The sequence below is a fragment of the Lagopus muta genome, chromosome 6, assembly GCF_023343835.1.
Source record: "Lagopus muta isolate bLagMut1 chromosome 6, bLagMut1 primary, whole genome shotgun sequence".
Classification (NCBI taxonomy): Eukaryota; Metazoa; Chordata; class Aves; order Galliformes; family Phasianidae; genus Lagopus; species Lagopus muta.
In genome coordinates, this window is record NC_064438.1 from 13915342 (window position 1) to 14043967 (window position 128626).

The 128626-nt window shown below is 45.4% G+C and overlaps 6 protein-coding genes and 1 long non-coding RNA gene across 30 annotated transcripts; 1 reads left to right on the plus strand and 6 right to left on the minus strand.

Moving 5' to 3' along the window:
* Nucleotides 1-18084: 18084 nt before the first annotated feature.
* Nucleotides 18085-29694, minus strand: MRPL23 (mitochondrial ribosomal protein L23). The gene is made up of 5 exons (XM_048948121.1): nt 29575-29694; nt 29368-29490; nt 28119-28201; nt 26295-26368; nt 18085-18450 (listed from the first exon to the last, which is right to left on the minus strand). The coding sequence occupies exons 1-5, from the start codon at nt 29598-29600 to the stop codon at nt 18289-18291; spliced, it is 468 nt and encodes a 155-aa protein (XP_048804078.1). The 5' UTR covers nt 29601-29694; the 3' UTR covers nt 18085-18288.
* Nucleotides 29695-30503: 809 nt separating this feature from the next.
* Nucleotides 30504-56444, minus strand: TNNT3 (troponin T3, fast skeletal type). 23 transcript variants are annotated; one of them, XM_048948006.1, is made up of 18 exons: nt 56396-56444; nt 54790-54804; nt 53984-53998; nt 53453-53467; nt 52653-52667; nt 51833-51847; nt 48667-48681; nt 46712-46723; nt 45172-45189; nt 40161-40179; nt 39251-39296; nt 38316-38432; nt 37928-38005; nt 37561-37674; nt 37264-37373; nt 36348-36438; nt 35633-35673; nt 30504-30902 (listed from the first exon to the last, which is right to left on the minus strand). In XM_048948006.1, the coding sequence occupies exons 1-18, from the start codon at nt 56430-56432 to the stop codon at nt 30854-30856; spliced, it is 822 nt and encodes a 273-aa protein (XP_048803963.1). In that variant the 5' UTR covers nt 56433-56444; the 3' UTR covers nt 30504-30853. The 23 variants fall into 23 exon arrangements, with proteins under 23 accessions (XP_048803963.1, XP_048803964.1, XP_048803945.1 ...); XM_048948007.1 differs by lacking the exon at nt 48667-48681; XM_048947988.1 differs by lacking the exon at nt 35633-35673 and adding an exon at nt 33326-33366 and having other exon boundaries at nt 54790-56428.
* Nucleotides 56445-58654: 2210 nt separating this feature from the next.
* Nucleotides 58655-64891, minus strand: LOC125695361 (uncharacterized). Its single transcript, XR_007377936.1, has 3 exons — nt 64704-64891; nt 60432-60466; nt 58655-59357 (listed from the first exon to the last, which is right to left on the minus strand). It is a non-coding gene; the product is annotated as an uncharacterized LOC125695361 (long non-coding RNA).
* Nucleotides 64892-65732: 841 nt separating this feature from the next.
* PRR33 (proline rich 33) lies at nt 65733-81338 on the plus strand. The gene is made up of 3 exons (XM_048948881.1): nt 65733-65958; nt 71151-71278; nt 78562-81338. The coding sequence occupies exons 2-3, from the start codon at nt 71258-71260 to the stop codon at nt 80188-80190; spliced, it is 1650 nt and encodes a 549-aa protein (XP_048804838.1). The 5' UTR covers nt 65733-65958; nt 71151-71257; the 3' UTR covers nt 80191-81338.
* LSP1 (lymphocyte specific protein 1) lies at nt 74148-113178 on the minus strand. Of its 2 annotated transcripts, none has more exons than XM_048948886.1 (11): nt 113011-113178; nt 93234-93386; nt 91369-91458; nt 88742-88943; nt 88048-88170; nt 85819-85862; nt 85617-85698; nt 85114-85254; nt 84390-84470; nt 83574-83688; nt 74148-75050 (listed from the first exon to the last, which is right to left on the minus strand). In XM_048948886.1, the coding sequence occupies exons 1-10, from the start codon at nt 113088-113090 to the stop codon at nt 83599-83601; spliced, it is 1086 nt and encodes a 361-aa protein (XP_048804843.1). In that variant the 5' UTR covers nt 113091-113178; the 3' UTR covers nt 74148-75050; nt 83574-83598. The 2 variants fall into 2 exon arrangements, with proteins under 2 accessions (XP_048804843.1, XP_048804844.1); XM_048948887.1 differs by lacking the exon at nt 113011-113178 and adding an exon at nt 103416-103571.
* Nucleotides 113179-114718: 1540 nt separating this feature from the next.
* Nucleotides 114719-116700, minus strand: TNNI2 (troponin I2, fast skeletal type). The gene is made up of 5 exons (XM_048948897.1): nt 116577-116700; nt 116136-116264; nt 115641-115730; nt 115354-115530; nt 114719-115019 (listed from the first exon to the last, which is right to left on the minus strand). The coding sequence occupies exons 1-5, from the start codon at nt 116658-116660 to the stop codon at nt 114921-114923; spliced, it is 579 nt and encodes a 192-aa protein (XP_048804854.1). The 5' UTR covers nt 116661-116700; the 3' UTR covers nt 114719-114920.
* Nucleotides 116701-119763: 3063 nt separating this feature from the next.
* LOC125694954 (uncharacterized) lies at nt 119764-125893 on the minus strand. The gene is made up of 5 exons (XM_048948885.1): nt 125854-125893; nt 124478-124576; nt 123581-123670; nt 122749-122921; nt 119764-122555 (listed from the first exon to the last, which is right to left on the minus strand). Exons 2-5 carry the CDS (start codon nt 124563-124565, stop codon nt 121755-121757), a joined length of 1152 nt encoding a protein of 383 aa, XP_048804842.1. The 5' UTR covers nt 124566-124576; nt 125854-125893; the 3' UTR covers nt 119764-121754.
* Between the last annotated feature and the right edge of the window lie 2733 nt (nt 125894-128626).

Genomic DNA, 128626 nt, shown 5'->3' on the forward strand with positions numbered 1-128626 from the left:
TGCAACAGTGGCACTGGATGATTTTGATTTCACTTGCTTTCTGGAAAATATTACATTCAAGCCAGGCCATTAAAGGCAATCCAGTACCCAAGGCATTTTTATCATTCATGAAAAATGCCAAATTGTCTTTCCAGTTAATTTACTAACATAAAAAACAGCATATTTTCATTACTGACTAATTACAAGAGGTCTTACTGGGTCTGTTCCTCAAGCCTTAAGCGGGAAACAAACAGAAATGTCTGGGGAACACCAACAAGGCCTTCACAGATTCAATATCTGCAGCCATCACAGAAAGTCTTCAGCAGCATGACAAGCTTGGACTTATTTTGCTAGCAGTCTAGGCAGTCCATGAAGAAGCAAGTGTAATCCAATGTAATTTCATGCAAATCTTTTACTAGCAAGATGCAGGCAAGCTGTGCAGTAATCTTTACAGCAGATGATCTACCCCAGAGATCATTTGCCAATGTAGAACTTTCCCACCATCGTGATTTGGTACCAAAAGCAAGAAAAGTACACAGTGAGAGCAAAGTGAAATAACAGAAATAATAGGAAGAAACTCTTTCCTAAGGCTTGCAGATTAACCCTGCTTCTTCTCCACCATACTAAATTCCTGTACAGATTAATTTGGTTCTCTGCTGCAAACACTGAATGGGAAAGAAAAGGCAAAAGAACAGATCATATGCAGGACGATTCTTGTGATCATCACTCTGCTGATTCGTGCATTACTATTACATGGGTTGAGATGTAGAAATGAGATGAGCCAGCACTTTAATTTCGCTGATCAATCATTCTTCAAGAATGCCTGGATCAAGTTGCAGCACTACTGCATGTGAGGGCATTTGAGACACTGTTGCTTGTCCTGTGCTTTGCCATGGAATAAAACTTCTGGTGGAACTGAGGCATGTAGGGGTAGCTATTTTAACCCAAATATGAACAGCTACCTGGCTACCAGGCCAGCTGCAGCAGCAGTTTTACTGTCATCTAAGGCTATTGGTACATGTGCTTTTTACCTCCACAAAAATAAAAAAGACATGCCTGCATTAGTATCAATAAGAAGAATGCATATTTCAATCATAGGTGTCACAATAAGCTGGGTTTCTGTGAGAAAACAAGCAAAGCATGACCAGGCGAGTGTAAAACGATCAAGGTGGTCCTCCAAAGCGTAGGGCCAGAACTCAGCAACTGCAGCCAAGAGACAGCAATTGCACCATAATGCACTGTCTGGATTGTTTTATTGAGATTAGGAAATAATATTCTGCTTAAAAATAAAGAGCAGGTCCACAAGGACACAATCACAGGTATGACATCACTGGTAACCCCCAGAATGTGTGCGTTAGAGACAAGCTTCACCATTTTTCATTTTGTCTGCCACTCCAGGCAATAATTCATCTCTTAACTCTGGCTGAAAACTCACAATTTTACGGGAACCACAAATCAAGGCACTGCATATTTTAAAGGCTGACAGAATTATTTTTTAAATAAGATTTCTTCTTTGATCAAAATGCCTTCTTTTGCAAAGGAAAGCAAAGAAAACTATCGTGTCTGGAGCAAAACGGATAGGTAGTCACAGGGAGTCCTACAATAATATTTGACAGTTGTGAGGTTTTTTGTATGTGTTGTAAGAATAGTTGGAGAAAAGGAGGAAAAAAAAAAAAAAAGAAACCAAACAAATGTACAGTAAGCCATAGAAAACACGAGAAAAATGACGTTACAGAAAATACAAGTCAGAGGAAATATTTGAACAGCCAGAGAAATGTCATCACGCAGTAATGGCAGCAGTCTACAAGTGTTTGCAGCAGTGTTAAACCAGGAGGTGTAACAGTGACCCAGTTAGGCCAAATGACGATAGGAAACTGTACCTTGGATAGGCCCCATTAAAAATAGAGAGGTTTGTGTTGCATAGGACTATTCTGGAGCTCCTGAACAGACAAGCAGTGAAACAGACTCTTCCGGGCTCCTGGGCTCCAAGTGACAGCGAACAACATGTGTTAGGAGGGTTGAAACAAAATGAGAATAAAAGGAAAGATGTTTGGAGAAAATAAACTTTAAAAACCCTTCTGGAAAAGCAGAGGTCTAGGCAAGGCTTTCCTATGTATTTGCCCATTCATGCAAATCAAGAGGAAGTCAGGATCTGTTCTATGGCTTCTTTAATCTAGTTTTATCAGTTTGTATATCTGCCTCTCCCCAGAAATCTCACCTACAAAAAAGACAGGTAACCTCTTCAAAGCCATCTTGAAAGCACTTTTCAAGATTCTATAGTAAACTCAGGCTACGTGGTACAACTAAATGACAAGTAATGTACACTAGATAAAAATACCTTCCTTCTGGAAATTGCATCCCCCCACACCAGAATAAAAAAACACAAGTACTTTCAGAAAGCTCAGCACCCTCTGAGACTGAATCAAGGCTAAACAATCCAGCTTGCAATTATAGGACTTGGTCTTCTGCCATTCCAGAGTATGAGAGGCATCTGGAGCAGTCAGAGCAAAGCAGTTAGCAGTCAGCAAGCCCAGAACAACTCTTGTGGCAGGTGAACAGTGCTCAGACACTGCAGACACAGTAGACAACCTAAAACAAGCCATACAGGAAAGCATGGAGGCAGAAAAGCACCAGAAATACAAAGCCACAGACCACTGAAACAATACCAGAAGCATCCAATAGGTGGGAAAGACCAGGAATCTGCAGAATGGCAGGTGGTTTTGGAAAGATCCTGCACGTATAGAGCTTGAGAAGGACGAACAATGAAAGCAGACCTACAGCAGAAGCCAAACGTCCGCCAGCCTGAAACACATTCTAGAGTATCAGCTCCTTTCCTGAGTTGTTGCTGTGCACAGACACCCAAGCCAAGGAAGTATGAACCACAATATTCAAATGCTGCTGCCACAGGCAAAAGGAGACATGAAGCTCTGATGATGCTCACCAATGAAGGGCATGAACTGTATCACAGAAGGGGCAAGCTTGTGTAGGTTAGAAAGTTCTTAGCTACACTTCCCTCCACAGACTCTTGTTAGCCATAGACTAGTACTGCTACTGCTATCTGCAACATATCGTCTAGACAGGGAGGCAATGGGAGAGGATGTAACCCATTTTGTATACAGATCCATATAGTAAACCAGACTCTGAAGATGACATCTTCAAGAAGATGACACTGCAGAGTATTACCATAGCAGGAAGGACAAAAGCGATGCAGTGTTTTCCTCATCATCACATTTTCCTCTCATCACTTGCCATTGCAGTTACAGTTTTCCCCACAGCAGAATTTCTAGACAGTGTTGGCAGTGATGTAGACAGGAGTGTTACAGTCACACAGATTTACTTCAAGAGAAGCCAGTTCCAGTGCTGGAAAACCCTGTCCCATCCCACGCACAGAAGCAGTTACAAATGTTCAGCATACGTCCTAGTCTGGGACACAGCTGGGCACCAACCAAAACAGGTGCAAAGGCACCAAACACCACCATGCACTAGTTTTAGTCTTTCCCATTCATTTAGATCCCGCTAACATATACCATGCTTTGCAATGCCTTATTCCTCCCAAAACACATCTCATTTCCTACTCAGTTACATGCTGCTTGGTTAGACAAGGAACCACTTAGTTAAAGCAGTGAACTGAAACACTTTGGCAACTTGTTCATCTAAGCTAGGAGCCCTGGCTACTAAAAGAGAATTAGCTAAAAACTTTGAAGACAAACAGATATGTAAGAAAGATCACATCATTTCTTACCCAACCTTTCTCCTGGGATCAGAGAGTACAGTTGTGAAACATACAGAATTCTGTTTCCTTCTTTCCTAAGTTTCTGTCTCAGGGCTTAATTTTTATTGGATGGTGTTGCAAACAAGGCAGCGAGGGGCTTCAGGAAATGTCTCTATCCCTGATCCTTCACAAACATGTCCAAACATTCTTCAGCTGGTCTTTGGAAATCATTTGAAGCAAAAGGGCCGACTCTGATGCGGACATGGTTAAAAGCTGCAAGAAGCTGCCTAGGCTGGAATGGCACCTACGGGCTTAGTGTATTTACATTAATCAAGATTCAATCAAAGGCTTATTGGCACTCTAGGTCTGCGTGACTGCATTACAAATAGCAATAGAGATTTCTGGGATGGTTTAGTCAAGGCCTTAGCGTAACTTGCAGCTAAAGTACAAAAATACGTAAACCATATAAGGTTACATACTTCATTAAATGTTAGCAATATGCTTAAAACTAAAACTATGGCATGCCCTTTATATACAATTTTGATTGTCTATAATCCGTGTCAACACAGCTGTGCTACAGACCTCCTAAGTCACAGTTAGCAAGTCCATCTGCTTCACTGAACTGCGTCTAGTTTTCAAATAATGGTGATTCCTTTAACATTTTATGATTCCTGACTGTGAAAACTGCCTCTTGCGTGAGCCAGTGTCAAAATCTGACTAATGTTGCAAACTGTGTGGTGCAATGTGATTTTGTTGGCAGTTGAAGAAACATAAAAATGTTAAGATACTTCGCAAAAGTTTCAAAAGGGACTCACTGAATAAATCTTTTAATCTCAAGTAGCACGTACTTCATTACATCAGCATTTTTCAAGGAATGTTCCTATTGTCAATGAAAATTAGCTCCAAGAATTTGAAAGCATAAGGACTTAACAAGGGAACCAAAATCCCACAATTATGGCTTTTGTGTCAAGCATTCTGTAAAATACCAGACTTCTGGAAATCTGGCTCTTCCTCTTCACAAACACAAGCCTTTACTGCCTCAGTACGATCAAAGCAGATACATCTTTACAGGAGGATTTTTGATACCTCTCAAACAAATGTCATCATGCCCATCTGTTTTGCCCTGTACCAAGGAAACTTCGATGGAAGAAGGACAGAACAACATCCCAACATCAGTGACAGGACTGAGATGAGAGGTAATGGCCTCAAGTTGCACCAGAGGAGGTTCAGGTTACACACTACACAAAAAATTTCTTCTCCAAAAGAGTGGTGAGGCTCTCACACAGCTGCCCAGGGAGGCAGTGGAGTCCCATCCCCGGAGGTGTTCAGTAACTGCTGAGATGTGGCACTGAGGGATGTGGTCAGTGGGCATGGTGTGGATGGGGTAAGGATTGGACTTGGTGATCTTAAGGGACTTTTCCAATCTTAATGATTCTGTGATCTGTGATTCTACGACTAAGGCTTGGGACCTTAACTCCCACAGTATTTTCCCTATGTAATCTATAACAATAAGAATTGATAATACCACTCAGTTATTTTGTATTTTCCTCAACAACAGTCGCTGTTCAACTTACTAACATTTAACTGTATGAAAACTTTGAAGAGCTGATGATTAGTTGTTTCTGAGTAGAAGACACACAAGCATCAATTTCACATATGAAAAAAATTTTCCTGACTTAGTGACTGAAAAACACATTGGCCAACTTCCCAACACCACCCTTGACTTCATTTGAACATTATCACTTGCTTTCAGAATAAATCCAGCAAGTCTCTAATCAAACCTTGCTTATCCAAAGTTAGCAAAAAGCTGTAACAGAATATTGCATAGAAGCAGGTTGCAGCTTGCCTTATAGAAAAGTCAGCATTTCTCCATAACAACAAGAACTTTAAATAACTCGGTCATGTAAGACAAGAGGCCATGTAGCTGCTGCCACTTAAAACTGCCCTTTAGTTTAGAAGCTAAACAAATCTAACCTATGTGAAGACTCAGCAATGGCCATGGACATTTGCTCTGCCCAATATATGCACACCAGCCTGTGTTGTAGGTGTGCTCTTAGAGACATACTGCTGCATGAGTTACTGTTATGCTTTCTGAACTTCATTCTGCTCCTTGCAGGAAGTCTAGACATTTATACCTCCAACAGACAATTTTCTCAGCTATTATTTCAAGTAGAATGAATAATTTCTGGCCAGCTCACTGCTCAACCAAGGGAACCAAGAAAAGTGACGCGGGTGAGTCAGCAGCTAGGGCTATTGCTCATAAGTGGATGCTGAGTTTACACCCCAGACCACTGTAATGCATGCGTGGAGGCCTGTCTCCTTCTGCCATGTGCATAGTGGGCTGCTTATTACTAAAAAGCCCTTTCTGCTTGCCAAGAACTAACCTTCAGGGTGACATAAAGTTTTCTCTTAGCGTGAAGGACAGGGTGAAGCTGCAAGCTTCACAGCTTGGGAGAAGGTAGGGATATAGAAGGACCATCACTCACAGAGCATCTCTGGGGTGTTTTGTTCCTTTCTGCTTTCTCCCTAATTCCTTGTGCCAAGCAGAAAGGATGAAGCAATGAGTGAGCGCTCCATGCAAATCTAAACCTCCCCAGCCCTCTGCTGCTGTCCTTAAAAAGAGGGGGCAGAACAACGTAATTGGAAGCCCTTGTCTCTTCCCACCCAACAGACTCACCATAGGGAGACATCCCAGCCTCCAAGCTGCACTGGGACCAATGTTGTGCTTGAAGCAGGAGTGCAGAGCCAGTTACTCAGGCTCACTTCCCAGCACAGCTGTCAGGTGTGCCGATACAGCTCTTTGCTACATCTGCTCCATCGCACACACAGCTTTGCCGAAAGCAGAACTAGACCATTAAAAAGTGATAATTCAGGAAATGAACTATTTAAAATGGTCCACACCTCTCCCGCTCTGCTCTTCTACTTTCTCCACCCTGCTCCCATGGTAATAAGTCCATCTGTAATTTCCCTTGCACTTCAGATATCTGAGGCAAGCATCTTGTCACCCAAGCAGATTCCTGCACGACTGTCTTTGTCAGAGATAAGAGCACCCACATCCATTGCAAGCCATAAAGTCCCCTCACCAAAAGGCTTTTGCAGTTCTCAGAAAGACAACGTACTTGGAGTAACTGGAAAGACCTTGACCTGGATGCAACAGCCCAGTGGTGCTGCTCAGGCTGGGATCAGAGAGAGGCAGAGGCAACACTCCAAGAGGACTGTGCTGTAAGCCAAGATACACACTGAGACTTGGGACCTGTTTTAATTATTGTTTCATTTCTTTCACTGCTCAGGAACATGTAACAAGCTGAAATGTGCGTTGTGCCTGTAAACATTTACTTTCTTTCAGTCTTGTGCAATGCTATGTCTCATTCTCTTGGATGGTGCCTGGAATGCAGGAATAGCCATAACACATTGGCTGAGCAACCACTGACTTAGCTGTCCGTCTCCGACAGTGACCAGCACAAGCTGCTTCAAAGGAAGTTGCTTGAAACCCCATACTGGGCAGTTGTGGATTAGGTTGCCTCTGAGGGAAGTTTCTTCTCTCTGCCACACAATTTCTGCTTGACTCACACCCTAAAAATCAGGAAAGTCTGCCTATCCATCCTCCAGTTTGCTTTCCATGCCAATTCATGCACGCAGACTGCCTCTTACTCATATGTTTGCAGGAAGAAAAATTCCTCCTGGTGGCATGTGCATGGGGTTGCGCAGGTTAAATGTGCTCTGCACCAAGTATCACATACCTTGCACAGTCAGACACAAGAGGCTGCAGCTGCTGCAAGCCTGATTGCACACTCACAGAAATGTGAGTCAGACCCAATGGGCTGGGAGGTCTCTCTGCCAGGCCAGATCACAGATGCACTCTGGCCCTTTGTACCCACATCCTGCAAGTACGAGGTGTCTGGGGATCCTGCCCCTCTCGCTTACCAGAACAGTTGTTTTTAAACAGCACAGGAGAATGGGCATGCACACCATCAGTGACTTGTGATCTTCTCCAGGCCTTCGGCAGAGAAATTACCTCGCAATTTGGCAAACCTCAGCAGATGCACAAGAGGCCAGCTGGGGTGAAGAGTCGACGGGTCCGGGAGTGCAGGGGCCTCCTCATCCCTCCGGCAAGGCCGCCTGCCTCGTGTTGAAAAGGAAGGGAACCTTTGCCCCTTCTTCTCAGTCCGCAGGAGCATCTGTAGGACTGAAACCAATCAAAGCCAGCTGTGCAAAATGAAGGGAGGGCGGGGAAACACTGATTATTATGACTAGGAAAAACACTATTAAAAAAAAATAAAGAAAAGAGAAAAACTGATCCCATATGGGAGGCAAATGAAATACAAATGCAAAACAGGCCATTACGCAGTGTCTGTTGTAAGGCTGCTGCATCGGGGGCTGCCTTCATGTGTCGAGATGCTGTGCCTCTGGGACCTCCGAAGATGCCCCTCTGCTCTGTCGCGTGGTTAACAATACTTTGGACCATGCAGGGCTGTGACCAGCACCAGGGCTGTTGATCAGCAGCCCTTGCTGACTGACCAAGAAACTGCTTGACTCCCTCACAGGCACACATGGAGAATAACCTCAAGTCTGCCAGACCTCATCATTCCATCAGCCCTCTTCTGCCTCAGCCGATTATTCCAGGCAATTTCGCTGCTGGCTTCTCACTCCTCTTGAGATGAGTTATTGCCCTCCTCCACTCCCACTGGGTCGCCCACACGGCTGCCCTTTTGTCATTCCGCTTCTCGCTGTGCACTTCCCCTTCTTCATCAGATCATCTCCATCACCCGCTCCATCTGCCCACCCAACATGTGCCCTTCAAGCTGTTCCTGAGCAACAGCCAAACCCCTACAGCCAGGCTCCCCGGGGCAGTCTTCAGCAACAAGGAGGCTTTTGGGGCGCAGGCAGCAAGCACAGTCCGAGCTCAGCCCCCTTCTACACTCCCCAGGAGTGAATGAAATTCTCACCTTGTGCCAGCCATATTCCCAGACTCACTCTCAATGTTCCTGGATCAACAGGGCTGAAAGCCAGCTCTCTTTTTCTTCTCATTCCTCAGCTGTTTCTTCCACTGCTCTCGAGGCACAAGGACAGCCTGTGCAATGGGCGCTTGCTTTGTTGATGGTGCTGGTGATCATTCATCCATAGACAGAAAAACTGGAGGATAGCAATATGACTTCTCATGTCTGTGGGCTGTGCTCCCAAGAGAAATAAGACACCAGATCTTAAGGGACAGATGGTTAAAGGGTGGCTCAGTCTGCCCTACTCTTGTGATTCTGTCAAAGATTCACAGTCTTTGGTAGAGTGATTTTTGTTTTTAAGAGATTCCTGCTCATATGTATGTCTCAATGTCTATTTAATAGACAAATAAAGTAATTTCTCACCTATAATGCAGAGGAAAATATAGAAAAATCTTGACTCAGAATTCTATTCACAGAAAGAGAATGGAGACCCTTAAATAAAATCCAAAGGAAATCCTCCCTTTACATTTCTGGAGTCCAACTCAGCTATAGTAAGATCCCTGTATCTGCTTATATGAAGGCAGAAGATACTTCAGCCATCCAGATGTACTGCTCTATAGACATTCCCACATCTGGCTACCTCATCCACTCTGTGCCAGGACCTGAGCAACTTGTACCTGCTTTTTGAATACTTTCAAAGCACTTATCTTTGGCGTGTGGGTTTGGGGAAGAAGCAGGAAGAGAGGGCGAGTGCTTAAAGACATTACACTTCTCAGTATTAGTGTTCCACAACATGCCCAGAGCCACAGCCAAATGCATTAGACCACAGCACTCCCAGATCCTACTCAAGAGTCTTCATAATTCCTTTTTACAGGCCAAGAAAAACAGAGCAAGCAGAAAACAAATAACAGTGAGCAAGCAGGAGTATTTGTCCCTTACTACAATGGCCTTAAGCAATCAGAGAGGTAGGGCTGATGAACCTTTAATTACTTGTGCAATAAGGACCTCTGCTTCCAGCATTCCTTGGCAGCCAGGAAGTGGCTGGAGCAGTCAGGGACCTGTTATGTTCTTCTCTCCCCAGGCCTGAAATCAATACAAAGGCCCCTCACCCAGCTGGTCGTGAGTTTCAAGATACATTCTGCACAGAGGTTGTTTATAGTTATTAAAAACAGCAAAAAGAAAATGCAATAAAAATAAACAGCTCTTTTATTGAGGAGCTGTTACTGAACAGAATGTCTCTGCAGCTAAGGTGTTCAAAGCTCCCACACTACTTCTTCCCAACAGTCCAAAGAGATACAAAAAATATAAATAAAAGGAAACTAGAAAGCCAGACTTCAACCTCAGTACATTGATATTTTGTGTAGTGCAACATCACCAACCACAGAGGGAATGGAGGGGACACTTTTCACTATGGACCCCTAAATGGTAGCCAGACAGCAGGGGTGTTGGGGAAGTGACCATCCTTGAATAATTTCTACAACACAAAGCCAAGGCAGAAGAAGAGATTAAGGAACTGATCCAAGCTCAGCTCAGTAGTCTATAAGGGAAGCTGACTTTCCTGATTCACAAGCCACAAAAATGACCTTTCCTTCCAGGGAAGGGTGTGCACAATTGGCAGCTGAAGAATACAGAAGGTGTTACACCTTCTCACACAGTCGAACACACAGCTAGACATTCTCCAGGTAAGCCAGCTGCCAAACTTGCCATCTTTCCCAAGCTCTGTCTTGGCTGGTATTCTGAAACACGACAGAGGCTGATCCAGAGGTCACGAAAAGAAACCCTGCGAGAGACAGCTCACTGGCTATTTTGTTTCCCAATGAAACAAGTCTTTTCCTATCCCCACTTCCATCTGCTGGAGTCGGCTTATGGCCTGACACATGTGACACTGACGACTTCCCATAATTCTTGTTCTTTTAATATTACTATTAGTTCTTTGATAACTTGGTTATCCAGAAACAGCCAGAGTGTGTCTGCATGCAGCAGTTCTTGGCCTTGACATTTTGTGGCAAAGAATTGCACAACACTAAACAACTCAATGTCGAGTGAAAATAATTCTGTAACAGAGTCTATCTTGCCCTCTCTTCTGTTTCTTTGACACTCCTCACTCACAAACATGGTAAAGTGAGATATTTCTTGATAGTCCATCTCTAATCACATTCCCTCACATTCTTCCCTCCACTAGAATGATAATTTCTGGGCTTTTCAATCACTTTTCACAATAGGACTTATTTTGTTTCCTCAACCACAGTCACAGCTGGTTCTTCAACACCCTTTCCATTTGGCTGCACACAACATGGTGTGTCCTTTACAACGCAGAAATATGTTCCAGGACATCAGGCAATTTTCTTATTGGTTAAAACAGGAAACAGACAAAAGAATCACAGACTGTCAACTCAAAAGCAGACAAAATCCTTCTGCCAATCAGCATTTTATCCTTTCTGCTCTGCATCAAGGCTATAGAGAAGAACAGACCAGTGCTAGAAAAAAGGTGCTTCAAAAACAAGACTGAAGTTACAGGCAGACCCATCTGTTTCTGGTATTTTATAAGCCAAAAAAGGGTAAGAAAACTACAAATGGCAGAACACAGTATTACTCTCAAGTCTGTTCCATTTGAATTATCCATCATTTTCATCAGGAATTCTTACTGCAGTAAGCTGTCCACTTCATGAGCTCTCGGTGCTCAGAACTGAGATGCAAATCCATGCAAAAGATGCATCCCAGGGGACATTTCCATTTGTCAACCTACTGACATTCATCTCCTTTGCATAGCACCCTTAGTTTTCTCCTTATTGTCCTTTTCAAGTTATTCCTATTGTCATAAGGAAGGGTGGCTAGACAAAACTGCCTCAACCATTGAGATGCCAGCTGACAGGAAGCAAGCAGAGCAATGCAGACCTGCATTTCCTTTCCTCCAGTTGGGACACAATCTATTAAGCCCACCTGCAGAAATTGAGGCATTCAGAAGTTGACTGATCATGCAATGCACAGCTCTGGAAAAATCCCCTTCAAAGCACTACAATGCTAGACCGAAGGGCTGAGTTGGGCTTATCTGTAGGAGGTTCTTAATGGCACAGCTGAATTCACCTCAGTGTTCAGGGCCAAATTCATTCAGAAGGGTTAACAGGAAGGTGGTGAGACTGAGTTTGAAAGCAACCTGCCACTAAAGACCCCACAAGCAGATGGGATGGATGTTACACACTGCAGAACAGGCAGTAGATACTCAGAGCCTTAATATCTGGTCAAAGGGCTTCTCAGTCCCCTTCACACAACTCTATAGAGATTTGCCTGTGGGCCCTTAACCTTTGAAGCCGTGACAGAACCAACAGCAATACCAACCCAACATGGACCGGGCAAAGAAGCAAACGAAACAACCCACAGACTCCCTCAGTAGTGTTTCATAAGGCCTGGAAAGTTCCTCCCCTTCTCCTCCCCTAGCCCCTTCCATAAAAGCTTTGCATGCAGAGCAACGTCTCTCGGGTCCCTCATTCTCTTGAGCAAAGTAAACAGACCTCCCGTGCAGCAACAAATGAACAACAAACAAACAGAGGGAGAAGAAAGAAGGAAAAAAAAAAAAATCTCACTGCCAACGTGGAGATCTTTTCAGTATGCTAAATTTTTCCAAAAAAATAGAAAATAAGAAAAAAAAATTAAATGTACAAGCTATGCCCCAAGGGTGACCCTGCACAAAGCTTTCTGGCAGTTCCAATGTCCTCCAGTTCCCTGCACAACACCGCAGCCACCTCGCCTTTCCCCAGGCTCTCCCCCCGATGCACGCGCACACATACAGAGCCCAAAGAATCCTGGCACCCAGACGACTGTTTCTTTTTCAAGCATGCCAAAACAAGCTAAGCTCCTAAATCCCTTTTAGAATCTGGCCTTGTGTGGAAATCTGTTTGCCTCCATCCTATGTTTATTTTCTTTTGTTTTCAGGTTTGTTAGCCCAAGGGCAAATGTTGTTTCTAGCACCAGTTTTGGTTGTTGGGTGTTGTTTTTTTTTTTTGGTATTTATCTTTCAATCAAGTGTTCCTCCTTGCAGGGATAAACAGGATGTTTAGAGACTCTGGGTATGATGACCAGTCTTTGACAGCTGTTGTGACACACCACACACTGGGTTTGCCATGTGTGCAAGCATTGGCACAGCTCGGTCTGCAGCAGTCTCTGTTGGAGGAAAGGGACTGTTTGACCTAGGAGGCCCTTCACCGGCTCTGCATTTTCAGCACAGGCTCATTGGAAATGCACCATGCGATCCAGAACAACTCCCTGGCCTCTCCCTCCCTTAATAAGGTTCTCACTTGCCCACTCCACAATCATTTAGTTTCCAGAATACTCACTTTGCTTTGCTGCACCTTTGCCTGCTATGCTGAAGTATGCTCTGCCTCTCAGTAATTATTTTTTTCAAGGTACGTTCGAATGGACAACAGTAAAAATGCTTCTAAACCACATTGATTCCACAGAGGGAGCTTCCCCAGCCTTTTTTTAGAAAAGGACTTTTTCCAAGCCTTGAATCACTGACACTGGTCTGACTCTTCAACCCAAAACTTTGGAAAAATGAAGCACTGATGGCATTATGTAAGGACCAGATCCTAAGACCTACGTGCCTAGAATACTACGTGTGGCCTAATGATGCTTTCTGAACTACTGGCCACCACAGAAGAAAATGCAATGCCTCCAAAGTTGTAATCGCTTTCCATTCATTGCACTTGCTAACAGCTGAAGGCAGAAAAGGTTAAGAAACTGATAATTAGTTACTTTTTGAAACGAAAACAATTAGTTTTGCAGCAGACTCGAGGCCACAGAATAAACAACGAGATACCTCCTGAGTTCTACAAGCTGGGTGTGCCCACAACAGCAGCACACACTTTGATAAGCCGTACTATATACAAGGAGTAAATTCTGTCTAAACAGCCATAAGTCACTCTAAAAGAAATGTCTCATCCTAGGATATCATCTCAGCTATTCTAAAGCCTTTCCCATTTAAAGAAAACAATATTTATAAGAATTACCTCTCTTCTCCACAAACACATGCATCTTAAACAGTAATGGTCATTTTTCCCTATTACAACCACTTTAAGAAATTCACAGGTCAGATGACAATATGGTGCTTGGGCCCAACTTATTTAAAGAAATATAATTCGGCCTGCAATGCTTGTCAAGTTCAAGACTTGAAATCCATGCCAGGTATGGAAACTGCAAGTTTCTAGGCCATACACAGAAACTACTGCATGAAATTTTATGGTCTGTGTTATTCAGGAGGTCAAAAAGGATTATCACAATGCTGCTTTTTAGCCGTGGTACCAAGGAGCACCGGCACATAAGCCAAGGCTCATGTCTGGAAAGACATTCTCAAAGAACTGTTTTAAACTGGACTCTGAGCAGACCTTGAACTCTATTTCAGGAGAAAGCAGAATTGTCAATACAAGAGTTTGATGGCTTTCAGCCCTTCTAGCAAACATAGTGCTTGTTTTGTGCACCCTGCCTGATTCACACAGTAAGCAGACATCCCACACCCAACCCTTACCTCTCTCTTCAAGCCAATGAACAGGCAACTGCTGAAAAAGCAGCAGTCTGTCTTACAGATTTTTTCATACAGTTGAGATAACCTGAACAGATCAGGTGTTTTCCACTTACGAACACTTTCCCACAGCAAGACAACTTTGGATCAAGCAAGCACAATTTTCCCACTGTTTCATCCATTCAAATATTTAGCAACAGTGGGACAACAATGGATCAGACTGTTGAATACTCTTCTTTTGGCAGATGTGTAATTAGGGAGTCCCAGTATGGAAGCAGACATCTGAAGCTCCAGATTGCCCATTCCCAATCTTATCTGTCCACAAAAGTGAGCCATTTACCCTCCCTCCTACTTGGTTTTCCACTATACAGAGCTATTTGCTATGGAATATTTGCTAGATACACCATGAAGTTGTATTTGCTTCATTTCTATTGTTTATTTTACTTAGCCTTTTCTCTTAACCATTAAGTAGCCTAACAGAGAGGGGATGATGCACAAAGACCATAAAACTAGCCACTTATCTGCAGGATACACTTCATCTTTGACACAGCATGGCTTAAACACAGAAAATGGAACTCTGAGACTAACCACTTACCAGCTGAACTGCACTATATGCCTTCCTAGTTCAATCTCTTGAAGAGAAACACTTCCATTCTCTGAGGTCATGTAGCGAGGCTCAGGTGACAAATGGTTAGAACAGACAGGGGTTCTGTCACCTGCGCACAACCCCTCTTTTTTACATGATCTACAAGGAACCTATCTTTAGCACCCAACTGAGCAAGAGCTACAGTGCAAAACTCATTTCAAAGCTATAACGTCAAAGAAGTCACTTTACGAAGCCACTGTCTCTGCAATTCATTTTGGTTTGATGTAAAAAAAATAATACAAGTAAACAAAAAGCAATTGTGTGTTCCCTCTGAAGCGTTAATGGTATGGTTGCAACAGCTCTCATCATAGCTGGGTGCCTTTCTCCACCTAGAGTGGCCTACGCAGGCAATTGCGCATCTGCTGACTGTTCCAGCACGTTGCTCTCTTTGGGGGGTTGTACACGTACAAAGGGGAAACGTCTCCCCTTCACAACAGAGAAAGTTCAGAGCAGCTGCAGAGCTGTGCACGCCAAGTGGGGGATGTGGCTTCTCCTGCACTAAAGCCTCAACCAAGTCTTTACTTTGGTCCTTGGAGAAGTTTTATTCATGTGTACTCGGAACTCTTGGCCACAGGTATGGCTACTGACATTGCCAAGGACAGCTTGACACCGCTGAAAGCAGGCTACATGTGACCTCACAGGATTTGCTGATCCCTTGCATCATCCAGAACATCAAGATGTGCTGGAATGAGCACGATTTAATCAACACAACTACATAATTCTGAGACCTCACTGTCTTTGCTTCACCACTCGTCTTCTATGTTTCTTTGTTCCTGAAAGAAACCCTGACTTCGTGTACAAGTGTTACCTCCATTATTTTCTAACCTACCTGTACAGCACAGGGGACAGGATTTGCGAAACACTACGTATATGAAGATCTAGCACCTCCTCTGAAACACTAGTCAACAAGGGACTAGGAAAGATTTGGCACCTTTACAGTCACACTTCCTTGGGAAAACTGAGCATTAAAGCAAATGGGACTTGAATTTTATTTTTTTTTTTAACCTTACCTTAATTTCACAGGTACACTGTTTTAGAGGAAGCTGTAACATAAATTCTCTCTCTTAAGTTGCTTGAGTATCTGCCATAATTTGGTTGTAGCAACTTCATATAGATATGGGTACACTCATCTATTTCTTCCCTTTCGTGCCACTCCAGTCAGAAACCTGTTTTGAACATGAGCTAAAAATTAATCACCCATGGAGAAATCAGTGTAGCAAAGCATGGTAGACCTGCCCTGTAACATTTCATGCTCACTCAGCCTAGTGCATATTTGGTACTGCAAATAAACTCCTCTCAGCCTAAGTTCTCAATGGCAATACAGAAGCTGGTGACTCTCCTGAGGACCACAACACAGAAAGTAGTGAGCCTGGTGGTTAATATCTCAATTTGCTGTTACACCTAACACATGGAATACACCCTCACTTATCCAGAACTACCACATACCTGTCTGTTCGCTTGCTCAAGGCTGACCAATCAGCTAGGAAGTTATATGGCAGCACTAGATGAATTCTTGTCATTTCACTGTCACGTTGGTAAAGATGGAGTTACCTAAATTGGAATCTAACACAAAGGAAAATGATGAAAAAACCAGCAAACTTTGTGATACTATAGAGTAGGAGCAAAGATTCAGACCCAGAATGGATCAACTTCAAAGTGAGGTGGAAGTTTGAAACCAAGCCCATTAATTAAAAAAAAAAAAAAAGTAAGAGGGGAAGGGGGGAAAACTATATACAGCAGAAGAGAGACCCTTTTACCTAGACAAATTCAGCCCTCACACTTCAAAACTGCAGGCCAGTTCCCAATTTAACCTGAAGTTTTACATGTCACTACAAAACTCTGGAAGTGTTGGCTTTGCAGATATGCCAAACACAAACACTTTTTTTCAGTGAACTCAGTACTTTTCCACATCTACTATTGTAACTCTCCTGGCAGGCTACGAGTAGCAAATCCTCCTTTATCTCCCTCTTCTCAGAGAGCATCTCTCTTTTTAACACAGTTTTCTCACACACAATCCCCCTTGGATGCTACATAAAGATGGGGGTGGGAGAAACACTGAAGCTGTAAGCAACAGACTGTTGTGCAGAGAGGATGTAGCCGGGGGAAAGAGGCAACTAACGAACAGAAGGGGGTGCATAAAATCTTACTTGGATCGTCTCTCTGGGGAACAGCTGTTTCCTTATAAACATCTTGCTAGCTGTCCAAACAAAAAGTTCAGACACGGAACAATAATGGAGAGCACCTGAGTAGATGTGTTCAAGGCAAGAGCTCATTCACTACCCTGCCAATTGCTCCAAGTGGCAGAATTCAGAAGCTGAGGAAACATGAACCATACATTTAACCCTGCACATGCTAGCATTATACCTAATGGCCTGCAGAAGCACATCCTTCCTTCTATCCATAATAAAGTCCTCTCTAGAACTCCTTTTTCCCCTGCCGTTCCTGACACACCAGCGGAGCATTTTACTTGACAAAGGGAAAGAGAAAATAACCTCATCAAAGCAAGGAGAAACAGCTGCAGAGCCAAGAAATGAAAAACCTAAACGTGGCAGCCTTGGAGGACTAAAAAAGTTCTACCACTGCCCTGGCACCAACAACTTGGAAGTAAAGGGAGGTGCACCAGTGAAGTAAAAAGAGTCTTTTTACTAGTCCAGAGCACAAAACAGTCTACACTTGCAGAATCGTTTTTATGCCAATACAACTGTGTCTACACAGGACTCTTGCCAGCACTGCAAGGTAGCTGTGGGCAGAGGAAGGAATATTAGCACAACCGAGCCCTTAAATGTTCCTGGGGCAGACTGATCACAGAAAGCAATTACCTGCATTGCACAACAGCTAGCAAGGACTGTGCACCACCTTTGTTCACTTCTTAAGACTTCTGGGGATCACACACACAGAGCCACAAGTCTATCTAGAAGAACCTATGTCCAAAATACCACATAGCCATTAAGGGAGGAGTGAAATCAGACCATGCACACACCTCCAGGAAATGGGGCAGCTTTGGAAGGAAGGCAGTGCACAGGACAGTGAAACACAGTAACTGACAATAAGGGAAACACATGCTCTGAGCCTGCAGTCTAATTATCTACAAGCTTTCGTCCCACTTCAGCTGTCCTGTCATGACTTTTATACATTCTATTCAGTGCAAAACACGCTTATCCTGGGAAACAAAATCCCTCCTACTCCTACTCACATGACCTGTGGAATGAAGAAGAAGGTAAGTACAATGACACACTCACAATCAGAAACAACAAGCAATTTCACATTGCAGAAATAGTCCCCAAGTTCAGAGGAAAGATCTGATGCAGTCAGATTTATTTTACCTTTTTATTTCTTTAAGGCCATTTTGTTGCAGTCGAGCATAAATAGCTAGGGAAAAAAAACAAAACAACCACACTAGCAAGCAATGCTCAGGGATAAACCCGCAGTCATTACAAGAAAAGTGCAAGTTCTACTGATTAAAATCCCTCTGAGCCTAAAGAAAGGCAGCTGGCTTCTTGCATCAAAGTCCAAACCAATCGGGGACTCCGCCTCGTCTGGGGTCACCCTTCTGGCTCTGCTGCTCTTTCTCCATGAACGTTTTCCTGAAGTCATCAAAAGCCTCAGCTTCTGAGTCTTCTTTCTCTGGAAATAGGTTGGGAAACTGAAAGGTTTTCCCTTGACCCTAAAAGAGAAAACAAATGGTCAAAAAGGCATCTGAGCCTTCCTGCAACAGGTACGACGCATGTACTTACAACTACAATCAAAGACCATCCTTAAATTTCTGTTGGTGCAAAAGGGTATCCTTAACTCCCAATGCCTCTTTCCAGTGCTCTCCCTGAGATACACACCTATCCCTTCCCATCAAAAACCAGCTTCCTGCCTCTTCTTCTTTGTGCAGAAATTAAGATATCGACAACTTTCTTTATGGAATGAATGGTCAGGAGAGAGAGACCTCTTCAAAGATACTGAGCCAGCTCAGATACGTTGTAGGAGTCATATAGTAAAAGCAAGATTAGCAAAATAAGCAATTTTGTTGAAGTCACACCATCAGGGAAATACATGGCAGAGCAAGCATTCATTATGTTAATACTTAGGATACGAGTAGAGGTTATAGTTGTTTAAATCTCGTCTGGGATCAGAAAGAACAGATCTAGCAGCTGTTATTATAGGGTGTAATGTGGGAACACAAAATAACAGATATCAGAGGTCTCTTATCAACTGGAATAAAGTCTACAGTGTAAAAATAATTACAGTGGCAACAATCTGTCTAATCCATCACTGATGAGATTAAAGTGATTACATCTGCATCAGTCATTCTGCCTAAAAGACAAGTCATTTTAGTGTAACATCATCATCAAATCTATGTCTCCCACTTGGAAAATAAACATTTGCTTGGTCTCTGGTTTTTATCTAACAGCAGGAAACCATTATTCTGTGGAAATGTTCTATCCCATTAACATTATCTGCTTGCTTTCTAGTGGTGTTTGCACTAAGCACAACTTCATTAAACTCAATATCAGCCCTTCCATTCCCTTGCATTCCATATGGGACTTTGCATAATGAAGCTCATAACTGATAGCTCATAATTCATAACACTAAAATTATTCTCCAAAACACCTACAAATCTTATCATACATTAACTTCATTGGCAGAACACTACACAGAAATCTCAACAATAGCATTTAATTGCCTTGGATGAAAACAGTTTTTTTCAGATCATCTACTCTTTACGTTTGTGCAATAAACATAACCGAATCAGAAGCACAATTAAGAAACAGCTCCACAAAAGAGATGAAATGAGCCTTCCACAACACAGCTATCTATACTGCATTCTGGGATCAGAAATATGACATAATTTACGGAAAAAAAACCTGCCACTGTGTCCCTGACCCTGTGTGTTATGTTCCATTTAGCCATATACACTCAACGGGGTCATTTACAGGTGTGAAAGAATTTAAACCTCAAGCATACGTTTTGGAAAGAAAAACCATGACTTATCCCAGTTGAACTTATCCAGACTAGAATCTAGGAAATATCAACTCATACCCAGCAACGCTCCAGTTGTTTTTCTAGTGCATACTTCTTAGGGGTTTCCTAAGAGCCTGACCATACTACAAAAACAACAAGGGAGCTGCTGTGTACATTGCTCCTTCCTAGATTCTAGCCTGGATAAGATCAACTGGAACAAATCATGGTTTTCCTTTCCACAACGTACACTCGGGAGTTTCAACTCTTTTGTACCTTTCAATTACCAACAGGTATGCTTTTAATAGCTGTCCAAGACAACTGAAGCATAGTTCCATATGAGGTACAGAAATAGGTGTTATCAATGTCCTAGAACAATCCCAAAGCTGTACCCTACTGAAATTCTTCCTGCAGTGGGATCAGAGCAAACACCCTTGCAGCCAAGGGCTGCCCAAGAAGTGAGCAAACCGAAGCATTTGGGAAAGAACTCGTTTACATTACAAAAAATTACTGTATTTTAGACTGTACTGCAAGCAGGTTGCTCAGCCCCGCCGTACCTATAGAACAGATAAGGCTCTGATTCTAAGGACTCATCCATCTGGGAGAGGAAGCCATTTTAGTAAAACACATTGGAAAACAATTCAGAATAACATGGCAGGCATACCACCTACACTGAAAATGTGAGAACTGTTCATACTGGTAACACTGTAGTAAGGGGTTCTTGTTATGCAGCACTACCATTCTGGTATGCTTCCAACACCAAAGCACTTCTCTTATTGGCAAATGAAGGAAAGTTGTCCTTAAAGCATACTAACAACGTTCCTGGTAATTCACTAAGCATTGCAGAACAGTTATTATTTTTAAAAGAGGGAATAAAAAAAAATCTAAGAAGATAGGCAAAGAGGGTGTAGTGAAACCAGGCAAACCTTTCAGCTGTTTATCAAAGCGCTCACAGCTCCCATTTCAAGGCTGGTGAAAGTCAAATATTGAGCTGAAAAATGTCAATCTGTATCTGGAGTCTTTTAATAAATCAAAATCAGCACAGACAAGTTGGCTCTTTCCAGCTCTTGTTTTGTGAAGAAATTCTGATTTTGGCTGGCAGCCAGACACGATTTGAAACAGCCAAGACATTACACCCTGAGAACTGAAGGTTGATAAATCTTAAGTAACAATACTATGCAGTAATACTGCGCTGTAAGACTCTGCAGTGATGAAAGCTGTATGAAAAATGGCTGTAGTGCATGCTCAGTAGCTAGTTTTCAAAAGAAGCCTGTATCTTGGGTATTTCAAAATCTCAAAAATACCAAGAGGCATCAGCTTACAGAATGTGTTGAGAGTCTATCCAGGCATATTTATATTTGGTGCATCTTCAGCGTGGTGCCAGAGGCCACCAATGTTTCAGCTCATATGCCACCTTCTCAAAACAATGTCTACCAAAGAAACAGAGAGATCCTCATTCCTTTATGCAATCCTGCTTCAGATATACATTTTCCTTTGAAAAAGTTTTCTCTTCTGTACAGCAGTCAGCTGCTAACTATATGGTAAATCCTAACCAAAATAAAGCAAACAACTGAATTTCTACTTAGTTCATCAGAGCAAGGATTTTACAAGGTTTCCAAACTGTCAGAATGAGAACTCCTGGCATATCCAACCAGGATGCAAAGTTTTGTGTTCTTATTCCCAAACCTTACATTTGTTCAGCATTTTACCTTTTGTAAGCCATTTAAGCGAGGTCTTCCCTTTCACTGATTTACTGAAATTCATAAACTGACATGGACTCCAAAAAAGCTAAGATCTGGTCTCCCTGTAGAACTCCTGCCAGCACGGTTACCTCAGTCAGAAGCACGGGGAAAGCAGGAGAAAGTGAGAACACCCTCCTATCTGACAGTTTTGCTAAAAGAAAGCGCTGTAAAAAAGACAGACACTGACCAAAAAAAAAAACAAAAACCCAAACCCCCAAAAAACCCAGGCAATTTTGCTCAGATAATTTAGTTTGTCTTGGAATTGGATGGTGAAAAAGTCGTTTTACTGACACTGCAGCACTGTGAGGTGATATCTTTGGAGTCTGTCAGGATAAGCTCTCCCTCCACATCCTCTCATACGAGGCCTTAAAATGTTAAAGAATAAATAAATAAAGCAATGAAGTCATAGAGGCATTACAAAAGTACCTTAAAAAAATAAAGCCAATGTGATGTTTTCACACGTCAGTATTCTCAATTTAGGGTCCTCCCAGAGACCTCCCTTCTTCCTAGGAATTCTAAGGTTGTACACAAGTGAGATGTGTGGTCCTCTGTTCAGATTACAGAATTGGGAACCATTCAACTTTTCTCCTGCACAAATCTAATCTTCATTTCAGCTTTACCCCAATGTGAAACTAATTTATGTACAGAGTCATTATTCATTCATTACATGCTAACGTCTTTGAAGATAACAAGTGACCTAAACATTGAAAATAGATTTTTAACTCACATTTCAAATCTTAGTGGTTACAAAGGGTGAAAACACACCTTGCTCCCCGAGTCTGTAGAAGGAGTTACAACATCAAGTGGTACAAATTGCCTCCATTCATTTTAATGGCAGGTTAAGTGACCATAATTAGGCCTATGAAGTCAAGTGTTCGCCATCCCACTGCTGAGCCTCATGTCAGAAAATTGCTGGAAGGATTATCCAGCACAAACTCACTTGTACTTTTCTGACCTTTGAGTCCCTTCAAAAGTTTAGGAAAAGGAGGTCAACAAAGATATTATTGTGTCGGAATGACGCAGCAAACACTGCTCATGTAAACAACTGTGAGGTCTTCTGAAGCACTTACTACTGTCCTTCAGAATTAGTAGAAAAATGATGTTTATAGTATCATTAACTAAAAAAATGTTGGACTCCCAACAGCACGGGACTCAGTCCAGCAGTAGCAGCAAATGCAGTTAAGTTTAATAATCCAGTGCATTTCAACAATTTTCCTACTACTGCACATGGTAACATCTGATATTAAAATGTATGGAAAAAACAGCACGCAGAAACAGCTTCAAAGCCCACACAGGAATAGTACAGCCAACAGTGCGTCCAAGTTTACTCTGAATTCATCACATGTCACATCTGATGTGCAAATGAGTTAATTACTAAGAACATACAGGACACTGCAGGCAGGGTCTAAGGAGAAAGCATTTGCAAAAAATGTTCCCACCGGTGCCATCATTCATGTAGCTAAATAGGTGTTAGTCCAAATGTTGACAAGGTCAGACTCCTTTTTACAGCCATCTCCATTAGATTTCTCAAAACAGGTTTAATTAAAAATAGGTCTGGATTCCAGAGGCTTGTCTACAGTTGGGCTCCCACGGGTGCTAACACCTGCTGAGCTAAACAGTGAGAACAGTGAAGGAGGAGGAGGGGATGTTGTTGTTTTTTTTTAATTTCCATGATGTTGATGTAACTGTAAAGTTTACCAGTGGCTTCTTTCTTTTTTTTCCCTTCTCGTTCTTTTAAGTAACATTAGGATAGTTATAATTTCATCAGATAAAAGGTTGTTGCTTTAGTTACTTGGCAAAGACAGATAGATTTCATTTTTGTTAAAAAAAATAAATTAGTGTTAAAAAGTAGGATTTGATAGCAAAAGCAAAAATCTCCAACTTAAACCTTTCTCACCACATTCTAGAAGGGAAAAAAATGCAGGCAGAGTCTGGAATGGCAAGATATTGTTGATCCACAGCCTTCTATGATTTGAGGTATTTTTTTAGTGTGAAAATATTATGCTTGGACTGATATGTATTTGTCCAGTTACAGCCTGAGAATAAAGTAAACAGCTCTGAATCTCCAAGAAATAGTATTTGGAAAAGAAAGGACAACAATTCTTACATGTGGAGCAGCTGGGGCACTATTGTGACACTCAAGGGTGTATCAACTATGACTTTCCACCTTTGAGACGCTTGCAGTAAGTTAATGGACATGCACGTTGTGCTGGAACACATAAGATGATGTTTTATGAAGCGAGCAAGCAAAAGCAGTCATGAGAAACATGCTCCATTTCATTCAGGTAAACCACACAACAGCTGCTAGGGAGTCTCACTGGGAAGTGCAATACTTCCACCTAGTGGGCAACACGAAGCCCAACCCAAGTCCCTCCAAAAACAGTTATTTTTCCAGTCATAAGCAGTTTTAACTTGAAACTGGATTAATGAGAGAAAACACAGCTGGTAAAAATGGTGGGAAAGCCCTGCTACTCTGACTCACTGCAGATGCAAAATAATTCTCATTAAAAAGGGATTTTACAGTGGTTACCACACTTTTCTAAATTAGGCAGATACTAACAATGGACTGCATAGGGCCTGTTTTGGCCTGAATCACACCGTGAATGAGAACGAAGGCAAAACCTTCCATTTCAGAAACAACGCTGGCTTTCTGGCCTCACCCAGCATTTAAAGCTGGTGTGAACACAGAACTGGGAGCTCACTGTCTGAGACACCAGAAATAGTGATGAAAAGCAAAGAACAAATGGAAGAAAAAAAAGGAAAAAAAAAAGGAATAAAAAGAGAAACCTAAAGATTAGAATTCACGGGGATCTACAACAGAAGAAAAAACTGCAAAGAGCAGAGGAATGAGGTGAAGGGACAGCATGCAGACATTTACTTAAAGGGTCAGTTTCTCACCTAGGATGCTGCACAACAAAAGCTTAAAGGTGAACTCCTAACTCCATTCACAGCACAGGTGAAAATACAGCATTCTATAAAAGCTTAGATTGATACTGTTGGGTACCAAGGGCTACTTGCTCTTTCAGGAACCACGAATGCTTTTCGACCACAATACCACAGAGGTCTGCGCAGGGCAATTTGCCTAGCAGACAAAACAGGGGCTAGAGAAGCACTGATGGTATACAACAGCACTGGTGGTATACAACTGCTTCCAGTACTACACCACGTAATTCCCCACCACACTGCAGTTACGTATATGGTGACGACAACTATTCTGATCTCAGAAATTTAACCTGAAATGAATGCACATGGGGACTGTCTTAAATGAGTGGCTTTCCACAGAAATACAACACTTTGCTTTCTATTCTTTCCCCCTGAATTTGTCTGTGGGTTGCAGACTACCCCCGTTCTCAATTGAGCAGACACAGAAACAAGACTGTATTTAAATACAGTCCAGTAAAATTGGAGAACTGATCAAGGTTCACTAGAGACGCACGTCTGCTTCAATTTTGGGAAACAAGACTCCAAAAGCACAGCCATCACCACCAAGAAGCTGTGACAATAGAAAGTGCCTCCAATTACCTACTAAGGATCATCATCCAGAGAATGTAACTCGTAAGACAAAATCACTCCTGACATTCAATCCCTCAGCCGTGTTTTTAATACATTAGTCATACCTAATTTCTTGCAGACAAAAGCCTTACACAGACAACAGCCTTCCCTTCAAGAGGGGAATTTGCCCAACAAATCAGAGACTCTTTCTTGAAAAAAGGCATGTTTTCTTTGTCATCAAAACTCAAGACTTCATCCAGAGGAGGCTGCCTTCAACTCCAGCACAGTAAATGAAGGTTAGTCCTCATATAAACATAAAACTCTTACTTTCTACTAATGCTGCATTTCGTGCTGTCCTTTTATAGATAAGGGCTGCCTACAAAAAAAAGAATTCTCCATTTTCCTTTCACACCCCTTCCTAAAAGGGGCTTAAAGGAAAACTTCCAAGACCATGTCAAGTCTGAACAATTAAAAACTAAATATTGTTCTTCCCCATTGTCCGTGCATCTTTCTGCAGTGAAATGTCTGTGTGAATTCTTACACAGTCTTTAAGCTGTAAGACCACGCAATGCTCCCCCACACTAACTCAGTGTCCCAGGACAGAGTAATATTGAGGTTGCGTTGCCAACAACAACTTTGAACTTATGGCTTTACAACCATAAATAGCATTCCTTTAATGTAATTTTGGTATGTGAAAGGTTTTTCTTTCATGGGTGGCATTTCTTTTTTCCTTGTAGCCAGGTAAGCCCAAGAGAAGTCTGAACTATAATGCGCTTCTGTTACGAAAGAAACTCATAAGAACATGAAGCTCCTTTTCCACTGGGCAACCAACATACGTTTTAGAACCCACTTCAGCCACAAAGCACACTTACTAGACATGACTAAAAGCTCCTCAGGGAATATGCTTTAGTCTTCTCCGAGATCCAAAGAGCTTTAATAAAAAGTTCCCCATCCTTACAATATATTCTTTTACTTTCTGGACATTTCAGCAATCAACCACACAAGTCATGAACTTTCCAGAGTACAGGGTCAGTATGAAACTCACTGGCAAAGCAGCACTGTATGACATCAGACCGTAACTTACATAGAAGCCTCAGACAAAAACGGGATTTGAGAACTACCGTTTTGTTTGAATTTGTTTTTCAGCTAAGTCATCAAATGTCTTTATACATTCTGGAGCATATTAAAAAAAATAATAATAATAATAATCTACATTAGAGGATTGGAAGAAATAGCCAGCCAACTGGACAATTCACTAAGCATTACTTCCAGCTTGGCTGATTAACAGCTCCTTCTTCTTTCCCTGCAAGCATCCACGTGAACTCACCAGCTGTACGTAGGCGACCTTGTAATCTGGTTTCTTCACTCTCTGATTCTTATGGTTTCTCTTGTTGTTTGCACCTGCAGAATAGAAGAGGTCCATCAGTAACTACACAGGACTTCCAAGTACCCAAAAGGAAGAGCAGGCTGAAGGGGGGGACTTCCCCAGTCTTGATTTTTTGTTAAGATTCATCTTAATTCCATCAATATCAACATACATACTACACAGTAATATCTGAATTACTAGAATGTACTGAAGCTGGTAAACACTGCTCACATGTAAGGAGAGGAGACCAGATTCAAACTGCTGACATGCTTTCATGGTCAAAACACAAATTTTGCAAAGCAGTAAAGTGGAAATTCTTCTGAGTAGAGGGCCAGGAGAAACAAACTGCCCTTCCAACATTAACAGCTTCAGTCAAATAATGAGGAAATGACCACTGAGCAGCTTCAGACTGGTCAACTTTTACTGCTCAGCTAATGAGAATGATCTACTGTCAAACAAATCAGAAAATTACACTCCAGAACCAAAAAAAACCAACAAAATAAAGCATCTTCACTTTATGCAAGTTGTGTTCAGAAGTTCATTTTACTCCCTGCATAAAAGAGAGTTAAAGCTCTTGAACTACGAGACATCCTAAACCTTTCCACTTCTATCCCTGACCATACACATATTAACAACACTTCCATAAGTAATGAGGAACAAAACAAGGTTACAAGGACAAACAAGAAGATTTTTTAGTGCTGTTGAAAATTGAATGTTTTTGGTATTAAAGACTTTAGTTTCTACATAGGCATATTGCAGATGATCTTTGTTTTCCTTCTATTCTTCTATGCGTTCTGAGTTACAACCTTCTTCTGATGCTTTATCTTTCATTCTCCATTTTTCACTATCACAGCCCTTTTTACCCTACACCTTTTTAAAAATTGCCTCTGCTCTTGGTATTAGAAACACATCAATCAATTCCTTTCCTAGTCAGTGCACAAAAAAGAAGAATCCAGCCAAAGATGTGCTACCCAACAAGTCACTGTCCGTGTGATTAATTAGCTACCTGCTGATCAAAAACATGCCTGACATAAAAATGGTGTTCCTGACTTTGTACAGCATACAGAATGCATTCAGAGATGCTCTGCGAAAGGAAGCATTCATATGTGAATGGGATTGTACATAATCCCAGCCTAGCTCAATTGGAGAAGAGTGCACCAAGTGTGAGTTCAGCAAAACTAGGAATGTTTTTTGGCTGTTTTTTTGGTTTTGGTTTTTTGGTTTTTTGTTTTTTAAGAAGTTGGTTTTTTGAACACTTTGTTTCTTTGTGAGGTTGGGTTTTTTTGGTTTTTGTTTCGGTTTTTTGTTTTGGTACAAGTGCAGCATAGTGAAGAAACACAATAAGTGGATACATACAAATTACAAATCTACAGCAGAAATGTGGTAACTACAAGGGGAAAAAAAATTGTAAAGGTGTGTTTCTGATATTATCTACTTGTCTAATTGAGTATTTTTTCCCTCTACACACTCTGGCTTCTGTCAGACCATAACACCTCCTCTCTACAAGTTAGGTAAACTCGCAAAGCAGCTCCTTCTGAAGTGAGTGAAACACCCACTGGTCTTCACAAAAAAATGGTACCAAAGCATTTGGTACGGGTCAGAAAATCAGTCAAGATTTTAAGTCTTTTTAAATTAAGTTTTTAAAAGAAAAAGCTGATGTTCTAATCTAAACAAAGCATTCAAATGTGAAGAGGTACATATGAAGTGGCACATACTTAAAGGAACAAATATAGAGATGAGCAAGGAAACTGTAACCACCCCTTTAAATTGTTCAACTGCACTTACCATACTGTATCCTGGTCCTCACAGCAGCTACTGGCACATTATAGATTTTCTCAAGGTAATTCTTGATATCCACTTTTGTCATTCTAAGCAAGGAGACAGTATTTTGGGGGAAGAAAGAAGCAGAAGTATGAATATTTAACTACAGGGAAAGAAAAAAGCAGAAGTATAAACACTTAACTAAACTCCAAACAGACAGAGGGATAAATTCGACTTCCCCTTTAACCAAACCAAGGTAGATTCACTGCACAGGAGTATAAACTCAACATAAATCATATACCACTGAAGCAACTCATAACCATAAACTGTAATGGCTGTAAACACTTTATTCTCTGTAGCCTCAGCAGTAAAAACATGCGGGATGTTCTGCATTCTGCCTTGGAAGCTCTGGCACGCAGAAGGCCCTTCCTTCAGCCCCATCAGAATCACAGAATGGCCAGGGTTGGAAGGGACCTCAAGGATCATGAATCTCCATCCCCCCTGCCACATGCAGGGCCACCAACCTCCCCATTTAATACTAGACCAGGCTGCCCAGGGCCCCATCCAACCTGTCCTTCAACACCTCCAGGGATGGGGATCCACAACCTCTCTGGGCAGCCTGTTCCAGCACCTCACCACTCTCTCTGTAAAGAACTTCCCCCTGACATCCCACCTAAATTTTCCCTCCCTCAACTTCAAACCATTTCCCTTGTCCTGCTGTTATCTACCCTTTCAAAGAGTTGATTCCCCTCCTGTTTGTAGGCTCCCTTTAGGTACTGAAAGGCTGCAGTGAGGTCACCCCGCAGCCTTCTTTTCTCCAGGCTGAACAAGCCCAGCTCCCTCAGCCTGTCTTCGTAGGGGAGGTGCTCCAGTCCCCTGATCATCTTTGTGGCCCTCCTCTGGATCCTCTCCAACAGCTCCCTGTCTTTCTTGTACTGGGGGCTCCAGACCTGTTCACAGTACTCCAGATGGGGCTTCACAAGAGCAGAGCAGAGGGGGACAATCACCTTCCTGTCCCCGCTGGCCACCCCTCTTCTAATGAAGCCCAGGATACCATTTGCTTTCCTAGCTGCAAGAGCACACTGCTGGCTCACGTGAAGCTTTTCATCTACCAAGACCCCCAGGTCCTTCTCCGCAGGGCTGCTCTCAAGGACCGCTCCTTCCAGTCCCTCACCCTCATCCCCACAGGTACGTAAAGAGCAGCAGGTCGGACAAAGCAGACGGGGAGCCGTTCGCTCCCTGGGCCGACATGCCGCCCTCCGCCCGCACTCACTCCATGGAGACGCGGAACTGCACGGTGTCCTCGGGCTGCGGCACGCCGGGCCGCACCGCTAACATGAAGAAGTTGGGGCGGAAAATCCGCAGCTGGGGGCCGCCCAGCTGGAACAAGGGGTACCTGAGGGGAGAAGAAGGCCCGATAAGCAACCAAGCGGCATTACTACACCGCTAACCCCATCCCCGCACCGCCCAGCCTGCTCACACGGCCTTCCTGCCGCCCGCCGCCATGGCCGCCGTCCGGCCCGGAAGTGCTGCGACCACAGAGCGGCGTAACGCGAGGAGAACGCCGCCGCTGGCGCCCCCTGCTGGCGCGGAGGAGCGGTGACAGGGTGGAATTCGGCGCTTCTACGTTGGCGCTCCTCTCAAGGCTGCCCTCTACAGCCACAGCGGGGCTCGTTCACAAGCCCGGCCCTGGAGGGAGGACGGTTGTGGGTTGGAGGCCAGCTCTTACGGTAGAATCATAGAATCGCTAAGGTTCACAGGGTCATCACAGGGATGACCATAAGCAGGCTCATTTATACTAGCCAGAGAACTGGGAATAGTGGAAAAGCTGGCACTAAAAGCTTGGTAGGAAACCAGGTGGGATATCTCTGGAAGGCTTCCTTCCAATGAAGTGCCTCCAAGGCTGGTGAGGAGAGCAGCTCTACACAACAGCTCAGAACCCACGTTTGTTAGCAGCTGTTCTGTGTCTCTTCATTGGATTTCAATACTATATGTTGATTAACTGCCTCAATAAACATTTCAGCGTAATATTTGAGTTAAAAGTGCTCTGTTGCTGTGCTGCCACATCTGCATTTAAGAAATGCCATGTGCTGAAAGCTTCTACTTCTGTGGATTCATTTCCCCACACCCAAGTCTTTGATTCCTTTCATCACTCACATTTTTAAGTCTGCTTCGACTGCATTTGGATTCCAGACAGGCACATAGATTATGAACTCCCTCAGAACAGAGCTGGGTTTTCTTATCTGCCTGCATAGAGGCTGTAAATCTGGCCCTGAATCCTGGTTCTTGGTTAATGATATTGAACCTCATTCCCTCATTCCCATTTGCAGAGTCAGGTCAAATATTACTAGATAAGCATTTGGTTTAACCCTTAATTTCCGTTAAGTAAAATACAAAACATCATTCAACTGTTGTTGAAGTAGGTACTGGTTGCGCTTTATTTACAGAATCCAGAGATTTGTACACAGCAATCTACAGGACAGCGTAGGGCTGGTGTCAGGAGGATAAAGGACATGCTCAGCAGGAATTGAAGATGCCAGCAAGGAGTCTCCCCAGTTCCAAAGGGAACCTGCTTCCTGTTGACTGAGGAAGCCACCAGACCCTTCCAGGAAGAAGAAAAGCAGCAGCAATAGCCAACCCAGGCTGATGTTGCAATTTTAGTTATGGCTGAGGCACGGGAACACAAGTGGTTTGTGAATGAAGAAGGAAGAGACCAGCAGGGTTTCGGCACATCACTAAGGGCCATTCTGCCTGGTTCTTTATTTCCAGCGCCCACCAACCTTGCCTTTGGCTCCTGCCTTCTTGCTGCTGCAATACAAAAGGCAAGGAAAACATGTCAGTTTGAAGGAAGCAGTAGGGCACTCTACTGCCCTACACTCTACACTCTACTTCTGACTCTCAGATTAGCATGGAGCTGCTTTTGCTTTTCACATGCTGGGCACACCCATTATCGAGCACATCCCGAGAAAAACATTGTGGATGTTGTGGAAAGATTTTCTATTTCTGAGTCTTAGCAGAAGGCCAGGATGTGCATTCCTGGAAGAGGTGGACCCTTCCAGATTCCTGCATTAACTGGACAGAAGTCCAACCAATCTCAGAACTAAGCAACAAGACTATCCTGCCACACATTTGAAGTCTTCTGAATTCAGATCTGCTTTGATCTGGATTTGAATGTGTTTCTAAATAAAATTTTCTTCTCATCAGGGAGCTCTTGTTGAGTTCCCCAGTCCTAGTTATCTGGTAACTAAGATAACAGGTTGAATGGTAATTTAAATACAACTAGAACTGTTTCGCTCTAGCACAAGCAGAATAACTTCTTTCTTAGAGCAAGTCTCCAAAACAATTCAAAGTTTTTAGGCCTCCCAATATTCCAATCTTGCTCATGTTGTACGTGGGAGCAGTCCAGCTACAGTCCCCACACAAAGCAAATTCTCTCCAAACATTATCTTCTTGCATAGAGAGGAACAATCCTGCATGCAAGCCACTTACCTTCTGACTGAGAAACTGGCACACCTGGAGCCACAGAGGGACCAGGTATGAAGTTAGTTGGGTTAGATTCTGTACTGGCTCCCATTGGCAAAGTCTTGGCTTTTGGCGCACAGCACACCACCAAACCCATCTCACACACACAGGACAGTGAAGCTGCTTCTTGAACCCAAAGCACATGCAAAATTGAAGCACATCTTTGACTTGGAAGAACATGGGGTTGGGGACAGGCACAGCGTAGTAGGGCCTTGCTGTCGTTAAAGATACCTGCTTCAGAACCACTGATTTCTTCAGAGCGGAGAAAGATGAGGAAGACATATCTGGGCAGATTTTTGTAGCACTGCCCCATCTGTTCAAGACTGCTAGCTGTGTTTATAGAATGATGTAACACAGTGACACAGACAGTACATATAGTGGATACTTTACCTTAAGACCAACTTAGACTTGACCTATTTGAAAAATGAACTTTTGCATGAGAGACAGTTGAAAGATTTCTGCTTCTGTTAAATTCATCTTTGTGTTGCTTTTGCCAACTTCCCCACGGGTTCAAAATCCAGTGCAGGAGCTCTATAGCTCCTCAAATGAAGGCAGAGCCCTTTTATCTCCACAAACGCCTGTAGTGTTTGATGTTATGCCTAACCTTTAGAATGTGCTTAAGGAGACTTAATAAAAATCTGAAGCAATAGGATCACTTGATCCTCGTATAACACACCAGCAGACATTGCTTCGGAATGTTACAGTCTGTTTTGGATAGAAATTCAAATACAAAGAAATCTCATGAGCTGTGGACTTCCCGGTGCAACCTTTTCAAATATTGTGCTGAGAATGTATCATATCTTTTGGGGAACAGTTATGAGGTTGCAGTGTCCCTCAAAAGAGCAGCAAACCACTGCACCTTTCTGCAGGTGCACATTCTGTTGTGGTTTATCAGTCTACAGCTCTGTACAGAAAATACCGCAGGGAGATCCAGTCTTATGTTTGGCACCTACAGACAACTGAGCTCCCAGTGCTATGTTCATCTGATAAGGCAAGGTTATGTGGTGAGGTGGGGAGGCAGTGCCTGTCACTCCTATCAGCCAAAGATGTCATCACAGACCAGCATTTCATCCTGACGTTGCTTTGCTTAGGTTAGGAAGCACTGAGAAGACCACATCCCATCAGTGCAGAGTTCTCCCTTGCTTCTCTGCAGCTCCTCTTCTATGTCCGTTACTTTTCTACATGCTCTAGCTTCCAGGTTTCTTCTAGCCCTAGTCTCCCACAAGTTCACTGCAAACATGTAAAATAGTTAAAGACATGACTCAGAAAAATCAGATTAAATAGAAGTCATATGAAGAAGGAAAGCGGGAGGAGAGAGATGAGTGAAAAGAACTTGTAACAGTACAATCCTGTGATGTTAGTTTTGTTACACACCATTCTTAGCAGTCACTTGTTTACCCTTCGTAAACAAGGTATTTAGATCTCCTTGTGTATTCAAAGCATCTCAATCAGGCGTTTGAAAATCCCAGGAATTAGCAGATGGAAACTGTGCAGGCATGGCATGAAGAAATGTGATTTTTATTTAGCTGTTATGTTCACTTCATTTTGCCCTTCATTTTCTCAGCGTGAGGCAGAATGGGAGTTATCCTTCCATCTTTAGCCTCATTTCATTGCAACAAGAAAATGTTGTTGTTGAGGCTGAAGTGACTACTTTGAACACTTAGAGGATATCCCCAGCCAGGAGCTTGGAAGGGGATATGGGTACTTACTGTTTCTGAGCCTGATCAATCCGGTTCCTGAGAGTGACAATCTGAAAACAACACACATGACTAGGGTTTTTAGGGATAAAGAAACTTTGTTCCACCACAGAGAGGAGACTTTTACCTGCTGAAGTGCTGGGAACTGTGTATCACAGGTGCCTGTGATAGGAATTAGTACCTCCTTTGAGATAAAAGCTTACTCTTTCCTAAAGGAGAGAAACGTTGCTCCTTGGTGATAAATCTTTAAGCTAATTTCACATTTCAAGGGAAAGAAGAGCTAGAATTTTATAGTCCTTTCTAGTAAAGTCCCTATCCATACAAATTGATCTACCATAAACTCACAAGTCAAACTGCAGGCAGATGAACTGGAACAGGCGTCGCTCTGACCAACTGGAATGCTCTTTCATGGCCTCACCCCATGAGGTATGAGTTGATCTCACCTTCTCACTCTTTCTCTACTCCTACATGTTAGGAAAAACATAAGCTTTGGATGGGGACATCAGGAGTGGAGTCCATATATTCTACCAGAACATCTTTGTTAGCTGGCAGAGCAGGAGGTGAGAAGCCTGCAGAAGGCACCACCTGCTTAGTCACTCATTTAATTAGAGCTACTCATCTAATTTTAAAGATGCTGAAGATGGCCATATTGAGGAGAGCTTGAACAACCACAGAGGAAAATGTTGGAGCAGAGGCTCTGAACATCTTCCCAAGCTCTGTTGGTGACTGCAAGCCATTGGAGCGTCTGTCTGACAAGATGTTGTCTAACTTTGCTTTGCCGTGGGTAGACTTAGATTTCAACATGATGCGTGGAAAGCAAACACCTACCTTTTGCAGCATAAGCACATTCTGGCCTGCCTTAGCATCATAATGCTGGCCCATAGGCCTGGACTCATTACTGAAATCCCTCCAGTGGACCTCCAGTGCAGTGGAAAAGCCCCAGAGAATGAGAGTATGACAGGGAGTCCTCTTTTGCCTCCTCACCATCTCATTTGTAACTAAGTCAAGGTTCTACCTAGCTTTTCTCATGTGGAAAAATCTCTGGCCAAGACATACATTTTGCTCCTGCTTCTGTATGCTTCAAAGTTTTCCACTGCCTCTGCATGTCCAAGAACCAGTGACCCAGCATATGAATATTTAAAGCAGTGTTTGATATTCCCCTCGTGCAGAACAAAAGTAAAAAGTCATACATTCAGGTTGGCCCAACAACTGGGTTGATATTTCCTGGGTTGTGTCTTTCCATGGCAAACAGACAAAATAAGAGACTGAAACATTAGCAGGAACAGGACAATACAAGGAAGGAAAGAGCAGCTCGTCAGCTGCTTTTGTACTTACTCGTGGAATTTTTAATATCTGCTGCAGCAGTTTAAACTGTTTGTGGTAACTGGCTGTTTTTCACAAGTGTGGAGGAAAACCAGCTCTCTCTTCAGGTTGACCCAAGGACTTAAGACTTACCTTCACTGACAACCTTGCCATAGTGACTATTACACTCACTCTCCAAGGAAGCACCAAAGAGCAACGGATTCTACAGCCAAAGAACAGCTCCATTCCTGTGTGTTCCCATTCCTTCCTTCATCTCTCCCTTTCATCCTCACTCATCTCTCCCTCATTCTCTTTGCTGTTTTCACTTACCTTTCTCCTCACTTCCTTCCCTTAGAATCTCCCAATTCTAACACCTCAGCTGTGCATTTTCCTTGTACTTTGCCATTATTTGCATTCCACGGCCTTGATTTTCCTTATCGACTACCTTCCATTTGTCTGCATAGATTCTTCATTACCATAACATGTACAACACACCTGCCACTGCCTAATTTCCTGCTGTTGAACATTCAGATGACCTGTTATCCTTAAGCCAGCCCTCTTCAGTGTTTGGGATCTGGCTAGCCATTAAGCCACGAGGTGAAGAACCTTCCCACACTCCATACCATTCTTTTCTATGGGGTTCAGGATGCTTCTTGTGCATCCCTAAGCTTCTGCTTCTATCTCAGGTGTGTTGATTCCTGCACACAGCTAAAAGCAGAGGTTTGGACAGAGAATTATTTGTAGAGATGAACTGAGTGGGCCACATGCTCAGTTCTTCAGCTACAACCCTGTTAGATCCTGACTCTTCTCCTAAATTACTTCAGCTCTTTTCAAAGAACACGAAGGGAGAGAAAAAGGAAGTAAAGGAAGTCACACAAGATGCATTTTTCTTTTTTCTCTCTGCACTTGGAGCCAAGTGCCAGTTTCTGTCCGGCACTGACCTCTGACCATGCTGCAGGCTCATGCATTTGGTAGCCTTTGCTGCTGCTGTTACACAGACAAGTTCATCGTACTTACTACTTGGAAAGCTCCTGCAGCCTGCAACGTACTGTTAAAATCTAAGAGAGATTGAGATAATTACATTGGTGTTGCTCATTCCCTGTCAGTGAGTGCCTGCGTAATTGGGAGTTAAAAGTAGAGCAAGACAGAGTGAACCAGTAGGATTTCTCAGCCACTGAAACCTGGTGTAGGTAACATGTTGTGAAGGAAACCTATCCACTTTATGTTACCATTTGACAATGCAGTCAGATGCTCCCGTCTGGAGAAAGGTTTCAGTAACTCCAGAGAACTCAGTTCACAGGGATTCTGTCTGGGACAGGTATAAAACTTAATACATTCAAGTGTGAAATCAAAGACACTTAAAAACATTACTTTGTGATGGAAATGAGTGAATGAGTGAATTGAGACTCTGATTTTTTTGTACCACAGTTACCTAGAAGATAAACAAGAATAAACAAAGTGTGCTTGAATAGGTGCATTTTTCCACTGACACTGGCTTTCCAAGAGGGCACTGAAAGCCTTGAGGATCATCTATGAAATTTCAGCCTCAAATGTGAAATCCAGTCCAAGTACTTCAGGGGGATTATAGTTCCAGGTGCATTTCTGCTTAAATATTCCAAAAGGTCACTGAAGAATCAAATGATTTTGCCATTGTGTAGCTTTTGCTAGAGAATTCTTGGAGATTTTAGTGTTTTGGAGCTGGTATCAGTAGAAAAATGGTTTTTCCACTCACCTCATATTTTTTCCTCTTTATTTGCTCAGTAAAGTCATACTTTTCAGTCTGCAGCTGGTATAACCAGTCCCACAGTTCCTTCGCCTTGTCCCTATGTGTTTACAGAGAAAGGGCAAGAGGAGAAACACATCACATCATGTATTTTCTGCAGTTTTCACATCACTATTAGTGAGGCTAATAGTTACCTAATTTTACATTTTGTTCAGTTCCATTCATGCGTTATCCTGCCAACTTCTTCTGGCCTCTGAAAGCTACTTAACTCTGAAAGTTAGTCAAGGTCACACTTCCTCAGATGAGAATCTTTTAGCCTTCTACTTTTGCATGTACCCATCACTAATATGCTTCTGCCAGATTTAATTTTCCCCTTAACTTGTAAGGATAAAGAAGAGTCCAGGGGAATTAGATGAAAAGGAAGAATGTCTGAATGCCTTGGAGATGAGCACAGCAGCTTCTATTGTACAATCGCATCTGCTTTAGGGCCAAAGTTAAACTCCAGTGTGTACAGCCCAGGCCATCAAGTGAAGACTGCTCTGCACCTGAGCACTCAGCTCCCAAGGCTCCAGCCTCAGTGGTATTCTTACTCATAACTTAGCAGCTCTAACTACCCCGGGTACACTGTGATAGTAAAAATCAATCTGTGAGCTTGTTTATCTTACTTCAGATTTGGGTTTAAAGTTTGTGCCTAGTCCACTGGCTGACATTCTAAATGGGACTGACAGGCCATTTCAATAATATCTCATGTCTCATTTTCCCCTCTGTTCTTCAGACCAAGGAAAAGCAGAATTTGATATTGTCCCTTGAAGAATTTCAAGGAAAGCCTCCTCCTCTCCCTCACTCTTTTGCTAGAGAGGACCCCAGGACAGTAAGTCCAAATTTCAGTGGATTACATTACAGTAAGTGAGGGTAAGCATGTTACCTCAGCTTGTCTTCATTAAGATGGTCAATGTTCAAGGGCTTGCGCCTCTCTGCCAGGATCTTCTTCTTTGTCTCTCTAGCTGTTTGCTTCTTCCCTCTCTTCTGATCAGCCTATTTTCAAAACATCAACTCATGTCAGACTGCAGAAACGCAGGCTGAACAAAATAAGTTCATTAACAGAGCATGTAGGACAAGTTGCTAGGAATCCATAGGAAGGAAAGTCAATTTTTTTTCTCAGCTTATAATACAGACTCTTTCTTGACAACCCAGTGGTTTAACACTTGATCTGTGCATTTACCTTTGCCAGATAGCTGCTGTATGAGGCACCCATAGAGGACAAAGCCTTCTTCTTCTTAAGATCATCCTCAGCTTTTCTCTTGGCATCTTCTTCCTCTCTCCGTGCCTTTTCCTCCTGCAGAGTGCAAGACAAAGAAGCAAGTTACTTTAGGAGAGATGCTCAGTCTCTCTAGCAACCTGTGTTACTACAGGGAGTGTGATCAGGTAAAATACATGTGAATACTGGCAACTCTCATGTCCCACCCTTGCTTTAAGAGGATGGTCATCTCTTCTGTGGACTGAGATAGACAGAACCTGTAGTTTCTTTCCATCTCTAGAAATCTCCTCCACCTAGATGCTGAAACAAAAAGAGACACGAGGATGCTTACCGCAAGCCGTGCTTGACGCTCCTTCTCCTTCTCAGCCCGAATTCTCTGTTGCTCTGCTCTCTCAGCTCTGCGCTTCTCCTGCAAGAAGCAGTGACAAAGGCTTGAACTCAGCCATGTGGCTTCACCTGCCTCTTGCAGTCCCCACCACCAAGAGCTTTGGTACACAGTGAGCCATCGGCTCCCTTGCCAGGATGTGCAGGATGGGACTGATGTGCAAATACCAGGTGTAAAATGGAGATGAGTGAGAAAACAGACGTGAGAACAAGCAATCTGGGGGTGATGTAAATCATTCCTGTGCATGGCAACACTACCAAAGTAACAAGATCAATGGTTTAAATTCTCATCTTTCTGTCATCTAGCACCACTGATGAGCAATACAAGGACTCACAATCCTCTCCTTAAGGGCAACCAGCTCTTCTTCTTCCTTACGCCTGGCCTCGAAGTGGCTGTCAATCAAAGCCTGCAGTTCAATCAGGTCTTTGTTCTGCCTCTTCTTTTGGATGTCCTAGAAGAGCAGTGAAAAGCTTTCAGTTAGCCTGTAGTGCACTAGGTACACAGCCTGGAGACTCCCAGCACTCTGCCAGCACATACAGAAACAAAAGCAGAAAGTGTTGCAGTTATCTATGGGCTGGATTCAGTACGTGTTGGTGCAGGTCAGAGACCAACCCAGGTGGTGGTCAGAAACCCAGAAGGGAACAGAATCCACAACTTCTATTTCACTGCATAGAGTTTTATCCTTAGCTTGGCTTAGTATCCTCCTATGTACAAAGTTCAGCCAAAGTACTGGGATGCGAACCTTACCTAAAAATGCCCTTGCATTTTTGAGTAAGGCAGACATTTCTGCAGGGATTTTCAATACCAGAAGTTTTTCAATTTCATGTCAACTTTCTAGGAAAGTATTTGAATCTCTGTTGTTAATCTTTTGTTGTCATTTCAGGTGGAATTTCTCAGCAACAGTTGAGCACAGACCTGCTTTATTTCAAACTTCTCAGTAACTTTTGGATCATTTGTAGCAGTGTGACAGGGGATCTTAGAGATCCTAAGCCTCTTGCTCCTTTTGCTCCAAACATTCAAGAAGTAAGAACAAACAAACAAACAAACAAATAAGTAATAAAGAGTTTGTCTTGGCCATATTAGCCACAAATGTATCCATAGACCTTCAAAGAGGAGAGGGCAGCCTTTAATGGAAAATACCAGCAAGCATTCATTCTGTCCTGGACAGTACCTGCAGTTATATTCAATACAGATGGAGTTATGTGGTTTTGCACATACATACAGCTCAGGTACTGACAAGCAAACACATACAGCCTCAGGAATACTCACATCAAAATCTACTTTCTCACCCTCCGGTATTTTAGGAGCAGTTAGCCTGCAGAGAGACAAAATCAAAATGGAAGAGAAGGGAAGGAATAGGAAAAGGAATAATAAAAAGACAAAGGGAAAACAGAAAGGGGAAATAAGAGGGGGGAAAAAAAAGTGAGAAAAGACAGAGAAGAGAGAAAAGAGAGAAAAAAAAAAGGATTTTCATGTTAGAAAATAGGCATGTTCTGAACTGATCTGCCCTTGAGAATGATGCTGACAAAGAGAGATGTTAATGGAGATGCAGAGCTGTGAAACAGCAAGTTAAATGAAAACAAGTCCAGAGACCACTAGAGACCCTTGAACTTCTTGGAGGCTTGTGCAGAACAGGAAGTCATCTGTGAAAATGTCTTCCATTCTCCAAATCTATGGCCATTCCCTACTAGACAGAAACACAGTGGCTCACAAGGTTGTCATCCATGCACTCTTGTTCTGGGCATTTAGCAGAGTGGGAAAGGAAAGGTTCCAGAGTGCTGGAACCCAGAGCCAGGTAATCTTTAGGAAATCATAGTTAAGTTCTAGCCAACCCAGCTTAATATTTGCCATTCCTCCAGCAGTCAGCAATCAGGGTTGCTCCCAGCTACATGCTTTCACAAAGAGTTTACTGCCAAGACACCTCATTTCCATTGCAAGTTGTGGGACATGGACAGTTTGTCACTTCCCCAACTCTATGATGAACTGGTTTGAAGACCCTGGCCAGTAACTGTTGCTAAGGTGTCCCCTGGCAGGAGCAAACGTACTGGAAAGGCACACAGAGAACTGCATGAGGGGAGGGTTGTACAAAGTTTTCTGATGGCCATTTGTGTAACAGACACTACAGGCTTCTGCTGGATCAGAAATACGATCACAAGGTTTCACTATCCTTCATACTTACTTTATTTTGGGCTTCTCCTCTGTATTTGGAAACATGGAGCAAAACAGGAAGGGAAAAAGAAGGAGAACAGTTAGAACAACAGAGATCATGCCAGCTGCTAAAGTAAAAGGAGGGAAGGGAAATTCAATCTTAGGGGAAACATCCCAAAGAAACTGGTTAAATCACAAACACTTCCAAAAGAAATATACAGGCTCACATACCCCTTCTGCTGGGAGTGAATCTGTTTTTATCCTTAAAACAGAATTTGGCAGAAAAGAATCAAGAGATTGTATAAAAGTCCCAAACGTAGCATCTGGAAGGCAGTAAATGATTTCATGTAAATGATGAATTATTTTTCTCAAAATGTCCTGACCGACTTCTAAGGAGGACAGCTGGGCATTCAGGTGGAGGAAAACATTGCCTGTTTCAATCAGCCCTTCATTCACTGAAGTTAGCTTGGATTTGTAATGGAGTCACTGATAAAATAGGCTTGGTTGATTTAAATTAAAGGCCTCACATGGAGGCCAGGAGGGAAAAAAAGGCTGATGCCGTGTATTTTCTCTGTGCCCACGGGCTCCTAAGACAGCTTAAGACACATATCTTGGAGATATCTTGATGCCATGAGGAGAATGTTCCTTTTTCTGTACCATGTGGTGCCCATCAAACCCAGCTTGGAAAGACCATCCTCTCTTAGTGAGCAAAATTTCCATAAGTGGTAATGGAAATAATCTTTGCATCTCCAGGGAAGATGTAATACCCTGTAAGGAGGGCTAAGCCATCACAGAGGCTGGCAGTCAGAGGTGTCTCCCTGCAACAAGTTACCTTTTCCTGGCTCTCAGAAACGTGCTGTCTTTAGGAGTTTCTTGCTTAACATCTGTGCTTGTGATCAATCCCCCTCTCTGCTATGCCTTTTATACTTTAGATATTAGCCCAAGTCTAATGCCAATAAGTTCAGCACTGTTATTCTCACAAATAGAAGTGAATTAAACTTACATATTTATTCTGGCCCAGTCTCACAGAGGCTCAGATTGACTTTCATAACCACATGCTACGTTTGAACTTTCAGGGATGCTGGATTTTGCTGTACAAGACTTTCCCTGTGTTGGTTCAGTGGGAGGAACAGAGGTAAGAAGCTCACAGCCTATTAAACCTGGTAAAAACAGGTGGCTTTGTAAAGGAAAAATGAAACCTGCTTCCCTCAGGAGTGAATGCCTGGTTATACGTATCAAGATAGAGAAAGATATTATAATACCTAATAGAATATAATGTATTACATTATGCTATATAGTATTAATTTTGTCAAGTGCTCATTTGCATCCACTTTGGGACTGACTGGGGAAACTGTGAATAGGAATGGAAACAGAGAATTAAAAAAATCAAAAATAATGAGGGAGAAAATATCAAAAACTGATGCTAGAAAATATTTAGTGGAGATGCTTGCAAGGATATTGGATAATCAGAGATGGAGGAAGTGACTGAAAATGAGAAACTGGGATAATTATGAGAAAAGATGTGAGTGATGAATAAAGGAGATCAGAAGCAAAGCTTTCTTTTCTCTCACATATCAATTTCAGAAATGAAATTTCTGAGGTAGGCATTTTCCTCACTTACTATAAGAACATTGCCTACTAAAACATACTTCAGCAGAGGCCTCTAAATGCCAGAGCAGTGCTAATAAGATACACAACATGTAATTAGAAAAGATTGAGAACACTTCTATAAAGGAAGCCACAAATCACTCCTGAAGAAAAATAGGCAAAAATGTACTTCTGTGCTTCTCCAGTTATTTTTTCAAATCATTTTGCTTTTCAAATAGCCAGTGAGCTTATTAAGACATAGGTTACATGGTTCTATTTTTGTTCTTCAAGCTGGACAGTGGAAGTAGTCACGATTAACCAGTCTAACAGGGATGTTAATTCACACAGGATTCCCTTCCCTCATGACATAGCCAGGTAATTCTCATAAACACTCCTGTTTAACTTAAGGCTGTCAGTTAGTAACACTTCAGAGAGAAAAAAGAGGAGAGGAAACAATGGATTTTGTTTGTTGACCTTGAGTGCCAGGATTGACATCTGTCTGTCAATGACTGGGTGAATTTGGCTTCAGCTTCCACCAAATCAGCATTTTCAATGTAATCAAACCAACAAACAATTGTCAAAAATAAATAAATGTATGTATAAAAGGTTGATTAGTTTTCTTGAAAAAAAAAAAAAGGTGTAGTTAGGATATTTAAAGGTGCCTCCAGAAAACCAGAAAAGGGGGAAATGAAGAAACAGAAGGATTTATTTAAAAATGAGCAGTAATTAAGATGTCCTTTGCAGTGCATGATCCAGCATGGTCCATACTGAATGCACCAAAAGGAGCTCAGAGATGTGATTTCTTTTGAGACACCCCATCTTTCATGAGAGAGTCAAGGAACTGGGCCAAAATTTATTGATACACAGGAATTTTCGTAGCAAATTCCTGTCCTTGGTGGTGGATTTTGATTGATCTTGTGCTCATTCTGCCCATGGAGCATAGGGCTGTGACAAAATCCCCATACACATTCCTGCCTAAAGAAGGCAAGAACCACTGGAAATCCAAGTTCACTGACATGGTGATTAGAGGTAGAGTCTCTGAATTTCTGGTTTCCAAAAGAGTTGGTTCAAAGACAACATACAGCACAGTAAACATTCTCCTGCTCAGTCTGTGAGATATTCCCACCACAGTCCTCCTTATGCAAATCCATCTGACCTGCCTTTGCTTCAATCAGAAATTCCTAAACACCCTCCTTTGCCCCACTGCTGAGAAACAACATCTCTAACCCACAGTGTGTCCTTGAAAAACAGTATGCTATTAAAAAAGTAAGAGGGAAGAAAAAGGAGAGAAAGAAAGAGGAAAAGATCCCATTTTGAAGTGAAAAGTGTTGTGAGAGGCTCTGAAAGGTCCTCAGAAGATATCCCTAGAATTAAAAAATGAAAAATAAAATCCTGAAAAGTGAACAAGAAAATTTAAACGAACAAAGTGAAAAACAAAAACAAAACAAGAAATCACAGAAAAAGAAAAATCGTTCCCAGTGGTGTTGGGCTTTGTCTTTGGAAACATCTGGCCAAACAATCCAGGGGTTGAGGCAATCAGAACACAACTTAGCTATGTCAAAGGTTTTTGAAGTCCATGAGAGTCTTCCTATTCCTTTAAACTGATTTTGCTCTGGGGGCTGGAGTTACTTGCCCGCATACCAGAGCAAAACTGTCCCTTCATAGGTTTGGTTCTTTCGAGATTCTCATTTCTATCTATGTGTTCCAGGGCCTATTTAACCAGAATTTTTAAAATTTACTGTTTTAAGCAGCAAATGAATTGTTCCACTAAGTCTGAATAAATTTATTTGTATGTTCAGTGCTAAGGACCATTTTAAATGTGTGGTTGGAGCAGAAATTTAAATACCTGCAGATTCCAGCCTGAAGAGCTTGACCTTCAAGGGTGGATGAGAGAGGCATATCCACACAAGGCCAAGCTTCATTTTTAATCATGCCAATGGAATTTAAGAGAGGCATGACTAATTATTTGGGTTGAAAGGTTATGATAATGAAAGATTTGATACATGGGATTTATCTGAAAAAACAGAACAAGTTTCTAGGTCTTGGGTTTCACCACCTGCTACCCTAGTGGGGATGTACAGAGTTCCCAAGAGTGACTGGATATACACAGTGAGTGATTCTTTGCGGCAGTGAGGTTTTGGCCCAGTTCCTGAGTTTAAAATCAGGTGAGAAACAAAAAACAAACAAACAAAAAAGGGTGAGATGTTAGAAAGATGACTTTGTTGTCCTAAGACAACAGCGAGCTACCATCATAGTATCCGCCTTCTTCGTCAGCTGTAGACAGAAGGATAAAAGCAAAAGAAAAGAAGCACAGTAGTCAATCCACAACCAGCACTGTTGTCCTAAAAGCAGCCGTCCCTGTTCCCTCCCCACTACACTGGGAACCTGGGGCTCTCTGGAGATCGAATGAAAAGAAGAAACAAAGAGAGAAGGGTGTCTAGGTCTTTACAACAGCCGCACGTAAATACAAGGCAATAGTAAGCTGCAGTACATTTGCAAGGCGTTTTAGCCAGACACAATTGTGCTTGGTATGGTATCTCATCCCACTAGAAAAATGCCAAATCATGAACCAGTTATGTAAGTACAGATTTGTATTATTCATTTAATGGTTCCCAACAGTTAAAAGTGTGATCTGTAATGTACTCCACCCTACATTGCCCAGCACACCTGGAAATAACTAGCTGTAAACTGAACTCAACAAATATCTTTGTTCCCCCTGACAGAAACTTTGTTTTTCTATCTGATATTGAAGTACTGTGCTTCTGGTCTCCAGCATCATCCTGTAAGGAGCTCAAGGGCAGGTGTTATGAGAACAGGAACAAAACATATCCATCTTCTGTAGACTTTCCTGAATGTCTATTATGAAAGCAGCAGCTTTAGTTATGTAGAAGTAAGGACAAAGCAATAGCTCCATATTCAGACTCATACCCAAATCCAACAATATTGGGTCTTCTTGCATCCAAACAGCAGCTAGAAGCTTTCATGTGAATGGGAGCAAAATATCCAAGTCCCTGAACCATCATCTAGGGACTCACTCTTACACCTTTTTGTCTCTCCATTCTGTCTTTCCAGGACAATAAACTGCAGCAGCCATGAAGAAGACCTGAGCCCTGCTGAGCCACATGTAGTGGTCATTATCTAGTCAGGGCTTTATATATATATACATATTTATATACCCAAGGGATGTGCTGACCCACAAGTTCCAAAGAACAAAGAGCCTGAGGTCATTGCAGTGGAGCTAAGACCACAGGATCCACACTGCTGTACCTATTTTGTGGAGCATTTTTGGTTAGCAAACATACAACCCTTTTCTCCAAGTTTGTCCAAAGCCATCTAGAGAGGCTGCTTCCCTCCCACGCTACCTGTGCTCTTGAACAAGGTCAGTGTTTTCAACACTGTTTCCCCAGCTCTGAAAAAGAAAAAGGATGAGAGTCTTTAGAGGTATCATCACATACCTTCTTCAGGGGCTTCTTCTGTGTCATGGTGTGGGCAGCGATGGAAAGACAGGAAATGGGAAGAAAGAAAAAAGGAAGAAAACAGAACAGATATTTAAAGTTCTTGGAAGCCTGAGAAAGAAACAAGGGAATGTGTGAGGGGAAAAGATGAAGTGATTAGTGAATTAAGGCAAAGAGAAAAGGTATCTGGAGAGGCTGTAGGGAGTTAAAGATGCTGTAAGGTTAAAGTAGTAGTAAGTAGGGAGATTAAAGGAGAAGAAAGCTGAAAGGGATCGTTACGGTTAATATTTGTTTCTCTTGCTTTGTTCTCTTCTACCAGACCAGGACTCCTGTTCACACACACTCACACCTGTGTTGCAAATACACAGAGTAAATCAGAAGTCATGTCACATACCTGGCTCATGAACTTCATGTGTGAAGTGTCATGGAACAAGATGCAATGGAAAATAAGAGAATGAGAACGAGAAACCTGTTATTCCACAAAGCAAAAGAGCTTTCAAGCCAAAGGGGCGGAGAAGTAGAGAGAGGAAAAGGAAATAACTTTGAGAAGTAAACCTGAGATAAAATAAGTTAATTACATTTGAAATAGCATGTAAACAGAAGTCACAGGAAAGGAAAAGAATTTGATCAAGTGAAAATGATTTATGGTAACAGTGCAATGCTTTAAACAAAGCACTTATGAGCATTTTATGCATAAAGCACAGTATGAGAGCACGGTGTACCAAGGTCTACCTTGGTTTGAAATATGCACATGAACAGAGCACTTTCAAGGCACTATCAGATCCATCCTTTTCTACAGCAGCATTCCAGCCCATTCAGATTAACACGATGTGTTTAGTAACCTGCTGAAATACCTGCTGTAACTCATCATCTGCACTCAGCTAACTTTCAGAGAAGCTCGGTTCTCTGTTATGGATCTGTGGCCCATGTCATTTTCTTCCTTGAAGACTGTCTGGATGGTTGTCTAAATTTACTGCTCTGCTTCACATCCATTTGCAATGGAGATTTTCAAATTGATTACTTCAGAGGAAGAAAATGTTGATTAAAGTCTGTGCGGGTCTACAATTCATTCCTCGAAATTCAGCAAGGCAAGAATTGATTAGCGGTGCAGATCTGAGGGACAGCTTTTGATTTGCAGCCATGCATGCACTACTGAATATTTTGCAAAGCAGGCATAAAAAACTGCAAAATCTCTCTGTATTTATGTTTCCTATGTTTAGTCAATGGGTCAAATTCTGCCCTGAGATTTGAAACGAAGCTTTCACTGTAGGATGAAATATTCATTCTCATAGCACAAGATTTAACCCATTCCACAAAGATGCATTCTGCTGATCTACCCTTTCACAATAGCATATGTGTTGCCCAGTTTTTAATAACATTTCCAAAAAAGAGAAACAAAAAATATATATAAAATGCATGCAAGGTACACGTTATCATTAACAGCTTGGTTATCATCTCCTGTCACCTTGTATTCAATTCCTATGCATGCTGTCCCAGCAGGCAGGCAGGCACTGGGGAGTTTAGAAGTTAAATCACATACCTGGAGCAGGGGCTTCATTTAGTAGGAGGTGTCAGGGGAAAAGGATACGAAAGGAAGATAAAAGAATTAGAAGTTATTCAGGAAGGGATCACCTCAAACTTTGGTAAGATCAGGTTGACAGAGGTATCTTTTACATACTAGGTTATAGGGAGAGTGTTAATAAGTGTGGAAGAGAAGAGCATTTACAGTGGAGTGTGAAGAACACAGGGAGGAGATGTAATAGAAGTGAAGGATAAAAGGAATTTGAATGTTGATGGATTGCAGCCATTTAATCATGCAAATATAGAAATACTGGACAGCTTTAGTATCACCCATGACCCTTAAGTTTAAATAAAACAGTTTCCCAAGTGTGCAGTGCGACCTGTTTCAGCTGTATGCATGCCTTTGTGAGAGTGTAAGTATGAGGGGATGAGAGTGACTGCAGGGAAGTCTTGCTCTGTGTGCATCTTTCCTTTTCCCTCTGAAGCTGCCCCATCTGATATCCACCACTGGCAGATTTGGGGCTTAGCTCCACAGAAAAGGAAATATTTAGGCCTACACAGAGTTTCTCCTAATCTTTTGGCAAGGTGCCACTGCAGGTACAAGTACTGTTTTCTGTTTCTTACTGGGATAGTGAATTTTAGGGGATGGATTGATCCTTCATGAGCGGTTTGTTTCAACATCTTCAAATTCCTATGTGCAGAAATGCCTCAGATTAACACATAGGGATTTAGATATTGCATGCACTGTTGGTTAGATAGGAAACACCACAGTGAAGAAAAGCAACAGAAACAGGGCAAGAAACACAACAGCAATAGCTCTGATCTCATGCAGGACCTAGGACACAACAGCAGAGATGTGCGAGACAAAGGCAGCATTAATAGCACAGAATCTAAATACTAACAGAGCAGTGTGAAGAGCTGCCAGAGGCTCTCACTGTGTTCACATCTCCTTTATAAACCTTCCTCTCTGTTACAGACAGCCAGTTCCAAGGGAAAAGGCAAGGGAAGGCTGTAGGTAAGGCCTAACTTAATCATATCTCATTAATAATTTGAGCAGGTTCCAAGCCGTTAAGTGTGTTAAAGACCAACACGCAGGACTCGGGGAGCTGCTCAGTTGGCTTGGGGCTGCAGGGGAAGAAGGTGAAGAGCATGCAGAGCAGCTGGTATGGCAGCAAGGTGCCCCAGCTTGGGCAAGCCACACTCAGAAAAGATTTAGGAGCAGGTGAGAATGAACAAATATAGCTAAAATGGGAAGAGTAGGATGTGAGAATAGGAGGGAGCTGGTAAGCAGCACACACGCACTTGTTGAAGCATTCAGTCATGCAAAATCAATCAGACATCCCTCCCAGCCTCAGACACTGAAGGAAGCTGAGCTGGCATCCTTTTACAGACAGCAAAGGGGAATATCTGGGATGGGCTGCACTGAGATGTGACTGGCCTCAGAAAGCTACCCAAAATGGCACAGAATCACTTGCACACTGCAGAGGATGCTACAAGTTCAGTTGCTGCTTTTCCACAGAATAAAACCTTGTAACTTCCCTGTCAGCAGCCCGAGGAAGTCTCTGAGTCCACTCAATGACCATCGCTGCAGCTGACACTTTAGAATGCTGTTTACAGAAATGATATTACATTTTTCATGCATCAATTAGCTCGTCCTCATAATTATTCATTACAAAGTAGAGGGAAATATTACTGATGGAAGGTGTAAGGAAGCTGAAGTTACAGTTCATCATTAATGTTTGTGCTTTTATCTGGTCCTTCCACCATCTTCGAATTCCTGAGTATAATATCAGAGTTACTGACAGGCTTTTCTCTCTCTCTTTTTTTTTTTTTTAATTGTTATTTTTATTTTTTTATCTTTCCACTTTGTCCTATTTCAGAGCACAACCCAATTGTGAAATGGCCAATCGCAATTGAATCTCCAGCACTCAATAACCCTTCGCATTGACGCAGAGGAATTCAGAAGTCACATACCTTCTTGATGGACTTCTTTAAGAGGAAAGTAGCAGGTGAGGAGATGCAAAGAAAAATAAGAGAATTAAAGCACTGAAGAGAGGATCATTAAAAAAGAAACAAACAAGTTACAAGGTTTTTTAGCCAGGGTGGAGGGGATTAAAGGCATAAAAGACATTAATAAGATTAAAGGAGAAATATGAAGGGAAATGGATTTTGATCAGAAAATTGTGGCAGGAGGGAGGGTGTGGGGGGTGAGATGCAGGTGAATGACACAGTCACGTTAAAAATCAAGTACCGTCAGTTGGAACATGGATTAACTTGTATTAAAGTCAGGTCCATTAGGATCCGTAGGTTTGAACATGTGAGAAGGGCACAGACAACTCGCCCTTATTCATGTGCATAGAAATCCCAGCCCCTGCAGAAATCAGTGGGCTTGGAGGAGCTGGCACCTATTTCCCAAGTAGCCAGGATTTCACCAGCTATATGGGGCACACCAGTGCAGGGCAGTGAACAGAGCACATTCCTGCTCTCAAGCTCATGAGATCAAGTGTGGGCATCCAGAGGGGCTGGGAGGGGCATTTAAAGGTCAGTGGAGTTGGGCTGGTGGGCAGATGCTCTGGTGGGCATGTTGTATTACCATTCTGCTAATCATACACTCTGCCTTGCCAGATCTGGCATTTAATACACACTATAAAATTGCCCAATAGCAATCTTGCTATCCCCATGTTCTCAAAATGCATATTAACCCATGAAAATACCAATAGTGGTGTAGTGGTGGGGGGAAAAAAGCAAACAACCACATCTTTTTTTTTTTCTGAATGTGCTTTTTTTTTTTCTTTCTATAAATACATTGCAGCGAAAATGATGTTACTTGTTCTGACCCTTAGAAAACCAGGTGTGATGGTGTGTGACATGTGGCACAATCCCTTCCCCAACTGGTGTCCACACACACAGCCTGGTTAAGGAAATCAGAGCACAAGGGCAATAAAAGCAATACCCAATCCAATCCAGCACAGCATGCAACTGCTGGAGAGACAAATTGTTGCAACAGTGACAGCTAAAAACTGATGCATTCCATTAACAAGCATGCGGTACAGGACCTTCTCTTCTCAAGCTATGGAAGGCATTGGTGTGGACAAAGCACTTAGCTCAGTGTAAAACACACATGCTCTTCACATCTTGTTCAGTCCCCCTGCCTTCCAGCCAGGAGAGCTATCAGGAGGCTGTCAGCTAGATCAGAACAGCAATTAGTACTTATTATAGCTTGTCCTACACTAGTGAAGCAGCTCCCAGCAGTCATGCAGAGGATATTTTCACATCCTCTCCTCTTCGGCCACCTCCGGAATTCCTGCACACGTTACTGCTCCAGACATAAACAGGAATTTGCAAATGATAGCACATAACTTCCACATGAGTGTGAGCTTTAGTGGGTGGAAGAGTCACAAAACAAAATGCAAAGAAATACAAGAGCGTTAGGAACAACACCCATACAACAAACTTGCACCCATGCAAAATTAAGGGGAGGGGAAGTCTGAGAATATATTGCATGGAAATAGAATAATGTGGATAAAATAAAGAAGCACTACTGAAAATGAGAGTACTAGTAGAGATAGTGAGAAGGTAAAGCTGATTTAAGTGGCCTTATCAGATGTCATTTGTCTTAAACGCATATTACTGCAGTTCTGGATAGAGCACAATCTCACACTGCCAAAGCTCACCCAGGATTACAGTAGAATTACAACCTGGAGCCAACAGCTTTTTGGTGGCATGAGGCTGCACTTACGATTGTCTGATGATAGCTTAGAAATTCCATTGCATCAATATGGAGAAAGCTATCTTTAACCATTCGTAAAGTTAAATAACACAGAAATCATTGCCAGTTGCTTTTTCATACAACAGGCATCAAAGCTGAGAAGTGGACATGAGGAAAGGCTGCCATGGGAACACCAGCCATGGGCACAGCCACAGGTTGGCCAGCACTTGGCCCAACTCAACATGAGGTCCAAAAATTTGTGCCTCCCAAAGAGGCACACGCAGCCTCAGAGCACAGGGAATCCAAACTGCACAACGGCTTTATGTTTCCCAGCACCCTGACACTTTGCTTTCATGCAACAATTACTATACAGTATCATCAGAACATGAAGTGTCAAGACAAACATGATGGGAGAACAGCACTCAACTCAGCTGTAAGTTTAAATCTGCACTCCTATGTCTGTTTTCAGCTCCTGTTTCCCCTTAACATCTTGGGTCGTGTTGGCCACATCTGAACTCACTCTGTACAAGGGGAATTTGGGAGTCATCTCATGTACCTTCCTCATGATGTGCTTTAGTGAGTGGTAGAGTCACAGAGCAGGATGCAAAGAAAGACAGAAGTGTTAGTAACTGCAAGACAGCCTTACACACACATAAAACAAAGGGAAAGGGATTTCTGAGGCAGTATTTTGGGAAAATAAATTAATACAGATGGAAAAATCACTACTGAAATTGAGGGTGCAGACAATCTGAGATATTGTGACCATAAACTTGATTTCAGTGGTCGTATCAGATGTCACTTGTCTTAAATACACATTACTGCATTTCTGGATAAAGCACACAGTCTCACACTGCCAAAGCTTGCTCAGGTTTACAGTGGAATTTCAAGCTGAAGCCTACAGCTTTTTGGTGGCATAAAGCTGCACTTAATACCAGGAGATGACTGCCTAGAAAATTTCATCTTTAATCATTTGCAAAACTGAATAACATAGAAATAATGGCCAGTTGTTTTATTACACAACAGATACCAAAGCTAAGGAATGGGTAAGTGGAAAGGCTGTCGTAGGAAAATGAGCCAGGCGCAGCTCAGTAGGAGGGCTGGTACTTGGCCCAATGTAACAGGATATTCAAGGTACTGTGCCTCCCGGAGAGACTCACAGCCTCAGAGCAGAGGGTTTCCAAACTGCTCAAGGGTTTTAGTTTCCCAGCACCTTGACACTTTGTTATCATGCAAGGATTACTACAAAGTATCACCAGGATATTAAGGGTCAAGACCAAGCTTGAAGGGACGACAGAACCCAACACAGTTGAAGGCATAATCCTGCACCCCTATGTCTGTTTTCAGCTCCTGTTTCCCCTTAACATCTTGGGTCATCTTGGCCACATCTGAGCTTACTCTGCACAAGGGGAATCTGGGAGTCATCTCACGTACCTTCGTCATGATGACCTTTAGTGAGTGGAAGAGTCACAGAGCAGGATGCAAAGGAAGACAAGAGCGTTAGGAACTGCAAGACAACCTTGCATCCATACAAAACAGAGGGAAGGGGATTTCTGAGACAGCATAGAGGGGAAATAAAATAATACAGATACAAAAATCACAACTGAAATTGAGGGTACAGGGAACCTGAGAAATTCTGAACATAAACCTGAAATAAGCAGCTGTATAAGATGCCGATTGAATTAAAAGCACATCTCAGCATTACTGGATAAAACATGCACTTACTACCAATAGACAGAGGACAAGTAAGCACTTTATATCAACATGACAAAAGCCATCTTTAATCATTTATAATGCTAAGTAATATAAAAATCATTGCCAGTTGCTTTGTTATGCAACAGGCATCAAAGCTAAGAAATGGACATGAGGAAAGGCTGCCATGGGAACACCAGCCATGGGCACAGCCACAGGTTGGCCAGCACTTGGCCCAACACAACATGAGGTCCAAAAATTTGTGCCTCCCAAAGAGACACACGCAGCCTCGGAGCACAGGGTGTCCAAACTGCCTAAGAGTTTCATGATTCACACTTTGACATTTTGTTTTTAGGCAACAATTATTAGAAAGTATCACTAGGACATTAAGAGTCAAGACCAAACTTGAAGTGACAGGAGTACAGAACCCAACATTGCTGTAAGTTTAAATCTGCACTCCTATGTCTATTTTCAGCTCCTGTTTCCCTTCGACATGTCATGTGCTCTTCGCCACATCTGAGCTTACTGTGAACAACAGGAATTTAGGGATTATCTCACATACCTTCCTCATGATGCGCTTTAGTGAGTGGAAGAGTCACAGAGCAGGATGCAAAGAAAGACAAGAGAGTTAGGAACTGCAAGGCAACCTGGCATCCATACAAAACAGAGGGGAGGGGATTTCTAAGACAGCATTGTGGGGAAGTAATATAACATGGATACAAAAATCACTGCTGAAACTGAGGTTACAGGGAACCTGAGAAATTATGATCGTAAATCCTATTCACATTGTTGTATAGGATGTCATTAGTATTAAATGCACATTATTGCATTACTGGATAAAGCATGCACTTAATGACAACAGACAGAGGACAAGTCAGTCCTTTATGTCAACATGACAAAAGCCATCTTTAATCATTTGCAAAGCTAAATAACAAAGAAATCATTGCCAGTTGCTTTATTATGCAACAGTCATCAAAGCTAAGAAATGGGCATGAGGAAAGTTTGCCATGGGAACACCAGCCATGGGCACAGCCCAGGTCAGCCAGAACTTGGCCCAACAAATGGAGGTCCAAGGTGTTGTGCATCCCAAAGAGATACAGCCAGCCCTAGAGGAAAGTCTTTACAAGCTGCCTGGGAGTTTTTTGTTTCCCAGCACCTTGACACTTTGTTTTCATGCAAAAAATACTTCGTAGCAACATTAGGACATTAAGTGTGAACACAGACTGAAGGCAGTACAGAACCCACACAATTCTGCTCTTCTGTGTCTGTTTTCAGCTCCTATTTCCCTTTGACTTCTCACATCGTCTTGGCCCTATCAGTGCTGACTCTGACCAATTGGAGTGTAGGAATCATCTCACATACCTTCATCATGATGTGCTTTAGTGAGTGGAAGAGTCACAGAGCAGGATGCAAAGGAAGATGAGAAAGTTAGGAACTTCAAAACAAGCTTGCATCCATACAAAACAGAGGGGAGGGGATTTATGAGACAGCATTGTGGGGAAGTAATATAACATGGATACAAAAATCACTGCTGAAATTCAGGTTACAGGGAATCTGAGAAAATATGAATGCAAACCTGAATTAAGTAGCAGTATAAGCACTGTGTCTTAAATGCACATTATAGGATAAAGCATACACTTAATACCAACAACTGTTTTAGGTTTCCCAGCAGTTTGACACTTTGTTTTCATCCAGAAATTACTACACAGTATCATCAGAACATGAAGTGTCAAGACAGAACGTGAAGGGAGTACAGAACCCAACGTTGCTGTAAGTTTAAATCTGCACTCCTATGTCTGTTTTCAACTCCTGTTTCCCCTTAACATCTTGGGTCATCTTGGCCACATCTGAACTCACTGTGTACAAGGGGAATTTGGGAGTCATCTCACGTACCTTCCTCATGATGACCTTTAGTGAGTGGAAGAGTCACAGAGCAGGATGCAAAGGAAGACAAGAGCGTTAGGAACTGCAAGACAACCTTGAACTTGCACAAAACAGAGGGGGTGGGGGATTTCTGAGACAGTATTGGGGGAAAATATAATAATACAAATACAAAAATCACAACTGAAACTGAGGGAGCAGAGAATTGGGGATACTATGAGCGTAAACCCTAATTTACACTGCTATATGCGATGTCATTTGTATTTAATGAACCTTACTGCATTAAGTATGCACTTATTACCAAGAGGAGAAGGAAGCTCTTTATATCAACATGACAAAAGCCATCTTTAATCATTTCTAATGCTAAGTAATATAGATAGAATGGCCAGTTGCTTTGTTATGCAACAGGCATCAAAGCTAAGGAATGGACATGAGGAAAGGCTGCCATGGGAACACCAGCCATGGGCACAGCCACAGGTTGGCCAGCACTTGGCCCAACACAACATGAGGTCCAAAAATTTGTGCCTCCCAAAGAGGCACACACAGCCTCAGAGCACAGGGAATCCAAACTGCACAAGGGCTTTATGTTTCCCAGCACCCTGACACTTTGCTTTCATGCAACAATTACTATACAGTATCATCAGAACATGAAGTGTCAAGACAAACATGATGGGAGAACAGCACTCAACACAGCTGTAAGTTTAAATCTGCACTCCTATGTCTATTTTCAGCTCCTGTTTCCCTTTAACATCTCTAGTCATTTTGGCCACATCTGAACTCACTATGTACAAGGGGAATTTGGGAGTCATCTCACGTACCTTCCTCATGATGACCTTTAGTGAGTGGAAGAGTCACAGAGCAGGATGCAAAGGAAGACAAGAACGTTAGGAACCACAAGACAACGTTGTACTTGCACAGAACAGGGGGGTGGGGGATAAAGAATAAACCTGATTTAACTGGCCACATCAGATCTTGTTTGTTTTAAATATGCATTACCTTCCCTATGGAAGGTGGGAAGTAGGTGAGTACTTCCCTTTAGGTGGGAAGTACCAGAGAACAGAATGCAAAGAAGCACTGAGGGAGGCACATTCATGCACAGACTGAATAATCTCTTGGGCCAGAGGGTAGAGTTTAATCCCGATAAGGGATTTGCTAAGGGCAAGGAGGAGAAGGAATGAGAAATTAGCTGCAGCAAGTGAGAGGATCAGACTACAGCAGGGGAGGTTTTGGAGGAAAGGTAGGAACCATAGGCAACACAGTGACTGTGTCCTGCTCCCCTTTTCCCACACTTCAATTCCTCTCAGTGCTAAGGTGATGATGGGAAGGGATGAGGAAGGCCAAGGCACATACTTTCTTCATGAGCCCCAGCAGCTGGGATAGGCTGAGAGCCAGAACAATGAGATGGAAAATAAGAGCAGATAGACTAAAGAGTATGTGAAAGCAATAGGGGATGTATAAAACATACAGGGATGTGAAATAGAGAGGGGAAAAAAAAATGGAGACAGGTGACCAGAGTGTGCCTGGATACAAGAAATGTAAATCCTTCATGACCTGTGCTCTGCAAAAACCCTGTCAGCTGCTCAGAGCTAATCTGCCCCTGTTATAAACAGGTTTATGAGTTTTTCATACATGCCCATAGAACAAAGCTTTGCAAATGCAAAGGGAACCAACCCACCCTTTGGCTCCTCATCGGAGCACCAAGCCCCAGACAAATGAAGTACAAAGGGTGAGTTTCTGTTCCAGCCCCTTTCCTGGTCCTGCAGACACCACACACCCTGCAGAGAGCCAGCTGAGTTATTTGCCAGTATCCTCACAGATGTAACTAATAACACCACAGAATGCAGGTGTTATTATTTATATTATATATAATACTATATATTATAGTCTATAACTCATAATATATATGTCATACTATATATAATATTACATATTATACAATATGTACTGTGTAACATGTGGCTACACGCATACCTTGCCACAGATAGATTTTGACTTTAAAATCCATCTGATCGTTATCTGCCAAGCTATGCAGGAGAAACCAGTTGATATGGGATATAGACCTTCAGAGATAGGCCTCAGCTGCTCTTTGGCTGGTGTTACCAACACCCAGGGCTGAAAACCAGCCTCAGAGCCTACTGCGGCCTGAAGGAGGGGATGGTGCCCACATTTCCCATGCTATTCCCTCCCCAAAACCAGTGGAGATGTCGATGGATACACAACTTATGGGGGACCCATGGTGGGACCCCAAAACTTCCTCAGATGCCTTCCTAAACCAGTTGATCCTCATGTGGAAATGTAGAGGCTCAGGGGAAGTAAGTGTTTTCAGGTGAGGCATCCCTTGTCCCAGCATCGTTCTCTCGCCTGTTGTTTTCTTCTACACTGAGCCCTGCAAAGAGCAGAGCCGAGGTGTCCTTTTCCACATACCTTCTTCCTGGACCTCTTCTGTGGGTGGCAACATCATGCAGTGAAGAGAATGAAGAAGAAAATTAAAACAGAAATGACTTTTTTTTAAAACATCCTTGAGGTTTTCCAAGCACACAGGGTAAGAATACACAGTGATGAAATTACAGAATGAGAGAGAAATAAAACCAATATCTTTATGGGCATCTTATGGGGTTCTAAATGTTACTGAAAAACGAGAATATGACTACAAATAAAAACCACATTAAAAAGTCACCCACTAAGTTATCCTTATTAGAGCTGGTTGATGTTTCCTAAAGCTCAGTTTTGATGCAATTTTAACCACAAATAAAATTTCTCCATTCATTTTTTTTTAAATCTATGTTTCTTGAACAGTTACAGATTTAGATTCAACATTCTTCAAATCTTGAACTGCTAAAGAAATTCATCACTGAATTTCAAGAAATGGATGCTAATTTCCCAGAGTCCTCCACCACCCTTTTTTTTAACCTAAGATTTATTTAAAGCAAATAAAATTTCTTTCCATATACGTATATAACTACACACTTGTATATGTGTGTGCACATTTATGTATATATGCACTTTATGTATGTGCATCTATATATAAGAGACCCAGTTTCCTACCAGCTCAATAAGTGACATCAATAGCTGTCACTGCATTGATGTCTGTGGCTCAGGACCACATCCTGGCCACCAAGTGTGAACTGTTTGCTCTGTATTTCTTTGTACACATTCTTCCTCTGCACCAAGAGAGAAAGAAAGCAGAAGCCATGTCACATACCTGTTGCATGAGCTTCAGATGGCAAGCGTCATGGAACAAGAAGCCACAGCAAACAGGAAAATGGAAACAGAAAACTGTTAGAAACTGGTATTCTAGTCAGGTAAGGCCTGGAGAATGAGTGGTTAGAAAGTGATGGGAAAAAGTTATATGGGTTGCTTTGGAAGGTCAAGCAAAACTGGGGAACAGTGCAAAGTTACACATCAGAGGGGACGGTCATGCAGATAAAAAGCAGGATTGTAGTCACCTGCCTTTTAATTTCAATTGTTACAATATTGAAACTCAAAAGGAGGCAGTAAGGGAAGGAAGGAGAGAAGAAAGAAGTACTTCTCCTTTTAGGAAGGCTTGTCTGTAGGAATGACACCCTTTGCTCGCTCTTTGGGCGTTTGACAAGGTGCAAAGAAGGATGGAGTATGAGCAGCACTTACACCTCCCCAGCTCTGCCTCTCTGGGCAACAGCCACTGGAGACACCTCTTGCTGAAGACACCTGCACTTGTTGCTCTTGTGCCCTTGATCTCCTTATCTCCCTGGTAGGGATGCTGAGGGAAACACAGCTATGCCTTAGAGCAGAAACTATTCTGAGCAAGCTCCCTTCTGTTCCCATCACTGCTGATGGGAATTACTTAGTGGCAGCAACCTGAGGGAAACCAGCTGCTCTGCATAAAGGCCCCAAGATGGACATTTCTTTTCTGCAGATGACAGTCTCAAAGGTGGGCAACATGGGCAGTTCCACCTCCCAGAAAAGGCTTTCACTTGACCCTTTAGAAAGTGTCTTGGACACGAAGTGAGCTCTTGGGAAAAAGTAAAACCCCTAAGGATGTGCCCCAGAGTTTTGCCCTCATTTCAGTTCCAGATACCATGGGAAAATGAAGGATGACAACTGACAGCTACACTTGCCTGAACACGTCAGAAGTGCCCAGTGAAAAACAATGATACAGTTCCAAAATTTTCCCCTCCCTGCTAACTGCAGACTCTGAAACAAGTCAGGTGAAAAAGCTTGGGAGTGTGAAGGGCTTTTCGTACTCCATCTTTCCAAAGCTTCTTCTGTGTCTCTAGCAGCTTGTCAAATCACCTTTTGCCAGCTAATGGTGCAACTGAAAGACTTCCTCTTTGCCAGCTAATTCCTTGCCTTGTCTTTTCCAGACTTCCCAGTACCCTGTGCCTGGTGCTTCTCTGGAACCAGACAGCCCACCCTCCTTTTCAATTTCAAGATTCTGCTTAATCACCATCTCCTATTGCTCCTACAAATATCATGTTTTATCACAACATGTCTGCATGTCACGGTCCCAGCTTGGCCACGTTTTGACTGACAGATCAAGTGTTTCAGATCACCTTTAGTGGCAAGTGTCAAAGAGAGGGGTCAAATACAGACAAGAGAAAGGCAGAAGCAAGAATCCAGGAAAGATCAGTTACATTCCAAGTATTTTGTTACCTTCTTCTTCGTATTCCTCTGCATTGAAATAGAGGAGGGGAGAAAAAAAAAAAAAAAAAAAGAAGAAAAAAAAAAGCAGACAATCATCAACTTTAGCACCTAACACACAGCCAATGACAGGTTACACATCAGTAGGATGTCACCCATGATAGAACCCTTTAAATTCACATGGATATGGGCAAGATGCCCTCAAAGGATTCGCTTTCAAATCAAAAAGAGAAACAGCAAACAAGCTGCCTTTGAGAAGAAGGTGTACAATGGGAGCAGGGTAATATTGTACTGAATTTTTTTCTTGAGCAATGGAAGCTCATGTGTACAAGCATGTTAGGGGAAAGAGGTAGCAGGGAGGTCCAATGAGTATATAAAAAAAAAACAAACAAACAACAGAAAAGAAAAAAAACATATGTTGCTTAAGTATGCTGCATTTCTATGTTTTAAGACAGAAACTATATGTCTGCAACACTATCAGAATAAGTTGCCAGCAGATGGCAGTGCCCCTACAAAAAAAGAGCAGCATCCCCCCCACACAGTCAGGACGTCAGTTTTGGACTGAAATCCCAACGTTTGCCCGCAGCACAGAGACAGACAAACACTGACATGCAAAAAAGACAACGACACATACTTAGACATCAGGTAAAGCACCAGCACATTACAGTAAGAGACCAACGATAGGCAGAAAGGAGAAGACAGACAGTGAACACTACAGACTTGCACAGAAGAAATTAGAGATTTGGACTTACCCTCTCCGTGCTCCCTGTGAGAAAAATTAAAAAAAAATTGTTACTGAAACTAAATATTTTTTCCACTCCATATTATTGCCAAGCTATGCTGAAGAAATCCAATACATTTCTGCTTAAAATCTGTTTTTTTCTTCTTTCCCCCATTTTCTCTTTGCTCTCAAAAGAGTCACTTAGTTTTAAGATTATTAAAAGTCAGTTTACTAATGTTCTTGATTCTGCTGGTGCACATGGAGCCGTGTCCCAGCATAATGTTACCATCATATGATACCCACAAGAAAACACTCTGCAGAGGCTGATAAGACAGATGAACTTCAGCTCCTATGCACTGCGCATGATGGCCTTTAACTCCAGAGATGCCTACTAAAAAATTTGGATAAAGCAGATGCTGTTGCTGTTTATACCATGGCTGTTATCACCTCAACTTCGTGTTCTGTTCCCATTCCTCACCTCTGCTCCCTAGCCTTTCCTGCACCACTGTCACCTAGCACAAAACCCAAACCTTGAACCTGCCATGCCTGATGGAGTTGGACAGGGCACAGTCAAAAGAGACCAAGCAAGGAATATTTTGGATAGATGTTGCTCTAAAAAGTGTTGAATTTCATCTTAGGAAATTTTTTTTGTGTTTATTATTTAAGAGTTGGCTAGAATTAATGGCCTTGTAGTAAACTAAGAGGCTAACTGACCTCAGCAGGTCAGCACTTGAAGCCTCTGACCCTGTGATTGCCTTAAATCTCCCCTCTCTACCTATTGACGTAGAAATGCCAACTGATCTCATTGCATTTGGACACATTACTTTGTTACATCAGGGCAGAAAGCAGTTACTCCACCAATCTGTATTTCATTCAGACTCCATTATGAGTAGCACCATGGCCTCCAAGGACAAGTAGAGTCGGGTCAAGGTGCCAGGAAGACTTTCCCTGCCGCATGAACTCCAACAGACCCTTTGACACTTGGAGCCCCTTCCCTGCTGCTCAACGCTTTGGGGGTTGTGCATGGGGTGACAGCTGCCTCCCATCCCCATGGGAATGCCCTTGAGCACTCTGTGGAGCAGAACAGATGAACGTGCAGGCAGCTCGCTCTCTACTTACACTTCCTCGGTATCAGACATGTTGGCAGTGAGTTTCTAGATAAGAGATGAAAAGAAGAAGAAAAAAGCGTTATTAGTAAGAAAGCTTCCTAAGTAATTCCAAGGCAGGAGCAGATGGGTTGACATTTGAAGACGAAAAAAGCCAGGCATCTGCTTTCCCACACAGCAGCCAATCCCCCATCAACACTGCCATTTTCGGAGTGCTACAGACCCCTGCCAGCCAGGTCAGATGAGAAGGAGAAGTAGCAAAGGGGAAAGATCAGCTGGCAAGATGTGCCCATCTACGCAGCCACCCTTGGGGTGGAAAATCTGGACCTGGCTTTGGGTTACAAAACCTCCAAGGATCAGGGAGATGGGCACAGGCCTTGCCCTCTTGCACCTGTCTGACATTTCCATCACTTCAGCAAGATCAGAGAAATTTTGCCTTCTTTTATGCTACTACAAATGGAAAGATCCCAGCTTTTAAGCATTACTCAAAGCTAGAAAATACAGTAGTAATAAAAAACCCAACCACTCCACAGATTCATCCAGAGATAACTATTTAATCGTCAGCATGCAGAAACTGTCATTAAGTGCATTAAGTAACAGTGTCTGGCTTACATAGTTGATTAATACATGAACAATGGGCTGCTGATTAATTTAGGATAAAAACTAGCCAAATACATGGTTAGGCAACCTATGTCAACCCAGCAAGTCATACCTATTACAACACATCTAACAGTGCATGTGAGACAAATCCATTCATGGCTCAAGCCACTCTTCTCTGGCTTGTGTATAAGCATATTGCAGTGCAAGGCTCCCACCCTTCTAAAAGTCCTGTCTGCCCTGAAGCTGGGGGCAGGAGGTAGTTAGGACCCCTCCAGACTTCCTCCAAATTGGCAGTAGGTCTTAAAATACAAAGCCAGGCTCCTCTTGGCTGGGAAACCCAAACCGTGACTTTCACAACTTCATTACTCAGCTGATATATGAGAGATGTCTTGAAGGAGCAGGTGGACTGATTTAAGTTCAAAAGGAACAACTGCAGCTCAGAAGCTTTCTATTTCAGAGGAAGGCAGTAATCCCAGAGGCTCCGACTCTGCCCTATAAGGGATCCTTTCCATTCCCCAGCAGTGACCCTGAACACCACTCTTTAACGCTACTCATTGACACCAACAGGATTTAAAAGTTCTTGTTCTAAGCAGGCTGCATTTTCAACCTCCCCAGATACTTTATTATTATTTATAAGAACTCAGCATTACCCTGGAAATCATGCCAGCAATGGCTGTGTTAGAAATAGGAGGATGGCCTACTGCTAGGACACACAAGACCTGCAATCTCTTGGTGCAAAGCTGTATTTAATTGGTAGCTATGATTGCTCCCCACCAGACACAACTCCTGTATTGGAGTAACTTCAGCTCTGCAAAAGGCTTTTAGAATCACAGAATTGCTTAGGGTGGAAGGGACCCTAAAGATCACTGAGTTCCAACTGCTTGCTTAGGTATAACACCACTTCTCATCTCTCTTTATCTAGACCATCCAGCCTTCAGAATTTAGGCTTCCTCTCACTGTCTGCAGAGGACTAGCAGTATGATAGCTTTGCAATCTCACTTTAGCCTCCAAAAATTATTTGAGCTAATAGCAGTAACACTTAACCGTAAGTTGCTTTCTGCAGTGGGTTAGTAGAGATTGTCCTGGCAAAGGCCCAAAGAGGGAACCTTTCAAATGACCAGCTGTTAGCTTATACCAAAGTATGTGGTCTGTAGGACTCAAAGCAATGGCCAATCCTCCCATGCACTCTGCTTTAATTTGTAAAGGCAGATTTCATTCTTCCCAAGATGGAATAAAACAATAAATAAATAAAAAGAGGGGCCGAAGAGCTTTGAACTAAACTTCCAATTTCACTGCATGGCACGAAGAGTGATATTGCTCTGTGCTGTAGAAAAAAATAGGCCGAGAGCCCTAGACATGGAAATGAAAATGCCTGTTTGGTGCAGGGTGGGCATGTAATGCAGGGCATACTGTTCTTTCCAAGGCAATTGAAGTCTACAGGAGGCTTTGCCATCAGGCTTGCTATTAACAGTCATTGGAATGAGCTCATCCACTCTCCAATTTAGCTCTCAGGACTTCTTGCTGAGGGTTGTCACATTGGTACTCCCCTACGCTCTTCCATATTTGTCAATCCAAGTGCTGTGACAGTGAGTGGGACTTGGCATGGCATTTACCCACATGCTAGGAAAGCCAAATGAGAATACCAAAATCTCTGACACCCAAATGCCCCAATCCAGAGGGGCTTTCCAGGCCCTGGATAAAACAAATCAATAACAAGACAAGGACAAAACCACATAGCAAGAAAAATACCCGGGCAACTTGAGAGCCATGTATGAGACAAGAAACAATTTTCAGTTCCTGCACTGTCCACATAGCTAACCGTGTCATCAAAGCAGCAAATAAAAAAGATCAGTAGTTATCTCCAAAAGGGACTGAAGAAAGCAATCCACTAAGAACAGTGTATATATTTTCACTGATGGCAATGGAAAATCTCCAGCTGGCTCAGGATTGCCTTTCAGTGGAAATTACATTACACGCAGTGAACGCAGCCTGAGATTAAGGCTGTTAGCACCTTGAGGCAATAACTGGTTTTTGTTTGTACAGTGGCAGAGAAAAATGGGGTTTGGACTTGACTGAAGTTTAAGGATGTAATAAAATCAATTAGCTAATAATGCCCACCATCTGGGAGTACAGCAAAACACAGCTTTGCCAGCCCGAGCTTCCTACCTCCTCTCACCCCTTCAGGTGAAAACAAAGCTTACCTTTTGCATTTCATTCAAGCTAAAAACCCTGAATCATTTCATTTCTAATTTTATTTGCTTACGTTCTTCAAGCCCTAGTGCTTGTTCCATTCAAAAATTAAGCCACGCGTGCTCACTTGCTTTTCCAATAAACACAGGGATGTGGCAGTTTTATTGCTTGCCCTCCCAGCTGGCAGAGCAAAATCCCTCTTCCTCCTCAACCCCAAATGGCCAGGGGCCAGCTCGGCTCATCCTCTTCGACCCCAAACACTTCTGTCCCCCACCAAAGGAGCAGAGACATCACGTCCTAAGAAGCATCTTAGCAGCTGGGAATGTGCCTGCCTGCCTGCCAGCTGGGAGGAGGAACGGGCTCCCTTGTACCCCAAGCCCATCCTTGGAAAAAACCCACCACCAGCCACAAAAGGGAGGCAAGATGGCAGGAGCCCTACTCCAGGAGAAGGGAGGGAGGAATAAATTGGCTGTGCATGGGCAATGAAACAGCAATCAGACAAGAAGCAGGTTCAATCCACCAAACAGCCATACTTTTCTAACAGGGGCTGCTGCAAACTCAACACACCCATTAATACTACTTTTGTAATAATATGTTATCTACACAGGTATATGTTTATATGTATTTCTTCCTCTCACCTGCCCCCTCATTTGTTTCTGAACTGCTTGGTATTTTCCACCAATAAGTGCTTCTCTCACTGCTGGGGCTGAGTAGTGGATCTCACCTGTCTCCCTGTCCTCCACCAAAACAAAGCAAAACACCAATTCTTGCCCTAAAATACACCCTTCACCTCATCTTTGGGTGTTTTCTACTTGTTGTGTAGAGGCAGCCAGAAGCAACAAGGCTAAAATAGATCAGCTGTGCTTAACTGATGCCCCTTACCCTTGCTCCATCCTGTCCCCATGTGTCTAGCCTAGCAGTCCCCCCAGCACACTGGAGATCCTCCATGCCACCCACACCAGCGGTCAAACCAGCAAGGCATTGGGATTTGAAGCCACACTTACGGCAAACATTCCACAGCCATGCTGAATTTACTCATCTACCTCCTGCAGAGACTACTTCTCTAATTTTCTTCTTTCTGTGCAAGCAGTGGAAGCTTTCAGTGGCTACATTAGTGCTCTTCCATCCTCCTCCTCCCCTACCTTGGCCATCCCTTTCTTCTGGAGACACATCAGTGTTTCTACCTTACTGCCTAGGAGTTTTCCTGAACACTGTGCATACCTCCTTGACTCTAAACATCACTGCCACATCATTCCCAGCCTGGGCTTTGGAGGTGTCTCTTCCCCTACTGCTCACTCTCAAACCCAGATCCCTACAGGTGACAGCAATCTTGTGCAACAGCCCATCAAATGCAGTAAGGAAAAGCACCCTTCCCTTAGTGGGGACACTCAGTCTACACAGGATCCCACACCTCCCAGACCTCCAACCCTCCCCTTGGGATCATCCTTCATCCAAACCTCAGCCCCACCACGTTTCCCACTGGGGTCCCACTTACCGGGAGGTGCGGAGGCAGGCGTGGAACTCCCTGTGGAGGGGACGGGCTGGGATGTGCAGGCGTCCTGGGGTGCTGCTGCTCTCAAGTTATAGTGACATTTGATCGTCTGCAGGAGCCGATTGGCCCCCAGCCCCCCGCGATGGGCAGGGAAAGGAAGGGAGTGGGGCAAGGAGTGAGGGAAAGGGTGGAAAGAAAAAAAAAGTCATGCCATGTATAGGAGCAGCTGGAGGGATTGCACAGATGATGCATAGATGGGAGGGACATGTTTGGATAAAAAAGCAGCAGAGTTCGTGTTTCTATATTTACACTACCACTAGGCAAGCAAAGCTTAAAGAGGGGTATCTGAGGCAAAGGCACCTCAGAAATGATACGCAGGGCTGTTGGAACTCCATGGTGCGTGGCTGCTGCTTCAAACATGGTTGTGGCACACTACATTCCGCAAGCTTAGTACACAGCAGCCACTTCTGCACCCCCAGCCAGGTGAGGGTGCTTTTCTTTGAAGCATGAGTGACTTTATTCAGAGTCTGTAGAGATCTCAAGGACATCCAGTGGTGCTTAGAAGGTGCATGAGAAGTCAGCAGTATATAGCACATGAGGTTGTGTGCGTTGACACCCACCCATCTCTTGCCAAGGGTCTTGCCAAGCATTAGCATTGGAGGAAACCAAGACCAAAATACAACAATGGAGCAGGAGAACTGCCCAAGAGTGTGCCTGACCTCAAACCACACTCAGAGCTTTCTCACTGTGATAAAGAAGCAATATCTAAGTAAGGACATCCTACAGCAAGCCTGGGGTGTCTGAACCTCCCAGTCATCCCAGTACGAGGTCAAGAACCTGTAAATGCACAGAAGGACCCAAGGGGCAGCCCGAATGCATGCAAGGCTTTATCAGCTGCACAGACACATGAGCAAAGGCTCACAGCACTTTGCACGACCCGCAGGTCACGGTTTCCATTTCACTGCCTCTTGCAGCTTCAGCCCCTATCCCCTCCTCCCATCTTTCCTTGGCAGGCATTCCCTGCCACACAGACCGTGCCCACGGTGTGCCTGGCAGATGGGGCACCCCTTTCTCGCAGCCTGTAAGAGCAGAGAAAACCTTTCAGAGCTACAGGACAAGTGATATTTTTGGCTCGGCTCACAGATCGATTCCTGCCCTCTCCTTTCCCTGCCACTTGCAGGAAGGACTCCCCAAGTGAGGATGTAGAGAGCAGCTTTTAAAGAAGTGGAGCAGGGTGCTGCAGCCTCCCATGCACCAGGTAACCTGCACGAGCAAAAATCCCCTTATCCCCTCCCTGCCTCCTGCAGCCTGGCTTGTAACGATGCTTGTGTTACCCATTGGGTGGGAAGGGGACAGTGCCGTCAGGTCTGCATCCATACTCAGTGCCCTGCTTTGGACAGGAGGAGCCTGGTGGTGGCAGAGCCCCAGCAGCACCCGCATGGTGACTGTGACCAGAAATCACAGCCTGCATCTCCCCGAACACCAATACAGCCAGCTAGCTTTCGTGCCACATTTTGGGCATTGCTGTGCATTTTTTGCCATCTTGCACTGGCTCGTTCCCATCGTGCGCTCCACTGGTTGGGCATGTCTCCAAGAAATAGCGTATTTGCCCAAACTGGCAGCAGAGCAAGGAGGTACTGGAAGGGAGTCCCTCATCGATTTCTCCTTTTAATATCAGCTGTAGAGCCTGTCTTGCAAAGGTACCACCAGCCTCCTTCACTTATCTGTCCTTCTGTATTGTTTTTGCTGCTAACGGGCCATCTCCATTAAGGTTTCTCAAACCAGGGAGTGCTGACAAAGCCGCATAAAAGCGAAATTGGCATTGACAGGCTGTGGGATGGACAGGCAGCCAGGTGTTGGGATCTGCTGCAGCTCTTGACTTTTTACAGTGTTACTGAGTTGTACGCACAGGGTTTTGGGGTTATGCTTCATACTGTGCAGCTCCATAGGCATAGAGATGCAGGATACATGCTGACTAATGGAAAATAATTTATATGCAAACTTCGGTCTCTGAAGCACACTCTTTGATCTCATGTGCATGTGTGTGCTGGTGTGGACATGTTGCTCCAGATGAGCACTTACCTTGATGTTGTGTAGCACATCTATACTGTCTCCCCCATCAACCAGATGCTTGCTACTGTCCCTAAAGAATGCCTGGGCATCCTATGGGTTTCCTCCACCAGGAGTGCTCATGTCCATGCTCACATTCTGTCCTGGCTGCCCTGAGCTATGCGCTACATTGCCATTGCCAGCCTGGTCTGACTGTGGGGTCCTGTACCATTCACCCCCTGAGCAAAGGCACATCTGATCCTTTTGTTCTTCCTTTGCTCTGCTATCACCTGGCTCACAAGCAAGGCTCGTTTCCTAGGCCCACTTCAGTGCTTTATCCTTTTCTTCTCTTTGTGGATCTCACCATCAGCTTTGGCATGTAACCACAACCCTCTTCAGTATTTAATTTGTGCCTTAGCCACATACTCCATGCCATCCACACATACTATATGGCTACTCATTATTTTACCTCCTGCTGCCATATGCCAGTTCTATCCACAGCCATCATGGCCAACAAGAAACCACCACCACCCACCTAGCAGTCCCTACTCACAGCACTAACCAGAAAAGGGAAGAGGAGATTTCTTGCATCCACCTTTCTAGCAAAATCTATTGGATTTCGCTAGATGAGGGTGCAGCAAACATCAGTCTTCAGAGACCACCTCACCTACCATGGATGGTGTTAAGACTGCACATGAAGTAGGCACAAGCCCTCAAACCTCAATTATTTCAACATGGGAGAAAGTACAAAACCAACAGCATTACTCCTCAAATTGGAGCCAGAGGCTAGGACAGAAACTCAGGCAAGTTTCCATTGGAAACCTCTGCAGACTTCAGAACCCAAAGTCCTGCCTGTAGCCCAACTTCATGTTCATTAAAGGCTGTGGAGTTTGTAAATATTACATCCTCGAAATAGAACATGTAATTTAGGATCAAAAAGGAGTGATCTTACTCTCAGTATCGATCTCCTATTCACCAACCCCTGATCATGAGCAAAATCAAAAAGCCAAAAAAATCAAAGCCAATCATGCCTGGCCAGAGGTCCTCCTGAGGTCTCCCTCCAAACTGCATTGCCCCTCACCCTGCTCTTGCATCCTCATGCAGGAGTTAGAGAAACTTTCAATGGCAGGAAAATGGTTAAGTCACCCAAAGTGAGGCTACGTGTAAGGCAGAGGCATTTTACTTGCATTTTTCCATTACTCACCTTTAAAATGTTTCTTTACTAAGTTTGTTTTTCTCTTCTGAGCTCCTATTTGAATGCTTTCAAAACAAAGAATTTTGGTATTTTTGCATGATTCTGCTCTTGGCACACTTGTCCACGTGTACAGACTTCAACACTGGAACTCTTGATGTTTTCCAGGAAAACATGCTGATTGAGCTCATTGGGGAAGGGATGCGGTGTTTATTTTTCTGGCTTGTGACACTGTCAATTATACACTTCTTACTGTGATTTAGGGCAGGCAGTAAATGGGAATCACAGAAGGCATTTGGTAAGGGACTCTAAATTCTTATCCAGGTTTCTCCTCCTCTTTCTCCCACCCCAGAGAAAGAATTTCTGCAGAGGGCTTTGATCATCAGCTCAAGGTTAAAGCAGATGCCCTACCTTCACTGAAATGCTCTTTCCAATTTAATTGAAACAGTTGCCACTAAGAAGGCAAAACAGATAGCAACTAAGCAGCCTCAGAGAAAGTACAGAGTATAGATAAATATTTTCTGTGCCTGAGTAAAGTCCAATGATCTGTTTTAAGCAGCAGGTCAAGCAGAGATCAGAATAGCCTTAAACTTTAAGATCAGCTCCTCTATTTAAGTACCAGCAGGTTGCTGCCATTTTACCAGTGATGACAGGATGCTGGGGAATGCGCAGCACAACTCACACAGGATGAGCAAAGGCCACACTTCTCTTGGGCTGCTGTAATGCCTTGCTTGGCATTTAGGGTAAGGATCTCAGTCCTCAATATCCCACAGGTTGTTTCTTCTTCTCCCAGCTTGAAGGGATGTGGGCAGGGCTCACATCTCTGACAGCAGGCATGCCAGTACCCAGATGTTTCTTACAGCTCCATCCCCAAGCATTTCAGAGAGAAGGCTCTCAAGTCCAGATTTGAAGGAGGGGCAAAATGACAGGAAAGCTGAGAGCAGATATCCAGAACCCAGCCTCTGGATGCCACCTGACACCTACCTTCATTTACTTATCCAGAAGAAATTGTAGCAGTCAGGAAAATGTACAATGAGGGCAGCAGTGGCATGGGAAAGTTTTCAGGCTATACGAATTTCATAGAATCAGTAAGGTTGGAAAAGACCACTAAGATCATCTAGTCCAACCATTAACCCAACATCACCATGCATACCTACCACAATCCCTAAAACTTGCAGGCATTTATGCAAAACAAGGCATTTCATTAAGATGGAACAAGTACTTGTGAGGGTGTGGAATCACCTCCCTGAATCCTAGAGGGTGGCTGGGACACCTCATAGTATCAACACATTCTCCTGATGGTAACTTCATGATGCCTCCAAGATTCAGAGGTATAACAAGGAGGATAAAAGGCAACTAATAAACTGCCATATTCATGACCAAATTACCTACATGTGCCTCCATCCATCTTCCCGACTCTGCAGTTCACCCTCCTCCATCTGTAGGGAGGAACTCAATCAGCACTTCAAGGAGGACACAAACGTGTCAACTCTTCAGCCAGTGGGAGCTTTTGCCCCCATCTTACCCTATCAAGAACAGAAACCCTGCATGCTCACATAAGAAATAGGGGTGGATCTGATGACCTCCTCCTTGAGCATTAGATGCAAACATAAGCCAACCTTGTGCATCATCCATATGGTTCATCATGCATACTTCACCCCTGCTGTGAATGAATTCATTAGACTGATCTGTCTTCATGGCGACAGTAGCAGAGCAGGGTACAACCTGTCATCGAGCATTTTCAAATTCTGTTGAAGTTTTCTTACTCATAATACATGACTTTTTCCTAGGATTCCCATAGGATTTCTTCTGTTTGTTTCTTATTGTCCTTTTTTTTTTTTTCCTCCCTGCAATGCTTTCAGTGTTGGATATGCACAAAGTCATTAGCATTTCTAGAAGACCATTATAATCATCAGCCAAGGAAGAATTAATTGCATTAGAATATTTATATGAATGACTGAGCACCTCCTTCAAGTTCTCCTGTGGGTCAGTGCAGAGCTGGGCATGATTTCACCATCAGCAAGGAGGCAAGAGAATCATAAAATGACTTAGGTTGGAAGGGGCCTTAAAGTTCATCTAGTTCCAACCCCCTGCCATCGGAGGTTCAGGCTAGATCAGGCTGCCCAGGGCCCCATCCAATCAGACTTTGAATGCCTCAGATATGGAGCATGCACAACCTCCCTGGACAAGAGGAAGAAAGTTAACAAAGCTCCTCTTCAATCTGGGTGAGCCAGACCTTCCCAAACCATGGGATATTTGGTCTCATTGACCTACACTTTTAACACTTTTTGTGGAAGGATCAGAATGGAAGTTGACTCCTAAGCAATGTGCTAGCCTCAAAATACCAGCAGCTACATGGCTATTACAAAAACTGGTCTCAACAGAAGGGCCAAAACTTTGATGATCGTGGGAAATACTCAACTTTCTCCATTCAAACCAGAGTGACTGGAAGACAGGTGAGAGATGCACTAGTGTATGGGGTGAATTAGCAACAAGACTCAGCAGGATAAATACTGGATAAGACAGAGTTTGCTTTCAGGATTGCCTTTTTTGCACATCTCACCAGTGTTTCCACACTTAAAGTCCAGATTAAACATACCAAGCTTAACCCCATGCATTTGAGCTGTCCCAGCCCTATTTGTGTGTGCAACAAGAGTCAAACTCCACAGAAACCCGCAACCCAAAATTCACCACTGCCTGCTCAGTCCCTCAGCTCCAATTCATTTCTCCTCTGCTCCCCAGCACAGCACTTCGCAAGATTGTACCCTTTAAGTACAGCACAGGAACAAACAGTAACAGAGCCAGAACTCATGCTCTTCCTCTTCAGGGACAGCAACATTCAAAGCACAGCTACAAATTTGCATTTTGCAACCCTGTTTTTTGCAACACAGTAAATCTGACCAGTAAACTTGAAAAGCCTCCAAATGGTTTTACTGCCTGGAGCAATCCTGCTAGAATATCTATCCTGGCAGCTTCACCATCATCTGCCCTTCACCTCTCAGGTGCTTCAGATGCCAAACTTTGCAGTGCCAAAGCTAAGAGTACGCAATGGTGTTATTTGATAGCCCATCTTCATGCTTATTTTAGGCAATGGAACTTCTCACGCTTTTAAAAACTAGTCACTTTATTTTTGAGAAATATCTTGTACTTACTGGCTACTGTAAATATTATTTTTTTCCCCCCTTATGGCATTTTGAATTTACCTACAGGGCTCTACAAAGCAGAAGAAAACAGCACCTGAAATGATCGTGAAGGAATGATGATCTGTTAATTTTGCAAACAAAGCATGATGCACCCAACATGCAAGTGATTACACATGGAAACAAGTTACACATCAGTAAGTACTGTATTTTACCTCTCTTCACTTAATATAAATCCTTGATTTTTGCAGTGCTCTGTTCCTCCATTGTTCAGTTGTTTGCTTTGGGAGATGTTCTTGTCCCATCTGCTTTAGACTTGCCCTTAGGATTCAGGAGCTCCAAGTCTGTGATACCTTCTTCTATTTAATTAAAGAACAAAGAGCTCACGCCTTTGTTACAGTTGCCTCTTGGAGTTATTACGAAATTAAGCGCTTTTCTGAAGTTAATGATATACATCAAACTGCTCCATTACAACTAAAAACCTCAGCAGACCCAATGCAAAGGCATAGAGAAATCATGCACGGTCTGCCTTGTTACTGCTATCAGGATAATAGAATCATTAAGGTTGGAAAACACCACTAAGATCACCAAGTCCAACGATCAATCCAACACTACATCCCCCAATGTCACATCTCCATGGTTTCTGAACATCTGCAGGGACGGTGACTCTACCACCTTCCTGGGCAGCCTGTGCCACTGTCTCACCACCCTTCCTGAGAAGAAGTTTTTCCTAATATCCAGCCTGACCCTTGTAAGGGAGTCCATCATTTTTAAGTACTAAGTCTTACTATGTTTTGTCACTGTCAGATCTCTCCTTTATCTACTTGAAAAGGACAAGAGAAACTCATAGCATTAGGGAAGGGGTGTAGAGCAGGCAAGAGATAGCAATTGACCAACTCAGAGATTTGTCCAGCGTCAGATCAGCTGCTGCCTCATTATTTATAGCCTCCCTGTTCCTTGGGCTTGTTTACTGCCCTTCCCTGAGGTGCTGGTGGGAGGAGAAACACTGACATTCAGGCCCAGATGCCTCAGAGCCTGACCTTTCCCTCTGAGAGCACATTTCAAGGGACAAAGTCACTGGGAAACTTTAGACCTTTACATCTACTGCCTTGCTGAAGGCCCATTCAAACAGTAGGAAAGGATCTCTTAATTAGCCAGTAGGTATACAGAGAGACAGTTATAAAGTGGATCCATAGTTATTTTATGCCTGGAAAGAGAAGCAGATGAAGTCTAGCTCCAGTCTTGAGACAGAACAAGCACAGCAAAGACGTAATATCTCTGGTTTTCCATCAGCTAAGCTTTCCACAAGTTTGAACAGAGCTGTTTTGCAGCCTTTGAGAAATAAGCATTCAAATATTCTGGGCCATGTTTTCCAATTCTATGTTCCATTCACTCCCGTAGAATCAAAGCTGGTTGAAAATAAAATAACAAAAACCAGCCCAGAGCTTACTGCCCAGAGACAAACTGTGTGTTTCAGTTGTACTATAGAAAAGATGACATGCAACAGCATGTTCCCTCTCTACCTAATTCAAACAAATAGGATGGGGTCAGAAAAAGTTGCAGAGAAGCAACATCTCACAGTGTGCCCCAAAGGCAGTGCATTAAGAACCCACACTGGGGTTCAAGGCCCTTTCAAATGAGCACCATCGACCTGCCAACAGGGTGATGAATTTGGAGAACAGAATAGGGCACAACCAGCCACCACACAGGGCCACAAGACATGGCTGTTATCCGCCAGGCTCTGGAAGCAGGCTTTACAACTTGAGCAAGACTCATACATTACAGTAACCCCCATCCACTCCCCACCAGCACCTGCAGCACGTGCACACCACATTACCCCAGGAGGAGGAACAACACCTCGTAAAGTTAATATAATTGTGGAAAACTTTCCCCTGGCTGATTCAGATACCTCATAAAGAGCTGCACGCACCTGCTCCAAGCCAGTTCCCTTCCTGGTTTCTCCAGAGGGTTTCCATGCAATCTGCTTGCTTCCTGCCGTAGCCAACACCTGAATTACTGCAGCTGTTTCTGTTGAAACCACATGAGTTCCACGTGGACTGTAAGTGGAGAAATACACCCTGCAAATTAACCCTCCTTAGCACAGGTACCTCACACAAGCAGCCTTCAGAGCTTTGTTACGCCCTCCAAGCTGGCAGGATGTGATCAGTAAAACAAAAAGCTTCTGGCCACACTCTCCCAGACAACGTCAGGATGGAGTGAAAAGAAATCAGTCTGTACTCATGCAGGCACAACCCAGGGCTGCTTTGGGGATGCCTCCATGCTACAGTTCACGCGCTGGTCTCACAGCTTGGCAGAGGAAGGGTTGAAAGAAGACTAGATGTTATCCATGACAACTTGAATCCTACCTCCACGATAAGTTGAAGCAGGGGACAACAGTATCAGCAGGCAAAGATAATAGCAAAAAAAAAAAAAAAAAAAAAAAAAAAAGAGTTTTCTTCCACATAAAAATATAAATAAATGTCAGAGAGCTCTCCCATTCCTAATACTTTAGGACAGCACAGGCAAGGATACTGCAATCTATATGCTGTCTCTACACCACAGAAATGTTATTATCCAGAAGGTCACTTCCATAAAGGGTTTATCATTAGATGGTTCCAGATAGGAGAGTCAGCTCATTAGAGAGCTGCGTGCCCCTGCAGACAGCTGCTTTGACCTCCTCTCAGATGCACAAGCAAGCTATAGAGCAATTTTTATAGCTGACTTCTCCAATACTTTTGGTTGAAGCTTGATTTCTCAGGCCTATTAGCTAAGGAGCTGAGTTTTTTGTCACTTCTAGCTGCTTGCTCCAGAAAATCTTCCACATGCTGCTCCACTTCTCACCAAACACCACTCACTCCCATCTTACAGTCATTCTCCCCACCCCCCAATAAGAAGGAAAGTAGCAATACAACCTCTTAAACTGAGCAAGCACAAGAAAAACCCATTTTCCAGCTTTGCATCAGGCTCTCCCTCTTCTTGTTGTAGCCTGGTGCTTCTTTTCCTCATATTTATTGCTCAGAGTTGCAGGGCGTATGAAAACAGCTTTGTTTATGGAACTCCTGCATCAAAACCCTCAGAGATGCCATTGTTACAACATCTTCCTCAAATTTTATTAAATGCTTACAAAAAAATTAAATCCAGAACACATTGTAAATTGAAGCAGAAGCAAAATTATGTTGAGAGCCTTTGTGAGAAGGGGTTTGGAAGAAGAAACTTCAAGAGGAGCTCCTTACCTAGAGAAGGAGTGCTCACCCCCACCATTGGGCAGCAGAGGGGAAGGCAGCAGCTTCTCGAAACAAATCTGCTGCCACTGTCAACGCAGAAAAGTGACAGGAACATTATGGCATGGCTATTTAGTTGTGATTAAAGGATGATACGGGAACTAAATAAACAGGACTAAATTAAACAGTTTGATGTGCACATGGAGATGGAGGCCCCTCAAAGCAGATGTTGCAGTGCAAACATCTTCACACAGCTGACGTTAGGAGGGTGGCACAGAATCTGCCCATCACTCTCCTTTCCAACACCAAATCCTCCACTGAGACTCTCATGAGTTCCCCCCCTCTCCAACCAACCAGAACCAGAAGCTCTCCATCATGCAGCAGAAGCCCTGCCAGCTGGGCAGGACAGCAGGTCCTTCTATTTCAGCACTTGAAAAAGAAGAGAGGGAGGTGAGCCACAGCCTCCCATCTCCATGGCAGAGCCAGATTTAATTAAAAGGAAAAAAAAAAAAAAAAATGGAAAAAAGAGCCAAAGAGTCTTGTAGAAGGTTAAAAGTGGGACTGGTTTGGCCAGATGATCCATCCCTCGCAGCCAGCTGGAGGCAGCGCGGGGTATGCTCACCCCAAGAGGAGTCAGGCTGTACCAGAGCAAACTGACATCAGACAGGAGAAATGTCCTTCGATTATCTTCTATGGAGCAGAGGAAGTCGTAGCATTGAGGATTGCATCGAGACAGGACCAAGCTCAGCTGTAAGGCAAGAAAATGTTGTTAGACATACCTTTATGTTAGATACTAGGAAAAATGTCATCTCTGAAAGAGCGGTCAGGCACTGGCCGCCCAGGGAGGTGGTGGAGTCACCATCCCTGGAGGTGTTCAAGAAACACAGATGTGGCACTGATGGACGTGGTCAGTGGGCAATACTGGTGGTAGGTGGATGGTTGGATTGGAAGATCTTAGGGGTCTTTTGCAACCTTAATGATGCTACGATTCTGTTCTGCCACCGGAAATACTCTGGGCTGTATCATGCCTAACAGTGAAAGGCAGCTTTATTCCACCCAGCCGATGCCAGGCAGAGTGAAGGAGGTGCTCCCACCACCCTTCCCGACCCAGTAGGCAATCAGCAGGTTTCCTCCCAAGCCCAAGAAAGCCATTCAAGCACAGAGCACGTTCCCCGAGCAGCCGCAGCTCTCCACCCAGGACCATCCGCAACCATATCAAGTTCCTGCAGCTCTTGATGCACTCCGCATGCGACAGCTGGCGCTGCTGAGGGAAAATGACTTCTCTGCCATGTGATGGATGGCTCCTCCGTGCCGACACGGTCCCTGCTGCTCCCAGTTTTGGAGCGATTGTAGATGAAGTGGGGCAGAAGGGTAGGATCCCCAGGTGGTCGACCTGCCCTCCTCCTCCTCAACCAGCCCTAGGGCAGCTTGACCCTCTGGAAGCCTCTCAGCTCAGCTGCTTCCCAGTCCATCATGAACCCAGACAACTTCTTCAAGCAGTATGCTTTTCTCCAGGTTTTCTGCTCTAGCCTTTCTGCTGGCAAAGAAAGCAAATCTATCTTTCCCTGTGCTTTTACTTTGTTATACAGCAAGGGGGAAGCCAAGCACAAGTCTTGCTAGTTACACAGTCTCCTGCATACAGAGCTCTGAAGGAGATTCAGGAAAAAAAAAAAAAAATGCAAGCGTGACAAAGAAAGCAAGTAAATTAAAAGCCAGCTTCCTTTTACTGCCTCATAGGCATCTCCACCTTCCCATCCCAGCTCACAGATACCAGCACAGCCATTTGCCATGGAAGCTGGCATCCAAACAGTCCCTAAGACCCACATCACAGCAGGTTTTAGAGAGATGCTGAGATAGTAGTAAAAGTGATTTCAGGAGCATAGACCTGAGGTTACAGGGCACAAGCCTGCCTCTAACTCTCAAAACAGATGGAAAGCTTTCCTGATGCATGCAGGTAGTCCTATATTGCTTGCTCCATGAACCTCCACGCCCACTGCAGCAGCATCTCGTGCAGTTCACAGCAAATCCCAAACCAGACCCCACTCCGACCCAAGGAGGAAGCTGCAGTTTTCCATGATGCAGAATCTGTAGGGTAAGGAGGCACTAAGAGCTGATCAGTAGCTGGGAAGTTCATCGCCCTGCCTATTTAGTATTCCCAACACAAGCCTGAGCAGTTCAGCCTCATAATTCTGGCTTAGCAATGCAGCTAGACCACAGCTCATCTTGTGATACAGGCTGCCAGCAGGACCACAATCTGAGATGTATGAAATCATTCCATATTCAATCCTTACACCAGGTGAATGTACTAGATCACATTGTTGTAGATAAAAATCACCCTAGAAATTACTAATCAGAATAGAATTGCACCGCTGTAGGTACACACCTCTTCAACTGAGGAATATGGTTTCCTGAGCCAGAAAAATCTAGAATATCTACAAAGATACCTGGAAGGAAGAGCATGTATATGATGGAGTGAGCTCTCAGTCTTCCCTGGAGCCAGCGGGGACTTGTTTCCAAGAGCAGCTCTTAGAATAGAACAAATCCTAATCCTAGCCCTGTGCCTAAGGCATGAAGCTGATAAGCTGCTGGGAATGCCCAACAGTTGTCACCCCAGCTTGCCCAAATCCCTTTGAGCCCCCTTGCCAAAATGCTGGGAGGTTTCTCATTCTACAGCTGGAACAAATGCATTGGCTAGGAACAGCGCAACATTTGCTGGGCACTGCCTACACCATGACCACCACAGCTAATGCTCTGGAGGACAGCTCACCCATTCTCCAATGCTTTCATTTTCCCCTCCGTCCCCTCTCTTTTTTTTGGGAAAAATCATCCTTCTCCCTGCCTTTTCACCAATAACTTTAGCAGGTACAGTGTCTACTAGGTACTGATCAACTTCCCAGCCCAGTGCTGGTAGCAACACTGCAAGACCAAAGGAAACACCTGGCATTCAAACAGAACCACCCATTGTGCACGTCTGAGAGTTTTATTTTGAGGTAGGCTACCTTCACTGTCAGTATCACAGTGCAAGCTCCTTATCTCAGGGGGGAGATGCTTAGGCTGCAATTTCCCTAACCAGAGTGGAAAGCATGCAATAGCCCCTGTGGGCAACCCTGACATCCTTCTTTCTCATCTTCCTTATTCAGGATGCTCAGTCATATCCTGCACTGGGGATTAAGAGACACTGATTTATGCCTCATTTCATAGCAAAACTCAGCAACTCTGCACTGACCAAGAGCCAGAACAGAGTCAGATTTCTTTCTGGGGGATGCCAAAGAGTCATGGCTGAAGCAGAGTACTTGGTGTTACCCAGACTTGCTGAGGAAGAGAAAGAGGAGAACCAGGACTAGTTTTCTCCTGCTTTCCTCAACAGGAAATCTGCACAGCACTCAGCAGAAAGCGGTTGGCAGCACTAGGGGAACACTGCTCCAGGGAGCTGGAAAAACAGATATTTGTCCACTCCAGGAGCAGCACAACTTTAGCTTAAAGGGGTTCCAGGTGCAATTCCCACTGGAGGTTAGACCCAATCCAGCAAGACCAAAGGAAGCACCTTCCTCTTCCACTGAAGATTCGTTTCATTGTCAAGAGAAAACTAATTTTTTCCTCAAAGGCTGATGAGTGCAGATAAAGGAGGTTATCACTGTGCTCAACACAGCAAAGAAACACCCAAATTATGATTATGACAAAGCACTTTTTTTTACCAGATAAGCACAGCCTTAAGTCCTGCCTTACACAATGGGGATCCCTATCTGCCTGCTAAAAGCCAAAGCCATTATCAGCTTTAACTCAAGTGACACATGTAAGTTTAAGGCTGTTCTGTTGTATGCAACACCGTATCAGAATATTAGTAGCTGCAATCTGGAAAGCTCCAAGGTACTTCCAGTTTATGCCTCTGAAGAAAGTTTCAGAGCTTTAACATCTTAGAACTGCTCCATTTCTCCTAATGCTTTGCTCCAGATCATGCTAGGACTTGCCAAGATGAAAACATCAAGGGTCCCAAAGTGCCTTCACTGGATTTTACGCTAATGCTAGGAGCAGGAGGACAACACAGCTTCTCCCAGTACATCTCTTGCCCTGGCTCACCATCCTTGAGGCTGACTGAGGCTACCTTGGGAGAATAAGGAAGCCAAGTCTGACGCTTTACTCACACAGTACTGACTCTGTGCTTGTTTTTAGAGAGGAAGAGAAGGCTGTATGTCTGAATACTCCAGGATCTAGTCCATGGCTAAACCCATCTCAACTTTAAGCTTTGTGCTTTCTTCTAGGAGATGACCATGCTGATCACGGTATCATCCTCCATCCAGCCCACTCCCATCCGCCACCATGCATCTCCCCCTCCCACCCTTCCAAAGCCCAAGAAGGACAACCTGCGGCTCCAGCAGCTGCTGAAGAAGGCTGCCAAGAAGAATGCCATGCTAGCAGCAGAGCAAGCTAAGTCTTTCCGATCCAACCTCTCCCCAGTGAACGAGGCCAGCTCTGACCTAGAACACAGTGAGAACGTTCCCCCAGCAGAGACCCCCAAAGCAGTAGCCCCTGGCTCCACCAGCCTCCCAGTGCACCTCTCCATCAAGCCTATCACACACCATCGTGTGCCCTCCCCTTTCCGCAAGAGCAAGCCCTTTGTGTTGAAGGTCACTGAGCAGAGACGCATTGCTGAGCACCTCAGGCTCACCACCCCCACAGCTGAGTCCCCACTGCATGATCCAGGTGCTCCCAAGGCTCCCCAGAAGCTTGAAGGCACAGATGCACACCTTCCCTCTCCACACAACACTTCAGTACTTATTTCCCCCCATCCTCCTCTTTCCAGTACACCCAGCAAGGAAGGGACATCAGAGGCTACCTATATCACCAAGGTGCACACTTATTTCCGCAGCGTCAAGGCACCGAGAACCAAGACACCAACATCATATCAGACCCAAGCAACATCCAGCCATGAAGACAAAAGGCCTTCTTCTCCATCACCTGAAACAAGTGGCTCTGAACCATTCCCAGGGCAGACATCTGCCCCCCTTGACAGCAGCAAGGCACCACCTCCTACACAGCAGCCTGCTCTCCCTCCTGCTGCAAAGGCAGAGATTCCTAGCCAAGCTCCCAGGCCCACCTCTCCTGAAGAGACTAGTAATGACCCTTCACCCAAGCCTAGCACCCCTGATGTCCACTCCTGTAAAGTTACAGCCCATGGAAGTGAAGCAGAAATATTCAGATCAAAGAAAGCTCCTGAATTGCACAGACAAGATGGTGATATGCTTAAACCATTGACACCCAGCACACCTTGGAAGCCAGAACACCCTGAAACAGCAAGCCCTGCACAAGCTGGGCCTACCCCCAATGACATGAAGGTGGAACACACTGTGCAACCTCAGCCAACTCCCAGCTTGCCGAACACCAGCCCTCCTCTCAAAGCCAAGCCAACACCAGTGGAAGACTCGAGGCCTTTGGGAGCCAAGGGCAGTGGCTGGCATCGTCTCAGGAAGCACCTGATATTGCAGCCAGAAGCACCCAGCTTCCCTGAGCTTGAAGCAGAAAAACAAAGACAGGAGGAAGGGAACAAGGAAAAGGACAGCTCTCTAAGCATCAGTCAAGACAACAGACCATTTAAATCTAGAGCCATGAAGATGTGGGATGCCATTTTATACCAGATGACAGTCAACAAGGAGAGGAAGCAGCAAGCAGAAGAGAAGAAAGCACAGAAGGAAGAAGGCTTCTTTCTTCCCCGTCGTTTACCCATCTTTCTCTATAAGCCGCGTTTCGATGCCCGGAAACTGAGAGAGCTGGCTGCCAAACCCATGTCAAAGATCACCACTGTGTTTGAGGTAGGCCGGTATGGATCCAGGACAGACAAGGAACACGCCAAGAGCTTTAACAGAACAGCATCAGGATGGTCAGTCAACTGACGCCAAGTTACTCCAGGAGACCTACCACTCCAGAGGGTCCTACAGGGCACCATGCAAGGGAGCACCTGCTACTAGGTAGTCTGCCTGGCAGAGCCAAGTGTAAGGAAAAAATAAAATAAAAGTAAACCACCTCCAAGCCAGCAGCCTCATGCTGAGAATTTAAGGGTTACTCTATATAAGCTTATATGCTTTACATACTACATCCACATGCCACAAACCAAAGAATCAGACACACGTTTTCAAAAGAACCGATAACAAAACACTAAGCAGTAATATAGAGCAGGGAGGGATGAGACAGCAAAGACAATCTGCCTATGGAAAAAGCCCCATTTAGAGTAAGGTGATAGAACTTGAAGGTGGGAATGTATCTCTTCACCCAAAGCAGAGGCAAGGGATTGCATAAGATCTAATCCGTTCTGCTTTCACACAGCCATTCCCCCACTGAAGGGGTTGGGCCAATCTAGTAAGTCATAGCACACCAAGACTAACATTTTTCTAGAAAAGAAGTTCTGCCATATATTTTATTTGTTTTTTAGTACAGGTGGGATTATGTTTTCCCTGATAGCCTGCTTCAGCGTGTGAGCATCAGTCCCAGTTACTTACTAGCGTGCTGTTTTCTGGGGGAATCCAATAGGTCCAAGTAGTCTCACTCTGCTGTAGGGCAGAATTATGACATTATGGCATACTTATTAGTGCCTGGTGTCTTGAAAAATAATTGCTTAAAACAAAATCCCTGACACCAGCCATTCATAGAAACAACTGTCCCTTCCAGCATTAGTCACCTCTTCACATCTGAACATCACCAGACTTATAAGCAAGAAAGCTGGTGGCCAGCTATTTCTGTCTCTCAGGAGACTTTGTCATTTGCTGGGATGTTCCTACACAGCTGATATAGGACTGCTATGTTTAGCCCCATAGGAAATTGGATATGTAACTCTTTACATTCTCTTCCCATACAGAGGATATGGAGCTGAGTGAAACTTCCCCAAGCTGAACTGTATATAGACTTAGGGGTAAGGGGAGGGGTGTGGGGGGAGGGAGAAGATCCTTTTTCCATTTTGAAAACTTCTACTGCTATCAGAAGAACTGTTATAACCAACCCTTCATGGAAGTGTCAGCTTTGTTGGTCTAATCCTATTTTTTTTTTTCAAAAATCTTCTCTATTCCAAGGGGAAAAAAAAAATAGAAAGTCCAAGTGTCTAGAGTTCAGATTTCTCCTCCAACTCCAGTTCAACAAGAAAATGTTGAGATAAGGTAGTTTGGAAATACCTCAGCAATGACAAGGGGATCCCAAAATCAGACCATTGCAGGATAATTTGACATGCTGCAACACAAGGTTACAGAGAAGGATCCACAGGAACAGAAATTCAGATAGATTGCAGCTTAAAACACATGACATGCTTAATGTTAAGGTAGATAAAGATGCCATTATCACACAGTGATAAAATGGCACCTTGTAGTAGCACAAATAGATGGATAACTATGCTCAAGTCTGCACTCACAAGCAAAAAAAAAAAAAAAAAAAAAAAAAGCAACAATCTGATTATTATTGAGAATTAACTGATTTTGGCCAAAGAAGATGGTTTTGGAAGCCGTTGCACTTTAACCCACTTTGTTCCTCAATGACAATGACCTGGAACAATCCATGCGAAGAGGAGAGGTTTATGTCTTGCATCTGCTGGGCTTCCCACCAGGCTGTGCCCACATTCCAACCCCAAAGGGATGGAAGACAGAGAACTGCTGCTGGGGAGAGAAATGGAGAAGCAGCACAGGAAGGCAGAACTGACTCTAGTTCAGCCCATAGGAAAAAAAGGCAGAGGCACAGAGCAGGTACAGAGAGTCCTGCAGAGACAGACCTTGGCACCAGAGCATTGCAGACAAGAGAACAGATGCCCAGAGGCAATGGGAGATCACCTTCAGCTTCAAATGAGAAGCCTTCATAGCTTGTCCCAGCCCGAGCTGCTGTGCAGTGTCCAACAGACTCAGGCAGATGGTAAGAGCCTAAAATGCCACTTGGAAAAAGCCTCTTGGTCTGCAGCCTGCCCAGAGGAGCTGCAGCTAAGGGTGGGAGAGGAGAGAAAAAGTTGTACGTATGTGTAAGTTGATGAGGTGGTGCTGAGTGGGGGATGTGGGTGCGAGCCAGAGGGTTTGGGAGCAGAAAAGCAAGCACAAACGGACGGTACAGTAAAGAAAGGGGAAGGACATCATCATGAGGGAGAGGAAGTGGGGAGCAGGAGCCTCTCAGCAAGAGAAATAGACAGCTAAACTTGTCCTTAAAGCAGACTTCTGGAAGCCAGAGGCAGAGAAGTTGAAGATGCAAGTCCTGTTGGCTCCTTCTTCCTTATGTCTAAAAAGGTAGCTGCATTCAAGCTTGGGTTTGTACTGCTGCTCACCTCAAGGCAGCATTCAGGAGACCTCTCCTAAGCAGGCACCACAGAAAAAAAAATACAAAGCAAACACTCAGAGCTCAGCTCCTTGAACAAGGGGAAAAAAAAAGAAGTAGCTCAATGCCCAGAAGAACTCAGAAACAAAGGTGTTTTGTAGCAGACTGAGCTATTTATAAGCTTGGCTATGAAATAAAACTTTTTTTATATTAGAAAGAAAGAATGAGCTTGTTTTCACCCGAACAACATCCCCTCTGCTCAGTGCCAGATGCTGCCCAGTTGAATCCAGCTAGCTATTTCCTCCCTCTATTCCATTTCTCCTTACTGCCACAACCCTATATTTCAATCACTCCAGATAACACCAAGATATCTATTAACACAAACACGATATGACCATGATCTCCAAAGGCCATTTTAAGAAGCCACAGACCCAGCATTGCCTCTCCCTATTGCCACACATCCAAGGACGGCCCTTTCTATTCTGTTGATCCACCCATCAGAGCAGATGCTCCCATCCTCCCCACCACAACCCTTCTGTGGACTGGTTCCAAGAGGTCACTGAAATAGTTACAATTTTTTTTTCCCCTTAATTAATTCAGTATATCAGGGAATTAAACCCCCAAAGCATTTAAATTTCAGGATTAAATCAGCCCTCACGCTCAGCCAGAGTGACTTCCAGTTACGAGCTTCTCTTTGCAAGATAAAACCATATGAAAACAGCAGAGAGACTGTTCCTTTGAACCAGCAAATATAAACAGCTTGTCCTGCAAATTAAACTAATGTAGGTATCCAACAACCTAGAAGTATCAGAAATGAGAAAACAAACCAACACCCCACTGTGTTCCTCCCAGCCCCAAGCCAGGCAATAGCCCAGAAGCAAGGCTCCAGCTGTTATTGTACCTTACCTTCCAAGTTGCCCCAATTTTAGCTGGCAGAAATATCCCCAACATCCCGCCAAAGCAGCACAAGGAGTTTGTTGCAAGGTCATAACCTACCTACCTGGTTAATGGGTTCTCCAGGCATGCTACTGCTCTGCAGCATCATCTATCAATACCTTCTTGTACTGGCCATGGCCCATCGCAACAAACTTGTACTTCTTGCCAGAAGGAGTGGACTGAACAGGAGAGAAAGAAATAACCAGTCTGCAATTTTCTCCAAGTAGTCAATACCAAATAATTGAAGCCAGAGGAAAATGCAATAATTGCCTGTAATCCCAAAGGGCTTGGAGGCAGCTGGGCTCTGCAGAGTTGGTTTCACACATGGCAGAAGCCAATTGCATTGACTGCATCCTGGCAGCAGTGCAGATCCAAGAACAGGTAAAATGCTTTGATCTTCTCTCAGCCTGGACAACTTGAGCAGCAGCTGCTTACTTCATTTTAACTGCCATTCCCACAAGCATACCAGTAGGCACAAGACCCCAGATCCATCTAAAACTGTTGATACTATCTTATGCCTCACTGTGGATGTTTTTCTTTACTCTCAGGATCAAGTATAATGAGAGCAAAGTAACTTGTGTTTGCAGTTCAACTTTGACCTAGAAGGCCAGGGCTACCAACTCATTGTCTGAGAACAATGAGGCATTGAAGAGACCTGTTGGTATTACTTGTTATAATAGGATTCTTGCCCCCAATTTCACTAGGATTGGAGCTATAAGAGCTTTTCCAAATCTTCTACGTGCAATTGCATTGATAGATACAGGCAGCCCTTGCCTTTCTGCTACATCACTGCCTCCTCAATGCTTTCAACCCAGGTCAGAGCCCTTATTGTGTTGTGAAAAAGAAAAGGACTTCTGCCCTCACACAGATATTAACTTACTTTGATATTGGTCTCAGGTTTGGGACCACCTTTCTGTTCCCAAAGGCTTCTTATATTCACAATGTCTCCAGCCACGATATCCTGAGAAAGATATACAAAGTTCTCATTACCCTTCACCATCAGTGCTGCTGGACATGACTTCATTGAACACCACACATCTGACCTCCTTTTATATTTGAAGTATTACACTGTCTGACCTACAGCAGCTGCAGCTAAAACTCAAGACTTTGAAAACTTCTTCCTGATAGCAATATATCCTGTGTTTTCTTCTCTTAGTCTCTTCAACAAGAGCCTGGATCAGAGAACCAACGTGTTTATTTTCTTAAGTTTGTTAATTATTTGAGACATGTTAACATCAAGGCATTTTTACTCAGAAGGAATTTTACTCTCATAAATGCAGATTTACAACCCATGCATTACAGAACCACACGTGCTTACAGCAACCAAAAAACAAAAGTTATTACGAGCAGCACATAATATCTTCAGCAATTTCCAAATTTACAAGATTTATCACCTTGGTGATAGACCCAACTTCGCACTAAAAAAGGAGTTCATTCTTAAATTCTGCAGAATAGATGTACAGTTTCCATTTACTCCCACTTCAAAGCTGAGCCTCAATTAGCATCCAGGAAGCTTTCCTAGCTGCACTACTGAGAAATGATTCAGGACACTAGCTGAGATTTTTGCCCTGTATAAAGCAGTGCACATCCTGCCAGCACCTCACCTTGCAGGCTGGGGTCTTCACTGCAGATTGGGCAGCAACCTCTCCAGTCTCCCATAGGCTTTTTGTGCTGGCTACCATCATGCTGGTGGTGGGAAGGTCAAGAGAGGGCTGTCGGACAGGCTTTGGTGCCTTTGTGGATGTCTAGAGTAGAGATGGAAAACAATCATCAGTGAACTTAACAGCCCTAACCATGTGTTGTTTCCCCCCTCCCCCAGTTGGCGTTGCCCAGGAATAAGGAGTTGCAAAAGGAGACCTAAAAGGTCTTGCTGATTTGATTCCCACCCAATAGGCAGGAGACATGAGGAAAAAGGTCAGGGCCATTCACAAAATGAACCTTTATGCTCTTGAGGGAGGCAGAGACAGGGAAAACAGCTGCTCCCATCCAAGGGGATATGGTTCTATTGTCACAATCCTGGATAGTGAGACTAAGAGCCGTGGTAGGAGAGCAACACCCTGCAAATGGAGCTCAACAGAGCATGGGGACAGATAGCACAGCAGCTCACCTCAATGGCTTGCGTGTATTGCTCCAGTCTGTCATCTATCTTTGACACAGGCAGGGGAGGCTGGGACTTCTTTATGCTGTTACTGGAGACAAGAGAAAAAAGGATAAGGCAATATCCTGAAGCTTCGGGCAGATGGGAGAGCTTCAAGAGCTTGAAGCAAGGGGCCCCCTTCACACTGATCCCACAGCAACCCTGGAGATACCTTTTCTTTATTGAGCGGTTCAGAGACTCAGTTCTGTCTGTGATCTGAAGTGGAAGAGAAAAGACACAGATATTACTTATCTCTGTGGGCCTCATATGGATGATATAGGTCACCTTGGCTGATCGTACTGCAGCCATTCCTTCCCATCCCTCCCTCAAACAGAAGCAGGGCTCAAATGCCTCTGTTTTGTATTTACATAGTGCTCAGAGAAACAGTGAGGATCCTATTTCCTTCTCTTTCCCAAGGCAGGCCTGAAGAACCCCAACCAGAAGAACCTGAACACAGTAGCAGACCAATCAATTTTGGGTACAAAGCAGCAGCACACAGCTTGACTGATAGTTGAGACAACCCTACTCATGGACTACATATCTTTCTCAGACACTTAGTTTTCTTGCCAAACAAGAGAGAAAGTGAAAAGCACAAAAAGATGGAGGGAAACTAGAAGCACTGCCAACAACTGCTGCAGCAATGAAGCCAAGCATAAGAGCAGCACAGCCATGAGTTATGCTGGCTTATCCATAGCCACACAGGCAGGCTATTTAGCACGTTGAGCCACCTCCAAAGCAGCTCTTCAGGTCAAGTCTTCAGGGAAGAGAGCTTTGCAGAAGAATCTACTGTGCAATAACTCTTTGACCAAGGCAGGAAGGCAAGCAGTGTCAATCACTGGCACTGAATAAAGGAGGAGGCTGAAGCATTGCTAAACCTCTCAGCTTTTTTTTTTTTTCCTTTGAGCCTCAGAAAGCAAGAAAACAGAGATATTAACACTTTCAAATCAAAAGGTAGCTCCTACAAAGACAAGTTGCAGCAACCAAGTGACAAGGATCCTCCTCTGTATACCACTGCCTGTAGCATGGGAAGCATCACCTTCCCAGTTGCAGATAAATAGCGGTGCTAAGTGCTCACTTTAGGGTGCTTTCAGAATGCTAAATTTCAGAGTGCTAAATTTTAACTAAGTAGAGGACAAAACACTGTCATAGGAAGGATGCTTAATGGTTGTGCCAAGATTTCATGGTCCACTGAAGAACAGCACCATCATCAATTAATAGCACAGTCCTTGCTAATAGAGACACACTAAGCATAACAGTGAGACAGATCCCATCAGTTGAAAGTTTCTTGCAGTTAAGTTGTCAGCTCAGAATTGGAGGAGTTGGTGCTTGCCTCCAAGCCAGGACTCCAGAGATTGGGCTGCCCACTCTTGCAGCAAGAGTTGTGTTTTTCTGTTTCAAAGCACACTCTGAAAGCCAGAAGAACTCACGCAAGTTCACTCAGCCAACGCCAGAACTCAGCTCACAAAAGCCCAGGACAAAATGGGACTGGTACAAGGCTTTCCCTCTGCTCCTTCCATCCCTTGGAAAGATCCCAAGCTCATTTTTCCTGAATGGCTTAGCTTTCAGCTTTGCATATGGGTGACCTCTGGCATCACCATTATATGAAAACAAATAAACAAACAAAGCCACAGCAATTGGATTTCTGAACTTTTCCCTGGGCTAATCCTAGCAACAGCAGTTATCTCAGGTCAGAAAGCTTTGGAGTAGCAACAACAAGAATTTCAGTGCATAAAAAGTGCTAGGAGTGTTTATTTCCCCACTCTTTGGAACCACTTTGGTCTCACCCCCAGTGACATTAGCACTGGGTCTGCATCCAGAACCACCCTTTCTTCCCTCTTTTTATTTGATTTTAAAGGTCTTCTCCATAAACAACAAGATCCTGGCTGACATAGACATCTTCCACTTAATTTCTATTTACTGTTGCGAGAGGAAGTGCTTATACAATCCTCCCTGCACAGGAAATATTGACTAAGAAACAAGCAGCATAGATCTGAATGGAAAAAAATGATAACATCAGCAGCAGATTAATAAGGTACAAATTACCCAGAGTCCTCATGATTTCCCTCTATGCAATTATCAAGGAGCCCAGGGCTTACCGAGACAAAAGACAATTGCTACACAAACAAACCACTTAGGTGTGTCTATTTTATGCAAAAGCACACGCGCTGATCGAAGGATTTGAGCAAAGCGCAACTGAAGTCACATGGAGCAATGCAAGTGGTATTCAGAGTGGAGGCTTTACAAGAGCATCTATTCACAGAGATGGAATTAGAGAAGGGCAAATATTTCAGAGATAGAGGAGCCTCACTTTAAAAAGAAGGGTAAACGATACTTCGTTTTATGCTGAGATAGAGAAAACCCATGTTACCATAAGCTTAGGGTCACCTTCCTTGCCACAAACCTTGGTGGAGCACACTGCAGTGTGGTCTGTGCACAGCTCCTCCTCATCCAGGCCGGTGGGGCTTGGGGCCCTCGGGCGTTTTTCTGGGGTTTCTTCTTCTTCATTTCTCCTTCTCTTCTTCTCCTGAGTGCAGAACACAAGCCAGGAAGTGAGACTGGTCACAGTACTTGGGATTCAACAAAACCGATTTTTAAAGCAATGCAAGTCAAGTCAGAGGTGTAACATTGGCCTAAATAAGCTTTAAATTCAGATTTGAGTGCTCCTTTAAAATAGAAGATCTACTCATCATTGACAAAACCGCAGGAGAAACAGTAGCACTATCCATCTGAGCACTGCATGGGTATGACTAACATAGTCCAAGCTCTGAGAGCAGACACACACTCTCACAAGAGGGAAGAGGTTGCATCAGCGAGCCCAGGAAGGTACTTAAACACAAGAAGCACCATCCCCATGTTATGTCATGGCAGTACATCCGCATGGACTCAACACTCAGCAGCAGGAAACGAGCACTGGCACATGCTGCCCAGAGGCCATGGGGTCCTCTTGGGAGTCCTCCAAAAGCCACCAGGACACAGTCCTAGGCACACTGCTCAAACAGGAGTTGGGCTAGAGGTACCCTCCCATATCAACCGTTCTGTGATTCTGTATGCAGCCCAGTTGAAAATGTGAACAGCCCAGCTCCTCCTGATCTCACCTCCTGCTTGACTCTTTCTTCCTCCTCCTCGTGCTGCTCTGGGACATGTTCTTCCTCCTGGCACAGCCTCTCTTCCTCCCTAACAACCACATTCTCCTCCTGGACCTCCTCCAGGCCCTCCCGTTCCAGCTGAATCTGCTCCAGTTTGACCTCTGCTTCCCTCACACTGCTGTCCTCTTCTTCATATGACTGTTGTGGAGATCTAGAGGTGGGGGAGAGAGGTCAGAGAACCAAAACATTTTGTTATGAGCCTAGATACACCATTGGTGTCTTCCCAGATGATGTGCAGTATCATTAAGGTCAGAAAAGACCAATAAAATCATCTAAACCAGCCCCAACCCATCCCCACTGACCACATCCCTCAATGCCACATCTCAAACAACCCCAGAGATGGTGATTCCACCACCCCCCTGGGCAGCCAACTCCAGGGCATGACCACTCTTTCTGAGAAGCGATTATTCCTAACACCCAACCTGAACTTCTTCTGACACAACTTAAGATCATTCCCTTTCATCCTACCACTGTTAACTGGGGGAAGAGGCCAACCCCAACCTTTCAACAGCCTCCTCTTCAGGTTGTTGTAGAGAGTGATCAGGTCCCATTTCCCTCAGCTGTTCCTCATCAGAGCTGTGCTCCAGACCAGTCACAGCTTTATTGCCCTTCTCTAGATACCCTCCATGGCCTTGATGACTTTCTTGTAATGAAGGGCCCAAAACTGAATACAGTTAGGTATCTATTTGTGTATTACGTGTAACTACATCTTTCTCCAAACCTCAGTATTGCCACTTGAATGAATGACAGCTCTGCTTTACCAAATCAGTCCCAGAGCAACCAGATCTTAACAGAAAAAACAGAGAGGAGCTTTCACAAGAAAGTTCCTACATGCCCCAGAGGAAGTAGAGAGAAAACTCACCTGCACACACTCAAGAAATCAGCTTTGCAAAAACAGAGCAGCTCATGCCTTTGGGAACAGTCAGTGAGAGCACTTAACCCAGAGTCCTCAATGGCTCAGAGATACACCCCAGGATGTTATTACCATCTTACGGTCTCAGATGGAGAGTAGTTTTCTCCTTCTGTTTAGTTCTTAGAAAATTGCCTGTGTTGCAGCAGCGAGGCAAGAGCTGGTTAACAGAGCAGAGGGCTGACTCACTGCTCCTGCCTCAGCAGCCAGCACCAAACATGAAGGAAAGTTCAGGCTATGCTTTTCCACCCACCCCTCTGCAGCAGGGAAGGCAGCTCACAGGACAGCCACCTTCCAGACCTCCTCACTGACCACATTGGAAAAGAGATCTATGCATACACTGGCTCACTGAGCTTGCTACTAATCATCCTCCCACAGCAGTCATCACCAAAGAACAAACTCTAAAGGGCTCATGGTCCAGGTGACTTTTTTTCTTCTAACTGGGATGCCTCAGCCAGCAATGCCTCCAGCTAAAGAGAAAGCTCACAATAAAGACCTAAGCCAGTAGAAGTGATGCAGCCTTTAGGTTGCCTTTGGCACTCATACTCGTTTAAGAGGAAAATGAATTTGGGAAACCCTGCCTACAGCACCACTTGTCCCTTCATGAGACGTTTCTTATCAGATACCTCCTATCTGCACTTGCGCTCCAAGCTTGTCCTCAGTGAGCCAGGAGGAAGGGTAAAGCTACTGAACAGACTTTAAAAAGCACAACCACCAACTGGGGAGCCTACCTTTTGCAAAACCACACTTCCAAGAAACTTAGAGGATCTCAGCCCCTCCAGACAAGAACAGCAGCCTCTCCCTGGGCCTGAGCTCTTTGCAAGGAGGGAGGGAAAGAAGGAGGGGGCTGCAGAAAAGCAGCTGGGGCTGATTGCTAATTGCTCCCACAGCTGTGATAATCAGCACTGCCGTGAGCTGCTCCAGCAGCCCTCCTGGGGCTGAGGCTGGGAAGGTACAGCTTGCAGTGATTGCATCAAGGAAGAGGCAAGATCTATTTACTTGCTCAGAAGTAAATATTAATCTTATGCATTTTTCTCAATCCCTTGTGTAAAGAAGGGGTTGTGTCATTGCAGAACAAAGCTCCCTATAAAATTGGGTTGCTGGGAGAACTGAGTCACAGAGTTCATGTGCAGATATGTGTTGTCCAAAGCAGGAGATGGGGCAAGAGTTTCATTCATCTCAGGGAGAGGAGAGAGAGGAAGATGGACCCAGTCCTCAGCCTGGTCAGGGACACAGACACCCCTCAGCACTGTTTTCTACTGCTGAAAGAGCTGCTGAGCACAAGGTGGGCTGGGGCCATAACACCCACGATGCTGACATGAGCCAGGAAGCAGCAATAACGTAGAACAGCTTTTTTTTTTCAGCTGCCTGGATTATGTTAGGGGCTGATTTGGCCCATGCAGCAGCTCAGGTGGCTTAAATCCGCTGTTGTCACTCCTCCAAACCCCGGTGTCCTGGCCAGCTGCCATTGCTCAGAGCACCGAGCTGAAGCCAAACACCCCAAAGCCTACGTCCATTCCTCCCCAGCAGCTCAAATTGCAGGCAGAGGCCATCCACCCCCATTCCAACCTTTGCTCCAGACCCTGCCCTTAGCTCTCAAGGCATAACCTGGGCTCAGCCACCTCTCATTGGGGTGCTGGGTGGCTCAGCTCTCTGCTTTACCCACCTCTGCTTGCGCTGCTCCAGCTTTTGGGACCAGTCGCTGAACCCCTCGTCCTCTTCCAGTTCTGAGGTCCCAGAGGGCTTAAAATCATAGCTGAAACACAACAAAGAGGAAAATTGGGACGAGAATGGTGTAAAAGGCCTGATCAGCTCAGTGTCACCCCACTGCCTGCCTGGTCTCTGAGACCACAAGCGGGTGAGAAAAGCAGCACATCAAAATGAAGGAGTCCCATGGTTTTATTCTGTACTGCAACTTGTTTAGACTAAAAGTGTTTCCGACTTGGTTCCCACTTATCCTGCACTTGTATGCAACCTCAAACAAAAGAGTTCTGAATTAGGAAGGCAAGAAGACCCAGTGATTGCAACACAGACTCAAGTCCTAGGCTTGTTCCTCAGGTTCCCATAGAGCTCTGAGGACTCTTGCTCCTGGTCTATGAAACAGTGCTGGTCCAGCCTCATCTGAGAGCAGACAGAGTTGAGAAGGTGAGAATGAGTGGCAGGAATAGCTTTGCAATGAAGTGCTCACCGCACTGTAATCTCAAGCACTGACATGATTCTTCTTCACTTGGCTTCATGCTGATGATTCAGAGGTGGGCAGAGCCCAGATTTGTTCAATCTTGCACCCTCCCCAGCCCCTGCAGCTCAAGCTCCGGGCATGCTCAGCCAGCTCCTATTGGCTCCAATTGGTTGGGGAACTCCAGAAACACCAAAAGTTGCTTTGCTCCCAGCCTTGGGAGAATGGATAGAAGGGAAAAACCATCTTCCTCCTCTCTAAAGGAGGAAATACGTCCATTCTGCAGCCCTCTGCCCTCTAATCCTGGGAGTGCATTCCTAAGAAGTGATGACATCCCTCCCAGCTTGCAGATGTATGGATGGAGGGAGCAGAAGCCCTCCTGGCTCCCGCAGCTGCCAGCATCAGATGCAGCCTGGTCATGCATGGGAATTGTTGTTTTTTCCTCACATTCACAGGGAGAATCACCACCAGGATGGGCTCCTTGATGAGCACCCACATTGCAAGCATCAGCTGGAAGAGGTGATTTCATGGTTATGGGACATGGCATGGTCACATCTCCAGGGAATGGGGATTAGCAGATGGGACTCATGGGTTAGTTTAAAATTCAGGTATTGAAATACACAATAAACATGACCTTTTCTTTGCCTTTCTGGACTCTTAAGAGGTGCCAAGAGATGCTCAGCATCCTCTAACCCCGATGACTTGAAGTATAGGGCTCTAGTGATGGGGAAGCTTGCCATCCTCAAGCTCCTGAGCAGTGATGATATGCTGATTCAGAACTGGGTTATTTCCCACTGCTTGTGTAAGAGTAGCTTAGGGATCCCCCAGCTGAATTAACTTTGGTATGGACAGGAAGGGACATCAGTGAGGAAGGGGTTTTCCAAGGATGGGATGTTGGTCCTGATGGACATCGGGATGTTGGCTGTGGGGCCTGGGTGGGACTGCACTGGGGGCATCCATCCTGCAGCCTGGTCTGCATTCAGGACCCTGCAGAGCTCAGGTTTGCAAATCCACCACTTTGTTGGTTCTTTCCTTTGTTGTTTGAATGGGGGAAGGGATGAGAGCAGCAATGTGGATGGGATGTGTCCTGGCGCAGGAAGCTCCGAGGGAAGGAGGGGGCCGTGTTTACATGAGAGAGAGCAAAGCTATGGGAAGATTAATGGCAGGCTGACCTCGGCTGTGTGAGCAAGCCCAGGTGGCTGTCAGCAGCTGCAGAGAAACCAGGGGACGGCTGGAGGAACAGGAGTGTCCTTCCCAGGGACACCCAAATTCCAGGGTAAACATGAGGCCAAAGCAGGCACAGTGGTGCTCAGTTAAATTTTGCTGTAAGGTGTATACACATGGGTACTTCTTACTGGTTTTCCTGTGCTGAACCTGCACTCTCCATGCAGGAGCCAGTGCCATTGAAGCCCTCCTCTGCCTGGGACCTCAGCTGTTTCTCGCGCTCCCGCCGCCGCCTCTCTCGTGCTGCTTCCTCCTCATCCTCCACGCTCCACTGTGCCGTCAGCCTGGCAAAACAGAAGGAAAACTCATCTTAATGCTTAAAAATACCCCCCCAAGCTGCTGGGACGCCCCTCCCTGTGAGGTGGAGGCTCACTGCATGAGGGCTCTCAGCATGAGCGCTGGTCCTTGAAGTGGTGGTCCTGTCCCTTGGCACAGTTCCCTCTGTACTTGGCACTGGTGAGGCTGCACCTTGAGTGCTATGTTCAGTGTTTGGTCCCTCACTACAAGAAAGACATCAAGGCCCTGGAGTGTGTCTAGAGAAGGGCAGTAAAGCTATGAAGGGTCCGGAGCACAAGTCTGATGAGGATGTTGATTGGATGTGGCCATGGGCAGCCTGGTCTAATATTAAATGGGCAGGTTGGTGGCCCTGCATGTGGCGGGGGGCGGTTGGAGATTCATGATCCTTGAGGTCCCTTCCAACCCTGGCCATTCTGTGATTCTGTGAGAAGCAGTTGAGGGAACTGGGATTGTTTGGTCTGGAAAAGAGGAGGCTCAGGAGAGACATTATTGCTCTCTACAGTGACCTGAAGGAAGGTTGCAGAAAGGTGAGGGTCAGCCTCTTCTCCCTGTTAACAGTAATAGGACAAGACAGAATGACCTTAAGTTGCACCAGAGGAGGTTCAGGTTGGGTATTTGGAAAAAAATCTCTTCTCAGGAAGAGTGGTCAGTTATTGGCATAGGCTGCCCATGGAGGAGGTGGGGTAACCATCCCTAGAGATGTTCAAGAAACATGTAGATGTAGCACTGAGGAACATGACTTAGTGGGCATGGTGGTGATGGGTTGGTGATTGAACTAGATGGCCTTAAATTTCTTTCCAACCTTAATGATACTGCGATTGCCCTGTTGCAGCCCCTTTTCCAAAGGGTAGGATTTCAGGAGCATGCCACACTCTTAGTGGAACGGGTGATGTGTGAGCAAGGGTGGGCACTGCCTTCAGGAGAGCCTATCTGCAAGGAAGGGGCATCCTAAAGTACCATTCCCTGAGATGCTGCTTTGCATGCCAGGAAAAGGGGCTGGAAGTTGGTTATGGTAAGCAATATGGGGATATGAGGATATCGCAAGAAATCCCATGGCCCAACCTCATATGTTGGATCTAGGCTCCATGGCCTAGATCTTCTGGAGAAATCTGCACCATGGAGCCATATCCCTAACAAGTGAGACAGCCCTCTCTAAATCAGGGCAGGAGCTGTATCCCACCCCGCTTCCTACTCCAGCACGGAGCAGAAACCTGTGCTGGCCTCTCACAGCCTCAGGGTGCCTCTGCCAGCAGGACAGCCGCCCACCCCGAGGAAGCGATAAGGCGGCGGCTGCATTCCAGCTCAGCGATAACACTGCTGCACGAGTTGCAGTACCCACGGCCAAAGCTGGTGCCGATGGCTTGCTTACCCATCCACTCTCCCAGCCCCAAAGCAGACTAGGAGGATGTTTCCCCCTGTTCTTGATAGGAATAAATAGCCCAAAGCCACCCAGACCGCAGCCAGGCCCCCTCCTCGTCCCCCATCATATTTATTGTTTTCCCCATGGTTCCCATAGAAACCCTTGTTTGTGGGCCTGGCAGGAAGCCACCGTGTTGTTGTTTTATTTTTTGTGTGTATGCATGCATTTTATTTTTTTTTAATATATAAATGAAGTCATTCATTAAACTCTGCCATGATTTCCCTCCCCTGTGTGACAGCCTCCAGTTCTGGATGGCTCTTAACCCCCTCCCTCCCAGATTGCCCCAGTTACCAGCAGCGAAGTCCACATTTCTCCCAGAGTGAATTCAATTTTCATTCAACTCCACACACCCCAGCTCCCCAGAAAGCTGTTGCAAGGGGCTGTAGCAACTCGGGGTGTCCTGCCGGAGCCGTACACACTTTGCACATCATCTCAGCCTGCAATCCACTGCATTTCCCACTGGGATGTGACTAATTCTCTCCTCATGATCTCACCAGCTCGCTATTCTGTCATTGCATCTTCACAGTGGGCCCAGGACAACACCAGAGTGACTGTTTCATGGAGATGCAGCTTATTGGAGGGCAGGGGAATATCACCCCCACTCCTGCTGCCAGAGGGCAAGCTGACATGTGAGCTGCCCGCAGCCCAAGTGATGCTGAAATGCTGGGTACTGCTCATGTGCAGCAGGCAGAAAACAGGTCCCCACTGAGCCCCTGTTTGCCCTAGGCTCTGAAACGCCACTAAACACCCAAACTCACTTTACTGACAGATTCAGAACCCTTTTTCATGCTCAGACAGGCTGGCAGCAGAGTGATGTTTAATAAGTGATGCTTAGGGGCTCAGTGATCCAGACAGCAAGCAGAGGGAAAATGATTATTCCTCTTCAACTGATCTAGTAGCACAAATATTTGTTTCCAGTAAAAAACCAACAAACAAATGGAAAGCAAAACCTTGGCAAAGTAATCAAGTATGGGTCAGCTACAGCAATTTGTTGAACTGCAAATTGACTGCACCCTTTTGGTTCAGAGCAGTCCAAACCTTCATCAGCCCACTCTGAAGTGTGGAGAGGGTCAGCTGTTAAATTTTCTTTCAAAGAAAGGAAATAGAGAAATTACAATTAAAATTCATAGAATCGTTAAGGTTGGAAAGACCACTAAGATCATCTAGTCCATCCCACAGCCCATCCTCACCATACCCATTAACTGTGCCCCTCAGTGCCTCATCTCCATGGTTCTTGAACACATCCAGGAATGGTAACTCCGCCGCCTTCCTGGGCATCCTGTACCAATGCTGTAACCATTTCACCTGGCCCAGAACAAGGAAATGGAAGGCTTCAGGCTTGTAAAATGAATGCATGGTGTGCTGCACTCCTGCCTTGAGCCTCCTGCCCATATAGAGGGGTATCATCAGCCCTTCTCCCCAGGGCAAGGCAAGAGCACAAGCTCCTACCAAAGTTTTGTCGTGATCAAAAGCCTCCTTCCTCCCATTCACCCTACATCATATTTGAAACACTCTTTGTGGAAGGGATTATCTCTCACCAGGGAGGTGAGGACATCCTGCAGCTCTAAGGAAGGGCTGAAGAACCCAGCTCTGGGTTTGGTCACATGGCCACAGCTGGCTGAACTGCTTTGGGGCTGGCTGCTTGCTTCACAGCCAGCTCTTGACTTCACCTCCAGCCAGACCCCAGACAAGGGAGTCGTTTTATTTCCACTCATCCTCTTGCATACCTCCTGCAGAACAGATACAGGCAGCCACACTCCTCATGGCCACCAACACCCGCTCCAGACAAGCCAGCATTTCTAGAAAGGTCACATTTCCTTTAGGCTATTCCTCATCTGCGCTTGAGGAGCTTATAGCATTCATGTGAGAGAAACTTCTGGCACCGAGCTGTATTTAAGGGAAACAGTGCAGACTTGAGGAGGCTTCTGCATGGCTCATAGCACAGAGGAAGTTTTGCTGGCCCTAAACCAACCTTCAGCACTAAAGCTAATTCCAGAAAGGAAAATAAAATGCCTCCCAGAGGCTTTAGGCACTGCAGACCTGTGCCAGAACACAGCAACCCTCTACCAGCAAACTCGACATTCCTGTCTCCTGAGCTTGCTGGGTGCTGGGCCAGGACGCTGTTGACTTTGGTCTGGGACTCTGTCACGTAGGCTGCCCTGCATTCTCAGGGGTCATGGGGAGAGATTTAAGAGGAGTCATAGACAATCCTGGCATAGTAGTTGGTATTTCTCAAAGGGCAACCCAATGCAAACCTTACTGCCATCAAGGGTAAAACTCCCATCACCTGTAAAAGTGACAGGGCTAGGATCACACCACCTCTGACAAAATCCCCCACAAGAAACAGGGCTGCATCCCCAGCAGTCAACCCATTGTCCTCTTTGTTGAATTCTAGGGAAAGGGAGAGGAAGAGGCCACCTATGCAAGACCTCTTCCCCTTCCTAAAGAGGACTGTTTGAGTCGGAAGGGACCTTCAAAGGCCATCTAGTCCAACTCCTGTGAGGTAAACAGGGACATCTACAGCTATATCATGTTGTTAAGAGCCTGGTCCAAGCCTGGTCCAACTCAGTCCATCACTCTTTTCTGCCTCTTTTGCCTTGCCACGGTGCCAGCTATGACCTCAGTGCCCTACTGCCCATCATGGAGAGAGAACAGTAGACTCCAAGTAAGACTCTTTTGTTGCCACCCAGCAACAAGCAACAAAAGTAGCTTACCCAACATGAAACAGAACATGGCATAGGACTGTCACCAAGTTCATCCTGCTGACATCAGAGCTGCTTTATTTCATACTACATTTATCATTAGCTTACGAAGAGCCAGGTGTGACTGCAAGGGGATCAAAGTGTACTGCTCACTCTCGCCACATGAAATGGAAAAGGACGTCCTCAATGCACAGCCATGATGCTGTGTGCTCAGGTTCTTTCAATTGCTGCAACCCACTAGCTAAAAGTAATGTCCCACCATTCAGCATCTCAGCCCTTCTCAAAGATCTAAGACCCAGTTTATCGCCATGTGGAAGCCTTCAGAAATCTGTCCCCATACCCAAGGACTCACTGTGAAAGTGTTGGGAACTGAGCAGAGGTCTGTTACTGCACTGCCAAGGGATCACTGCTGAACAGCAGCAAGCATGGGTAACCTCTATGACACTAGGCAAAACATATCCCATACAGAAATAACCAAGGCAGATGGCAAACAGCAGTTAGGATTCTTGGTGGACATGTTTCTGGGGCTAAGATGTAACACGGCTCGATAGCAAAGATTACAGAAGGGCAATAATCTGCCTGGATAAGGATGGGGTCATGGATATCAGTACAATATAAGGTGACGGGAAAGAAATAAAACCAGAAATGGTGATGTCACAGCCTAGAGCTTATTTCAGTGTCATCTCAGGGGATATGGTGATTCCAGCTCTGAGAGATTGCCTTGTCATTTGAAGGCAGACAGCAATGCTGCACGAGCCTCTCCCTCCCATACATTCATGTAATTCCTTGGCTGCATTGCTCCATTCACAGCCCAGGCTACAGAGTTTGAACAAGGAGGGGGTACAGCAAGGGAGGGGGAAAAGAGACAGAAAAATGCATAGATGCTTCACCCTAAGCCTATTTCTCATACCAAACCTACCCACCCAACCATAGTTCCACAGCCTCAGATACTTCTTCACTTCGTTCTACAGGGAAGCAGCTCCGTCTCCCATCCCTACTGATCAGCTGGAGCTGGGGTGTGGAAAGGTGTCACGAGGGAACTGATAAGGACATGCCAAGGCAATTGAGCTGAATAAGATACAGCCTGAACTTTCATCAAGCAGAAAAGGAAGAATACCACAGGCAGCATGGCAGGGACATAGCCTCTCCTTAAAAACAAAAGCAACTTGTCTTCCTTTTTTCTTTTTTTAAAGAGAATCTGGATTTATCTTTGCAACAGCATATCCCGTTTCTGCTCAGGGCGAAACAAGCAGATTCACAGCCACGCACACCAGGTAACTTTGGTGCCACCTAGAAGGTGCAGGTGGGCTACACCATTGTGCAAGGTCCCTAGGAAGGACAGAAACACATCAGAGCCCAGGCAGAAGATAGGACCAGAAATGAATGCGTTCAGGTGGACGAAGGGGCACCAGGGAGGGTGTTTCCATTACAATCACATATTTATGCACAAGGAGCGCCTGCCAGGATGACCTTTTTCTTGGGCATGGGTGAGATCAACAGATTTTCAGGGGGTCTCAATCAGACTTTTCAGCAGAGTATAAAATTCCATCCCATCACCAGCCCTCTCTCAACTTGGATGCACAAACCCAGGCAAAGGGGTTTTCGCATTGCCTGGTGAGAGCATCCTACCAGCAGCCAACCCATGCAGCAATCCTGAGGTCACTATCCTTAATGACCCATTTTTATATATATTTCTTAATTACTTTTAATCACAGCAGACAGACTCCCACCAACTTACTTCCAAGATGATGAATTGCACCCCCAGGATCGTGTGTCCTTTGCACACAGATATGCTGTTGCGGTAATGTATTAACATCACCAGTCTGGAATTTGGAGGCAGAGCGGGGGAGAGAAAGGGCTGGAGCTGGAGCCCTCCCAGCACCCTGCACAGGCTGCAGTGTTCAGTAGGTGTGAGAAATTGGTGCCGTGTAAGACCCCAAAACATGGCCTTTTCTCACGCTCCCTCCATCTCAGCTGCACTGTTCGAGAAACTGGCGTCTGCCTGGAGAGGAGGAAGTCTGGGCTCTGTTTTTGGAAGGGAGAGGCATGCCAGAGGATAAAGCAGACTTGTCAGAGAGGTTCAGCTTGGCTTACTGAACTTTGATATTTTTTTTTGTTGTGTTGGATAGGAAAGCATCCTCAGCCTCTGCTACGTTGTTCTGTAAAGGATGGAGGAGAACAAAAATTTGCTGCTGCTCAAAGCTGGGATTAAAGGCCAGCTTCACACCAGGTATGATGCTTCCTATGGGACCCACCGGACTGGTCATAAGTCACTTGTTTCATGGTGCTCTTCCCCCAGGCCCTGCTGCCTGGAGCAGCAGGAGGGAGCTCCCTGCCCCAGCAGGGACAGGAGGTAACAAGGAGGCCGTGGGAATGAGTCTGGGAGAGAGGAGGTTTTCTGCATTTATGGCCCTCATCAAGGCATGGAGCCGCAACAGGAACCAGGGTCAGCAATAAGCACTCTACCCCTGCTGTGCCTTCCAGAGAAAGCAGGCTTGGCCCCAAAATACTGAGTGAAACTGTTATCCTTAAAGCACGTCAGCACAGCCTCTCCTTGTAGGCAAGGGGGACAGAAGCGTTGCACATCACTGGCATCATCACTTTGTCTCCCCATAGAACTAAGGGATGCAGCTCTTGGGTTTGCCTGGTATCTGCTCTCACTTTCTCCATCGGAAGAGCCAAGTCACACAAACAGAGAGAAGGGGAAAAGCATTTTGGGAAGCTGAAAACTGGTTGTCACACAGCAGCCAAGCTGCAAATTATAGAACCATCGAATCATCAAAATTAGGAAGAACCACTAAGAACATCAGGTCCAACCCCAACCCATCCCTATCATGCCCCCCAGTGCCACATCTCCATGGTCCTGAACACCTCCATGGACAGGGTCCACCACCTTCCTGGGCAGCCTGGCAGTGCATTACCACTCTGAGATGAGATTTTTCCTAATACCCAATCTGAACCTCCCTTCATACAACTTAAAGCCATTACCCTCTTGTCCTATCACCAAAGCATCAATCCCCAGCACCCTGTCTGCTGTCTTTGCTGGCCAAACCTTTCTGATACACGTGGCAGTACTTCACCCTAGCAGAGTGTGCAGCTCACCCTGACCCTTGAAGAACTTCCCACAGTTTCCATCAGCCCTAAACATCCATTTGCTTCAGAGCAGGTAAAAGCCCAAGACAATGAGGCACAATTAAGCTAAGAACAGACACTACTTTCCTTCCAGAAAAGAAACAACATATGGCAAGTGTGGTGCTCCCAACCAAACAAGTCCTAGGGCCAGAAGTTGGGAATGCACCCACGTAACAGCTAGAGAGATGGCTCAGCCCTTGCCGCAAAGAGGCAAAAAATCAGCTCTCCATATCAGCTGACAACCGAGGGAACGGGGTGAACATCAGCAAAGAGAAGCTGCAATAACCCACATGATAGCCACCACTTTTCATGCAACAAACCATGGTATCAGCACCCCCTTCTCCTCCCAATCTCCTTTCCCTCCAAAGCACCATCCCCCTTATTTTTTCCCAAGCCCTCCAAGCTCCTTGTTCCCAGCTCATTGCTCCAGAGGTCAAGTGGAAATAACAGAGCAGCATCTTCCTTGCTGAGTGATATCCTGGCTAGCTTCAGGAGACGTCACACAGTAACAGAGAGGGAAGCAGAACACAGAGGTGGGCAAAACCCCAGGTCCACATCACACTAAGTACACATCCACCCACAAACTATGTGGCAGTGGGATGGAGCCCATGGAGGGAGCAGCATCCAGGCTCTATCACCCAGTTTCGGGGAGTGGCACAGCCGCCGCTGCTGTGGATTTACAAAGAGGCTGATTTGCGGGTTAATTAACCAGCCATCTTCTTTTGTGAAACACTCAAGGCTGGATAAATAGAGGGAGAGTAGAATTCCAGCAGGAGCTGATAATGAACTGAATGAATCGACATGGCAGGCGCTGGATCCCTATCTTATTTATAGGAATTCATTAGGAGGATAAGGGGAGAACAGATCGAGATAACAAGATAGGGAGGCTCATGTTTGGGGAGGACTTCAAAAACATGAACTCTTGGGGGACCGTGAGGGTTTGCTGCTGTTACTTCCTACAAAGAGACAAATATTTCTCCAGGGACATCCTGATAGGAAGATTGTGCCCACAGAGGGATGTGGGGGGAGAAAAACGAGTGAGGCAGATAACACTGACAGACTCTGTGGCTCCCTTGGAGCAATGCAGAGGGCACATCCTTCTGCTTTTTGCTGAGCAAAGCACAAGCCAACAAGTTACTCTGCCAAGGATGCTGTGGAGCATCACAGCAGGCTCAAGAGGGACCACTACACTTTGCATCAAGGAGCAGGAGGGTATGTCTGGCATCACGCTGGAACCCCCAATGCTTTACAGATGTGGCTCCAAACAGCCATCTTTGCTCTTGTTTCTGTGTCAGCTCTGTACTCATGCACGTCAGAAGAGCCTAAAACCTGTTCAGTGTAACTGCTCTGCCTGCAGTCACCTTAGGATAGATGAAAGCAGAGTGGAAGCTTAGCACTCTTCACAGCTCTGTGTCTTGAAGCCAGAAGCCTCGAGGCATTCACGAACTGAAGGAACTTGCACCTTGCTGCAAGGCTTAAGAAGGAGGAAACAACTGCAAAAGAGGCTGTGCTTGGAAAGGAAACTGCCTGCTCTCCTATTCATTCCTGTGAGCATTAGTGGGGTTATTTGGATGTAAAGAGTGGATTAAATCCCTTGCACATCTTCGCACCCTCCTTCCTCCATAGAGGGAGGGAGGCACTGAAGCTGGAGAACACAGCACCAATGTCAGATCTCAGCCCAGTGAAGAGCTAAAAGCCCTGATCAGGACAAACGTCATCACAAAGTTCCCCTGGTAGAAGCCAATGTGAGTTTATGGGATGCCAAAAGTCCCAAGCTGAAGGAGGAGGAACTTGGGGACATCGTTCAAGAGAGGAAAACACCTCTGGCTCCGGCTGAGCCAATTCTGGGCTCCCTTTGTGTGCACAAGGTGTGTGTGCTTCCCCTCACTCATTTCCCACCTCATAGAGCTTCCATGCCACTGCCCTATGGCCAGGGGGCAGAGATGATGTGACTGTAGGAGCCCATGTCCCTTTCAAAGCACAAAGTTCATTTGAGAGGCGAGGTGTAGAGCCTGCATTATTGGCTGGGGGGAGAAGCATGTCCAAATAACCCCACCCTGGCATCTCCCTCTGCCTGCTGGAGCCCAGCAGCACAGGGCAGCCCAGAGATGCCCAACACACCATGTTCACCCTGCGCTTTCTTGTTCTGCATTCCCCTGTCTCAGGAGCTCAGTTAAACACACTGAGGTGAGCAGTCCAGCTGAGAACAGAGAAAAGAACAAACCCTGCCAGCACCAGCTGCTAGAGGAGCGTCCTGGGATTATTTCCAGTCAAATAGCAGTGAGTGCACAGATGGAACCCCAGTGCCAGCACACATCCTCCTGGGCTCAGCCTGGGCTGTAGGTGGGAACAGACCGCACAGCTTACCGCTGCCTCACGCCCCGGCAATTGTAGGTGGAAAGGAAGGGTCAGAGCGCTGCTGGGATGCACTGCATCAGCCGAGCACCACCAGCTCACAGAATTACAAATGCACATCAGCTCAAGCACAGCACACATTTCAGGGGGGAAAAAGCCCCTCTGTCTCAGGTGAGTGTCACGGCGCGGTTGCGCTCAGTTATTCCAGTTGCGCTCTCCTGGAAAAGCCATCAGCAAGTTCTGATCTGCTTTTCTCATATCGTTCGGGAGGTGGGGGATCTATTCTCCTTCCTCCCAATTCACGGCGGAGCGGGGTAGGGCAGAAACCCGGCGGATTTCAGGGGACGAGGGGTCGAAACAGAGGCAGAGGGTCGTGTGTCCCCACGCTCCCGTGCCTCGCCACTCACCTGATGAGGTTCTGCAGGCCCTGTTTGCTGGAGTTCCGTCTCAGCACCGCGCTGCTCATGGTGCCGAGCCCGGCGGCCGGCTGCCGGCTCCCGCAGCCGCTCCCTGCCCGCACAGCCGCCCGGCGCCGCGCGTCCCCCCGCCCCGTCTTCAGGAAGTTCTGCAGCTGGTTTCCTTTTGTTTAGGCGAGCCCCCCCTGTTCCACCCCCCTCGTGTCTCCTCAACCTCCACCTCCTCCTCCTCTGCCTGCTGCAAACGTCAGGGAGAGCTCCGGGAGCAGGGCTGGATGCAGGCTGGGTGCTGCCTGTGAGCACAGTACAAAGCCAGCTTTCCTCGGGCTGCTACACGCTCCTCTCCCATCTCTCATTCATCTTCTCCATCTCTTCTCCCTCCCTGCTTCCCCTTTTTCCTTCATCTTTTCCCCCCTCCCCTCCCTTCCTTTTTTTTTTTTTTTTTCCCTCCACTCCTTCGTTTTTCCCTCCCTCCACCACTGCTTTTTCTATGATAAAAATGAGGAACAAAGCAAGCCGAGGGCTGCAGCCCGGGCTGGCAGCTTGTGTTCAAGCAACCAGCAGTAAATCACTGCTGGTCCATTCACATCAGGAGAAGCCTCGCCTCCCAGCACTCCCTGTGTACCCGGAGACAAACCAAGAGCTGAATTAATGCGAGAGGGCTTTAGTATCCTAGAATCATTTGAGCTGGAAGGGAACATTAAAGGCCATCTGGTCCAACTCCCCTGCAATGAACAGGGACACCTATGCTAGATCAGCTGCTCAGAGCCCTGTCCAGCCTGACCTTGGGGCATTACAATGGATGGGGCATCCACCACCTCTCTGGGCAACCTGCACTGGTGCTTCACTGCTCTGACTTCTTCCTTACATCCGATCTAAATCTTTACTCTTAGTTTGAAACCGTTTCCCCTTGTCCTGTCAGAACAGACTAGGCTAAAGAGTCTGCTCCCTTCCTTCTTACAGCACCCCCACTTTTAGATAATGAAAGACCACTACTAGGTCTCCCCGAAGCCTTCTGTAGTCCAGGCTGAATAACCCCAACTCTCTCAAGCTGTCTTAGTAGGAGATCATTTTTGTGTCCCTTCTCTGGATGACTCTAACATGTCCACGTCTCTCTTGTACTAAGGGAAAGCTCTTCTTGTGAGATGAGGACAACATCTAGACTTGGGAGCATGCCAATGAGCTGCACCCCACTCCTGTCCCCATAGCCCCCCTCACCTGCTCAAGTGGCTGACTTTCCCATGCCTCAGTTTCCCCAGCTGTCAAACAGAGGGGGAGTAAGAAGTCTGGCTTGTCTTTGGGACACCCTAATATTTCAGGAGAATAAAGAATCATGTGAGTGATAGATGAGGAGCCAACAACACTGCCACTTGTGTTGCTGTGTTGCCAGATGCAGATGATTGCTCTTGCCTTCACACTGCATCATCATGGGATTAGTGTTTGGAAAAATAGATTAGCAAATAAAAATCAAGTCTTTTCCTCTTATTCTGACTTTACAGGGAAAGACCATCCCCTGCACTGCGCTAAGCTAACAGGTACCTGGACTTGTACAGGTTACTCCAGCCCTACCTTACAACCACACATAAGAATCATGGCTTGGAAAAGACCTCTAAGATCATCTAGTCCAATCACCAACCCATCATCACCATGCCCACTGAGCCACAGTACTCACAGCACAGCCTGCCTTCCTTCCCCTGTGGTAGGTGGGAATACTCATCTGTCTCTGAGATGAGCCACCCTGCTTTCAACCTCACCTTCTTCCTGCTTTCAGCCCTTCTTACCTTATTTACTCATTTCTTTTCAGTCACTTCTGCAGAGCTGCTTCTTGCTGCCTGAAATGGGGAAGTTGCCCATGCAGTACACCCAGACACCTCAATAAAAAGGAAGTGTACCAAGCCCGGATCAGAGGGATGTACCTCCCCTTCTCAGCTTCATTTCAAAACAATCTATTCAGTTTTTTGTTTTTTTTTTTTCTGCAGGTATTTACCAGACTTCCCCTTGGTGGTCATAACAGAACCCTCAAAGCACAGTCTGACTCTGGCCTAGCTCTGTGGGTTCTTCAGATGCTGTCCCACTGTATTTTCTATTTCTAAATTTGGGGCTGGTGAGAAGTCAAAAGGGATTTACCAAAAAAGGCCTCTGATGTTCAGAAAGAGCATGTCCCAGCCCCACAGGCACTTACAGGAGCAATTAGACTTAGGCAAGTGAACACTCCTTCTAACATCATCACAGTTGACCACACATTTAAAATGAAACACACACCTGCCAGACTTCCTTTATTATAGAATCATTAAGGTCGGAAAAGACCACTAAGATCATCCAGTCCAACCCCACCATGCCTGCTGACCACATCCCTCAGTGCCACATCTCCACAGTTCTTGAACGCCTCCAGGTGCAGTGACTCCACCATCTCCCTGGGCAGCCTGTGCCAGCGTCTTATCACTCTTTCTGAGAAGAAATGTTCCCTAATATCCAACCTGATGCAACTTTAGACATTACTTCTTGTCTAGAAAACACCCCCAAACCTGCCTATGATCTGAGACAGCCAAGAAGGCAAGGTGGAAGCATGACCACACTAGAGATGCATGCTTTCAGTGAGCAGTGCAAGGAGACTCAGATGGATGAGTTCAGGATGAAGTACAGTAACAAAAAATTCATTCATCTCATTTTTTTCCCCTCGTTTTGGTGCAGTACATGCTAGGAGAACTGACATAAATCCTGCAGCAGAACTGCACCCAATACAGGAACAGAGGTGCCCAGAGCACCCAGGAACATGCTGCAGGCTACCAGAGAGCCTCCCTGAGATCTCACCAGCAGCTGAGGAAAGGAAGAAGGTGAGAGATCGGCAGGGAGCATGTGGGGCTGGGCTGTTGTGGCAGGAGGAGGCGAGTCCCAGTGAGATAGGGCTGCACCAGTTCCCGTTAATTACACAATCAGTCTGCTATGTAGGACTGATTGCAAAATCAGTTGGAGGCTAATGCGTGATCTAGGGAAGGGAAAAGAAAAACTAGAAGAAAAGACTTTACTGCTAACAGAGAAATACATCCCAACAAGTTTTCCCCAAATGTTCTGTAGGTTCCACAAGATGTACACTTTCACCACTGGCTTCCACTTAGTGCAGCCCAGCTCACTCCATCAACACTCACTTTCAGGCAGCAAAACTCAGAAGCCAAAACAGTCAGAGATAATCCCAAGGAAATGAAGTGTCTAGCAGCCAAGAGAAGCAAGTTGTCCCTTTCTTGCATGAGAAGCTACCTGCAAGCTCCAGAAGTGTGCTGTCAAAAGAACAACCATATCTCAACTGTGTGATTAAGGTGGGGGTGCTTGATTTCTGGGGAGGAAAGAGCAGGATCTGAAAACAGAGAACCCAGCAGCTCTGGTGAGCATCAGAAAATGCCCTGGAGTGGAGCAGAGGGATGTACAGCTGTACTCAAGGGACCACCAGAAGGCAGAACAACCAGCTCCTGTAGATGTTCTGAACTTGCAAGAACACTCCCAAGCCAAAGCATGACCCCATGGGTGTTGAAGGAAGTGGATGCTGTGGGTGGTAGCTGTCCCAGCAAGGATATTAGCCTGGCCCACAGGCTCTGAAGATCCAGAAAGTGCTAGGGAAAGGCTCTGGAGATACAAGCATGGCACTGGGCTCACCCTGCAGCACATGGGGCAGCCTCATGCAAGCAAGGGATGTCAGTGGCTGCAGGAGGATTGGCTCGCAAGAAGGAGCTCGTAGCACTGTGGGCCAAGTCCAGAGAGTCAACAAATACCATGTCATTGGGCTGAAGCACTTGGCTCAGGAACAACAGTGAGTTTCTTCCTATGACATCCAAAGAGACAGAAGGAGAAAGAGCAGCCCTCGCTCCTTACCCCATGGCTGCCTTCTCATCCACATGCAGGATGGAGGAAGGACCCACCCTGTTCTGTCCCCATGGAGCATTTCATGGGCAGACCTTAAAACTAAAATCCCAAGGGTTCTCTTCATCCCATAGGGAGAGAGGAAATGCAAGTCTATGAGTCTGGAGAGAGAAGATACTTTGCTGCAGTGATGATACAAATCAGAAAAAATGATGAGGGGGCTGAGGGAGAAGGAAGCCAAAGGAAAATAACAGGGAGAAAGAGGCCAACAAAAGAGAAGGGTGTGAGCACAAACTAGGGCAGCCCAGCACCATTAAAACCTGAGGCAGCCAAGTGACTCAGGCAAGCTAGTTCAGCATGTAGAGCCAGCACAGCTCCGGCAGCATGCACCATATCTTTATGCTATGTTAAATAGACAAAACCATTGGGAAAGAGATGGGAAAACAAAACAATAGTGTAAATAAGGCACTCCTGGCCCCTGCAGGTTGGATATTACAGGGCAAGAAAAGAACTTTCAGTCTCCTTGAAGCCAGTGTCGCCACTACAGGATCCATCTCCCCTGCAGGGCCACACAGCAGGACAAAGTTCCAGTCTGGATGAATATGCTATAGACAGCTGCTGCGGAGATCATCCCCTCACTGAGGACACTAGGAAATATCTATAAAAGGCCTTCTTACAGGATCATGTTGTCCTGTTGCTAGCTTTCAATCACAGAGGTGATCCCCGCCTAATCCCTGCTTCGTGCTGCCAGGCTGTTACTCCAGAGGGGGTCAGGGTAGGCTAAGGGATAGGAAGACATCCCTGGATACCACCTGCCAACTCCACTTCCAAGACGCATCTATTGGGAAGACATATAACCTCAGATGGCCAGCATCCATCCACACTTCCCTTACTGGAACTGGGCAAAAAGATGGGAGCTACAATCCTGTGATTCTGTGATAGAGAAAAGTGGCATGATGTGGCGTATCCAAAAAGCCTGAAGCCTAATATTTGACTCCACAAAGATGAGCATAGTCTTTACTTGCCCAAAGTCAGCCCTCATAGCAAGTTGAGAGAAGCCTTCCTGTCTAGCATCAAGAGGCATGGAGCAAGGTAGGCACACGGGGCACCTGGAGCTGAATGAAGGACCGTGCCAACTGGAATAGGAAATGGGAGACAAATGCCATCCCAAGAAATCATAGGAACACCAAGGTTGGACAAGATCTAAGATCATCCAGTCCAACCATCCATCTACCACCAATATTTCCCCACTAATTCCTGTCCCTTAGTACAATGTCTAAGTGTTTCTTGAATACATGCAGGGACAGTGACTCAACTACTTCCCTGAGCAGCTTGTTCCAGTTCCTAACCACTCTTTTGGAGAAAATTTTTTTCCTAATATCCAACCTGAACTTCCCCTGGCACAACCTGAAGCACTACCAGAGCAGGGGAGAACAAACTGAATATCCCAACAGTCTTTCCTTGGAGCACACTGCTGTCAGCTCCTGTTACGTGGAGGTGAGTGTCAACTGAAAGAGGCACTGATTTTGAGAGTGTTTCAATAATTGGTACAATTCATGTTATAAATTTTATTAGGGATTAGGAACTTGCGCTTCACAAACGGATGGTAGTGTGATTGCTTAGAATAGGTCAATAGTTCAGCTTTTTTTTAAATGCTAATGGCTCTAGAGCAACATTTCTCTGGAAAGGAAACTGCTTTTGGAGCAGAAAAGGCACATGCATGCGCATGCACAGGGGAAGAGTTCATATTTTCCATCCCATCTGGCAGGGACTTGATAAAACGAATTGCACACACTGTCTATTTAGCAGAAGCAAGCAACAGATACCTAGAGCTAGGAGAGGGGCTGCTTGCTAATGCAGAAAAAAATCCCTCACAAAGGATCCGCTTGCAAAATGAGCTTGTAAGGGAAAGAACCAAAGACCTCCAGCTGATGCAAACTGGCACAGCTTTATTGCAGACAGTGGGATGGTGCTGATTTGCACTAACAAAAACATTCGGGCCTATACTTCCATGTGATAAGAAATCTGAATAAATTCAGCTCCAAACGAAGCAAGCTCTGCACATCTCAAAGCAGGTGCTCCCATGTGGCTCCAATCTTTCAGCCCCCTGGTGCAAGTGAGTCACCGATCACACCAATAATAGAAGAGCTCTGACTCTATTTCCATCCATTAATAAATTCAGTGGGGTGTGCCCATCTGTTTTTCATCTTTGCCCATGTAGTCCCTGGACAGTCATCTCACACTGCTCCTTCGAAGTAGGGAAAATCCTGGGTGCTGCCAGCTGCCCTGCCCACACACCGCCCTGCAAAGCCCCAAGGAATCCCTCTGCAGACCTGCCCATGAAAAAGACAACTCTGAGCGCCGAAACCTGGGATTAAGACACTTCAGCAGCTTCCTCACACATCTGGTGCGCGTTAGGAGGAATACACTGGCAGGGAAAATGCACTCAGGCTCCAAGCAGGGCTGGTTAACCCTTTGGTGACTGCATCTCCATGGAGCACCCACAGAGCGTGGGAGTTGAGAAACACCTGCTAGTAACCAGGAGAGCTCAACTCAGATCTCAGCAGTGGTTTTGGGAGCTCAGAGCAATTCTGTTGCCTAAACATAGGTGTCAAGTGTCATTGGAGATATGCAAGCCCTGTCAGGTGTCCCAGTAAGGGATTACCCATACCTGTTAACTGGCACAGTACAAATCCCATGGCTAAGGTGTTTCTTTCCCTTCATAAAGATGTCAACCTTGGTTCCCTGACCTTACAGTAAAGATAACCTTCCTCTTCGCACTGTGTGCCATGTGTATAGACTGCCAACTGATGATAGGTGATAGGGATGATGGGTGCAAGGCTGGGATGTTGGAGGGGTTTGGTGTCCCACCAACCAGAAGTCTCATCCCATCACAACAGTGGGTTTTGGCAAAGCCTCTTCCTGGCATTCTCTGGGTCTCCAGCTCTCCCAACCCAGCCTTCCCCCACTTTGCCTTCACACTCAGTTCCATAATAAGCTCTCTCCATAATCCTCAGAGAAGGGAATCCCACAGGCTTCAGAGCCAGATTCCAACTCAGAACGTTTTAAAACAACCTGCTGGAAAAACTCCCACTTTTTTCCCCCCTTTTCTACAGCCTTCCAGCCAGCACAGTCTTGTGCAATTAAAAATTCCAAATAAGATCTCCAGGGCAATCACCTACTTAACTAGTACACCAAACCCACGGCTTTACATGGCAATCCAGGCTCAGAGGCAAGCTTTCCTGAAAGTAGAAAGGGGCAGTAAAGGCACCTGATATGTCCCTATAATTAGAGGCAGCTCTTTATCCCTAACAACCCAGCCAGAGCACCTATATCCAATGTAGAAATGCTGAACTGCATTGCCCAGTTTCATGGAATTTTCCAGCTGAACTCTGCTGGCCCTCCTTTGTTTGTTCTACTCCTTTTCACACCAATGCACCCAGCTGGGTCAGACTTGGACCAGTTACTCCCAAGCAGGGATCAGCCATCCTTCCCTGAAGGAATCCAGTGTGCTGAGGACTTTCCCCATATCAGTTTTCCTGGCCAACCTGCTTACAGCTATGGGTATACTTAGCAACAAGAGTCATCTTAGCAAGGGCTCTTGAGGCTCCTCCTATGATCCAGAGAATTTGAGACAGCTGAGGCAAGGAAAAGCCTGAGGCTGCTGGCACAGCATCATCCTTCCCTTTCTGCTGACCATACATGGGCTGCTGAGGGCTTCCTGCAGCCCCAGCAAGAGGGAAACAGGGGAATTTAGGAGGTGATCTCTCATCTCACAGCCTGTAGCCCCACAGCAAAGCCTGCTTGTGAGCCATGCTCCAGTGGGATGTCCTGCAAGGCATCAGGTTCACACTGTTCAGTCTTCCCATAGAGAGATGGCAGCTCATGGAAGAGCATAACCCTAGTTTGCAAAGAGCTTTTGCCTAAAGTGAAGAGATCAGGAAGCTGATCTAGCCTCGGGTGAGAAAGGTAGCCCTAAGCAGCACACAAACACTTCCTCCCTTCATTTTGTGAGTGGAAATCATGAGAACCTAGCAACATTTAATTGCAACCAAAAGCAGGAGAAGTTCAGAGCTGCATAGGAAACCATTTCACAAATCAGGAAGGATGTCAATTCTCTGTTTTCCAAACCAAACATTACTTTGCTCTCTATTTTTTCCCCCATCATATTTAGTTTTTTTTTTTTTCATTTAAATTCAGCTGAAAAAGAAAGGTCTGCACCACACTTTGATCAACACTCACAAACACAACTTTGCAGCAAGTTTAATAAAATTTCACTGTTTTCAAAGAACAGATAACTTCCTACCTTATTTACAGGAAACTCCAGCAGGAAACAGAGAAAGGACAAAGTTGACCTTACCTTAGCAACTGATGATGCTGCATGGCCCCACCTGAGCCAACACAACACAAATGAAGGCTTGGCTGTCCCAGATACCCCAACAACTGCTCCATCCTCCTGCTGGGTGTACAGAGCACTGCCTGGGATTGCATATGCCATGCTGAACCATCACCCCACTCCCCCAGCAGCAAACCCTTTTTATTTCTGCAGGCAGCTGAGCGTGCTGAGGCTTTGCACCTTTTGATGCTTCCAGTTAAGGCTTCAGCCAAGCCCAATTGCTGTCAAGTGTCAGCCAAAACACTGCAATCATTAGTGATGGGAGATGACACAGCTTTCTCCTCTTATTGTCACTCAGAGGGTGTTTTTCTGTCAACGTGAAGTGTGCTGCCTTTGGGAGAAATGTTAATATGAGCTTTGAAGCTGGAGAAGAAAACCAGGCAACCCCCCAAGCTCCATGGATGCTCAGACTAAACCCAGCGAGTCCCAGTCTGAATTCTTTTGTGTGATTTTCAGCCCATCTTATCTCTGCCTCCTTTATTAGGGGCAGCTGTAATTTGGTCTCTGCTGCTACCCTTTTCCCTTTTAACCTCCATGAAAAGCTGTCCATTGTAGAGCAAATTGATAAAGCAACAAAGCAGATCAGGGGAAGAGAGAGAGGTGTAAACTGACAAAAGACAGCAGACAGTCTGAAAAACGTCCCAGTTAATTCAGCTTACAGGAATAGTCAACACAAAAAGAAATCAGACCCTCACAGAAGCATCATCTCTCAACCCCATCCCATAGCTGCATCCAGTGTCACAAGTCATAGAATCATTTGAGTTGGAAGGGACCCTTAAAGATCATTTGGTTCAACTCCCCTACAATGAACAGGGATGCCTACAGCTACATCAGGTTGCTCAGAGCCATGTTCAGCCTGACCTTGAGTGTCTCCAAGGACGTGCCCAGCAAAGACAGCCGAGCCGTAGCAGACAGCAGGTAAAAGCAAGGGGGGCTTGGGTCAACTTCCTACTTTCAACTTCCTTCCTGCAAAAGCACTCCACTCATGTGCACACAGTGAGAGCAGCAGGGTTTGTCCCCACCTCATCTTAAAGATAGGTTTCAACAGCAAAGCACTAAGGCAGTTCTGAGTCTCATAGCCAGACCCCTCGCTAACCTTACATGTGGTGGAGGCCAGGTTTTCCATTGGATCAACATCCCATTGGCCTTGGAGTTCAATGGAGATAGGACCCAGGAGAAGCCCAAATCTCGCCCTATCTGGAAGGCCTCTCCAAAAGCATCTGGCCACCTTTATGTCCCATGGATCCTCTTCATTTCAGCCCCACAGGCTTCCTCCCCCACCAACAAACCCAGCTCCCATCCTCCCAGATTCACAGATGTTGGGCTCCCCAGCTTCACCTCTCGCTCTCCTGGAAGGATTCATCTCCTGCTTGATCTGTGCCTCCTGCACCCTCCTGGCACTCCTCAGGGTCCGACATATCCCCTCCTGGCTGGCACGAAGGGATGATGCAAGAGGGTTCTGCCGCTGCTGCTTTGCTCTTCCTGCACTCAGCAGAAGTGAGCTGTGCCGGAAACTTTGTGGGCTGAGGGTTCAGGGGGGATGGGAGAGGAGCAGAGGGAATGCAAATTATTATTTTTTTTTAACAACTGTTTGGATTACTTTAAGGTTTTGCCTGTCAGAAGCTTCGAAAGTGGGAAGTGTTAAGCTAAGATGAAGGGACAGCGGGGGGCATGGTCATCCTCCCCCAACTCCCCACAGCAGTGAGAAGGGCAGCCCATCACTCTCCAGAGCCACTCATGGTTCAGGCACGGCCAATTTGGGGTAATACTGCAGCCTTAAACTGCAGCACCCTACAGTGAATTGGGCACCATCACCACAGGCACGAAGGTAGTCTTGGTCACACACCTCTCAAAATAACAACCCACTCTGCTTTGGGCAGTCAGCATATGCTGCCCCTGCCTCTGGAGATCCCCAACCTCTGGATATAGTTGTTGTGCACTGTCAGCATACTCTGTGTTCCCCCCATGCCCCGGCTGAAAGCTTCTACCTTTCAGCTATCACCTTTTACATCATGTTCTAGAACATTCCTTCCCTGCTCCAGGTATTGGAACAGGCTGCCCAGGGAGGTGGTAGCTTTGAAGCTGTCAATGTCCCTGGAGGTATTCAAGAAAAGGGTAAGTGCTACACTGAGTGATGTGGCTTAGTGGGCATGGCGGGGATGGGTTGGTGGTTGGACTAGATGATTTGAGTAGTCCTTCCCCTCATCTTCTTCTGCCCTTTGAGCCAGCTACCATTGCCATCAAGTGTGGAGGACCAGTGGAATTTCCCAGGGCTTGAACTCACCTTTATCTACAGGGAAGCAGAGCCCAAACACCCTATTCATAGACACAAGAAGTAAAGCCCTGTAAGACCCCTTCAGCTCCTGGTAGAGGCAGTCTGTCTATCCCCAGCTCTGGAGCTGGGCTGCATGAGATGCTGTGTGCCTCAAGATAGGGTGCAGAGCTTGTTGGCCCAGGAAAGGTGCCCAGGGAAGTGGTTTGGATGGGGACAGCTTCTGGAGACTGCTCAGACTGTGACCTTTCAGCAGGTCTCAATCCAGAGAGAGAAGGAAGAAAGGTGCTCCTTGCTCTGAGCCAGATGAAGGACGTGGAGAGGAGACACAGCACAGCATCACGTGCACAAAGTCTGATGCAAGGATAAATTGGAGCCACCTCCTGACCCACAGACTCCCCCTCAGAAAAGAAGCAGAAGCAGGAGGAGGTGTGGCACTGTGGCATGATCTCACCCATTTCCTTCCTCTGGCAGACGGTTCCTCACCACCCCCCAGTCTCCATCCCTCCCTTCTGTCTGCCCTGGTAGCTTCTGAAGGGAAGCTCCTAAAATGGGAGACATGAGGGCAGGCTATGAGTTAGAGAATGGATCTCCAGCTTAGGAGAGGCCTTTCTACCCTATGACAAGATAGAGGCCAAGAGAGAGGGAGGTGGGGGAACCCCCTGTGCTGCTGACCATCAAGTCAAGCAGCCTGTCAATGAAGATGGGTGTCCTCAGTGTGTTCCCACAACCATAAGCATCCTCAGTCCCACCACGGCAGGCCACATCGCCCTCTCCCATGAAAGCTTTATTTACACTGCTGCTTCCAGACTGCAGCTCTTCACAAAATCAGAGAAACAGCACCCAGTCAGTGGGTTCAATGCATGGTGAGGACATGTTGAGGTTCAGGGCAGGGAGGTGGCCATGCTCACAGCTGTGGCCATGCTCAGGAGGGGATGGAAGAGGGTGGCAATGGCAAAAGTGGAGAGACCAGTGTTTAGGACTCGCCAGCCTCAAACATCTTCTTCCTGCCCTCCATGCCGGATTTCTCCTCAATGTTCTTCCTCCAGTCACCCACATCACGAAGGTCCTTCTCCTGCAGAAGGGAGAATTGTGCATGAAGAGGTGGACCCATGGGGTAACGACTGACCCAAACAGTGCCCTTTCACCCATCCACCCATGGGAACCTCACCACAAGTGCTCAACATTTCACCTCCCCTGGAAAACTTAGCTAAAGACTCCCAATTCCACCCCTGCTGTGTGTATTTCAAGGCTGGACTCCGTGTTTACAACCGCATGGGAGTTGGAGGAGGGAACATGGAGCAGGAAGGACATTACTGAGATAAGCTCACGCTCTGCCAGTCTATCCTGCAGAGAGATGTCATCCCCAAAAGTTGGGAGCTTATGCCTTAATGGGAGTGGAATGGTACCTTCTCCGTGTCCTCCTTCTTGACTTGCTTCAGGTTGGCCCGGAGGTCCATGTTGACCTTGTGCTTGGATCCCAGCAGGGCACGCAGCATGGCATCAGCAGACATGCGCACCCGGCGCAGGGGTGGCCTCTTGAACTTGCCCCTCAGGTCAAACAGCTTCTGGTTCAGGTCCTCCAGCTGTGGGGAAGAGAGAAGTGGGCAGAAAGAGCAGAGCATGAGTTTTGTGAGACAGACCATGCACCTGGAGAGGAATGAAGGATGAGCCAGATGCTCCAGTGGATGCTCACCTCCTTGTTAGTCTTCTGTAGCCTCACCTCTGTGTCATACCTTTCCTCATCCACTGAATCTATCTTGGCATGAAGCTTTTTGCATAGTTCCTGGGAGGAAAAGTAGACAGATGTTGAGTAATAGAGCATGCCATGCAATTCCTCTCTCCTGACCACTTCCTTCTCCTCTGTCTCTGAAAGACTCCTCTACCTCTGTCTCCCAAAGACTAAAAAAGGAGCAAACCACCACTCAATACCAACCAATTCCAGATGATGAAAGGTATTTTGCAACCCAGCTTCTGGTCTTTGAGCAACCACCTTCACACAAATGCTGCCCTCATGTCCTTGTACTGGCATCCACCACCCAACACATCCCAGAGATGCCAATCCCTGTCACTCCACAGTGAAGGGAGGCTCCCAGGGATGGGAAACTGTCAAGATGGGAAGGACAATCTAAATGCAGCAGTCTGTGGGGTGGAGCCCTATACTTTCTGTAATGGAGAAAGGAGTCTTTACCTGAAGTTCCTGCATGGATCCTGGGAGGGACAGAGGAGGGCAATGCTCCGCCAGGTAGTTTTGTTTTTCCACTTCTTTAGCAGCTGCTTCCTTTTCTATTTCAGTGACAGCAAGCTGGAGCATAGCACTCTGGAAAGCAGCAGGAGGGAGATCAACATAGGTTTTGGGCAAAGGAGAAGAACAGGATGGGAGCTCTCCATGTCCAAAATACCAGCATCTCTGAGCAAAGGGGACTCATGGGGACTTCTGGGAAACTCAGGATGATGCTGACCCCAGCCTCCCCCCACACCAGAGTCTTGCTGCGTGACCTGGTAAGGTGCAGAAAAGGGTATGGGGAACTCCACATTGTACATCATGGTCTTTCCCAGGCAGGAAAGTGCCAATGGCTGGATGAGAGATGGGTCGGTACACACCTTGCCCAGCCCCAGCAGTGCCACGTACCTTCAGGTGCTGCCGCCGGGCAGTGGCTGCCCTCCTCTTTTTCTGCAGCAGGGAAAAATGAGAACAAGGTAAGTTATGATGCATTCCTTCATCTTTTCCTCTTGCCTACACAATTCCACAGCTCATCACACATTTGGTCCCCAAACCAGCTTCATCTTTGTCTAGCTTAGGGATTTCATGCACCATCTTGCTCAGATTCCTCGAGGACTCCAAGCCCAGGGCTTGTTCTCCTTCTGAAAAGTGCTACCTTGTCTCAGAGTGCTTTCCTAGCCTTCCCTGTGTCAGTGCGCTAGTGGGCATCCGATGCACCCATTGTATATCAGCACCATAGGTGGGATTTTTTGCATCCCCGCTGCTGACAAATGAGATGCGGCCCAGGAGTTGTTCGGGCAGCGCTTCCCAGCACCATCTCGTGGCCGGCTAGGGAAGCAGGAAAGAGGGAAAGCATTCAAGTGCCAGCAAAGACCCTTCAAAAGGGAATTTTGCTTGTTCTTCCCTTCTTCTCCAGAAGGCATCAGGAAAGCCAGGTCATGGGACATTCTTTCCTCCCACCACTCCACAACCGCTTTTGCTATAGAGGAACTACAGAGCGAGAACCAATGCTATGAGCTCTGTGAAAGGGAAAAGCCCATCAGGACACACTTACCTCGTCACTGTGCAGGGAGAGCAGATGGGCGAGGAAAGGAAAGAAGAGAAAGGGGAGAAGAAGGCAGTTAGCATCCTCATTGGAAACAAGCAGAGGAGTATGTATATAAAAGTTGGCAGCTGAACAAGTTTGAACATCAGCAACATACTGGAGACAGAAAATGGGAACTTACTCAGACATCTTGCTTTAGATGGTTGTGAACCTGCAACAAGAACCAAAATAATTCACAATTATTCGTGCTAGCATTGGCTTTCTTGGGTTTAGGAACAAAGCAAGATTTCCCCAGACACCAAAAAGAGGAACAACAGTTTTGCTTGTATTTCCCAACTTCTTCAAATTTCCATCACAGAGGAAACTGGGCTGCAGTCAGTGGATGAAAGGTAAACATGTGCCAGCTCACAGCCAGACGTGCACTGGGACAAGTGCACGTGGCTGGAAAAAGAGAGATTGTGCCAGTGCGCCCTACAGGCTCGTTTTTAACTCAACTGGACAATATACCACTTTACACAATGAAGTAAGGAGGAACAAAGCTATTATACATCTGTTGTTCTTTCATACAGTCCTCATGGTATAGGCCTGTAGAAAAATCAACACAAATATTTTAGGCTTCAATCTTGTTGTCTACCAAAGGAGGAAAACTGCACTGACACCGTCATGGATAAGAATCATCCCAAAGACTGGGGAGGCTTCTGGCATAGGGAACAGAGCCAGGCAGTGACCATAGGTGACAAGGATTGCCAGCATGTGTGTGCATTGCATGGGGCAGGGGAGAAAGGTCAGCACAGATAACGAAGCACGGTGCTGAAAGCAATTGGCAAAGGCATGGAGAGATTTCTCAGGGAAAGGTTCCTTTTGATGCCAATTCTTCCCCATAAATGCAGCTTTACTTATCAGAACAGTGTTTCCTGCTCATACCCACCGATGGGTACAGAAAGAGTACTGGCTAAGCCCAAATGAAGCCACTCCCTTATAGAGAAGTGAACTCCCTAATAGACAGCAATCTGCAGACCTGGAGACAAAATGTTAATGGGGGTCATTGCCCAAGGAGGAGGTAAAGGCTGCAGGGCCAAGCTCCCCGAGGAAACCTTATCCTGGAAAATGTGCGGGCACAACACATTGCTGGGAAGAGCGGGGGGAGCAAAAGTGCTTCTAAAAATGGCTGGGGAGCTGCACAAGGAGCTGCAGCTGTCTCCTCAGATGCAGCCAGGCCCCGTGACTCAGGGAGGTTGGTGAGACGTGAGGCAAAAGCCACCACAGGTGGATGAGGAGCAGGAGCTATTTTTGCTGGCGTTCCCATACGCGTGTACCCGCACTGAAAGCGCAAAGAGCACAGGGAAGCAATGCCAGATCGGCCCCATAGCAAGGAATGGTCAGTAACAGGGACTCCAGCCTTTGAATTATGGAAACTCGGGTGCTGGGGAGGAAGGGGCTGCACGCAGCAGGCAGAGGGAGGGGTGCAGATGGAGAGAGCTGAAGTTGCTACGGTGGAGGATGCTTTTTCCTACTGAGGAGGAGTTACGGAGATGAAGGCAGAGCGCAAAACCAAGTGAGGATGAAACCAAAGGGAAAGAAGGCAGCTGAGAAAGGCAGAGGGAGAGCTCCCGATGCACAGACCCTCTGACCGGCACAGGACAGAGGTGGATTTATCAGCACCCCCATCTCTCCAAGCAGCTCATCTCACCCAGCATTTACCTCCCCAAAATTCAGGTGAGCAAATATGCCTCCCTGCCACCCCAGTAAGAGCAAGCTGGTCAGTAAGAGACATGCATAAGGGCTCACCCGAGTCCGGAGAAGGAAAGAGAGCCCCGCTGGCCGGCCAGGACTGACTGGCAAGCCACAAGCAGCTGGCTGGGGAAGGAGGTATAAAAGGGCTTCTCGGGTGGCTCAGCAGAAAATCCACCTTCTCTTTAAGGGCATGGAGACCTTCTCAGACCAATAGTGTGCAAGAGCCCCCATGCACCTCCCTTGGCTGGGGCAGGCCAGGCAGCCCCACAGGAAAGGAGCAGCTCTGCCCTTGGGGAGCGCTGGCTGGAAGGAGCCTGCAGCATACGCATCACCCCACCAACATTCAGCCACCAGCAGCACGTAGGAGAGCCATCCCTGAGCAAGCCATTCAGTGCTAGCATCTTCTTTTAACCTCAGTCACCGCACAGGAAAATATTTGCAGCTCCTCCCCACGTAAAATATTTTAACACTAAATGTTAAGTCTTATTAAGAAAAAACAAAACCACTCAAAGCTGTGGAGCTGCTGCTGGGTAGCCCCATGCTACCAGCAAGTGAGGCAACCCCAAAGGTGCTGAGGTGCACCCCAGATCCACATACCCACGCCACAAGCGAGAGGCGGATAGAAATGGCACTGGAAATATTCACCAGCCTTATCCACAGCAGATGTAGCATGTGTGTGTAGGGGATCCCATGGAGACAAGAGCCCAAACAGCTCTTGTCCTCCTCCCACAGCCCAGGCGCTCCCTCCCCTGTCAGCCAAAGGGTTTTAAGCTGATTCAGATGTGGCTGCGACGAATTTTTCTCTTGGATGTTACAGATAGCAGCAAACATGCTGCTGCAGACTTCCTGTAGCATCATGCACACAGCACAGCAGATACTGTAAAAGAAGACTAAGAGCTCGAGATGGGACTGGTGTCCTGTTTGGTCAAGGCTGGGTCTGCTCAGGATTAGCCACGCTGAAATGTTGCGAGCTAGATGGTTTGGGTAGTGAAATCACCACAACCCCGCTACATCAGGACTCTTGGTTTCACTTCATGGCTTGTAGATGAGAGGTATCACCCTGCAGATCCTCTTAAGTTGCCTGCCTCTCCCAGTTCAAGCCAGTTTCTCAGAAAAATAGACTAAAGTACATTCAGAAACAGACAGCAGCCACCTTCAGCAGCCAGGAACAGCATTCACCCACTGAGGAGAAATTCAGCCACTTCTCTTTCAGTACCAAATCCATAGGCCACATTTGGCTCTAAAGTTAAATCAACTGTTTATTACCCTTTCCAAAGATTATCCAGTCATTTTCCCCAGCTCTCTACAGAACTACATGCACTGCTGTCCCACTGAGTCCTCCAGATAGCAGCTCTCCTTTCACTTCATTGCTTCAGGTCAGTGCAGAGAGTGGGTTGAAGGAACACAAAGAAAAGTCCCATGAACCAAATGTTGGTTAACAGATTTGTCTGTAAGACACAGGAGTCCTAGAAGGTGAGATGTGGTAATAGGGTGAGTGAAAGGCTGAATCACTCAGTCTGTGAAGAGATTTCCTCAGAGCTGCCTTGCAAAGAGGTTAAACCACAGGGCAGCAGTCCTCCAAAAAAAGAAAGGGGCCCCAGATCTAGAATGAGGAAGAAGGCAGCAGGAAGAAAAAATAAATAAAAAAACACAAAGCAATAGTTAACATGAAGAGAAACGGGTTTCCAAGTGAAGTAATGCAAGTGCTTGAGTGACAAATGAACGAGTTCCTTGCAGAAAAACCCAAGGAGAGCATAAGCAAGCTTCAGGCAAGTCCTTCAGGGAAGACTGTGAGCAGTCAGCTGTCTTAGCTCTGTGAACACAAAACATGAACACGAGCACTGCATGGGAACCAAGAGTGGACACAGTTTGGGTACCTTTCCCATGGAGTAGATGACAAGCCTCCATCCCTTGCTCCCCCTCCCCTCATGCTAGAGCAATGCACCAGGGACACGAGCCACCAATCTCAGAGCACTTCCACCAGACTGCAAAGCTGCTCAGAAACAAAGGTTCGCACTTACAGGAGGTTCTGCACTGTGCTGTAGAGACACTCAAGTGTGACACTTCTGGACCAGGTTCCTCCAGAGAACCACCACATGATGGAAGCACTGGGCTCATGGATCCATACAAGTTGCCCCTCGTAGCCATCTCCCTACCTTTACACTGATTTTCTTCCCTTCAGCATCCTACTAGCACCAAGTGGACAGGGACTATGCAGTGACTAGTCCAACATGACACCAGATGTGTACATCTAATTTCCATGGAAGATACTGTTGGAAAAAAAGAAAAAAAAACAAGTCCAGCAGCCCAACAGCAACTGTGCTCACAGTAAAAGCTCAGACAGAACAAGTGAGTAATCCAGTGGCTGGCTCCTCTTTCCCGGAAAAAATATGAGACTAGGCACATAGAATTTTAAAATGGCTTGGGTTAAGGACCTTAAAAGATCGTGCAGTTCTAACCCCCTGACATGGAGCTGACATGTACTTGCACCCTTAGGAAGAAAAGTTCCCGAGAAAAGTTTTCTTCATCCTGAAGCACAGGGGATTTCCTTACATTAGGACTGAAAAACCTTCAGCCTCTGCTTAAATGAGTCTTTCTCTCTCTCCCTCTAGTGTGTCCCTAAGAGCTCACCATGCTGTACTTCTGCCAGTACCAGCCTTTAAGAACTGCTGCAAAGAAAGGCCATCACATATGCATCTTGTCAGCACTGTCCTACAGACCCCACACTGACAGTCATCTCATTTACCAATGAGATGTTGTTAAGGCTATTTTCCTTTTGGCTTTTCTTCTTCAGCCACTATGCCTGCTTAGCTCCATGCCATCTTCCTTGACAGGGAGTGCTTCAAGCATGCTACGTTGACACTGCCAGGCTGCAGGGACATCTCCAAACCCACCAGTAGGTCCTGATGGCACTCTTGGATTTTCAGTGGGTACCGTGCCCTCACAAGTTCATAGGCTGCTAGCAGCCTCATGCTGTGCTTGACCATCAGGTATTGGATGACACAGGTAGGGCCTAAGGAGTAACCATCCCTGCAGTGAATGAGAACACGCTTCCCTTTCTTCATCAAGGCTTCGATGCACTCGTTGATGACCAGGAAGCATGGCTGCCTTATTTCATGAAGATTTCCATGCAGGAAAGCCTGGATGTCAACCCTGAGGCGTGACCAGTTGTGCCTGAATCCTCCCCTCCCACAGGTGCAGGGGATGATACTCAGGCTGTGGTCACTGGGCAGGCTGCTCATGTCAATGATGCTGTTGATGCCATTTGTGCACAGCGCCCGGCCACTGTAGGCTGCATTGAGGTTCCCCAGGTAGATGTAGTCAGTTATCCGAGCAATTATGGGTCCTGTGAAGGGGAAATGTGCAGATTCTTCTGATTTGGGACCAGGGGGCTCTTCACAATGAGAGCTCTTCTTCCAGCTCCCTCTGCTAGATTTCTTGGAGCCAGCACAAGGCAGAGAGCTGTAATCAGGCTCAGAGATCCGTGATGGTGGTGAGAAGAGGGAGAAGAGGCTGGAGAGCTTGACCTTGGAAGGAGAGCCTGCTGAACAAGGCAGAGGAGAAGGAGATGTGAGACTGGGTCTGAGGGCACAGGAACAGGATGCCATCTGCAAAACAGGAAAGGATGGGTGAGTCAGCAGAAACTCATTTCTCCAGCTGCAGGGGCAAGGAGACATAAGCTGGCATTTAGACTCCAACGCATCAGTGGATACTAGAGACTCCAAAGGCCTTGCACATCATCGTCCCAAACACCCAGCCCATTCCCATGGACGGAAGCACAAATATACTTTAAGTGTTCACCTGGACCTGCAGAGTGCTCCACCAGCCCCGGAGTGCTGTGTTGTTGGAGCAGCCATCTTCTGCTGATGCTGGCAATAAGGAGCAGTGAGTCCCACCATGATGAAGGGCAACAGGCACTAAATCCCCATGCTTCTCTTCATGGGCCTCATTTACTATCAGGTTTGGACAAGAGGCTGTAGGAATAATACAAGTTAGTATAGGCATACACAAGTACTTAAGTGCTTTCATGAGCAGCAGGAACATCTGCTTCCTGAACCTCAGCCTCCAGTGATGAGAAGCTGTATTCATGAGTGTGGAGCCCTAAGCTCAGATCTCACTTCTCACAAGGACTTCTCCCACTTCTGTCACAGGCATGTAACACAGAATGTGCCTTAGTCCCTAGCTTTGGAAAAGCCAACAGCTAACACCCCTGCCCAACACTGAAGTGATGCCCCGAGCAGCTGGGAGGTGATCCATCCATCATTGCCTTGGGATAGAATTACTGCAGTGATCTGACACCTGATCACAGGCCTTCCTGAATCTGGGCAACTTCACACATTGCTGAAGACCAGAACGAGAGCCAGAACATGTCTGGAGAACAGACTGAGACAGTCGTGTGCTTAAATGAGTACGGTTTCAACACGTCTCTGCTCTCAAAATGTCTTAGGTAGACTGTGCCAAAACAAAGCAGCAGAATACTATGTTAGGGGAAAAAAAGAAACGAAAAAAAAAGAAGAAGAAGAAAAAAGTGACCATAAGGCTCAGAAAACAAAGAACAGAAAAAAACAGAACTCAAGAAATCTCATTGTATTGAACTCGGGCAGCTATGGAGACCTGCAATGGCCTCACCTACCTGTGCAACACTGAGAAAAAGCCATGGGAGAAGAGAGCTGCAGGGAGGTAGGCCTCTGGAAGGTCTTCTGGATGTTCCTCAGAATCCAGCCTGGTAAAGGGAGAGATGAGCTTAGACTGGAATACAACCCAGCACCCTGCCCCAGTGAGCACCTTTCAAGAACACTGTCCGTACCCAAATGTCAGAGGTGGTTTGGGATGAGTGCAATCATAGCAACACAGCACGGAGACCTTCAGGAATTTTCTTCTGGATTTTGCAAATGCGAACCTGTCCTTTGTCATATCTAGAATAAAGTTCCCCACTGGCTTCTCGTAAAATCAAGGCCAAGTATTTTAACCGAGCTGCCAAAATTGTGGCTCCTGTGCCCCGAATTTTAAGCAAGTGAAGAGAAAAATATTCCCAGTCTAGGTAAGCTCAGAACTTGGCTGGGTCTCCATCTGGACAAGTAAACTCCATACTCACCTCAGGCAGTGGGAATGGGGATCAAAACATGCAGTTTTCTTCATTCCAAACAAATGCTGAAGGGTTCGTGTTTTGAGGTGCCTATGCCTGTTGCCACCAGCCAGCTGGCTCAGACAGGGATGTCTGCAATGTCCACAGTTACAAGCAGGATAATAGAGCCCTGACTCAGTTTCATGCTTGTTTGGAAACCCACCATCTTCCCGGATACCACTCATAGGATTTCAAATAAAACATGGGTCTGGGTTTTTCGTTGTTTTTTTGTTTTGTTTTGTTTTGTTTTTTACAGCTTGAGGCCTCATTTCAAAACAGTTGTTCCCAATTAACTTCAAGGTATCAGATCTGTTCAAACGGAACTCTAGGGAGTGACCATTTTGTGTGAAGCTAGCATGGCTGGATAAGAAATCCCCCCTTGCTGGCATGCATGCACTCACCCACCCGTGACACCGTTCTTCTTCAGGGGGCACTTTTTATCCTGCAGCATAAAAGCCACTGCATCCTCATGCTGCTTCTCTGATGGCTCCATCCTGCTGAGGCCTGAGATACATAAAAATGAGAGGTTTAGGTTTTTCTGTTGGACTACAATGTTGGGACCAAAGGAGCCTTTCAGAAGCAGGAACAACCTCTTTGCATCCATTATCAGTCCTGGGTTGTTTGGGGAAGGAGGCTTTCTTCAGCCTGCAGATATGGAAGTGATCCCAAAGTAAAAGGGTCCTGAAGACACCTCCATGTCATGAAACTGATCCAGAAGCAAACTGAATCATGGAATCGTTTGAGCTGGAAGGGATCCTTATAGGCCATCTGGTCCAACTCCCCTGCAATGAACTGGGACACCTACACTAGATCAAATGCACAGAGCCCCATCCTGCCTGAACATGAATGTCTCCAGCGATGGGGCATCCACCACCTCTCTGGGCAACCCACACCAGAGCCTCACCCTCCTTACTATAAAAAACTTCTTCCTTATAACCATTCTAAATCTCCCCTCTTTTGGTTTGAAACCATTCCCCTTGTCCTATCACAACAGACCCTGCTAAAGAGTTTCTGCCCCTACTTTGTTACAGCCCTTTGCATAAACCCTGCTAAGGCAGGAACAGCAGCAGCCAGATTGCAATGGAGGGGGCAAGAGATAAGAAAAAGAGTAGGAACGGGGGTAGAAGAAGTGGCAGGGAGTAGAACTTTTATTTTAAAATAATAATTGTTTTTTAAATGTTGGTTATCTGCAATTGAACAGTGAGTATTTCCGTAACTAGGCTAGAAGGTGATGGCTAACAGAATCCAGATCAGTGCACCTGCAAAGAGGTTAGTTTTGTTTATCCATAAATATTTGATGTCCTAGCACCCAGTCTTTTAATTCCCTTGAACATATATCCTCAGAGAAACCACACACAGGGGTCAGCCTATCTGTCCCTTAGAATCTGAGCTCAAACTCTGAGCTCACAGATCCATGAATCACTTTCTCCAGATGCCCACTTCCCTTGAAGTACAAACTCCAGAGTCATGCATGGCACCGAGAGTGCAGCATCCCGGTTATGGAGGCACCCGGAAGGAAAGGCGATGGGGGAAGGGGCAAGGGATGGGAAAAAGAGAAAGGGATCAGGAAATAGGGGGGACAGGAAAGGGCTCCTTGCCTGTGTGAGAAACCAAGAGGCGCACCGCAGCAGTCCCCTCCTCATTCAACCACAGCTGCAGCACAAAGTCTCCCACGCTCCCTCCGGGACCCCACGCTCTTCCCTCTCCCCCTTTCCAGGGCAGCCACCCCCACACCACGCAGGACCCTGCCCCAGAGCATCCCCCCTAGGCGGGCGTTTTACCATGGGCAGGGACACGCAGCCAGCACGGTAGGACCAGGACCCTCGTTCCCCCCATACGGACCCCTCATCCCTCCCCCAGGGAGCAGCAGCAGCAGGGCAACCTGGGAGACGTAGTTTCAGCGCTAAGCGTGGCCCAGACATGCATGGGGGAGTCAGCCCTCCACCTCCCCTCCACTATGGGGGCACTGACTTCCCAAATCCTGCCTTTCATGCCCCTTGCTCCAAGCCCACCCATCCCACAGGCCCCCACTGCTTTTCCAGGCAAACAAGCAAACTGTGCTTTACCTCCAGGTTTCATGCCAGAAGGCATCCTGCTCTCAGTATTTTGTTTCCCTTTCTCTCTCTCTGCAACCACATTAAAAATATTCCTTAAAAGAAAAAGCTGCAATTGGCATAAGATCCTGCAAGTCCTGGAGCTGAGAAGTTTTAAAAAAGAAACATGTCGCACGGCAAAGTTTCACAATAAAATGATGAGATAAATATTCATTAACTAGCATCATTATAAAACAGGCAGGCTCATTCCTTGTGAGGGAAGCTTAGATAGTCTCCAGTGCTCAAAAATTGTGAGACTAGCCAAAAAATCTGAGCTGGAAGACAGCCAGTGCATAGCCAGGCTGAACGATGACAGCCCATAATCATTTTCGTCTCACAGCAGACAAATGGTGACAAGCATGTGTAATGCTCAGCATTAGCCTGATACCGATTTCCAGGCTGATTTCTTGAAGTACAAGAACTTGAACAGATAGTCATAAAATCACCAAATGAGGGAATAATTATCTTTGAGAGAGTCTCCTTGATGTCACCTGCCACAGCCCTAAGTAGGGCCACCATCAGGGCTGGATCCAAAGCTAGGTCCTGCTCAGAACCACATGGCAAGACCTTCTTCAGGCATGGAGATTCCCACCCAAGGTCTGACCACCCTCAGGATTATTTCCCTCTTCTCCTTCATACCAATTGCGTTTCTCTTGACATGCCCAAGGCTTATTGCTTCTTGCTGGTCAACAGTGTTCAACAGACTCTTCTTGCTGCATGTTGCTCTATTTCGGGGCAATTTGGTGAGTCTTTGATTCCTCTGCCAGAAACCAGCCCAAATTACAGAGTTTTGCAGGGTCTGGGAGTTCTCATTGCACCACATGGTACGGTCTGCAAGGAGGAGACCCAGGCATGCACCACAGCAACAGGCTTTTCTCTCCTACACAAGCCCCTGTTTCTAGAGGAAGGATACCTGGATAAAGAGGCAGAGCTCTAACTGGGACAACTGAGGACACAGAGACTCAGATCATTCAACATGTACCTGCCCTGCCCTCTAGATGAAGACGTGGGAATCCAGCACAGGCACATGTTGAGATTTCACCTTCAACTAACATTGCTTTCTTTTATCTTCCACTGCAGCATTTTCCTCTTCCTCCAGAAGTGCATTTCCGTGGTCAGTCCTCCAAGAGCATAAGGAAGCCATTTGGACAAGAGACGCAGCAGCGACAAGGGGACAACCGACCAGCCTTGCTAAGGCCATGGGGACATGCTGATGGAGAGTCAAGACGAACCCAGCCTTTCTACCCACCAGACTTAGCACAAGATGGAGCCATCCCCCTTCCTATGAATAGGCTTCTATGTGAGCTGTGCTCAAGAGTAAAATAAGTTACAATCCCCTCACCCTTTCCTCTTGAGGGAGCAGATCAGCAGGTGGGTTTATGTCTCAGTGAGGCTCATCTGGGGCAATAGTACACCTGCCCTGATGAGCACTTACTGGTTGGGTCCCCAGCTGCCCCCAGAATTCTCACACAGCAGCTTTCCCTTCTGCATCACCCCCTCCAGTTTGATTTAAGGTTGGAGGCTTTAACTCATTCAGCATCCTTCTGTAAGTATTTCTCAGGTGACTGATTTCCTCCTCCATTTCATTAGGGGCACCCAGCTCATGCTGTTCTCCCAGCAGAGGCCACACTCCACTTGTCACAGCTATCCCCAAACAGCTCTGTAATTCCTCCCCCCATCACAGCAAAGGCAAAGCCCAGGGGACATTTATTAAGAAACAGACACAGTAGCTTTTTATAGTTAAGCTTGGGTCATTAATCTCTATCAAGAGCTTTCATAATCTTCCTCAGGCTCACCGTATTTGTTTAACTCTCTGATAGTCACTGCATGGGTCTTGGGATAATTGCAGATTAACTGCTTTTCAATATTAATGGCTCTTCATTAATGCTTTGAGCTCTCCCTACTCCAGAGCCTGCAGCTTCCTACAGGCTGCCTGGTGCAAATTACTTCCCTTTTGTAGTTTGAGGCCAAATACAGTGAAACAAGCCCAAATCTTTGTGCTATGGCTGTTTGTTTAACAAAGGAAGAAGGCTTTTCCAGGTGTATTTTGGAGTAAGAGCAATTTCTTTGCCAGGAACAGAGTGGGGTCAGTCAGTGTCTGTGCCAATCTGGCTTAAGTCTTCTCAACTGAATTAAAATTCTCTTAAGAGCAATCCCCTTCTTTGTCAGCTCATTGAAATACTAATTCAGGGAGCTGGGAGGCTCCTGAGGCTGCAGACAATGCAGAGGATCCACCTCAAAACAGGAGGGATTTTTAGTTACCCACCTTAAGGCACCCCGAGGAGGATGTGAGGGCACAAGCAGCACCTAGACTACATGAAACCCACAGAGAACTGACAAGACGGCTGCAACTCAGCCTTAATAAGCATAGCATTCACAAGGTGGTTTCCTAAGAGGGTGGGTCAAGAACTGGGATGGGCTGCCCAAGGAAGTGGTGCAGTTTCCCATACCTGGAGATATT

What these genes read in the sequence shown, in the direction of transcription:
- MRPL23 (XM_048948121.1), bottom strand. Translation starts at nt 29,600, where the DNA reads ATGGCGGCGGGCGGCAGGAAGGCCGT. An exon ending in CAGTTCCGCGTCTCCATGGA is followed by an intron (nt 28,202 to 29,367) that starts GTGAGTGCGGGC and finishes CTCCTTGCTTAG; the next exon opens with AATGACAAAAGTGGATATCA. An exon ending in AGGTCGCCTACGTACAGCTG is followed by an intron (nt 18,451 to 26,294) that starts GTGAGTTCACGT and finishes TTTCTCTTTTAG; the next exon opens with GGTCAAGGGAAAACCTTTCA.
- TNNT3 (XM_048947988.1), bottom strand. Translation starts at nt 54,937, where the DNA reads ATGTGGCCAGTTAAATCAGGTTTATTCTTTATCCCCCACCCCCCTGTT. An exon ending in AGCGTCAAGCACGGCTTGCG is followed by an intron (nt 37,675 to 37,927) that starts GTAAGCATCCTC and finishes TGCACTCTGCAG; the next exon opens with GAGGAAAAGGCACGGAGAGA. An exon ending in ACAGCAGCTATCTGGCAAAG is followed by an intron (nt 37,374 to 37,560) that starts GTAAATGCACAG and finishes TTTTGAAAATAG; the next exon opens with GCTGATCAGAAGAGAGGGAA.
- PRR33 (XM_048948881.1), top strand. Translation starts at nt 71,258, where the DNA reads ATGGAAACAAGTTACACATCA. An exon ending in TGGAAACAAGTTACACATCA is followed by an intron (nt 71,279 to 78,561) that starts GTAAGTACTGTA and finishes GCTTTCTTCTAG; the next exon opens with GAGATGACCATGCTGATCAC.
- LSP1 (XM_048948886.1), bottom strand. Translation starts at nt 113,090, where the DNA reads ATGTCGGACCCTGAGGAGTGCCAGGAGGGTGCAGGAGGCACAGATCAA. An exon ending in TCCTTCCAGGAGAGCGAGAG is followed by an intron (nt 93,387 to 113,010) that starts GTGAAGCTGGGG and finishes CTGTTTTGCCAG; the next exon opens with GCTGACGGCACAGTGGAGCG. An exon ending in CTGGAGCAGCGCAAGCAGAG is followed by an intron (nt 88,944 to 91,368) that starts GTGGGTAAAGCA and finishes CCCCACCTCTAG; the next exon opens with ATCTCCACAACAGTCATATG.
- TNNI2 (XM_048948897.1), bottom strand. Translation starts at nt 116,660, where the DNA reads ATGCATCATAACTTACCTTGTTCTCATTTTTCCCTGCTGCAGAAAAAG. An exon ending in CCCGGCGGCAGCACCTGAAG is followed by an intron (nt 116,265 to 116,576) that starts GTACGTGGCACT and finishes GCTGCTTTCCAG; the next exon opens with AGTGCTATGCTCCAGCTTGC. An exon ending in TACAGAAGACTAACAAGGAG is followed by an intron (nt 115,531 to 115,640) that starts GTGAGCATCCAC and finishes TCTTCCCCACAG; the next exon opens with CTGGAGGACCTGAACCAGAA.
- LOC125694954 (XM_048948885.1), bottom strand. Translation starts at nt 124,565, where the DNA reads ATGGAGCCATCAGAGAAGCAGCATGAGGATGCAGTGGCTTTTATGCTG. An exon ending in GAAGAAGAACGGTGTCACGG is followed by an intron (nt 123,671 to 124,477) that starts GTGGGTGAGTGC and finishes TCCCTTTACCAG; the next exon opens with GCTGGATTCTGAGGAACATC. An exon ending in GGAGCACTCTGCAGGTCCAG is followed by an intron (nt 122,556 to 122,748) that starts GTGAACACTTAA and finishes CCTGTTTTGCAG; the next exon opens with ATGGCATCCTGTTCCTGTGC.